Source organism: Channa argus, unplaced genomic scaffold (assembly GCF_033026475.1).
Source record: "Channa argus isolate prfri unplaced genomic scaffold, Channa argus male v1.0 Contig004, whole genome shotgun sequence".
NCBI lineage: Eukaryota > Metazoa > Chordata > Actinopteri > Anabantiformes > Channidae > Channa > Channa argus.
The window spans coordinates 1,182,751-1,326,929 of NW_027125223.1; the positions used below are offsets into that span (position 1 = coordinate 1,182,751).

Consider the following 144,179-nt stretch of genomic DNA (forward strand, 5'->3'; position numbering starts at 1 on the left):
TTAGCCAGAAATAAGGAGTTTAAGCTTTTATGCGCTTAAACGTATTTTCAGGCCGAATGAGCTGATTTCTGCCAATTGTAGCAAAATACGGAAAGGAAAGTGGGTTTGCCTTCATATTTGACCCAGAACAACTCAGTTAAGCATTTAAATATCATTACAACAGCTTTAATTTAGCCAGAAATAAAGAGTGGAAGTTTTTCAGGCCGAATGAGCAAATATGCTTGTTTCTGTCAATTGCAGCAAAATACTGAAGGTAAAGTGGGTTTGCCTTCATATTTGACCCAGAACAACTCAGTTCAGCATTGAAATATCATTGCAACAGCTTTTGTTTAGCCAGAAAACAAGAGTGTAAGTTTTTATGCGCTTAAAAGCATTTTCAGGCCGAATGAGCTGATTTCTGCCAATTGTAGCAAAATACTGAAAGGAAAGTGGGTTTGCCTTAATATTTGACCCAGAACAACTCAGTTCAGCATGGAAATATCATTGCAACATCTTTTATTTAGCCAGGAATAAGGAGTTTAAGTTTTTATGCGCTTAAAAGCATTTTCAGGCCGAATGAGCTGATTTCTGCCAATTGCCGCAAAATACTGAAGGGAAAGTGGGTTTGCCTTCATATTTGACCCAGAACAACTCAGTTCAGCATGGAAACATTATTGCAACAGCTTTTATTTAGCCAGAAATCAAGATTGTAAGTTTTTATGCGCTTAAAAGCATTTTCAGGCCGAATGAGCACATATGCTTGTTTCTGCCAATTGCAGCAAAATACTGAAAGGAAAGTGGGTTTGCCTTAATATTTGACCCAGAACAACTCAGTTCAGCATGGAAATATCATTGCAACATCTTTTATTTAGCCAGGAATAAGGAGTTTAAGTTTTTATGCGCTTAAAAGCATTTTCAGGCCGAATGAGCTGATTTCTGCCAATTGTAGCAAAATACTGAAGGGAAAGTGGGTTTGCCTTCATATTTGACCCAGAACAACTCAGTTCAGCATGGAAATATCATTGCAACAGCTTTTATTTAGCCAGAAATCAAGAGTGGAAATTTTTATCCGCTTAAAACCATTTTCAGGCCAAATGAGCTGATTTCTGCCAATTGTAGCAAAATACTGAAGGGAAAGTGGGTTTGCCTTCATATTTGACCCAAAACAACTCAGTTCAGCATGGAAATATCATTGCAACAGCTTTTATTTAGCCAGAAATCAAGATTGTAAGTTTTTATCAGCTTAAAAGGATTTTCAGGCCGAATGAGCTGATTTCTACCAATTCTCGCAAAATACTGAAAGGAAAGTGGGTTTGCCTTCATATTTGACCCAGAACAACTTAATTCAGCATGGAAATATCATTGCAACAGCTTTTATTTAGCCAGAAATCAAGAGTGTAAGTTTTTATGCGCTTAAAAGCATTTTTCGGCCGAATGAACAAATATGCTTGTTTCTGCCAATTGTCGCAAAATACTGAAGGGAAAGTGGGTTTGCCTTCATATTTGACCCAGAACAACTCAGTTCAGCATGAAAATATCATTGCAACAGCTTTTATTTAGTCAGAAATCAAGATTGTAAGTTTTTATGCCCTTAAAAGCATTTTCAGGCCGAATGAGCACTTATGCTTGTTTCTGCCAATTGCAGCAAAATACTGAAAGGAAAGTGGGCTTGTCTTAATATTTGACCCAGAACAACTCAGGTCAGCATGGAAATATCATTGCAACATCTTTTATTTAGCCAGAAATAAGGAGTTTAAGTTTTTATACGCTTAAAAGCATTTTCAGGCCGAATGAGCTGATTTCTGCCAATTGTAGCAAAATACGGAAAGGAAAGTGGGTTTTCCTTCATATTTGATGCATAACAACTCAGTTCAGCATTGAGATATCATTGCAACAGCTTTAATTTAGCCAGAAATAAAGAGTGGAAGTTTTTCAGGGCAAATGAGCAAATATGCTTGTTTCTGCCAATTGCAGCAAAATACTGAAAGGAAAATGGGTTTGCCTTGATATTTGACCCAGAACAACTCAGTTCAGCATTTAAATATCATTGCAACAGCTTTTATTTAGCCAGCAATCAAGAGTGTAAGTTTTTATGCGCTTAAAAGCATTTTCAGGCCAAATGAGCTGATTTCTGCCAATTGAAGGAAAATACTGAAAGGAAAGTGGGTTTGCCTTCATATTTGAACCAGAACAACTCAATTCAGCATGGAAATGTAATTGCAACAGCTTTTTTTTTTGCCAAAAATCAAGAGTGGAAGATTTTTATGCGCTTAAAAGCATTTTCAGGCAAAATAAGCTGATTTCTGCCAATTGTAGCAAAATACTGAAAGGAAAGTGGGTTTGCCTTCATATTTGACCCAGAACAACTCAGTTCAGCATGGAAATATCATTGCAACATCTTTTATTTAGCCAGAAATAAGGAGTTTAAGCTTTTATGCGCTTAAACGTATTTTCAGGCCGAATGAGCTGATTTCTGCCAATTGTAGCAAAATACGGAAAGGAAAGTGGGTTTGCCTTCATATTTGACCCAGAACAACTCAGTTAAGCATTTAAATATCATTACAACAGCTTTTATTTAGCCAGAAATCAAGATTGTAAGTTTTTATGCGCTTAAAAGCATTTTCAGGCCGAATGAGCACATATGCTTGTTTCTGCCAATTGCAGCAAAATACTGAAAGGAAAGTGGGTTTGCCTTAATATTTGACCCAGAACAACTCAGTTCAGCATGGAAATATCATTGCAACATCTTTTATTTAGCCAGAAATAAGGAGTTTAAGTTTTTATGCGCTTAAAAGCATTTTCAGGCCGAATGAGCTGATTTCTGCCAATTGTGGCAAAATACGGAAAGGAAAGTGGGTTTGCCTTCATATTTGACCCAGAACAACTCAATTCAGCATGGAAATATCATTGCAACAGCTTTTATTTAGCCAGAAATCAAGAGTGGAAGTTTTTATGCGCTTAAAAGCATTTTCAGGCCAAATGAGCTGATTTCTGCCAATTGCTGCAAAATACTGAAGGGAAAGTGGGTTTGCCTTCATCTTTAACCCAGAACAACTCAGTTCAGCATTTAAATATTATTGCAAAAGCTTTTATTTAGCCAGAAATCAAGAGTGTAAGTTTTTATACGCTTAAAAGCATTTTCAGGCCGAATGAGCTGATTTATGCCAATTGTAGCAAAATACGGAAAGGAAAGTGGGTTTGCCTTCATATTTGACCCAGAACAACTCAGTTAAGCATTTAAATATCATTACAACAGCTTTTATTTAGCCAGAAATCAAGATTGTAAGTTTTTATGCGCTTAAAAGCATTTTTCGGCCGAATGAACAAATATGCTTGTTTCTGCCAATTGCAGCAAAATACTGAAGGTAAAGTGGGTTTGCCTTCATATTTGACCCAGAACAACTCAGTTCAGCATTGAAATATCATTGCAACAGCTTTTGTTTAGCCAGAAATCAAGAGTGTAAGTTTTTATGCGCTTAAAAGCATTTTCAGGCCGAATGAGCTGATTTCTGCCAATTGTAGCAAAATACTGAAGGGAAAGTGGGTTTGCCTTCATATTTGACCCAAAACAACTCAGTTCAGCATGGAAATATCATTGCAACAGCTTTTATTTAGCCAGAAATCAAGATTGTAAGTTTTTATCCGCTTAAAAGGATTTTCAGGCCGAATGAGCTGATTTCTACCAATTGTCGCAAAATACTGAAAGGAAAGTGGGTTTGCCTTCATATTTGACCCAGAACAACTTAATTCAGCATGGAAATATCATTGCAACAGCTTTTATTTAGCCAGAAATCAAGAGTGGAAGATTTTTATGCGCTTAAAAGCATTTTCAGGCCGAATGAGCTGATTTCTGCCAATTGTAGCAAAATACTGAAGGGAAAGTGGGTTTGCCTTCATATTTGACCCAAAACAACTCAGTTCAGCATGGAAATATCATTGCAACAGCTTTTATTTAGCCAGAAATCAAGATTGTAAGTTTTTATCCGCTTAAAAGGATTTTCAGGCCGAATGAGCTGATTTCTACCAATTGTCGCAAAATACTGAAAGGAAAGTGGGTTTGCCTTCATATTTGACCCAGAACAACTTAATTCAGCATGGAAATATCATTGCAACAGCTTTTATTTAGCCAGAAATCAAGAGTGGAAGATTTTTATGCGCTTAAAAGCATTTTCAGGCCGAATGAGCTGATTTCTGCCAATTGTAGCAAAATACGGAAAGGAAAGTGGGTTTGCCTTCATATTTGATGCATAACAACTCAGTTCAGCATTGAGATATCATTGCAACAGCTTTAATTTAGCCAGAAATAAAGAGTGGAAGTTTTTCAGGGCAAATGAGCAAATATGCTTGTTTCTGCCAATTGCAGCAAAATACTGAAAGGAAAATGGGTTTGCCTTGATATTTGACCCAGAACAACTCAGTTCAGCATTTAAATATCATTGGAACAGCTTTTATTTAGCCAGCAATCAAGAGTGTAAGTTTTTATGCGCTTAAAAGCATTTTCAGGCCGAATGAGCTGATTTCTGCCAATTGAAGTAAAATACTGAAAGGAAAGTGGGTTTGCCTTCATATTTGAACCAGAACAACTCAATTCAGCATGGAAATGTAATTGCAACAGCTTTTTTTTTTGCCAGAAATCAAGAGTGGAAGATTTTTATGCGCTTAAAAGCATTTTCAGGCAAAATAAGCTGATTTCTGCCAATTGTAGCAAAATACTGAAAGGAAAGTGGGTTTGCCTTCATATTTGACCCAGAACAACTCAGTTCAGCATGGAAATATCATTGCAACATCTTTTATTTAGCCAGAAATAAGGAGTTTAAGCTTTTATGCGCTTAAACGTATTTTCAGGCCGAATGAGCTGATTTCTGCCAATTGTAGCAAAATACGGAAAGGAAAGTGGGTTTGCCTTCATATTTGACCCAGAACAACTCAGTTAAGCATTTAAATATCATTACAACAGCTTTTATTTAGCCAGAAATCAAGATTGTAAGTTTTTATGCGCTTAAAAGCATTTTCAGGCCGAATGAGCACATATGCTTGTTTCTGCCAATTGCAGCAAAATACTGAAAGGAAAGTGGGTTTGCCTTAATATTTGACCCAGAACAACTCAGTTCAGCATGGAAATATCATTGCAACATCTTTTATTTAGCCAGAAATAAGGAGTTTAAGTTTTTATGCGCTTAAAAGCATTTTCAGGCCGAATGAGCTGATTTCTGCCAATTGTGGCAAAATACTGAAGGGAAAGTGGGTTTGCCTTCATATTTGACCCAGAACAACTCAATTCAGCATGGAAATATCATTGCAACAGCTTTTATTTAGCCAGAAATCAAGAGTGGAAGTTTTTATGCGCTTAAAAGCATTTTCAGGCCAAATGAGCTGATTTCTGCCAATTGCTGCAAAATACTGAAGGGAAAGTGGGTTTGCCTTCATCTTTAACCCAGAACAACTCAGTTCAGCATTTAAATATTATTGCAAAAGCTTTTATTTAGCCAGAAATCAAGAGTGTAAGTTTTTATACGCTTAAAAGCATTTTCAGGCCGAATGAGCTGATTTATGCCAATTGTAGCAAAATACTGAAAGGAAAGTGGGCTTGCCTTCATATTTGATGCATAACAACTCAGTTCAGCATTGAGATATCATTGCAACAGCTTTAATTTAGCCAGAAATAAAGAGTGGAAGTTTTTCAGGGCAAATGAGCAAATATGTTTGTTTCTGCCAATTGCAGCAAAATACTGAAAGGAAAATGGGTTTGCCTTCATATTTGACCCAGAACAACTCAATTCAGCATGGAAATATCATTGCAACAGCTTTTATTTAGCCAGAAATCAAGAGTGGAAGTTTTTATGCGCTTAAAAGCATTTTCAGGCCAAATGAGCTGATTTCTGCCAATTGCTGCAAAATACTGAAGGGAAAGTGGGTTTGCCTTCATCTTTAACCCAGAACAACTCAGTTCAGCATTTAAATATTATTGCAAAAGCTTTTATTTAGCCAGAAATCAAGAGTGTAAGTTTTTATACGCTTAAAAGCATTTTCAGGCCGAATGAGCTGATTTATGCCAATTGTAGCAAAATACTGAAAGGAAAGTGGGCTTGCCTTCATATTTGATGCATAACAACTCAGTTCAGCATTGAGATATCATTGCAACAGCTTTAATTTAGCCAGAAATAAAGAGTGGAAGTTTTTCAGGGCAAATGAGCTGATTTCTGCCAATTGAAGGAAAATACTGAAAGGAAAGTGGGTTTGCCTTCATATTTGAACCAGAACAACTCAATTCAGCATGGAAATGTAATTGCAACAGCTTTTTTTTTTGCCAGAAATCAAGAGTGGAAGATTTTTATGCGCTTAAAAGCATTTTCAGGCGAAATAAGCTGATTTCTGCCAATTGTAGCAAAATACTGAAAGGAAAGTGGGTTTGCCTTCATATTTGACCCAGAACAACTGAATTCAGCATGGAAATATCATTGCAACAGCTTTAATTTAGCCAGAAATCAAGATTGTAAGTTTTTATGCGCTTACAAGCATTTTCTGGCCGAATGAGCAAATATGCTTGTTTCTGTCAATTGCAGCAAAATACTGAAGGGAAAGTGGGTTTGCCTTCATCTTTAACCCAGAACAACTCAGTTCAGCATTTAAATATTATTGCAAAAGCTTTTATTTAGCCAGAAATCAAGAGTGTAAGTTTTTATACGCTTAAAAGCATTTTCAGGCCGAATGAGCTGATTTATGCCAATTGTAGCAAAATACTGAAAGGAAAGTGGGCTTGCCTTCATATTTGACCCAGAACAACTCAGTTCAGCATGGAAATGTCATTGCAACATCTTTTATTTAGCCAGAAATAAGGAGTTTAAGTTTTTATGCGCTTAAAAGCATTTTCAGGCCAAATAAGCTGATTTCTGCCAATTGCAGCAAAATACTGAAGGGAAAGTGGGTTTGCCTTCATATTTGACACAGAACAACTCAGTTCAGCATGGAAATATTATTGCAACAGCTTTTATTTAGCCAGAAATCAAGAGTGGAAGTTTTTTAGGCCGAATGAGCAAATATGCTTGTTTCTGCCAATTGCAGCAAAATACTGAAGGGAAAGTGGGTTTGCCTTCATATTTGACCCAGAACAACTCAGTTCAGCATGGAAATATCATTGCAACAGCTTTTATTTAGCCAGAAATCAAGAGTGGAAGTTTTTATGCGCTTAAAACCATTTTCAGGCCGAATGAGCTGATTTCTGCCAATTGTAGCAAAATACTGAAAGGAAAGTGGGTTTGCCTTCATATTTGACCCAGAACAACTCAGTTCAGCATGGAAATATCATTGCAACAGCTTTTATTTAGTCAGCAATCAAGAGTGTAAGTTTTTATGCGCTTAAAAGCATTTTTCGGCCGAATGAACAAATATGCTTGTTTCTGCCAATTGTCGCAAAATACTGAAGGGAAAGTGGGTTTGGTCAAATATGAAGATATTTGACCCAGAACAACTCAGTTCAGCATGAAAATATCATTGCAACAGCTTTTATTTAGTCAGAAATCAAGATTGTAAGTTTTTATGCGCTTAAAAGCAATTTCAGGCCGAATGAGCTGATTTCTGCCAATTGTAGCAAAATACTGACGAGAAAGTGGGTTTGCCTTCATATTTGACCCAGAACAACTCAGTTCATAATTTAAATATCATTACAACAGCTTTTATTTAGCCAGAAATCAAGATTGTAAGTTTTTATGCGCTTAAAAGCATTTTCAGGCCGAATGAGCACATATGCTTGTTTCTGCCAATTTCAGCAAAATACTGAAAGGAAAGTCGGTTTGCCTTAATATTTGACCCAGAACAACTCAGTTCAGCATGGAAATATCATTGCAACATCTTTTATTTAGCCAGAAATAAGGAGTTTAAGTTTTTATGCGCTTAAAACCATTTTCAGGCCGAATGAGCTGATTTCTGCCAATTGTAGCAAAATACTGAAGGGAAAGTGGGTTTGCCTTCATATTTGACCCAGAACAACTCAGTTTAGCATGGAAATATCATTGCAACAGCTTTTATTTAGCCAGAAATCAAGAGTGGAAATTTATATGCGCTTAAAACCATTGTCAGGCCGAATGAGCTGATTTCTGCCAATTGTAGCAAAATACTGAAGGAAAAGTGGGTTTGCCTTCATATTTGACCCAGAACAACTCAGTTCAGCATGGAAATATCATTGCAACATCTTTTATTTAGCCAGAAATAAGGAGTTTAAGTTTTTATACGCTTAAAAGCATTTTCAGGCCGAATGAGCTGATTTCTGCCAATTGTAGCAGAATACGGAAAGGAAAGTGGGTTTTCCTTCATATTTGATGCATAACAACCCAGTTCAGCATTGAGATATCATTGCAACAGCTTTAATTTAGCCAGAAATAAAGAGTGGAAGTTTTTCAGGCCAAATGAGCAAATATGCTTGTTTCTGCCAATTGCAGCAAAATACTGAAAGGAAAATGGGTTTGCCTTGATATTTGACCCAGAACAACTCAGTTCAGCCTTTAAATATCATTGTAACAGCTTTAATTTAGCCAGCAATCAAGAGTGTAAGTTTTTATGCGCTTAAAAGCATTTTCAGGCCGAATGAGCTGATTTCTGCCAATTGAAGGAAAATACTGAAAGGAAAGTGGGTTTGCCTTCATATTTGACCCAGAACAACTCAATTCAGCATGGAAATATCATTGCAACAGCTTTAATTTAGCCAAAAATCAAGAGTGTAAGTTTTTATGTGCTTAAAAGCATTTTTCGGCCGAATAAACAAATATGCTTGTTTCTGCCAATTGTCGCAAAATACTAAAGGGAAAGTGGGTTTACCTTCATATTTGACCCAGAACAGCTCAGTTCAGCATGGAAATATCATTGCAACATCTTTTATTTAGCCAGAAATAAGGAGTTTAAGCTTTTATGCGGTTAAACGTATTTTCAGGCCGAATGAGCTGATTTCTGCCAATTGTAGCAAAATACGGAAAGGAAAGTGGGTTTGCCTTCATATTTGACCCAGAACAACTCAGTTAAGCATTTAAATATCATTACAACAGCTTTTATTTAGCCAGAAATCAAGATTGTAAGTTTTTATGCGCTTAAAAGCATTTTCAGGCCGAATGAGCACATATGCTTGTTTCTGCCAATTGCAGCAAAATACTGAAAGGAAAGTGGGTTTGCCTTAATATTTGACTCAGAACAACTCAGTTCAGCATGGAAATATCATTGCAACATCTTTTATTTAGCCAGAAATAAGGAGTTTAAGTTTTTATGCGCTTAAAAGCATTTTCAGGCCGAATGAGCTGATTTCTGCCAATTGTGGCAAAATACGGAAAGGAAAGTGGGTTTGCCTTCATATTTGACCCAGAACAACTCAGTTCAGCATGGAAATATCATTGCAACAGCTTTTATTTAGCCAAAAATCAAGAGTGTAAATTTATATGCGCTTACAAGCATTTTCTGGCCGAATGAGCAAATATGCTTGTTTCTGTCAATTGCAGCAAAATACTGAAGGTAAAGTGGGTTTGCCTTCATATTTGACCCAGAACAACTCAGTTCAGCATTGAAATATCATTGCAACAGCTTTTGTTTAGCCAGAAAACAAGAGTGTAAGTTTGTATGCGCTTAAAAGCATTTTCAGGCCGAATGAGCTGATTTCTGCCAATTGTAGCAAAATACTGAAAGGAAAGTGGGTTTGCCTTCATATTTGACCCAGAACAACTAAGTTCAGCATGGAAATATTATTGCAACAGCTTTAATTTAGCCAGAAATAAAGAGTGGAAGTTTTTCAGGCCGAATGAGCAAATATGCTTGTTTCTGCCAATTGCAGCAAAATACTGAAAGGAAAATGGGTTTGCCTTCATATTTGACCCAGAACAACTCAGTTCAGCATGGAAATATTATTGCAACAGCTTTTATTTAGCCAGAAATGAAGATTGTAAGTTTTTATGCGCTTAAAAGCATTTTCAGGCCAAATGAGCTGATTTCTGCCAATTGCAGCAAAATACTGAAGGGAAAGTGGGTTTGCCTTCATATTTGACCCAGAACAACTCAATTCAGCATGGAAATATCATTTCAACAGCTTTTATTTAGCCAGAAATCAAGAGTGGAAGTTTTTATGCGCTTAAAAGCATTTTCAGGCCAAATGAGCTGATTTCTGCCAATTGCAGCAAAATACTGAAGGGAAAGTGGGTTTGCCTTCATCTTTAACCCAGAACAACTCAGTTCAGCATTTAAATATTATTGCAAAAGCTTTTATTTAGCCAGAAATCAAGAGTGTAAGTTTTTATACGCTTAAAAGCATTTTCAGGCCGAATGAGCTGATTTATGCCAATTGTAGCAAAATACTGAAAGGAAAGTGGGCTTGCCTTCATATTTGACCCAGAACAACTCAGTTCAGCATGGAAATGTCATTGCAACATCTTTTATTTAGCCAGAAATAAGGAGTTTAAGTTTTTATGCGCTTAAAAGCATTTTCAGGCCAAATAAGCTGATTTCTGCCAATTGCAGCAAAATACTGAAGGGAAAGTGGGTTTGCCTTCATATTTGACCCAGAACAACTCAGTTCAGCATGGAAATATTATTGCAACAGCTTTTATTTAGCCAGAAATCAAGAGTGGAAGTTTTTTAGGCCGAATGAGCAAATATGCTTGTTTCTGCCAATTGCAGCAAAATACTGAAGGGAAAGTGGGTTTGCCTTCATATTTGACCCAGAACAACTCAGTTCAGCATGGAAATATCATTGCAACAGCTTTTATTTAGCCAGAAATCAAGAGTGGAAGTTTTTATGCGCTTAAAACCATTTTCAGGCCGAATGAGCTGATTTCTGCCAATTGTAGCAAAATACTGAAAGGAAAGTGGGTTTGCCTTCATATTTGACCCAGAACAACTCAGTTCAGCATGGAAATATCATTGCAACAGCTTTTATTTAGTCAGCAATCAAGAGTGTAAGTTTTTATGCGCTTAAAAGCATTTTTCGGCCGAATGAACAAATATGCTTGTTTCTGCCAATTGTCGCAAAATACTGAAGGGAAAGTGGGTTTGGTCAAATATGAAGATATTTGACCCAGAACAACTCAGTTCAGCATGAAAATATCATTGCAACAGCTTTTATTTAGTCAGAAATCAAGATTCTAAGTTTTTATGCGCTTAAAAGCAATTTCAGTCCGAATGAGCTGATTTCTGCCAATTGTAGCAAAATACTGACGAGAAAGTGGGTTTGCCTTCATATTTGACCCAGAACAACTCAGTTCAGCATGGAAATAACATTGCAACATCTTTTATTTAGCCAGAAATAAGGAGTTTAAGTTTTTTTGCGCTTAAACGCATTTTCAGGCCGAATGAGCTGATTTCTGCCAATTGTAGCAAAATACGGAAAAGAAAGTGGGTTTGCCTTCATATTTGACCCAGAACAACTCAGTTCATAATTTAAATATCATTACAACAGCTTTTATTTAGCCAGAAATCAAGATTGTAAGTTTTTATGCGCTTAAAAGCATTTTCAGGCCGAATGAGCACATATGCTTGTTTCTGCCAATTTCAGCAAAATACTGAAAGGAAAGTCGGTTTGCCTTAATATTTGACCCAGAACAACTCAGTTCAGCATGGAAATATCATTGCAACATCTTTTATTTAGCCAGAAATAAGGAGTTTAAGTTTTTATGCGCTTAAAACCATTTTCAGGCCGAATGAGCTGATTTCTGCCAATTGTAGCAAAATACTGAAGGGAAAGTGGGTTTGCCTTCATATTTGACCCAGAACAACTCAGTTCAGCATGAAAATATCATTGCAACAGCTTTTATTTAGTCAGAAATCAAGATTGTAAGTTTTTATGCGCTTAAAAGCATTTTCAGGCCGAATGAGCACTTTTGCTTGTTTCTGCCAATTGCAGCAAAATACTGAAAGGAAAGTGGGCTTGCCTTAATATTTGACCCAGAACAACTCAGTTCAGCATGGAAATATCATTGCAACAGCTTTAATTTACTCAGAAAAAAAGAGTGGAAGTTTTTCAGGCCAAATGAGCAAATATGCTTGTTTCTGCCAATTGCAGCAAAATACTAAAGGGAAAGTGGGTTTGCCTTCATATTTGACCCAGAACAACTCAATTCAACATGGAAATATCATTGCAACATCTTTTATTTAGCCAGAAATAAGGAGATTAAGTTTTTATGCGCTTAAAAGCATTTTCAGGCCGAATGAGCTGATTTCTGCCAATTGTGGCAAAATACGGAAAGGAAAGTGGGTTTGCCTTCATATTTGACCCAGAACAACTCAGTTCAGCATGGAAATATTATTGCAACAGCTTTTATTTAGCCAGAAATGAAGATTGTAAGTTTTTATGCGCTTAAAAGCATTTTCAGGCCAAATGAGCTGATTTCTGCCAATTGCAGCAAAATCCTGAAGGGAAAGTGGGTTTGCCTTCATATTTGACCCAGAACAACTCAATTCAACATGGAAATATCATTGCAACAGCTTTTATTTAGCCAGAAATCAAGAGTGGAAGTTTTTATGCGCTTAACAGCATTTTCAGGCCAAATGAGCTGATTTCTGCCAATTGCAGCAAAATACTGAAGGGAAAGTGGGTTTGCCTTCATCTTTGACCCAAAACAACTCAGTTCAGCATTTAAATATTATTGCAAAAGCTTTTATTTAGCCAGAAATCAAGAGTGTAAGTTTTTATACGCTTAAAAGCATTTTCAGGCCGAATGAGCTGATTTATGCCAATTGTAGCAAAATACTGAAAGGAAAGTGGGCTTGCCTTCATATTTGACCCAGAACAACTCAGTTCAGCATGGAAATATTATTGCAACACCTTTTATTTAGCCAGAAATCAAGAGTGGAAGTTTTTTAGGCCGAATGAGCAAATATGCTTGTTTCTGCCAATTGCAGCAAAATACTGAAGGGAAAGTGGGTTTGCCTTCATATTTGACCCAGAACAACTCAGTTCAGCATGGAAATATCATTGCAACAGCTTTTATTTAGCCAGAAATCAAGAGTGGAAGTTTTTATGCGCTTAAAACCATTTTCAGGCCGAATGAGCTGATTTCTGCCAATTGTAGCAAAATACTGAAAGGAAAGTGGGTTTTCCTTCATATTTGACCCAGAACAACTCAGTTCAGCATGGAGATATCATTGCAACAGCTTTTATTTAGTCAGAAATCAAGATTGTAAGTTTTTATGCGCTTAAAAGCATTTTCAGGCCGAATGAGCTGATTTCTGCCAATTGTAGCAAAATACTGAAGGGAAAGTGGGTTTGCCTTCATATTTGACCCAGAAAAACTCAGTTCAGCATGAAAATATCATTGCAACAGCTTTAATTTACTCAGAAATAAAGAGTGGAAGTTTTTCAGGCCAAATGAGCAAATATGCTTGTTTCTGCCAATTGCAGCAAAATACTGAAAGGAAAGTGGGTTTGCCTTCATATTTGACCCAGAACAACTCAATTCAGCATGGAAATATCATTGCAACAGCTTTAATTTAGCCAGAAATCAAGATTGTAAGTTTTTATGCGCTTAAAAGCATTTTTCGGCCGAATAAACAAATATGCTTGTTTCTGCCAATTGTCGCAAAATACTAAAGGGAAAGTGGGTTTGCCTTCATATTTGACCCAGAACAACTCAGTTCAGCATGGAAATATCATTGCAACATCTTTTATTTAGCCAGAAATAAGGAGTTTAAGCTTTTATGCGCTTAAACGTATTTTCAGGCCGAATGAGCTGATTTCTGCCAATTGTAGCAAAATACGGAAAGGAAAGTGGGTTTGCCTTCATATTTGACCCAGAACAACTCAGTTAAGCATTTAAATATCATTACAACAGCTTTTATTTAGCCAGAAATCAAGATTGTAAGTTTTTATGCGCTTAAAAGCATTTTCAGGCCGAATGAGCACATATGCTTGTTTCTGCCAATTGCAGCAAAATACTGAAAGGAAAGTGGGTTTGCCTTCATATTTGACCCAGAACAACTCAGTTCAGCATGGAAATATTATTGCAACACCTTTTATATAGCCAGAAATCAAGAGTGGAAGTTTTTCAGGCCGAATGAGCAAATATGCTTGTTTCTGCCAATTGCAGCAAAATACTGAAAGGAAAATGGGTTTGCCTTCATATTTGACCCAGAACAACTCAGTTCAGCATGGAAATATCATTGCAACAGCTTTTATTTAGCCAGAAATCAAAAGTGAAAATTTCTATGTGCTTAAAATCATTTTCTGGCCGAATGAGCAAATATGCTTGTTTCTGCCAATTGCAGCAAAATACTGAAGGTAAAGTGGGTTTGCCTTCATATTTGAGCCAGAACAACTCAGTTCAGCATTGAGATATCATTGCAATAGCTTTAATTTCGCCAGAAATCAAGAGTGTAAGTTTTTATGCGCTTAAAAGCATTTTTCGGCCGAATGAACAAATATGCTTGTTTCTGCCAATTGTCGCAAAATACTAAAGGGAAAGTGGGTTTACCTTCATATTTGACCCAGAACAACTCAGTTCAGCATGGAAATATCATTGCAACAGCTTTTATTTAGCCAGAATTCAAGAGTGGAAGTTTTTTAGGCCGAATGAGCAAATATGCTTGTTTCTGCCAATTGCAGCAAAATACTGAAGGGAAAGTGGGTTTGCCTTCATATTTGACCCAGAACAACTCAGTTCAGCATGGAAATATTATTGCAACAGCTTTTATTTACCCAGAAATAAGGAGTTTAAGTTTTTATGCGCTTAAAAGCATTTTCAGGCCAAATAAGCTGATTTCTGCCAATTGCAGCAAAATACTGAAAGGAATGTGGGTTTGCCTTCATATTTGACCCAGAACAACTCAATTCAGCATGGAAATATCATTGCAACAGCTTTAATTTAGCCAGAAATCAAGAGTGTAAGTTTTTATGCGCTTAAAAGCATTTTTCGGCCGAATGAACAAATATGCTTGTTTCTGCCAATTGTCGCAACATACTAAAGGGAAAGTGGGTTTACCTTCATATTTGACCCAGTACAACTCAGTTCAGCATGAAAATATCATTGCAACAGCTTTTATTTAGTCAGAAATCAAGATTGTAAGTTTTTATGCGCTTAAAAGCATTTTCAGGCCGAATGAGCTGATTTCTGCCAATTGTCGCAAAATACTAAAGGGAAAGTGGGTTTGCCTTCATATTTGACCCAGAACAACTCAGTTCAGCATGGAAATATCATTGCAACATCTTTTATTTAGCCAGAAATAAGGAGTTTAAGCTTTTATGCGCTTAAACGTATTTTCAGGCCGAATGAGCTGATTTCTGCCAATTGTAGCAAAATACGGAAAGGAAAGTGGGTTTGCCTTCATATTTGACCCAGAACAACTCAGTTAAGCATTTAAATATCATTACAACAGCTTTTATTTAGCCAGAAATCAAGATTGTAAGTTTTTATGCGCTTAAAAGCATTTTCAGGCCGAATGAGCACATATGCTTGTTTCTGCCAATTGCAGCAAAATACTGAAAGGAAAGTGGGTTTGCCTTAATATTTGACCCAGAACAACTCAGTTCAGCATGGAAATATCATTGCAACATCTTTTATTTAGCCAGGAATAAGGAGTTTAAGTTTTTATGCGCTTAAAAGCATTTTCAGGCCGAATGAGCTGATTTCTGCCAATTGTGGCAAAATACGGAAAGGAAAGTCGGTTTGCCTTAATATTTGACCCAGAACAACTCAGTTCAGCATGGAAATATCATTGCAACAGCTTTAATTTAGCCAGAAATAAAGAGTGGAAGTTTTTCATGCCGAATGAGCAAATATGCTTGTTTCTGCCAATTGTCGCAAAATACTGAAGGGAAAGTGGGTTTGCCTTCATATTTGACCCAGAACAACTCAGTTCAGCATGGAAACATTATTGCAACAGCTTTTATTTAGCCAGAAATCAAAATTGTAAGTTTTTATGCGCTTAAAAGCATTTTCAGGCCGAATGAGCACATATGCTTGTTTCTGCCAATTGCAGCAAAATACTGAAAGGAAAGTGGGTTTGCCTTAATATTTGACCCAGAACAACTCAGTTCAGCATGGAAATATCATTGCAACATCTTTTATTTAGCCAGGAATAAGGAGTTTAAGTTTTTATGCGCTTAAAAGCATTTTCAGGCCGAATGAGCTGATTTCTGCCAATTGTAGCAAAATACTGAAGGGAAAGTGGGTTTGCCTTCATATTTGACCCAGAACAACTCAGTTCAGCATGGAAATATCATTGCAACAGCTTTTATTTAGCCAGAAATCAAGAGTGGAAATTTTTATCCGCTTAAAACCATTTTCAGGCCAAATGAGCTGATTTCTGCCAATTGTAGCAAAATACTGAAGGGAAAGTGGGTTTGCCTTCATATTTGACCCAAAACAACTCAGTTCAGCATGGAAACATCATTGCAACAGCTTTTATTTAGCCAGAAATCAAGATTGTAAGTTTTTATCCGCTTAAAAGGATTTTCAGGCCGAATGAGCTGATTTCTACCAATTGTCGCAAAATACTGAAAGGAAAGTGGGTTTGCCTTCATATTTGACCCAGAACAACTTAATTCAGCATGGAAATATCATTGCAACAGCTTTAATTTATGCAGAAATCAAGAGTGTAAGTTTTTATGCGCTTAAAAGCATTTTTCGGCCGAATGAACAAATATGCTTGTTTTTGCCAATTGCAGCAAAATACTGAAGGTAAAGTGGGTTTGCCTTCATATTTGACCCAGAACAACTCAGTTCAGCATTGAAATATCATTGCAACAGCTTTTGTTTAGCCAGAAAACAAGAGTGTAAGTTTTTATGCGCTTAAAAGCATTTTCAGGCCGAATGAGCTGATTTCTGCCAATTGTAGCAAAATACTGAAGGGAAAGTGGGTTTGCCTTCATATTTGACCCAGAACAACTCAGTTCAGCATGGAAATATCATTGCAACAGCTTTTATTTAGCCAGAAATCAAGAGTGGAAATTTTTATCCGCTTAAAACCATTTTCAGGCCAAATGAGCTGATTTCTGCCAATTGTAGCAAAATACTGAAGGGAAAGTGGGTTTAGCTTCATATTTGACCCAAAACAACTCAGTTCAGCATGGAAATATCATTGCAACAGCTTTTATTTAGCCAGAAATCAAGATTGTAAGTTTTTATCCGCTTAAAAGGATTTTCAGGGCGAATGAGCTGATTTCTACCAATTGTCGCAAAATACTGAAAGGAAAGTGGGTTTGCCTTCATATTTGACCCAGAACAACTTAATTCAGCATGGAAATATCATTGCAACAGCTTTAATTTATGCAGAAATCAAGTGTGTAAGTTTTTATGCGCTTAAAAGCATTTTTCGGCCGAATGAACAAATATGCTTGTTTCTGCCAATTGCAGCAAAATACTGAAGGGAAAGTGGGTTTGCCTTCATATTTCACCCAGAACAACTCAGTTCAGCATGGAAATATCATTGCAACAGCTTTTATTTAGCCAGAAATCAAGAGTGTAAGTTTTTATGCGCTTAAAAGCATTTTTCGGCCGAATGAACAAATATGCTTGTTTCTGCCAAGTGCAGCAAAATACTGAAGGGAAAGTGGGTTTGCCTTCATATTTCACCCAGAACAACTCAGTTCAGCATGAAAATATCATTGCAACAGCTTTTATTTAGTCAGAAATCAAGATTGTAAGTTTTTATGCCCTTAAAAGCATTTTCAGGCCGAATGAGCACTTATGCTTGTTTCTGCCAATTGCAGCAAAATACTGAAAGGAAAGTGGGTTTGCCTTCATATTTCACCCAGAACAACTCAGTTCAGCATGGAAATATCATTGCAACATCTTTTATTTAGCCAGAAATAAGGAGTTTAAGTTTTTATACGCTTAAAAGCATTTTCAGGCCGAATGAGCTGATTTCTGCCAATTGAAGGAAAATACTGAAAGGAAAGTGGGTTTGCCTTCATATTTGAACCAGAACAACTCAATTCAGCATGGAAATGTAATTGCAACAGCTTTTTTTTTTGCCAGAAATCAAGAGTGGAAGATTTTTATGCGCTTAAAAGCATTTTCAGGGAAAATAAGCTGATTTCTGCCAATTGTAGCAAAATACTGAAAGGAAAGTGGGTTTGCCTTCATATTTGACCCAGAACAACTCAATTCAGCATGGAAATATCATTGCAACAGCTTTAATTTAGCCAGAAATCAAGAGTGTAAGTTTTTATGCGCTTAAAAGCATTTTTCGGCCGAATAAACAAATATGCTTGTTTCTGCCAATTGTCGCAAAATACTAAAGGGAAAGTGGGTTTACCTTCATATTTGACCCAGAACAACTCAGTTCAGCATGGAAATATCATTGCAACATCTTTTATTTAGCCAGAAATAAGGAGTTTAAGCTTTTATGCGCTTAAACGTATTTTCAGGCCGAATGAGCTGATTTCTGCCAATTGTAGCAAAATACGGAAAGGAAAGTGGGTTTGCCTTCATATTTGACCCAGAACAACTCAGTTAAGCATTTAAATATCATTACAACAGCTTTTATTTAGCCAGAAATCAAGATTGTAAGTTTTTATGCGCTTAAAAGCATTTTCAGGCCGAATGAGCACATATGCTTGTTTCTGCCAATTGCAGCAAAATACTGAAAGGAAAGTGGGTTTGCCTTAATATTTGACCCAGAACAACTCAGTTCAGCATGGAAATATCATTGCAACATCTTTTATTTAGCCAGAAATAAGGAGTTTAAGTTTTTATGCGCTTAAAAGCATTTTCAGGCCGAATGAGCTGATTTCTGCCAATTGTGGCAAAATACGGAAAGGAAAGCGGGTTTGCCTTCATATTTGACCCAGAACAACTCAGTTCAGCATGGAAATATCATTGCAACAGCTTTTATTTAGCCAGAAATCAAGAGTGGAAATTTGTATCCGCTTAAAAGGATTTTCAGGCCGAATGAGCTGATTTCTACCAATTGTCGCAAAATACTGAAAGGAAAGTGGGTTTGCCTTCATATTTGACCCAGAACAACTCAATTCAGCATGGAAATATCATTGCAACAGCTTTAAATTATGCAGAAATCAAGAGTGTAAGTTTTTATGCGCTTAAAAGCATTTTTCGGCCGAATGAACAAATATGCTTGTTTCTGCCAAGTGCAGCAAAATACTGAAGGGAAAGTGGGTTTGCCTTCATATTTCACCCAGAACAACTCAGTTCAGCATGAAAATATCATTGCAACAGCTTTTATTTAGTCAGAAATCAAGAGTGGAAGTTTTTCAGGCCAAATGAGCAAATATGCTTGTTTCTGCCAAGTGCAGCAAAATACTGAAGGGAAAGTGGGTTTTCCTTCATATTTGATGCATAACAACTCAGTTCAGCATTGAGATATCATTGCAACAGCTTTAATTTAGCCAGAAATAAAGAGTGGAAGTTTTTCAGGCCAAATGAGCAAATATGCTTGTTTCTGCCAATTGCAGCAAAATACTGAAAGGAAAATGGGTTTGCCTTGATATTTGACCCAGAACAACTCAGTTCAGCATTTAAATATCATTGTAATAGCTTTTATTTAGCCAGCAATCAAGAGTGTAAGTTTTTATGCGCTTAAAAGCATTTTCAGGCCGAATGAGCTGATTTCTGCCAATTGAAGGAAAATACTGAAAGGAAAGTGGGTTTGCCTTCATATTTGAACCAGAACAACTCAATTCAGCATGGAAATGTAATTGCAACAGCTTTTTTTTTAGCCAGAAATCAAGAGTGGAAGATTTTTATGCGCTTAAAAGCATTTTCAGGCGAAATAAGCTGATTTCTGCCAATTGTAGCAAAATACTGAAAGGAAAGTGGGTTTGCCTTCATATTTGACCCAGAACAACTCAATTCAGCATGGAAATATCATTGCAACAGCTTTAATTTAGCCAAAAATCAAGAGTGTAAGTTTTTATGCGCTTAAAAGCATTTTTCGGCCGAATAAACAAATATGCTTGTTTCTGCCAATTGTCGCAAAATACTAAAGGGAAAGTGGGTTTACCTTCATATTTGACCCAGAACAACTCAGTTCAGCATGGAAATATCATTGCAACATCTTTTATTTAGCCAGAAATAAGGAGTTTAAGCTTTTATGCGCTTAAACGTATTTTCAGGCCGAATGAGCTGATTTCTGCCAATTGTAGCAAAATACGGAAAGGAAAGTGGGTTTGCCTTCATATTTGACCCAGAACAACTCAGTTCAGCATTTAAATATCATTACAACAGCTTTTATTTAGCCAGAAATCAAGATTGTAAGTTTTTATGCGCTTAAAAGCATTTTCAGGCCGAATGAGCACATATGCTTGTTTCTGCCAATTGCAGCAAAATACTGAAAGGAAAGTGGGTTTGCCTTAATATTTGACCCAGAACAACTCAGTTCAGCATGGAAATATCATTGCAACAGCTTTTATTTAGCCAGAAATCAAGAGTGTAAATTTATATGCGCTTACAAGCATTTTCTGGCCGAATGAGCAAATATGCTTGTTTCTGTCAATTGCAGCAAAATACTGAAGGTAAAGTGGGTTTGCCTTCATATTTGACCCAGAACAACTCAGTTCAGCATTGAAATATCATTGCAACAGCTTTTGTTTAGCCAGAAAACAAGAGTGTAAGTTTTTATGCGCTTAAAAGCATTTTCAGGCCGAATGAGCTGATTTCTGCCAATTGTAGCAAAATACTGAAAGGAAAGTGGGTTTGCCTTCATATTTGACCCAGAACAACTCAGTTCAGCATTGAGATATCATTGCAACAGCTTTAATTTAGCCAGAAATAAAGAGTGGAAGTTTTTCAGGCCGAATGAGCAAATATGCTTGTTTCTGCCAATTGCAGCAAAATACTGAAAGGAAAATGGGTTTGCCTTCATATTTGACCCAGAACAACTCAGTTCAGCATGGAAATATTATTGCAAAAGCTTTTATTTAGCCAGAAATGAAGATTGTAAGTTTTTATGCGCTTAAAAGCATTTTCAGGCCAAATGAGCTGATTTCTGCCAATTGCAGCAAAATACTGAAGGGAAAGTGGGTTTGCCTTCATCTTTAACCCAGAACAACTCAGTTCAGCATTTAAATATTATTGCAAAAGCTTTTATTTAGCCAGAAATCAAGAGTGTAAGTTTTTATACGCTTAAAAGCATTTTCAGGCCGAATGAGCTGATTTATGCCAATTGTAGCAAAATACTGAAAGGAAAGTGGGCTTGCCTTCATATTTGACCCAGAACAACTCAATTCAGCATGGAAATGTCATTGCAACATCTTTTATTTAGCCAGAAATAAGGAGTTTAAGTTTTTATGCGCTTAAAAGCATTTTCAGGCCAAATAAGCTGATTTCTGCCAATTGCAGCAAAATACTGAAGGGAAAGTGGGTTTGCCTTCATATTTGACCCAGAACAACTCAGTTCAGCATGGAAATATTATTGCAACAGCTTTTATTTAGCCAGAAATCAAGAGTGGAAGTTTTTTAGGCCGAATGAGCAAATATGCTTGTTTCTGCCAATTGCAGCAAAATACTGAAGGGAAAGTGGGTTTGCCTTCATATTTGACCCAGAACAACTCAGTTCAGCATGGAAATATCATTGCAACAGCTTTTATTTAGTCAGCAATCAAGAGTGTAAGTTTTTATGCGCTTAAAAGCATTTTTCGGCCGAATGAACAAATATGCTTGTTTCTGCCAATTGTCGAAAAATACTGAAGGGAAAGTGGGTTTGGTCAAATATGAAGATATTTGACCCAGAACAACTCAGTTCAGCATGAAAATATCATTGCAACAGCTTTTATTTAGTCAGAAATCAAGATTGTAAGTTTTTATGCGCTTAAAAGCAATTTCAGGCCGAATGAGCTGATTTCTGCCAATTGTAGCAAAATACTGACGAGAAAGTGGGTTTGCCTTCATATTTGACCCAGAACAACTCAGTTCAGCATGGAAATATCATTGCAACATCTTTTATTTAGCCAGAAATAAGGAGTTTAAGTTTTTTTGCGCTTAAACGCATTTTCAGGCCGAATGAGCTGATTTCTGCCAATTGCAGCAAAATACTGAAGGGAAAGTGGGTTTGCCTTCATCTTTGACCCAGAACAACTCAGTTCAGCATGGAAATGTCATTGCAACATCTTTTTTTTAGCCAGAAATAAGGAGTTTAAGTTTTTATGCGCTTAAAAGCATTTTCAGGCCGAATGAGCTGATTTATGCCAATTGTAGCAAAATACTGAAAGGAAAGTGGGCTTGCCTTCATATTTGACCCAGAACAACTCAGTTCAGCATGGAAATGTCATTGCAACATCTTTTATTTAGCCAGAAATAAGGAGTTTAAGTTTTTATGCGCTTAAAAGCATTTTCAGGCCAAATAAGCTGATTTCTGCCAATTGCAGCAAAATACTGAAGGGAAAGTGGGTTTGCCTTCATATTTGACCCAGAATAACTCAGTTCAGCATGGAAATATTATTGCAACAACTTTTATTTAGCCAGAAATCAAGAGTGGAAGTTTTTATGCGCTTAAAACCATTTTCAGGCCGAATGAGCTGATTTCTGCCAATTGCAGCAAAATACTGAAGGGAAAGTGGGTTTGCCTTCATATTTGACCCAGAACAACTCAATTCAGCATGGAAATATCATTGCAACAGCTTTTATTTAGCCAGAAATTAAGAGTGGAAGTTTTTATGCGCTTAAAAGCATTTTCAGGCCAAATGAGCTGATTTCTGCCAATTGCAGCAAAATACTGAAGGGAAAGTGGGTTTGCCTTCATCTTTAACCCAGAACAACTCAGTTCAGCATTTAAATATTATTGCAAAAGCTTTTATTTAGCCAGAAATCAAGAGTGGAAGTTTTTATGCGCTTAAAACCATTTTCAGGCCGAATGAGCTGATTTCTGCCAATTGTAGCAAAATACTGAAAGGAAAGTGGGTTTTCCTTCATATTTGACCCAGAACAACTCAGTTCAGCATGGAGATATCATTGCAACAGCTTTTATTTAGTCAGAAATCAAGATTGTAAGTTTTTATGCGCTTAAAAGCATTTTCAGGCCGAATGAGCTGATTTCTGCCAATTGTAGCAAAATACTGATGAGAAAGTGGGTTTGACTTCATATTTGACCCAGAACAACTCAGTTCAGCATGGAAATATCATTGCAACAGCTTTTATTTAGCCAGAAATAAGGAGTTTAAGTTTTTATGCGCTTAAAAGCATTTTTCGGCCGAAAGAACAAATATGCTTGTTTCTGCCAATTGTCGCAAAATACTGAAGGGAAAGTGGGTTTGCCTTCATATTTGACCCAGAAAAACTCAGTTCAGCATGAAAATATCATTGCAACAGCTTTAATTTACTCAGAAATAAAGAGTGGAAGTTTTTCAGGCCAAATGAGCAAATATGCTTGTTTCTGCCAATTGCAGCAAAATACTGAAAGGAAAGTGGGTTTGCCTTCATATTTGAACCAGAACAACTCAATTCAGCATGGAAATGTCATTGCAACAGCTTTTTTTTTAGCCAGAAATCAAGAATGGAAGATTTTTATGTGCTTTAAAGCATTTTCAGGCGAAATAAGCTGATTTCTGCCAATTGTAGCAAAATAGTGAAAGGAAAGTGGGTTTGCCTTCATATTTGACCCAGAACAACTCAATTCAGCATGGAAATATCATTGCAACAGCTTTAATTTAGCCAGAAATCAAGATTGTAAGTTTTTATGCGCTTAAAAGCATTTTTCGGCCGAATAAACAAATATGCTTGTTTCTGCCAATTGTCGCAAAATACTAAAGGGAAAGTGGGTTTGCCTTCATATTTGACCCAGAACAACTCAGTTCAGCATGGAAATATCATTGCAACATCTTTTATTTAGCCAGAAATAAGGATTTTAAGCTTTTATGCGCTTAAACGTATTTTCAGGCCGAATGAGCTGATTTCTGCCAATTGTAGCAAAATACGGAAAGGAAAGTGGGTTTGCCTTCATATTTGACCCAGAACAACTCAGTTAAGCATTTAAATATCATTACAACAGCTTTTATTTAGCCAGAAATCAAGATTGTAAGTTTTTATGCGCTTAAAAGCATTTTCAGGCCGAATGAGCACATATGCTTGTTTCTGCCAATTGCAGCAAAATACTGAAAGGAAAGTGGGTTTGCCTTAATATTTGACCCAGAACAACTCAGTTAGGCATGGAAATATCATTGCAACATCTTTTATTTAGCCAGAAATAAGGAGTTTAAGTTTTTATGAGCTTAAAAGCATTTTCAGGCCGAATAAACTGATTTCTGCCAATTGTAGCAAAATACAGACGAGAAAGTGGGTTTGCCTTCATATTTGACCCAGAACAACTCAGTTCAGCATGGAAATATTATTGCAACACCTTTTATATAGCCAGAAATCAAGAGTGGAAGTTTTTCAGGCCGAATGAGCAAATATGCTTGTTTCTGCCAATTGCAGCAAAATACTGAAAGGAAAATGGGTTTGCCTTCATATTTGACCCAGAACAACTCAGTTCAGCATGGAAATATCATTGCAACAGCTTTTATTTAGCCAGAAATCAAAAGTGAAAATTTCTATGTGCTTAAAATCATTTTCTGGCCGAATGAGCAAATATGCTTGTTTCTGCCAATTGCAGCAAAATACTGAAGGTAAAGTGGGTTTGCCTTCATATTTGAGCCAGAACAACTCAGTTCAGCATTGAGATATCATTGCAATAGCTTTAATTTCGCCAGAAATCAAGAGTGTAAGTTTTTATGCGCTTAAAAGCATTTTTCGGCCGAATGAACAAATATGCTTGTTTCTGCCAATTGTCGCAAAATACTAAAGGGAAAGTGGGTTTACCTTCATATTTGACCCAGAACAACTCAGTTCAGCATGGAAATATCATTGCAACAGCTTTTATTTAGCCAGAATTCAAGAGTGGAAGTTTTTTAGGCCGAATGAGCAAATATGCTTGTTTCTGCCAATTGCAGCAAAATACTGAAGGGAAAGTGGGTTTGCCTTCATATTTGACCCAGAACAACTCAGTTCAGCATGGAAATATTATTGCAACAGCTTTTATTTACCCAGAAATAAGGAGTTTAAGTTTTTATGCGCTTAAAAGCATTTTCAGGCCAAATAAGCTGATTTCTGCCAATTGCAGCAAAATACTGAAAGGAATGTGGGTTTGCCTTCATATTTGACCCAGAACAACTCAATTCAGCATGGAAATATCATTGCAACAGCTTTAATTTAGCCAGAAATCAAGAGTGTAAGTTTTTATGCGCTTAAAAGCATTTTTCGGCCGAATGAACAAATATGCTTGTTTCTGCCAATTGTCGCAACATACTAAAGGGAAAGTGGGTTTACCTTCATATTTGACCCAGTACAACTCAGTTCAGCATGAAAATATCATTGCAACAGCTTTTATTTAGTCAGAAATCAAGATTGTAAGTTTTTATGCGCTTAAAAGCATTTTCAGGCCGAATGAGCTGATTTCTGCCAATTGTAGCAAAATACTGAAAGGAAAGTGGGTTTGCCTTCACATTTGACCCAGAACAACTCAGTTCAGCATTGAGATATCATTGCAACAGCTTTAATTTAGCCAGAAATAAAGAGTGGAAGTTTTTCAGGCCGAATGAGCAAATATGCTTGTTTCTGCCAATTGCAGCAAAATACTGAAAGGAAGGTGGGTTTGCCTTCATATTTGACCCAGAACAACTCAGTTCAGCATGAAAATATCATTGCAACAGCTTTAATTTAGCCAGAAATCAAGATTGTAAGTTTTTATGCGCTTAAAAGCATTTTTCGGCCGAATAAACAAATATGCTTGTTTCTGCCAATTGTCGCAAAATACTAAAGGGAAAGTGGGTTTGCCTTCATATTTGACCCAGAACAACTCAGTTCAGCATGGAAATATCATTGCAACATCTTTTATTTAGCCAGAAATAAGGAGTTTAAGCTTTTATGCGCTTAAACGTATTTTCAGGCCGAATGAGCTGATTTCTGCCAATTGTAGCAAATTACGGAAAGGAAAGTGGGTTTGCCTTCATATTTGACCCAGAACAACTCAGTTAAGCATTTAAATATCATTACAACAGCTTTTATTTAGCCAGAAATCAAGATTGTAAGTTTTTATGCGCTTAAAAGCATTTTCAGGCCGAATGAGCACATATGCTTGTTTCTGCCAATTGCAGCAAAATACTGAAAGGAAAGTGGGTTTGCCTTAATATTTGACCCAGAACAACTCAGTTCAGCATGGAAATATCATTGCAACATCTTTTATTTAGCCAGGAATAAGGAGTTTAAGTTTTTATGCGCTTAAAAGCATTTTCAGGCCGAATGAGCTGATTTCTGCCAATTGTGGCAAAATACGGAAAGGAAAGTCGGTTTGCCTTAATATTTGACCCAGAACAACTCAGTTCAGCATGGAAATATCATTGCAACAGCTTTTATTTAGCCAGAAATCAAGATTGTAAGTTTTTATGCGCTTAAAAGCATTTTCAGGCCGAATGAGCACATATGCTTGTTTCTGCCAATTGCAGCAAAATACTGAAAGGAAAGTGGGTTTGCCTTAATATTTGACCCAGAACAACTCAGTTCAGCATGGAAATATCATTGCAACATCTTTTATTTAGCCAGGAATAAGGAGTTTAAGTTTTTATGCGCTTAAAAGCATTTTCAGGCCAAATGAGCTGATTTCTGCCAATTGTAGCAAAATACTGAAGGGAAAGTGGGTTTGCCTTCATATTTGACCCAAAACAACTCAGTTCAGCATGGAAATATCATTGCAACAGCTTTTATTTAGCCAGAAATCAAGATTGTAAGTTTTTATCCGCTTAAAAGGATTTTCAGGCCGAATGAGCTGATTTCTACCAATTGTCGCAAAATACTGAAAGGAAAGTGGGTTTGCCTTCATATTTGACCCAGAACAACTTAATTCAGCATGGAAATATCATTGCAACAGCTTTAATTTATGCAGAAATCAGGAGTGTAAGTTTTTATGCGCTTAAAAGCATTTTTCGGCCGAATGAACAAATATGCTTGTTTCTGCCAATTGCAGCAAAATACTGAAGGTAAAGTGGGTTTGCCTTCATATTTGACCCAGAACAACTCAGTTCAGCATTGAAATATCATTGCAACAGCTTTTGTTTAGCCAGAAATCAAGAGTGTAAGTTTTTATGCGCTTAAAAGCATTTTCAGGCCGAATGAGCTGATTTCTGCCAATTGTAGCAAAATACTGAAGGGAAAGTGGGTTTGCCTTCATATTTGACCCAGAACAACTCAGTTCAGCATGGAAATATCATTGCAACAGCTTTTATTTAGCCAGAAATCAAGAGTGGAAATTTTTATCCGCTTAAAACCATTTTCAGGCCAAATGAGCTGATTTCTGCCAATTGTAGCAAAATACTGAAGGGAAAGTGGGTTTGCCTTCATATTTGACCCAAAACAACTCAGTTCAGCATGGAAATATCATTGCAACAGCTTTTATTTAGCCAGAAATCAAGATTGTAAGTTTTTATCCGCTTAAAAGGATTTTCAGGCCGAATGAGCTGATTTCTACCAATTGTCGCAAAATACTGAAAGGAAAGTGGGTTTGCCTTCACATTTGACCCAGAACAACTCAGTTCAGCATTGAGATATCATTGCAACAGCTTTAATTTAGCCAGAAATAAAGAGTGGAAGTTTTTCAGGCCGAATGAGCAAATATGCTTGTTTCTGCCAATTGCAGCAAAATACTGAAAGGAAGGTGGGTTTGCCTTCATATTTGACCCAGAACAACTCAATTCAGCATGAAAATATCATTGCAACAGCTTTAATTTAGCCAGAAATCAAGATTGTAAGTTTTTATGCGCTTAAAAGCATTTTTCGGCCGAATAAACAAATATGCTTGTTTCTGCCAATTGTCGCAAAATACTAAAGGGAAAGTGGGTTTGCCTTCATATTTGACCCAGAACAACTCAGTTCAGCATGGAAATATCATTGCAACATCTTTTATTTAGCCATAAATAAGGAGTTTAAGCTTTTATGCGCTTAAACGTATTTTCAGGCCGAATGAGCTGATTTCTGCCAATTGTAGCAAAATACGGAAAGGAAAGTGGGTTTGCCTTCATATTTGACCCAGAACAACTCAGTTAAGCATTTAAATATCATTACAACAGCTTTTATTTAGCCAGAAATCAAGATTGTAAGTTTTTATGCGCTTAAAAGCATTTTCAGGCCGAATGAGCACATATGCTTGTTTCTGCCAATTGCAGCAAAATACTGAAAGGAAAGTGGGTTTGCCTTAATATTTGACCCAGAACAACTCAGTTCAGCATGGAAATATCATTGCAACATCTTTTATTTAGCCAGAAATAAGGAGTTTAAGTTTTTATGCGCTTAAAAGCATTTTCAGGCCGAATGAGCTGATTTCTGCCAATTGTGGCAAAATACGGAAAGGAAAGCGGGTTTGCCTTCATATTTGACCCAGAACAACTCAGTTCAGCATGGAAATATCATTGCAACAGCTTTTATTTAGCCAGAAAACAAGAGTGTAAGTTTTTATGCGCTTAAAAGCATTTTCAGGCCGAATGAGATGATTTCTGCCAATTGTAGCAAAATACTGAAAGGAAAGTGGGTTTGCCTTCATATTTGACCCAGAACAACTCAGTTCAGCATTGAGATATCATTGCAACAGCTTTAATTTAGCCAGAAATCAAGAGTGGAAATTTGTATCCGCTTAAAAGGATTTTCAGGCCGAATGAGCTGATTTCTACCAATTGTCGCAAAATACTGAAAGGAAAGTGGGTTTGCCTTCATATTTGACCCAGAACAACTCAATTCAGCATGGAAATATCATTGCAACAGCTTTAATTTTTGCAGAAATCAAGAGTGTAAGTTTTTATGCGCTTAAAAGCATTTTTCGGCCGAATGAACAAATATGCTTGTTTCTGCCAATTGCAGCAAAATACTGAAGGGAACGTGGGTTTGCCTTCATATTTGACCCAGAACAACTCAGTTCAGCATGGAAATATCATTGCAACAGGTTTTATTTAGCCAGAAATAAGGAGTTTAAGTTTTTATGCGCTTAAAAGCATTTTCAGGCCAAATAAGCTGATTTCTGCAAATTGCAGCAAAATACTGAAGGGAAAGTGGGTTTGCCTTCATATTTGACCCAGAACAACTCAGTTCAGCATGGAAATATCATTGCAACAGCTTTTATTTAGCCAGAAATCAAGAGTGGAAATTTTTATGCGCTTAAAACCATTTTCAGGCCGAATGAGCTGATTTCTGCCAATTGTAGCAAAATACTGAAGGGAAAGTGGGTTTGCCTTCATATTTGACCCAGAACAACTCAGTTTAGCATGAAAATATCATTGCAACAGCTTTTATTTAGTCAGAAATCAAGATTGTAAGTTTTTATGCGCTTAAAAGCATTTTCAGGCCGAATGAGCACTTATGCTTGTTTCTGCCAATTGCAGCAAAATACTGAAAGGAAAGTGGGCTTGCCTTAATATTTGACCCAGAACAACTCAGGTCAGCATGGAAATATCATTGCAACATCTTTTATTTAGCCAGAAATAAGGAGTTTAAGTTTTTATACGCTTAAAAGCATTTTCAGGCCGAATGAGCTGATTTCTGCCAATTGTAGCAGAATACGGAAAGGAAAGTGGGTTTTCCTTCATATTTGATGCATAACAACTCAGTTCAGCATTGAGATATCATTGCAACAGCTTTAATTTAGCCAGAAATAAAGAGTGGAAGTTTTTCAGGCCAAATGAGCAAATATGCTTGTTTCTGCCAATTGCAGCAAAATACTGAAAGGAAAATGGGTTTGCCTTGATATTTGACCCAGAACAACTCAGTTCAGCATTTAAATATCATTGTAATAGCTTTTATTTAGCCAGCAATCAAGAGTGTAAGTTTTTATGCGCTTAAAAGCATTTTCAGGCCGAATGAGCTGATTTCTGCCAATTGAAGGAAAATACTGAAAGGAAAGTGGGTTTGCCTTCATATTTGAACCAGAACAACTCAATTCAGCATGGAAATGTAATTGCAACAGCTTTTTTTTTAGCCAGAAATCAAGAGTGGAAGATTTTTATGCGTTTAAAAGCATTTTCAGGCGAAATAAGCTGATTTCTGCCAATTGTAGCAAAATACTGAAAGGAAAGTGGGTTTGCCTTCATATTTGACCCAGAACAACTCAATTCAGCATGGAAATATCATTGCAACAGCTTTAATTTAGCCAAAAATCAAGAGTGTAAGTTTTTATGCGCTTAAAAGCATTTTTCGGCCGAATAAACAAATATGCTTGTTTCTGCCAATTGTCGCAAAATACTAAAGGGAAAGTGGGTTTACCTTCATATTTGACCCAGAACAACTCAGTTCAGCATGGAAATATCATTGCAACATCTTTTATTTAGCCAGAAATAAGGAGTTTAAGCTTTTATGCGCTTAAACGTATTTTCAGGCCGAATGAGCTGATTTCTGCCAATTGTAGCAAAATACGGAAAGGAAAGTGGGTTTGCCTTCATATTTGACCCAGAACAACTCAGTTCAGCATTTAAATTTCATTACAACAGCTTTTATTTAGCCAGAAATCAAGATTGTAAGTTTTTATGCGCTTAAAAGCATTTTCAGGCCGAATGAGCACATATGCTTGTTTCTGCCAATTGCAGCAAAATACTGAAAGGAAAGTGGGTTTGCCTTAATATTTGACCCAGAACAACTCAGTTCAGCATGGAAATATCATTGCAACATCTTTTATTTAGCCAGAAATAAGGAGTTTAAGTTTTTATGCGCTTAAAAGCATTTTCAGGCCGAATGAGCTGATTTCTGCCAATTGTGGCAAAATACGGAAAGGAAAGTGGGTTTTCCTTCATATTTGACCCAGAACAACTCAGTTCAGCATGGAAATATCATTGCAACAGCTTTTATTTAGCCAGAAATCAAGAGTGTAAATTTATATGCGCTTACAAGCATTTTCTGGCCGAATGAGCAAATATGCTTGTTTCTGTCAATTGCAGCAAAATACTGAAGGTAAAGTGGGTTTGCCTTCATATTTGACCCAGAACAACTCAGTTCAGCATTGAGATATCATTGCAACAGCTTTAATTTAGCCAGAAATAAAGAGTGGAAGTTTTTCAGGCCGAATGAGCAAATATGCTTGTTTCTGCCAATTGCAGCAAAATACTGAAAGGAAAATGGGTTTGCCTTCATATTTGACCCAGAACAACTCAGTTCAGCATGGAAATATTATTGCAACAGCTTTTATTTAGCCAGAAATGAAGATTGTAAGTTTTTATGCGCTTAAAAGCATTTTCAGGCCAAATGAGCTGATTTCTGCCAATTGCAGCAAAATACTGAAGGGAAAGTGGGTTTGCCTTCATATTTGACCCAGAACAACTCAATTCAGCATGGAAATATTATTGCAACAGCTTTTATTTAGCCAGAAATCAAGAGTGGAAGTTTTTTAGGCCGAATGAGCAAATATGCTTGTTTCTGCCAATTGCAGCAAAATACTGAAGGGAAAGTGGGTTTGCCTTCATATTTGACCCAGAACAACTCAGTTCAGCATGGAAATATCATTGCAACAGCTTTTATTTAGTCAGCAATCAAGAGTGTAAGTTTTTATGCGCTTAAAAGCATTTTTCGGCCGAATGAACAAATATGCTTGTTTCTGCCAATTGTCGCAAAATACTGAAGGGAAAGTGGGTTTGGTCAAATATGAAGATATTTGACCCAGAACAACTCAGTTCAGCATGAAAATATCATTGCAACAGCTTTTATTTAGTCAGAAATCAAGATTGTAAGTTTTTATGCGCTTAAAAGCAATTTCAGGCCGAATGAGCTGATTTCTGCCAATTGTAGCAAAATACTGACGAGAAAGTGGGTTTGCCTTCATATTTGACCCAGAACAACTCAGTTCAGCATGGAAATATCATTGCAGCATCTTTTATTTAGCCAGAAATAAGGAGTTTAAGTTTTATTGCGCTTAAACGCATTTTCAGGCCGAATGAGCTGATTTCTGCCAATTGTAGCAAAATACGGAAAGGAAAGTGGGTTTGCCTTCATATTTGACCCAGAACAACTCAGTTCATAATTTAAATATCATTACAACAGCTTTTATTTAGCCAGAAATCAAGATTGTAAGTTTTTATGCGCTTAAAAGCATTTTCAGGCCGAATGAGCACATATGCTTGTTTCTGCCAATTGCAGCAAAATACTGAAAGGAAAGTCGGTTTGCCTTAATATTTGACCCAGAACAACTCAGTTCAGCATGGAAATATCATTGCAACATCTTTTATTTAGCCAGAAATAAGGAGTTTAAGTTTTTATGCGCTTAAAACCATTTTCAGGCCGAATGAGCTGATTTCTGCCAATTGTAGCAAAATACTGAAGGGAAAGTGGGTTTGCCTTCATATTTGACCCAGAACAACTCAGTTTAGCATGGAAATATCATTGCAACAGCTTTTATTTAGCCAGAAATCAAGAGTGGAAATTTATATGCGCTTAAAACCATTGTCAGGCCGAATGAGCTGATTTCTGCCAATTGTAGCAAAATACTGAAGGGAAAGTGGGTTTGCCTTCATATTTGACCCAGAACAACTCAGTTCAGCATGGAAATATCATTGCAACAGCTTTTATTTAGCCAGAAATCAAGAGTGTAAGTTTTTATGCGCTTAAAAGCATTTTTCGGCCGAATGAACAAATATGCTTGTTTCTGCCAATTGTCGCAAAATACTGAAAGGAAAGTGGGTTTGCCTTCATATTTGACCCAGAACAACTCAGTTCAGCATGAAAATATCATTGCAACAGCTTTTATTTAGTCAGAAATCAAGATTTTAAGTTTTTATGCGCTTAAAAGCATTTTCAGGCCAAATGAGCTGATTTCTGCCAATTGCAGCAAAATACTGAAAGGAAAATGGGTTTGCCTTCATATTTGACCCAGAACAACTCAGTTCAGCATGGAAATATTATTGCAACAGCTTTTATTTAGCCAGAAATCAAGAGTGGAAGTTTTTATGCGCTTAAAAGCATTTTCAGGCCAAATGAGCTGATTTCTGCCAATTGCAGCAAAATACTGAAGGGAGGGTGGGTTTGCCTTCATATTTGACCCAGAACAACTCAATTCAGCATGGAAATATCATTGCAACAGCTTTTATTTAGCCAGAAATCAAGAGTGGAAGTTTTTATGCGCTTAAAAGCATTTTCAGGCCAAATGAGCTGATTTCTGCCAATTGCAGCAAAATACTGAAGGGAAAGTGGGTTTGCCTTCATCTTTCACCCAGAACAACTCAGTTCAGCATTTAAATATTATTGCAAAAGCTTTTATTTAGCCAGAAATCAAGAGTGTAAGTTTTTATACGCTTAAAAGCATTTTCAGGCCGAATGAGCTGATTTATGCCAATTGTAGCAAAATACTGAAAGGAAAGTGGGCTTGTGTAACCCACTCGAGTAATACACCTCCCTCTAGGTTCGAAAGGAGGCAAGCGTCAGTGCAACAATCACTAAACATGAGACATCAATGAATTTACCAACTGGAACTTTAGTTTAACTTATATACATATACAACAATACAATGACAAAATATATTTACAGAAAATAAAATTTGGGCCCTTTAACCAAAAAAACAATAGTCCTTAATAGTGTTTTTTTTTCAATTAGTGATCACTTTGTTAAATTTAGAATGTTCTCCTTTTGAAGGTTTTCCAAAGTAGTCTTCTAATAAAATCAAGTCAAAGTCTGTGAGTTAGTCTGTTGGTAGATTTCAGTATGAAGTCTGACCTGTCAGTTCTGATGGATCACTATTTTCTGGGTTGCACCCTTGTGGGATGTTCAACTGTGTATTGCTCCACTGTCTGGAGCAATCCTACCATACGCAGACCACTTATCCAACTATCCAGCGGCCGTGAGGGTGCTGGGTTCCTGAAGATCCAATGGGAGGCTCGCCATCTATGGAATCTCTAGGTATTCTTTGCTGGAATTTCCAGATGGTTCTCACTCCAATAAAAAAACCTGACCTGCATTTATAAACAGGCTCATAATTTCCGTTCTGCTTCTTACATATTTTATATGTACATACATACATACATACATACATGTACATACACATTCAAAATTCAGATTTATAATGAAATTAATTTCATGCTCCTTGAACAATGTAAATTAGCGACAATAATTGCAAATACTCAACATCATCATTAGAGAGGAATATTTTACTGAATTTCTTAGATAGTATTTATTAATATTATCAAAACACTCTTTACTCTTCAGTAACTCCCAAATGATTAACATCGGTACAGCACGACGCCAAAACATTAAATCAATGCTTGATTAGCAAAATAAGTAACTAATAACTAATCATGCACGGAGCATTAGCAACCCATGGTGAGGAGCTAGCTTACCGAGACAAAAGAAGTTTTCATTAACCCGATGACAACGGGCTCCTGACGTTTGGCAGCTTCTAAATGAAAACTCTCCTCTTTCCTATTCCTTTTCTTAGGATTTTCGGATTCCAATAATTCCTTTTTTTTTTCAATATCATTAACACTTCCCCTACTCAACAAAGTACGTGAGCCATGCTCGCTTCTCTCTCTCGTGCCTGCGCTCTCTCGTGTGTGCGCTTTCTCTCGTGTGTGCCCTCTCTCGGACGGAAACTGCACTGTAAAACTTCCGGTCATAAAAATAAATTACCTTGCCATAAATAAATTTTGATGGTAGCATAAACTAAGAACAAACATCAACATGAAGTTGATTTTTGAATGAACATTTTGTTCTACCTATTTATATTTTAACCCTACCTGTGCAACCGGGTTACACCCTCCCCCTCTGAACTGACATGAGTCCCTTCATGTCTTTCTTTCATAAGGACATTGGCTATCAAATGTCTCAACTAAAGCTCTGTTAAATCCATCTAGGATGGTCTGAGCAAAAGAAATTAAAGGATTTCCTAACTGGGAGTAAGTAAACTTTCCGGGTGCTTTCCTGAGACGTTCAGACCTACGTAATGTAACACTAGGTGTTTCCATATTGGAACTATCTGACCTTTCTACATCAACATGACCACTAGCCCTAGTCGGCTGGCTACCATCCTCCCTGGAATCATTGACAAATGGTGATAAACTTGGCAAAAAGTGATTCTCTCTCTCAGTTTGATCCTCTTGCATGCTTTCAATTTCTCCTGCTCCTGCTGCTATTATGTCGTCTGACCACAATATACTTGAGGATTCCAACTGCCTCTCCTCTTCTTCCATTTGTGGTTCATCTTTTCCTTTTCCTGACAATGACGCAACAGGTACATCCCTTACAGTATTTGCCATTGGTTGATCAGTTTTATTTTGTCTTTCCATTTCAGTTATGTCTTTCTCTGTTCCATTAATAGGCATGAGATCATAGTTAGACTCCTCCCTTAAAGGGTAGTTTTCGGCACGTTCAAAGTTGTTCAAATCAGTGTCAAGTAAGTTGTTAATTGTGTTTGAGATTTCCTCCCTTGGTGAGTTTGACATGTTAGCCATAAGTGATTCAGATAGGTTAACAGTTATCTCTCCTCGTTCTTTTTTTTTTGTTTGATCCTGTTCTTCATGTGAAAGATCTGTTTGGGTATCTGCTCCACTGATTGTAGTAGCAAATCCCTGCTTTGGAACCACACTAAAAGGCTCAAGAACTTTTGTCTTTGTCTCAATGATTTTCATGGGATAGAACAAAGGATCATCAGTGTCCTCATCATCTGAGTACAGAGGATTTTCATCCAATTGAGTATGACACTGTTGCCTTGTTCTAGGTTTTCTAGGTGGTGATGTCTTTACAGGTTCCTCCTCTACTTCAGAGAGAAATCCAATAGAGAGCAACAGATCTCTATGAAGTGTACGCACAGGCCCCTCCTGACCCTCAGGACACACCGTGTAGACGGGCAAGTCTCCTGCTCTCTTTTGAACAATATACACAGTTGATTCCCATCGGTCGGCGAGCTTGTGCTTGCCGCGAAGACGAAGATTTCGCACCAGAACTCTATCTCCTATCTCAAGAGTAGACTCTCTCACTCGCATGTCAAATCTTCGCTTGTTCTTGTCAGCTACTTTCTTCGCATTAGCTGCCGCAAGTTGGTAACTTTCAGTCAGATAAGATTTAAGCCTTTTCACATATTGTGAATGGGGTATGACTGAGCTTTCATTAACTGGCAACCCGAAAGCAATGTCGATGGGCAGTCTTGGCTGTCGCCCAAACATAAGCTCATAGGGTGTAAAACCAGTTACTTCGTTTTTCGTGCAATTGTATGCATGAGTGAGAGGCTTCACATACTCACGCCACTTGGTCTTCTCTTGCTCTTTTAGAGTACCCAGCATGCTCAGCAACGTACGATTATATCGTTCCACTGGATTCCCTCTGGGATGATAGGGACTTGTTCTGATTTTTCTTATCCCAACTAGACTACAAAGCTCTTTGATGATTTGTGACTCAAAATCACGACCTTGGTCACTATGAAGGCGTTCTGGGAATCCGTAGTGAACAAGAAACTGCTCCCAAAGGCATCGAGCTACTGTGGTGGCCTTTTGGTCTTTTGTAGGAATGGCAACGGCATATTTAGTGAAGTGGTCTGTAATAACCAGAATATCCTTTGTGTTATGGCTGTCTGGTTCCAGAGACAAAAAATCCATACAGACCAATTCCATCGGTCTGCTGGTATGAATACTGACCAAAGGCGCAGCCTTTTCTGGCTGGCTCTTTCTTTTCACACATCTTGCACAGCCTTTCACTTTCAACTCAACATCAGATGCCAATTTCGGCCAATAAAACCTTAGTCTGGCTAACTCAAGAGTGCGTTCCATTCCCATGTGACCCATTTCGTCATGAAGGCTGGTGAGTACTGACTGCCTTAACACCTGTGGGAGGACAAGCTGATACATTAGCTGATCATTACATTGTCGCTTTCTGTATAACAGACCATTCTTCAGTTCAAAGCGGCTCATCTCCTTGAGCATCAGTCGTAGCCCAATGGGCTCTTGCTTCGAACTGGTAGACTTTGATTCACCTGCCTCAATCAACTTAATAACAGCACTGATCTCAGGATCTGCTCTCTGTAGTTTGGCTAATTCTGTGCTACTGTACTTGGGGATTGTGGAGAGACCATTAGATGAACCTTCCTTCTCAAACACAGCTGGAACTGCATCAGGATGAACAGCAAGCGACTCTATGAGACATGGAGCTGGTGAAAGTTCATCTTGTGCCACTGTATGATACTGACAAGTCACCTTGACCACTTCTGCCGGAGCTAGATGATAAGAAGTAAACTCACGTATTCTTAAGCTTTCCTCTTGAGACTGGCTGTCACTGGTCAACTGTCCATGTGGCCTTCTTGAAAGACCATCTGCATCCTGGTTTTGCTTGCCTGCTCTGTACTTGATGTCAAACGTGAAGGTGGACAGGGCTGCTAACCAGCGGTAACCAGTAGCATCCAATTTGGCAGTGGTGAGTATATACCTGAGTGGATTGTTATCGGTGACAACAGTGAAGGTGTTTCCATACAAGTAATCGTGAAATTTCTCAGTGACTGCCCATTTTAAGGCAAGGAATTCCAGCTTATGTGCTGGATATCGAGCTTCACTGTGTGACAGACCTCTACTTGCGTAGGCAATAACTCGACTTTGCCCATCATGCTCCTGGTACAATGCCGCCCCAAGTCCAGTTGTACTAGCATCTGTGTGCAATATATATGGCAGTTTCGGATTAGCAAAACCCAGAACTGGGGATGAGGTAAGCTTTTCAATGATTTTCTCAAAGGACTCTTGACAGACTGGTGTCCATCTTTCCCCAAATGGGTCTTTGGGGTTGTAATACATGTCTGTCTTGTTTACCCTAGCTCCCTTCCGGTTTGGTGGGTAACCTGCTGTGAGCTTTGTTAAAGGCTTTACGATCTTAGAATAATCTTGTACAAATCTCCGATAATACCCAGAAAAACCAAGAAAAGATTTTAGCTCCTTTAAGGTCTGAGGTCTCGGCCAGGTCTTGAGTGCTTCAATCTTCTGAGGATCTGTTTCCACGCCATTCCGAGACACAATGTGCCCCAGATAGCGGACTGATGTTTGGGCAAATCGACATTTCTCTGGTGATAGTTTTAACCCATTGTCTCTCAAGCGGTCCAAAACATTGGTCAGCCGAACTTCGTGCTCCTCCAAAGTTTTGGAGAAAACTATAAGATCGTCGATGAAGACAAGCACTTCGCGCAAATGCATATCACCCATGCACTTCTCCATCAAACGCTGGAATGTGCTTGGTGCATTTGTTATCCCTTGCGGCATACGGTTCCACTCCCAAAATCCCAATGGACACACAAAGGCTGTTTTCGGCTTGTCACTCTCTTCCATCTCAATCTGATAGTATCCGGATTTTAGATCCATAACCGAAAACCACTGAGATCCATTCATTGCAGAGAATGACTCTTCGAGGTTAGGCAATGCATAAGCATCTTTAATCGTCTGCATGTTTAGCCTCCTGTAATCCACGCACAATCGAACATCACCATTCTTTTTCCTAACTATCACGATGGGTGATGAGAATGGGGATTCTGATTCACGGATTATCCCAGCATCAAGAAGAGTCTGAAGATGACGCCTTACAGCATCATAGTCCTGTGGGTGTATAGGACGTGGCCGATGCTTAAAAGGAGTTTCATCTTTCAGTTTGATGCTGTGTTTGGTTTTTGTGGCATGACCAAAATCAAGATCATGATGAGAGAAGACATCGGAGTAGGCATTCAATCTCTGTGTTATTCTGTTTTTCCACTCTTCGGAGAGTGGGGAATCACCAAAGTCAAACTTTAACTCTGATCCTTTGTCAAACTGTTGGCATTGAGAGCTAGCCTCTGATTGTGGACTAGAGCAGCTAGCTGTTTCGGGTTGGCAAGAGGGACTAGTTTCTTGAAGCTGATTGGTAGTGGTCTTCTGAGTTGGAGTTATTTTATAAGGAACACTGAGCTCAGCAATGACACAATTTCTTGGTAGAACAACATCATGGCTGGTTTCATTTCTTAAAACAACTGGGACCTTGTAAGGAAGACATGTCGGAATGGTTATGAGACAGCAGTCGATGAAAACGCCACCTGGCAATGAGGAAACAGAAGGCTGTTCCAATAATGCCCATTTCTCATTGTTCATAGCACCGACATTAACAGAACCCTCAAGGACAACTCTCTGACCTGCAGGAATGACATCTGGATTACAGCTGTTGAGCTTGACCAAACCAAGTCGACCAGAGCTCTGTCTATGCCTGAGCTGTAATGTTTTCAGGACCTGAAGGTACCCACAGTAAAAATTAGGACGCCATGATATATTGTCACAGACCTGTTCATAGAGAGGGTCAAGAGTGTTTGTCCCAATTAGAATGGGGATGCTGCTGTTAGAGCGAACATCTGACACTATTAGGGCAAGAGTTTGAATTTCAGGTTCGGAAGGAATAAACTCTTTCGGAAATTTAATAGTTATTTGTACATAACCTGTGTATGGAACACACTGACCATTTGCCCCCTCAACCTCGAGTATGTCACTCACTGGCTGAATGGCGTGATCTGACAGATACATGTCATAGAAGGACTGAGACACAGTTGTAACTTGTGACCCTGTATCTAGCAAAGAATTGCAATCTACTCCATTTACTTTGATGTTTGCAGTGCTCTTGCTTCCAACAAGACCCTTGGGGAATTTCTTTGTTTGTGTAGTAATGTGCTCTTTTAGCGATGCTCTTATTTTTTCTTTGCCTTTTTGGGTGGGACTCATTTTTTCACCACTTCCTATTTGTCCCTCAATAGGAATGGCTGCTAGTTTAATGTAGCAGTGTCATCGGTTATGTTGTCCTTCTCCCAGATGTGTTGCTTTTCTTTAAGCTCTTTTCTCTTGGCCTCCACTAGTGTGGGGTTGGGAGGATTGCTGCAGCCACCTGCCATATGTCCATCCTCTCCACACTGAAAGCAATACCAAGGTTTGGGTCTTTTAACTGTAGTGCCTGGCTTAGCTGCTGGCCACTTCTCATCTCCTGATTTAACTTTTGGTTTCTCTTTCTTCTTTACGGTCTCTTCTTTTTTTGAATTTCTTCCCTGCATTTGGGCAAGGGCTGAAATCTGAGCTTGGAGATCAGCTATTTGTTTCTGAATTTGCTCTAGAGCTGAGGGTGGAGTACTGACTGAAACAGGGAAGTCGTATTCAGCACCATCAGTGAAACGAACATTGTGTGCATGTGATTGAGCCTTCGTTTTGGTAAACCCTAGATGTTGCTTCATCCTGTTAGCTTTGGTTTCCAGCTTGTCTTCTTCTGTGCGCAGTAGTAACAACAACTCCGAAAAGGTAGGTGGGTCATCTCTCTTTTGTTCAAGCTGGAGTGCAGTAATCAAACTGTTATTCCAACAACCTCTACAGAATTGTTTTAAGAGTTGTTTGTCTGCATCTCTCTCTGAGATGGTATTTGTTTTAACAACCTTGTTCAAAGCGGTCTGCAATCTGCGGAGGTAGTCGGATGGCTTCTCACCAGTATTCTGATTGATATTTAGGAACTTTGCAAACAACTCATCCCTATCTTCAACTGTGGCATATGCTGAATCAAGTAGGTCTAAATAAGCTTTTGGGGTGGAATGTGGGCCTAATGATCTCAACACACTAGAAGCAGGGGGTAGTAGGCTGTCTACAATTTTCCTCACTAGTTGTGAACTTGCTATGGTGGGATCAGCTATGTAGAACTCAATACTACACCTCCAGGTCTCATAATCAACCTCAAAATTTGGGCAAGGTACTCTCCCTGAAAACGGCCTGAGCTTAACTGACGAGTGTAGTTGTGAGATTGGGTCTGTGCTTTTGACAATATGCTCCACAACCACTCTTTGTACTTCAGGTGGGCTAAGATGGTCAGAGGACAGCCTCAGGTTGGGTATTGACTCACCTATACCTAGAGTAGCAGCTGCAGTCACTTTAGCAGAATGACTGGACTCATAGGAAAACGGCTCAGATTCCACTAGCATTTCATCTTTCTTGAATTTGCTTGCAGAGGGGGAAACTACGACCATTTTACCAGGTGATACTACTGGGGCTGCTCCCCGAATTGTCTCTGGCTTATCTTCGAGACCCCCCTCCCCTACAAAATCAGTTACTCTGGCTAATTCATCTCTCAAGATATGCTCAAATGACTTGCCGCTCCTTTTAGCCATACTTTTAAGTTGTGACAAAAATTCCTGCGTAATGCCTGCACCCTTTTCACAAGAATACACATTAGCAAGAAGTTCAACATGGTGAACAATCTCTGGATTTTCATGGCAAGGCCTATTCATAGGCAGAACACTTTCGAGTGCTTTGACAGCTGAGCCAAATTCAAATTCCACAACGACACAGTTTTGAGATTCAGAACTAACCTCTGAACTTTTAATTATCCTGGCAATAGACCCATATTGTTTCAAATAATCAAAAATCTCCTCATCTGCTGTTGTATGAGACAAACCTGATATGATAAGGGAATTCGGGACCTTTATGTTTTCTGTCTCAATGCCCTCCATTGTACCCATTGTAGTCAAAGATTTTCTTCCAATTAAAAACAAAAAAATTTCAATACATCTGCAAAATACAGTACGAATCTACACTATGAAGCTGAATGAACAAATAATCCAATATGTAAAACTTGTTTAGGATTGACACACTGGCCGCAAGGCTCCTGGCTGGCTCGCCAAGTTTTACCGTGTAACCCACTCGAGTAATACACCTCCCTCTAGGTTCGAAAGGAGGCAAGCGTCAGTGCAACAATCACTAAACATGAGACATCAATGAATTTACCAACTGGAACTTTAGTTTAACTTATATACATATACAACAATACAATGACAAAATATATTTACAGAAAATAAAATTTGGGCCCTTTAACCAAAAAAACAATAGTCCTTAATAGTGTTTTTTTTTTCAATTAGTGATCACTTTGTTAAATTTAGAATGTTCTCCTTTTGAAGGTTTTCCAAAGTAGTCTTCTAATAAAATCAAGTCAAAGTCTGTGAGTTAGTCTGTTGGTAGATTTCAGTATGAAGTCTGACCTGTCAGTTCTGATGGATCACTATTTTCTGGGTTGCACCCTTGTGGGATGTTCAACTGTGTATTGCTCCACTGTCTGGAGCAATCCTACCATACGCAGACCACTTATCCAACTATCCAGCGGCCGTGAGGGTGCTGGGTTCCTGAAGATCCAATGGGAGGCTCGCCATCTATGGAATCTCTAGGTATTCTTTGCTGGAATTTCCAGATGGTTCTCACTCCAATAAAAAAACCTGACCTGCATTTATAAACAGGCTCATAATTTCCGTTCTGCTTCTTACATATTTTATATGTACATACATACATACATACATACATGTACATACACATTCAAAATTCAGATTTATAATGAAATTAATTTCATGCTCCTTGAACAATGTAAATTAGCGACAATAATTGCAAATACTCAACATCATCATTAGAGAGGAATATTTTACTGAATTTCTTAGATAGTATTTATTAATATTATCAAAACACTCTTTACTCTTCAGTAACTCCCAAATGATTAACATCGGTACAGCACGACGCCAAAACATTAAATCAATGCTTGATTAGCAAAATAAGTAACTAATAACTAATCATGCACGGAGCATTAGCAACCCATGGTGAGGAGCTAGCTTACCGAGACAAAAGAAGTTTTCATTAACCCGATGACAACGGGCTCCTGACGTTTGGCAGCTTCTAAATGAAAACTCTCCTCTTTCCTATTCCTTTTCTTAGGATTTTCGGATTCCAATAATTCCTTTTTTTTTTCAATATCATTAACACTTCCCCTACTCAACAAAGTACGTGAGCCATGCTCGCTTCTCTCTCTCGTGCCTGCGCTCTCTCGTGTGTGCGCTTTCTCTCGTGTGTGCCCTCTCTCGGACGGAAACTGCACTGTAAAACTTCCGGTCATATAAATAAATTAACTTGCCATAAATAAATTTTGATGGTAACATAAACTAAGAACAAACATCAACATGAAGTTGATTTTTGAATGAACACTTTGTTCTACCTATTTATATTTTAACCCTACCTGTGCAACCGGGTTACACCCTCCCCCTCTGAACTGACATGAGTCCCTTCATGTCTTTCTTTCATAAGGACATTGGCTATCAAATGTCTCAACTAAAGCTCTGTTAAATCCATCTAGGATGGTCTGAGCAAAAGAAATTAAAGGATTTCCTAACTGGGAGTAAGTAAACTTTCCGGGTGCTTTCCTGAGACGTTCAGACCTACGTAATGTAACACTAGGTGTTTCCATATTGGAACTATCTGACCTTTCTACATCAACATGACCACTAGCCCTAGTCGGCTGGCTACCATCCTCCCTGGAATCATTGACAAATGGTGATAAACTTGGCAAAAAGTGATTCTCTCTCTCAGTTTGATCCTCTTGCATGCTTTCAATTTCTCCTGCTCCTGCTGCTATTATGTCGTCTGACCACAATATACTTGAGGATTCCAACTGCCTCTCCTCTTCTTCCATTTGTGGTTCATCTTTTCCTTTTCCTGACAATGACGCAACAGGTACATCCCTTACAGTATTTGCCATTGGTTGATCAGTTTTATTTTGTCTTTCCATTTCAGTTATGTCTTTCTCTGTTCCATTAATAGGCATGAGATCATAGTTAGACTCCTCCCTTAAAGGGTAGTTTTCGGCACGTTCAAAGTTGTTCAAATCAGTGTCAAGTAAGTTGTTAATTGTGTTTGAGATTTCCTCCCTTGGTGAGTTTGACATGTTAGCCATAAGTGATTCAGATAGGTTAACAGTTATCTCTCCTCGTTCTTTTTTTTTTGTTTGATCCTGTTCTTCATGTGAAAGATCTGTTTGGGTATCTGCTCCACTGATTGTAGTAGCAAATCCCTGCTTTGGAACCACACTAAAAGGCTCAAGAACTTTTGTCTTTGTCTCAATGATTTTCATGGGATAGAACAAAGGATCATCAGTGTCCTCATCATCTGAGTACAGAGGATTTTCATCCAATTGAGTATGACACTGTTGCCTTGTTCTAGGTTTTCTAGGTGGTGATGTCTTTACAGGTTCCTCCTCTACTTCAGAGAGAAATCCAATAGAGAGCAACAGATCTCTATGAAGTGTACGCACAGGCCCCTCCTGACCCTCAGGACACACCGTGTAGACGGGCAAGTCTCCTGCTCTCTTTTGAACAATATACACAGTTGATTCCCATCGGTCGGCGAGCTTGTGCTTGCCGCGAAGACGAAGATTTCGCACCAGAACTCTATCTCCTATCTCAAGAGTAGACTCTCTCACTCGCATGTCAAATCTTCGCTTGTTCTTGTCAGCTACTTTCTTCGCATTAGCTGCCGCAAGTTGGTAACTTTCAGTCAGATAAGATTTAAGCCTTTTCACATATTGTGAATGGGGTATGACTGAGCTTTCATTAACTGGCAACCCGAAAGCAATGTCGATGGGCAGTCTTGGCTGTCGCCCAAACATAAGCTCATAGGGTGTAAAACCAGTTACTTCGTTTTTCGTGCAATTGTATGCATGAGTGAGAGGCTTCACATACTCACGCCACTTGGTCTTCTCTTGCTCTTTTAGAGTACCCAGCATGCTCAGCAACGTACGATTATATCGTTCCACTGGATTCCCTCTGGGATGATAGGGACTTGTTCTGATTTTTCTTATCCCAACTAGACTACAAAGCTCTTTGATGATTTGTGACTCAAAATCACGACCTTGGTCACTATGAAGGCGTTCTGGGAATCCGTAGTGAACAAGAAACTGCTCCCAAAGGCATCGAGCTACTGTGGTGGCCTTTTGGTCTTTTGTAGGAATGGCAACGGCATATTTAGTGAAGTGGTCTGTAATAACCAGAATATCCTTTGTGTTATGGCTGTCTGGTTCCAGAGACAAAAAATCCATACAGACCAATTCCATCGGTCTGCTGGTATGAATACTGACCAAAGGCGCAGCCTTTTCTGGCTGGCTCTTTCTTTTCACACATCTTGCACAGCCTTTCACTTTCAACTCAACATCAGATGCCAATTTCGGCCAATAAAACCTTAGTCTGGCTAACTCAAGAGTGCGTTCCATTCCCATGTGACCCATTTCGTCATGAAGGCTGGTGAGTACTGACTGCCTTAACACCTGTGGGAGGACAAGCTGATACATTAGCTGATCATTACATTGTCGCTTTCTGTATAACAGACCATTCTTCAGTTCAAAGCGGCTCATCTCCTTGAGCATCAGTCGTAGCCCAATGGGCTCTTGCTTCGAACTGGTAGACTTTGATTCACCTGCCTCAATCAACTTAATAACAGCACTGATCTCAGGATCTGCTCTCTGTAGTTTGGCTAATTCTGTGCTACTGTACTTGGGGATTGTGGAGAGACCATTAGATGAACCTTCCTTCTCAAACCCAGCTGGAACTGCATCAGGATGAACAGCAAGCGACTCTATGAGACATGGAGCTGGTGAAAGTTCATCTTGTGCCACTGTATGATACTGACAAGTCACCTTGACCACTTCTGCCGGAGCTAGATGATAAGAAGTAAACTCACGTATTCTTAAGCTTTCCTCTTGAGACTGGCTGTCACTGGTCAACTGTCCATGTGGCCTTCTTGAAAGACCATCTGCATCCTGGTTTTGCTTGCCTGCTCTGTACTTGATGTCAAACGTGAAGGTGGACAGGGCTGCTAACCAGCGGTAACCAGTAGCATCCAATTTGGCAGTGGTGAGTATATACCTGAGTGGATTGTTATCGGTGACAACAGTGAAGGTGTTTCCATACAAGTAATCGTGAAATTTCTCAGTGACTGCCCATTTTAAGGCAAGGAATTCCAGCTTATGTGCTGGATATCGAGCTTCACTGTGTGACAGACCTCTACTTGCGTAGGCAATAACTCGACTTTGCCCATCATGCTCCTGGTACAATGCCGCCCCAAGTCCAGTTGTACTAGCATCTGTGTGCAATATATATGGCAGTTTCGGATTAGCAAAACCCAGAACTGGGGATGAGGTAAGCTTTTCAATGATTTTCTCAAAGGACTCTTGACAGACTGGTGTCCATCTTTCCCCAAATGGGTCTTTGGGGTTGTAATACATGTCTGTCTTGTTTACCCTAGCTCCCTTCCGGTTTGGTGGGTAACCTGCTGTGAGCTTTGTTAAAGGCTTTACGATCTTAGAATAATCTTGTACAAATCTCCGATAATACCCAGAAAAACCAAGAAAAGATTTTAGCTCCTTTAAGGTCTGAGGTCTCGGCCAGGTCTTGAGTGCTTCAATCTTCTGAGGATCTGTTTCCACGCCATTCCGAGACACAATGTGCCCCAGATAGCGGACTGATGTTTGGGCAAATCGACATTTCTCTGGTGATAGTTTTAACCCATTGTCTCTCAAGCGGTCCAAAACATTGGTCAGCCGAACTTCGTGCTCCTCCAAAGTTTTGGAGAAAACTATAAGATCGTCGATGAAGACAAGCACTTCGCGCAAATGCATATCACCCATGCACTTCTCCATCAAACGCTGGAATGTGCTTGGTGCATTTGTTATCCCTTGCGGCATACGGTTCCACTCCCAAAATCCCAATGGACACACAAAGGCTGTTTTCGGCTTGTCACTCTCTTCCATCTCAATCTGATAGTATCCGGATTTTAGATCCATAACCGAAAACCACTGAGATCCATTCATTGCAGAGAATGACTCTTCGAGGTTAGGCAATGCATAAGCATCTTTAATCGTCTGCATGTTTAGCCTCCTGTAATCCACGCACAATCGAACATCACCATTCTTTTTCCTAACTATCACGATGGGTGATGAGAATGGGGATTCTGATTCACGGATTATCCCAGCATCAAGAAGAGTCTGAAGATGACGCCTTACAGCATCATAGTCCTGTGGGTGTATAGGACGTGGCCGATGCTTAAAAGGAGTTTCATCTTTCAGTTTGATGCTGTGTTTGGTTTTTGTGGCATGACCAAAATCAAGATCATGATGAGAGAAGACATCGGAGTAGGCATTCAATCTCTGTGTTATTCTGTTTTTCCACTCTTCGGAGAGTGGGGAATCACCAAAGTCAAACTTTAACTCTGATCCTTTGTCAAACTGTTGGCATTGAGAGCTAGCCTCTGATTGTGGACTAGAGCAGCTAGCTGTTTCGGGTTGGCAAGAGGGACTAGTTTCTTGAAGCTGATTGGTAGTGGTCTTCTGAGTTGGAGTTATTTTATAAGGAACACTGAGCTCAGCAATGACACAATTTCTTGGTAGAACAACATCATGGCTGGTTTCATTTCTTAAAACAACTGGGACCTTGTAAGGAAGACATGTCGGAATGGTTATGAGACAGCAGTCGATGAAAACGCCACCTGGCAATGAGGAAACAGAAGGCTGTTCCAATAATGCCCATTTCTCATTGTTCATAGCACCGACATTAACAGAACCCTCAAGGACAACTCTCTGACCTGCAGGAATGACATCTGGATTACAGCTGTTGAGCTTGACCAAACCAAGTCGACCAGAGCTCTGTCTATGCCTGAGCTGTAATGTTTTCAGGACCTGAAGGTACCCACAGTAAAAATTAGGACGCCATGATATATTGTCACAGACCTGTTCATAGAGAGGGTCAAGAGTGTTTGTCCCAATTAGAATGGGGATGCTGCTGTTAGAGCGAACATCTGACACTATTAGGGCAAGAGTTTGAATTTCAGGTTCGGAAGGAATAAACTCTTTCGGAAATTTAATAGTTATTTGTACATAACCTGTGTATGGAACACACTGACCATTTGCCCCCTCAACCTCGAGTATGTCACTCACTGGCTGAATGGCGTGATCTGACAGATACATGTCATAGAAGGACTGAGACACAGTTGTAACTTGTGACCCTGTATCTAGCAAAGAATTGCAATCTACTCCATTTACTTTGATGTTTGCAGTGCTCTTGCTTCCAACAAGACCCTTGGGGAATTTCTTTGTTTTTGTAGTAATGTGCTCTTTTAGCGATGCTCTTATTTTTTCTTTGCCTTTTTGGGTGGGACTCATTTTTTCACCACTTCCTATTTGTCCCTCAATAGGAATGGCTGCTAGTTTAATGTAGCAGTGTCATCGGTTATGTTGTCCTTCTCCCAGATGTGTTGCTTTTCTTTAAGCTCTTTTCTCTTGGCCTCCACTAGTGTGGGGTTGGGAGGATTGCTGCAGCCACCTGCCATATGTCCATCCTCTCCACACTGAAAGCAATACCAAGGTTTGGGTCTTTTAACTGTAGTGCCTGGCTTAGCTGCTGGCCACTTCTCATCTCCTGATTTAACTTTTGGTTTCTCTTTCTTCTTTACGGTCTCTTCTTTTTTTGAATTTCTTCCCTGCATTTGGGCAAGGGCTGAAATCTGAGCTTGGAGATCAGCTATTTGTTTCTGAATTTGCTCTAGAGCTGAGGGTGGAGTACTGACTGAAACAGGGAAGTCGTATTCAGCACCATCAGTGAAACGAACATTGTGTGCATGTGATTGAGCCTTCGTTTTGGTAAACCCTAGATGTTGCTTCATCCTGTTAGCTTTGGTTTCCAGCTTGTCTTCTTCTGTGCGCAGTAGTAACAACAACTCCGAAAAGGTAGGTGGGTCATCTCTCTTTTGTTCAAGCTGGAGTGCAGTAATCAAACTGTTATTCCAACAACCTCTACAGAATTGTTTTAAGAGTTGTTTGTCTGCATCTCTCTCTGAGATGGTATTTGTTTTAACAACCTTGTTCAAAGCGGTCTGCAATCTGCGGAGGTAGTCGGATGGCTTCTCACCAGTATTCTGATTGATATTTAGGAACTTTGCAAACAACTCATCCCTATCTTCAACTGTGGCATATGCTGAATCAAGTAGGTCTAAATAAGCTTTTGGGGTGGAATGTGGGCCTAATGATCTCAACACACTAGAAGCAGGGGGTAGTAGGCTGTCTACAATTTTCCTCACTAGTTGTGAACTTGCTATGGTGGGATCAGCTATGTAGAACTCAATACTACACCTCCAGGTCTCATAATCAACCTCAAAATTTGGGCAAGGTACTCTCCCTGAAAACGGCCTGAGCTTAACTGACGAGTGTAGTTGTGAGATTGGGTCTGTGCTTTTGACAATATGCTCCACAACCACTCTTTGTACTTCAGGTGGGCTAAGATGGTCAGAGGACAGCCTCAGGTTGGGTATTGACTCACCTATACCTAGAGTAGCAGCTGCAGTCACTTTAGCAGAATGACTGGACTCATAGGAAAACGGCTCAGATTCCACTAGCATTTCATCTTTCTTGAATTTGCTTGCAGAGGGGGAAACTACGACCATTTTACCAGGTGATACTACTGGGGCTGCTCCCCGAATTGTCTCTGGCTCATCTTCGAGACCCCCCTCCCCTACAAAATCAGTTACTCTGGCTAATTCATCTCTCAAGATATGCTCAAATGACTTGCCGCTCCTTTTAGCCATACTTTTAAGTTGTGACAAAAATTCCTGCGTAATGCCTGCACCCTTTTCACAAGAATACACATTAGCAAGAAGTTCAACATGGTGAACAATCTCTGGATTTTCATGGCAAGGCCTATTCATAGGCAGAACACTTTCGAGTGCTTTGACAGCTGAGCCAAATTCAAATTCCACAACGACACAGTTTTGAGATTCAGAACTAACCTCTGAACTTTTAATTATCCTGGCAATAGACCCATATTGTTTCAAATAATCAAAAATCTCCTCATCTGCTGTTGTATGAGACAAACCTGATATGATAAGGGAATTCGGGACCTTTATGTTTTCTGTCTCAATGCCCTCCATTGTACCCATTGTAGTCAAAGATTTGCTTCCAATTAAAAACAAAAAAATTTCAATACATCTGCAAAATACAGTACGAATCTACACTATGAAGCTGAATGAACAAATAATCCAATATGTAAAACTTGTTTAGGATTGACACACTGGCCGCAAGGCTCCTGGCTGGCTCGCCAAGTTTTACCGTGTAACCCACTCGAGTAATACACCTCCCTCTAGGTTCGAAAGGAGGCAAGCGTCAGTGCAACAATCACTAAACATGAGACATCAATGAATTTACCAACTGGAACTTTAGTTTAACTTATATACATATACAACAATACAATGACAAAATATATTTACAGAAAATAAAATTTGGGCCCTTTAACCAAAAAAACAATAGTCCTTAATAGTGTTTTTTTTTTCAATTAGTGATCACTTTGTTAAATTTAGAATGTTCTCCTTTTGAAGGTTTTCCAAAGTAGTCTTCTAATAAAATCAAGTCAAAGTCTGTGAGTTAGTCTGTTGGTAGATTTCAGTATGAAGTCTGACCTGTCAGTTCTGATGGATCACTATTTTCTGGGTTGCACCCTTGTGGGATGTTCAACTGTGTATTGCTCCACTGTCTGGAGCAATCCTACCATACGCAGACCACTTATCCAACTATCCAGCGGCCGTGAGGGTGCTGGGTTCCTGAAGATCCAATGGGAGGCTCGCCATCTATGGAATCTCTAGGTATTCTTTGCTGGAATTTCCAGATGGTTCTCACTCCAATAAAAAAACCTGACCTGCATTTATAAACAGGCTCATAATTTCCGTTCTGCTTCTTACATATTTTATATGTACATACATACATACATACATACATGTACATACACATTCAAAATTCAGATTTATAATGAAATTAATTTCATGCTCCTTGAACAATGTAAATTAGCGACAATAATTGCAAATACTCAACATCATCATTAGAGAGGAATATTTTACTGAATTTCTTAGATAGTATTTATTAATATTATCAAAACACTCTTTACTCTTCAGTAACTCCCAAATGATTAACATCGGTACAGCACGACGCCAAAACATTAAATCAATGCTTGATTAGCAAAATAAGTAACTAATAACTAATCATGCACGGAGCATTAGCAACCCATGGTGAGGAGCTAGCTTACCGAGACAAAAGAAGTTTTCATTAACCCGATGACAACGGGCTCCTGACGTTTGGCAGCTTCTAAATGAAAACTCTCCTCTTTCCTATTCCTTTTCTTAGGATTTTCGGATTCCAATAATTCCTTTTTTTTTTCAATATCATTAACACTTCCCCTACTCAACAAAGTACGTGAGCCATGCTCGCTTCTCTCTCTCGTGCCTGCGCTCTCTCGTGTGTGCGCTTTCTCTCGTGTGTGCCCTCTCTCGGACGGAAACTGCACTGTAAAACTTCCGGTCATAAAAATAAATTAACTTGCCATAAATAAATTTTGATGGTAACATAAACTAAGAACAAACATCAACATGAAGTTGATTTTTGAATGAACATTTTGTTCTACCTATTTATATTTTAACCCTACCTGTGCAACCGGGTTACACTTGCCTTCATATTTGACCCAGAACAACTCAGTTCAGCATGGAAATGTCATTGCAACATCTTTTATTTAGCCAGAAATAAGGAGTTTAAGTTTTTATGCGCTTAAAAGCATTTTCAGGCCAAATAAGCTGATTTCTGCCAATTGCAGCAAAAATACTGAAGGGAAAGTGGGTTTGCCTTCATATTTGACCCAGAACAACTCAGTTCAGCATGGAAATATCATTGCAACAGCTTTTATTTAGCCAGAAATCAAGAGTGGAAGTTTTTATGCGCTTAAAACCATTTTCAGGCCGAATGAGCTGATTTCTGCCAATTGTAGCAAAATACTGAAAGGAAAGTGGGTTTGCCTTCATATTTGACCCAGAACAACTCAGTTCAGCATGGAAATATCATTGCAACAGCTTTTATTTAGTCAGCAATCAAGAGTGTAAGTTTTTATGCGCTTAAAAGCATTTTTCGGCCGAATGAACAAATATGCTTGTTTCTGCCAATTGTCGCAAAATACTGAAGGGAAAGTGGGTTTGCCTTCATATTTGACCCAGAACAACTCAGTTCAGCATGAAAATATCATTGCAACAGCTTTTATTTAGTCAGAAATCAAGATTGTAAGTTTTTATGCGCTTAAAAGCAATTTCAGGCCGAATGAGCTGATTTCTGCCAATTGTAGCAAAATACTGACGAGAAAGTGGGTTTGCCTTCATATTTGACCCAGAACAACTCAGTTCAGCATGGAAATATCATTGCAACATTTTTTATTTAGCCAGAAATAAGGAGTTTAAGTTTTTTTGCGCTTAAACGCATTTTCAGGCCGAATGAGCTGATTTCTGCCAATTGTAGCAAAATACGGAAAGGAAAGTGGGTTTGCCTTCATATTTGACCCAGAACAACTCAGTTCATAATTTAAATATCATTACAACAGCTTTTATTTAGCCAGAAATCAAGATTGTAAGTTTTTATGCGCTTAAAAGCATTTTCAGGCCGAATGAGCACATATGCTTGTTTCTGCCAATTGCAGCAAAATACTGAAAGGAAAGTCGGTTTGCCTTAATATTTGACCCAGAACAACTCAGTTCAGCATGGAAATATCATTGCAACATCTTTTATTTAGCCAGAAATAAGGAGTTTAAGTTTTTATGCGCTTAAAACCATTTTCAGGCCGAATGAGCTGATTTCTGCCAATTGTAGCAAAATACTGAAGGGAAAGTGGGTTTGCCTTCATATTTGACCCAGAACAACTCAGTTTAGCATGGAAATATCATTGCAACAGCTTTTATTTAGCCAGAAATCAAGAGTGGAAATTTATATGCGCTTAAAACCATTGTCAGGCCGAATGAGCTGATTTCTGCCAATTGTAGCAAAATACTGAAGGGAAAGTGGGTTTGCCTTCATATTTGACCCAGAACAACTCAGTTCAGCATGGAAATATCATTGCAACAGCTTTTATTTAGCCAGAAATCAAGAGTGTAAGTTTTTATGCGCTTAAAAGCATTTTTCGGCCGAATGAACAAATATGCTTGTTTCTGCCAATTGTCGCAAAATACTGAAGGGAAAGTGGGTTTGCCTTCATATTTGACCCAGATCAACTCAGTTCAGCATGAAAATATCATTGCAACAGCTTTTATTTAGCCAGAAATCAAGAGTGGAAATTTATATGCGCTTAAAACCCTTGTCAGGCCGAATGAGCTGATTTCTGCCAATTGTAGCAAAATACTGAAGGGAAAGTGGGTTTGCCTTCATATTTGACCCAGAACAACTCAATTCAACATGGAAATATCATTGCAACAGCTTTTATTTAGCAAGAAATCAAGAGTGGAAGTTTTTTAGGCCGAATGAGCAAATATGCTTGTTTCTGCCAATTGCAGCAAAATACTGAAGGGAAAGTGGGTTTGCCTTCATATTTGACCCAGAACAACTCAGTTCAGCATGGAAATATCATTGCAACAGCTTTTATTTAGCCAGAAATCAAGAGTGGAAGTTTTTATGCGCTTAAAACCATTTTCAGGCCGAATGAGCTGATTTCTGCCAATTGTAGCAAAATACTGAAAGGAAAGTGGGTTTGCCTTCATATTTGACCCAGAACAACTCAGTTCAGCATGGAAATATCATTGCAACAGCTTTTATTTAGTCAGCAATCAAGAGTGTAAGTTTTTATGCGCTTAAAAGCATTTTTCGGCCGAATGAACAAATATGCTTGTTTCTGCCAATTGTCGCAAAATACTGAAGGGAAAGTGGGTTTGCCTTCATATTTGACCCAGAACAACTCAGTTCAGCATGAAAATATCATTGCAACAGCTTTTATTTAGTCAGAAATCAAGATTGTAAGTTTTTATGCGCTTAAAAGCAATTTCAGGCCGAATGAGCTGATTTCTGCCAATTGTAGCAAAATACTGACGAGAAAGTGGGTTTGCCTTCATATTTGACCCAGAACAACTCAGTTCAGCATGGAAATATCATTGCAACATTTTTTATTTAGCCAGAAATAAGGAGTTTAAGTTTTTTTGCGCTTAAACGCATTTTCAGGCCGAATGAGCTGATTTCTGCCAATTGTAGCAAAATACGGAAAGGAAAGTGGGTTTGCCTTCATATTTGACCCAGAACAACTCAGTTCATAATTTAAATATCATTACAACAGCTTTTATTTAGCCAGAAATCAAGATTGTAAGTTTTTATGCGCTTAAAAGCATTTTCAGGCCGAATGAGCACATATGCTTGTTTCTGCCAATTGCAGCAAAATACTGAAAGGAAAGTCGGTTTGCCTTAATATTTGACCCAGAACAACTCAGTTCAGCATGGAAATATCATTGCAACATCTTTTATTTAGCCAGAAATAAGGAGTTTAAGTTTTTATGCGCTTAAAACCATTTTCAGGCCGAATGAGCTGATTTCTGCCAATTGTAGCAAAATACTGAAGGGAAAGTGGGTTTGCCTTCATATTTGACCCAGAACAACTCAGTTTAGCATGGAAATATCATTGCAACAGCTTTTATTTAGCCAGAAATCAAGAGTGGAAATTTATATGCGCTTAAAACCATTGTCAGGCCGAATGAGCTGATTTCTGCCAATTGTAGCAAAATACTGAAGGGAAAGTGGGTTTGCCTTCATATTTGACCCAGAACAACTCAGTTCAGCATGGAAATATCATTGCAACAGCTTTTATTTAGCCAGAAATCAAGAGTGTAAGTTTTTATGCGCTTAAAAGCATTTTTCGGCCGAATGAACAAATATGCTTGTTTCTGCCAATTGTCGCAAAATACTGAAGGGAAAGTGGGTTTGCCTTCATATTTGACCCAGATCAACTCAGTTCAGCATGAAAATATCATTGCAACAGCTTTTATTTAGTCAAAAATCAAGATTGTAAGTTTTTATGCGCTTAAAAGCATTTTCAGGCCGAATGAGCACTTATGCTTGTTTCTGCCAATTGCAGCAAAATACTGAAAGGAAAGTGGGTTTGCCTTCATATTTGATGCATAACAACTCAGTTCAGCATTGAGATATCATTGCAACAGCTTTAATTTACTCAGAAATAAAGAGTGGAAGTTTTTCAGGCCAAATGAGCAAATATGCTTGTTTCTGCCAATTGCAGCAAAATACTGAAAGGAAAATGGGTTTGCCTTGATATTTGACCCAGAACAACTCAGTTTAGCATTTAAATATCATTGCAACAGCTTTTATTTAGCCAGAAATCAAGAGTGGAAGATTTTTATGCGCTTAAAAGCATTTTCAGGCCGAATGAGCTGATTTCTGCCAATTGAAGGAAAATACTGAAAGGAAAGTGGGTTTGCCGTCATATTTGAACCAGAACAACTCAATTCAGCATTTAAATATCATTGCAACAGCTTTTATTTAGCCAGAAATCAAGAGTGGAAGATTTTTATGCGCTTAAAAGCATTTTCAGGCCGAATGAGCTGATTTCTGCCAATTGAAGGAAAATACTGAAAGGAAAGTGGGTTTGCCGTCATATTTGAACCAGAACAACTCAATTCAGCATGGAAATGTCATTGCAACAGCTTTTTTTTTAGCCAGAAATCAAGAGTGGAAGATTTTTATGCGCTTAAAAGCATTTTCAGGCGAAATAAGCTGATTTCTGCCAATTGTAGCAAAATACTGAAAGGAAAGTGGGTTTGCCTTCATCTTTAACCCAGAACAACTCAGTTCAGCATTTAAATATTATTGCAAAAGCTTTTATTTAGCCAGAAATCAAGAGTGTAAGTTTTTATATGCTTAAAAGCATTTTCAGGCCGAATGAGCTGATTTATGCCAATTGTAGCAAAATACTGAAAGGAAAGTGGGCTTGCCTTCATATTTGACCCAGAACAACTCAGTTCAGCATGGAAATGTCATTGCAACATCTTTTATTTAGCCAGAAATAAGGAGTTTAAGTTTTTATGCGCTTAAAAGCATTTTCAGGCCAAATAAGCTGATTTCTGCCAATTGCAGCAAAATTCAATTCAATTCAATTCAACTTTATTTATATAGCGCCAATTTACAACAAAGTCATCTCAAGGCACTTTACAGAATAAAGTCCAGACTACACAAGTATGTAGAAGCAACCCAACAAATCCCCTTTGAGCAAGCCCTAGGCAACAGTGGAGAGGAAAAACTCCCTTTAATGGGAGAAACCTCCAGCAGAACCAGGCTCAGGGTGGGTGGCCATCTGCCTTGACCGGTTGGGGTGAGTGGAAAGTGGAGAAAGAAAAGAAAAGAGCAACGAAAAGCAACAACAAAACAACAAGAAAAGCAACAACAAAACAACAAAAAAGCAACAACAAAACAACAAAAAAGCAACAACAAAGCATCGTACAGGTTGTAGGATATAGAATTAATGGTATACAGTGGTGACAAGTAAATGTATAGAGAAAAGCTAGTTCAGGTTGAGTGAGTAGTTTAACTATAAGCTTTATCAAAAAGGAAGGTTTTAAGCCTAGTCTTAAAAGTAGAGAGGGTGTCTGCTCCCCGAATTTGGATTGGAAGCTGGTTCCACAGGAGAGGAGCTTGATAGCTAAAGGCTCTGCCTCCCATTCTACTTTTGCAAACTCTGGGAACCACAAGTAGGCCTGTATTTTGGGATCGAAGTGGTCTAATCGGGCGATACAGAACTATGAGATCTTTTAAATATGATGGAGCTTGACCATTAAGAGCTTTGTATGTAAGGAGGAGGGTTTTGAACTCTATTCTAGATTTTATGGGAAGCCAATGAAGAGAAGCTAGTGAAGGTGAAATATGATCTCTCTTTCCTAATCCAGTCAGCACTCTTGCTGCAGCATTTTGGATTAATTGAAGGCTTTTTAGGGAGTTATTAGGACACCCCAGAAGTAGGGAATTACAGTAGTCCAACCTAGAAGTAACAAATGCATGGACCAGTTTTTCGGCATCACTTTGAGACAGGATGCTTCTAATTTTAGCAATGTTCCGTAGGTGGAAGAAGGCTGTTCTAGAGATTTGTCTTATATGTGACGTAAATGCCAAATCCTGGTCAAAAATAACTCCAAGTTTCCTCACCGCAGTACTGGAGGCCAAAGTTATGTCATCTAAAGTAACTATATTGTTAGACAGCATATTTCTCATGTTTTTAGGCCCAAAGAGGATGATTTCAGTTTTGTCTGAATTTAGAAGTAGGAAATTGTAGGACATCCAGGTCTTTATGTCTTTTAGACATGCTTCAAGTTTGACTAATTGGTTAGTATCTTCTGGTTGCACAGATAAATAGAGCTGGGTATCATCTGCATAGCAGTGGAAGTTTATGGAATGTTTCCTAATAATTTTGCCTAAAGGTGACATGTACAGATTAAAAAGTATTGGTCCTAACACAGAGCCCTGTGGAACTCCATAGCTAACTTTGGTGCATAAAGAAGAGTCATCATTAACATGAACAAGTTGGAATCTGTCTGACAGATAAGATTTAAACCAATGTAATGTGGTTCCTTTAATCCCAAATCCATGTTCTAGTCTCTGTAATAAAATGTTGTGGTCAATGGTGTCAAATGCGGCACTAAGGTCTAGTAAGACGAGTACGGACACAAGTCCGTTATCTGAAGCGAGGAGAAGATCATTGGAGACTTTTACCAGTGCTGTTTCTGTACTGTGATGAGCTCTATATCCTGACTGAAAGTCTTCATACAAATTATTCCTGTAAAGGTGATCACATAATTGTTTTGCAACTACTTTTTCCAGGATTTTAGAGATAAACGGGAGATTTGATATTGGTCTATAGTTGGCTAAATCACCTGGATCAAGACAGGGTTTTTTAAGTAATGGTTTGATTACAGCAACTTTATAAGCCTTTGGTACATAGCCAGTTTCTAAAGATAGGTTAATCAAATCTAATATGAAAGTGTCTATTAAAGGTAGAACATCTTTAAGCAATTTGGTTGGAACAGGGTCTAAAAGACATGTTGTTAGTTTTGAGGAGGCGATAGTTGAACTTAGCTCAGTGAGATCTATGGGTGAAAAACAGTCTAAGATGGATTGGGGCCTTATTGAGGATTCTAGAGCTGTTGTACATGAAGATCTATCTGTAATATTTGTAGGGAGGATCTGGTGAATCTTTTCCCTAATGGCTGCAATTTTATCAGTAAAGAAAGTCATAAAGTCATTGCTGCTCAAAGTTAAGGGTATACTAGGCTCAACAGAACTATGGCTCTTAGTCAGCCTGGCTACAGTGCTGAACAGAAACCGGGGGTTGTTCTTGTTTTCCTCTATTAGTGCGGAATAATATGCTGTTCTGGCATCACGGAGAGCTTTTTTGTACATTTTTAAACTGTTTTTCCAGGCTAACCGGGATTCTTCTAAATTAGTGGAACGCCACTTCCTCTCTAATTTTCGTGACGCCTGCTTTAAGCTGTGCATTTGTGAATTGTACCATGGAGGTCGGCTCCTCTGATTCACTGCCTTTTTTTTCAGAGGGGCAACTGTATCTAGTATCATACGCAATGAGGCTGCAGAATCGTCAACTAAGTAATCAATTTGTACAGGAGTAAGATGGCTACTCACCATAGTATTGACACATGGTGGTGAAAAAGATGAAGAGATAATTTCTTTAAAAATATTCACAGCATTTTCAGATAAACATCTGCTGTAGTGGAATTTTTTCCTAACTGCTGTATAGTCCGTTATTGTAAATTCAAATGTTATTAGAAAATGGTCAGACAGAAGAGAATTATGAGGAAATACTATTAAATTATCAGTTTCAATGCCATATGTAAGTACAAGGTCCAATGTGTGACTAAAACAGTGAGTGGGTTTATTTACATTTTGGGAAAAACCAATTGAATCTAGTAATGAATTAAACGCAGTGCTCAGGCAGTTACTGTCAGCATCTACATGGATGTTAAAGTCACCCACTATAATGACTTTATCTGTACTAAGCACTAAATCAGATAGAAAATCAGAAAATTCTATCAGAAACTCTGAATAAGGGACTGGAGGACGGTACATGATAACAAATAATAGTGGTTTTTGAGTCTTCCAGTTTGCGTGTGAAAGGCTAAGAGTAAGACTCTCAAATGAGTTATAACTATGTTTAGGTCTAGGAATTATTGATAAGCTAGAGTGAAATATTGCTGCTACTCCTCCACCTCGGCCTGTGCATCTAGGAACATGATAATTAATATGACTTGGGGGGGTTGACTCATTTAAACTGACATATTCTTCCTGCTGCAACCAGGTTTCAGTGAGACAAAGTAAATCAATTTGATGATCATTTATTAAGTCATTTACTAACAGAGATTTAGAAGAGAGAGATCTAATATTTAATAATCCACATTTAATAGTTTTGGGTGTTGGTTCAGTATGAGCATTAGTCTTAACTTGTATTAGATTTTTATGATTAACTCCCCTTGTGTTCATTGTTGGTTTAAAAAGTTTAATTGGTCGTGGAGCAGACATAGTCTCTATGGGGCAAATAGCAGTGTGGTTAAGATCATAACATTCAGCAAAATAATAATATTCCCTGTGTGAAAAATTAGAGTCCATAACAGCTGCATTTTGTCTGCTGGTAACGTCAGATTCTATAAATATCTCGGACTGTTTATACCTGTGGATGTTGTCGGGTGTTGGAGCGGAGGATGCAGGAGAGGTGAGCACATCAGAGCCACAGGTGTTTTCAATGGTCAGTCAGTCTCCGGAGACTGAGATGCTGTGGACAGTGTTCTCAGTCAACATCCGTGATCCCAGAAAGTTCGGGTGCAGTCCATCTTGCTTGAAGTACTGAGGACGATCCCATAAAAGATTGAAATTGTCTACGTAGAAGAGTCCGTGTGCAGAGACTTGTGGTTGAAGCCATGTGTGCAGGCTGAGGAGTCTGGAGAACCAGCCAACACCGCGACCCAGCGTGGGAATTGGGCCGGAAATGAAGAACCGTCTGTCGTGGAAATTCTCCAGTGAGTTGAAAAATGACACGAAGTCACGTTTCAGCAACTCAGACTGTTGGCGTTTGGTGTCATTTGTGCCAACGTGTATCACTACTTTTGTACTGAAGGGAAAGTGGGTTTGCCTTCATATTTGACCCAGAACAACTCAGTTCAGCATGGAAATATTATTGCAACAGCTTTTATTTAGCCAGAAATGAAGATTGTAAGTTTTTATACGCTTAAAAGCATTTTCAGGCCAAATGAGCTGATTTCTGCCAATTGCAGCAAAATCCTGAAGGGAAAGTGGGTTTGCCTTCATATTTGACCCAGAACAACTCAGTTTAGCATGGAAATATCATTGCAACAGCTTTTATTTAGCCAGAAATCAAGAGTGGAAATTTATATGCGCTTAAAACCCTTGTCAGGCCGAATGAGCTGATTTCTGCCAATTGTAGCAAAATACTGAAGGGAAAGTGGGTTTGCCTTCATATTTGACCCAGAACAACTCAATTCAACATGGAAATATCATTGCAACAGCTTTTATTTAGCCAGAAATCAAGAGTGGAAGTTTTTTAGGCCGAATGAGCAAATATGCTTGTTGCTGCCAATTGCAGCAAAATACTGAAGGGAAAGTGGGTTTGCCTTCATATTTGACCCAGAACAACTCAGTTCAGCATGGAAATATCATTGCAACAGCTTTTATTTAGCCAGAAATCAAGAGTGGAAGTTTTTATGCGCTTAAAACCATTTTCAGGGCGAATGAGCTGATTTCTGCCAATTGTAGCAAAATACTGAAGGGAAAGTGGGTTTGCCTTCATATTTGACCCAGAACAACTCAGTTTAGCATGGAAATATCATTGCAACAGCTTTTATTTAGCCAGAAATCAAGAGTGGAAATTTATATGCGCTTAAAACCATTGTCAGGCCGAATGAGCTGATTTCTGCCAATTGTAGCAAAATACTGAAGGGAAAGTGGGTTTGCCTTCATATTTGACCCAGAACAACTCAGTTCAGCATGGAAATATCATTGCAACAGCTTTTATTTAGCCAGAAATCAAGAGTGTAAGTTTTTATGCGCTTAAAAGCATTTTTCGGCCGAATGAACAAATATGCTTGTTTCTGCCAATTGTCGCAAAATACTGAAGGGAAAGTGGGTTTGCCTTCATATTTGACCCAGAACAACTCAGTTCAGCATGAAAATATCATTGCAACAGCTTTAATTTACTCAGAAATAAAGAGTGGAAGTTTTTCAGGCCAAATGAGCAAATATGCTTGTTTCTGCCAATTGCAGCAAAATACTGAAAGGAAAGTGGGTTTGCCTTCATATTTGAACCAGAACAACTCAATTCAGCATGGAAATGTCATTGCAACAGCTTTTTTTTTAGCCAGAAATCAAGAATGGAAGATTTTTATGCGCTTAAAAGCATTTTCAGGCGAAATAAGCTGATTTCTGCCAATTGTAGCAAAATAGTGAAAGGAAAGTGGGTTTGCCTTCATATTTGACCCAGAACAACTCAATTCAGCATGGAAATATCATTGCAACAGCTTTAATTTAGCCAGAAATCAAGATTGTAAGTTTTTATGCGCTTAAAAGCATTTTTCGGCCGAATAAACAAATATGCTTGTTTCTGCCAATTGTCGCAAAATACTAAAGGGAAAGTGGGTTTGCCTTCATATTTGACCCAGAACAACTCAGTTCAGCATGGAAATATCATTGCAACATCTTTTATTTAGCCAGAAATAAGGAGTTTAAGCTTTTATGCGCTTAAACGTATTTTCAGGCCGAATGAGCTGATTTCTGCCAATTGTAGCAAAATACGGAAAGGAAAGTGGGTTTGCCTTCATATTTGACCCAGAACAACTCAGTTAAGCATTTAAATATCATTACAACAGCTTTTATTTAGCCAGAAATCAAGATTGTAAGTTTTTATGCGCTTAAAAGCATTTTCAGGCCGAATGAGCACATATGCTTGTTTCTGCCAATTGCAGCAAAATACTGAAAGGAAAGTGGGTTTGCCTTAATATTTGACCCAGAATAACTCAGTTCAGCATGGAAATATCATTGCAACATCTTTTATTTAGCCAGAAATAAGGAGTTTAAGTTTTTATGAGCTTAAAAATATTTTCAGGCCGAATAAACTGATTTCTGCCAATTGTAGCAAAATACTGAAAGGAAAATGGGTTTGCCTTCATATTTGACCCAGAACAACTCAGTTCAGCATGGAAATTTTATTGCAACAGCTTTTATTTAGCCAGAAATCAAGAGTGGAAGTTTTTATGCGCTTAAAAGCATTTTCAGGCCAAATGAGCTGATTTCTGCCAATTGCAGCAAAATACTGAAGGGAAAGTGGGTTTGCCTTCATCTTTGACCCAGAACAACTCAGTTCAGCATGGAAATGTCATTGCAACATCTTTTATTTAGCCAGAAATAAGGAGTTTAAGTTTTTATGCGCTTAAAAGCATTTTCAGGCCAAATAAGCTGATTTCGGCCAATTGCAGCAAAATACTGAAGGGAAAGTGGGTTTGCCTTCATATTTGACCCAGAACAACTCAGTTCAGCATGGAAATATTATTGCAACACCTTTTATTTAGCCAGAAATCAAGAGTGGAATTTTTTTAGGCCGAATGAGCAAATATGCTTGTTTCTGCCAATTGCAGCAAAATACTGAGGGGAAGGGGGTTTGCCTTCATATTTGACCCAGAACAACTCAGTTCAGCATGGAAATATCATTGCAACATCTTTTATTTAGCCAGAAATAAGGAGTGTAAGTTTTTATGCGCTTAAAAGCATTTTCAGGCCGAATGAGCTGATTTCTGCCAATTGTGGCAAAATACGGAAAGGAAAGTGGGTTTGCCTTCATATTTGACCCAGAACAACTCAGTTCAGCATTGAAATATCATTGCAACAGCTTTTGTTTAGCCAGAAAACAAGAGTGTAAGTTTTTATGCGCTTAAAAGCACTTTCAGGCCGAATGAGCTGATTTCTGCCAATTGTAGCAAAATACTGAAAGGAAAGTGGGTTTGCCTTCATATTTGACCCAGAACAACTCAGTTCAGCATTGAGATATCATTGCAACAGCTTTAATTTAGCCAGAAATAAAGAGTGGAAGTTTTTCATGCCGAATGAGCAAATATGCTTGTTTCTGCCAATTGCAGCAAAATACTGAAAGGAAAATGGGTTTGCCTTCATATTTGACCCAGAACAACTCAGTTCAGCATGGAAATATTATTGCAACAGCTTTTATTTAGCCAGAAATCAAGAGTGGAAGTTTTTATGCGCTTAAAAGCATTTTCAGGCCAAATGAGCTGATTTCTGCCAATTGCAGCAAAATACTGAAGGGAGGGTGGGTTTGCCTTCATATTTGACCCAGAACAACTCAATTCAGCATGGAAATATCATTGCAACAGCTTTTATTTAGCCAGAAATCAAGAGTGGAAGTTTTTATGCGCTTAAAAGCATTTTCAGGCCAAATGAGCTGATTTCTGCCAATTACAGCAAAATACTGAAGGGAAAGTGGGTTTGCCTTCATCTTTCACCCAGAACAACTCAGTTCAGCATTTAAATATTATTGCAAAAGCTTTTATTTAGCCAGAAATCAAGAGTGTAAGTTTTTATACGCTTAAAAGCATTTTCAGGCCGAATGAGCTGATTTATGCCAATTGTAGCAAAATACTGAAAGGAAAGTGGGCTTGTGTAACCCACTCGAGTAATACACCTCCCTCTAGGTTCGAAAGGAGGCAAGCGTCAGTGCAACAATCACTAAACATGAGACATCAATGAATTTACCAACTGGAACTTTAGTTTAACTTATATACATATACAACAATACAATGACAAAATATATTTACAGAAAATAAAATTTGGGCCCTTTAACCAAAAAAACAATAGTCCTTAATAGTGTTTTTTTTTCAATTAGTGATCACTTTGTTAAATTTAGAATGTTCTCCTTTTGAAGGTTTTCCAAAGTAGTCTTCTAATAAAATCAAGTCAAAGTCTGTGAGTTAGTCTGTTGGTAGATTTCAGTATGAAGTCTGACCTGTCAGTTCTGATGGATCACTATTTTCTGGGTTGCACCCTTGTGGGATGTTCAACTGTGTATTGCTCCACTGTCTGGAGCAATCCTACCATACGCAGACCACTTATCCAACTATCCAGCGGCCGTGAGGGTGCTGGGTTCCTGAAGATCCAATGGGAGGCTCGCCATCTATGGAATCTCTAGGTATTCTTTGCTGGAATTTCCAGATGGTTCTCACTCCAATAAAAAAACCTGACCTGCATTTATAAACAGGCTCATAATTTCCGTTCTGCTTCTTACATATTTTATATGTACATACATACATACATACATACATGTACATACACATTCAAAATTCAGATTTATAATGAAATTAATTTCATGCTCCTTGAACAATGTAAATTAGCGACAATAATTGCAAATACTCAACATCATCATTAGAGAGGAATATTTTACTGAATTTCTTAGATAGTATTTATTAATATTATCAAAACACTCTTTACTCTTCAGTAACTCCCAAATGATTAACATCGGTACAGCACGACGCCAAAACATTAAATCAATGCTTGATTAGCAAAATAAGTAACTAATAACTAATCATGCACGGAGCATTAGCAACCCATGGTGAGGAGCTAGCTTACCGAGACAAAAGAAGTTTTCATTAACCCGATGACAACGGGCTCCTGACGTTTGGCAGCTTCTAAATGAAAACTCTCCTCTTTCCTATTCCTTTTCTTAGGATTTTCGGATTCCAATAATTCCTTTTTTTTTTCAATATCATTAACACTTCCCCTACTCAACAAAGTACGTGAGCCATGCTCGCTTCTCTCTCTCGTGCCTGCGCTCTCTCGTGTGTGCGCTTTCTCTCGTGTGTGCCCTCTCTCGGACGGAAACTGCACTGTAAAACTTCCGGTCATAAAAATAAATTAACTTGCCATAAATAAATTTTGATGGTAACATAAACTAAGAACAAACATCAACATGAAGTTGATTTTTGAATGAACATTTTGTTCTACCTATTTATATTTTAACCCTACCTGTGCAACCGGGTTACACCCTCCCCCTCTGAACTGACATGAGTCCCTTCATGTCTTTCTTTCATAAGGACATTGGCTATCAAATGTCTCAACTAAAGCTCTGTTAAATCCATCTAGGATGGTCTGAGCAAAAGAAATTAAAGGATTTCCTAACTGGGAGTAAGTAAACTTTCCGGGTGCTTTCCTGAGACGTTCAGACCTACGTAATGTAACACTAGGTGTTTCCATATTGGAACTATCTGACCTTTCTACATCAACATGACCACTAGCCCTAGTCGGCTGGCTACCATCCTCCCTGGAATCATTGACAAATGGTGATAAACTTGGCAAAAAGTGATTCTCTCTCTCAGTTTGATCCTCTTGCATGCTTTCAATTTCTCCTGCTCCTGCTGCTATTATGTCGTCTGACCACAATATACTTGAGGATTCCAACTGCCTCTCCTCTTCTTCCATTTGTGGTTCATCTTTTCCTTTTCCTGACAATGACGCAACAGGTACATCCCTTACAGTATTTGCCATTGGTTGATCAGTTTTATTTTGTCTTTCCATTTCAGTTATGTCTTTCTCTGTTCCATTAATAGGCATGAGATCATAGTTAGACTCCTCCCTTAAAGGGTAGTTTTCGGCACGTTCAAAGTTGTTCAAATCAGTGTCAAGTAAGTTGTTAATTGTGTTTGAGATTTCCTCCCTTGGTGAGTTTGACATGTTAGCCATAAGTGATTCAGATAGGTTAACAGTTATCTCTCCTCGTTCTTTTTTTTTTGTTTGATCCTGTTCTTCATGTGAAAGATCTGTTTGGGTATCTGCTCCACTGATTGTAGTAGCAAATCCCTGCTTTGGAACCACACTAAAAGGCTCAAGAACTTTTGTCTTTGTCTCAATGATTTTCATGGGATAGAACAAAGGATCATCAGTGTCCTCATCATCTGAGTACAGAGGATTTTCATCCAATTGAGTATGACACTGTTGCCTTGTTCTAGGTTTTCTAGGTGGTGATGTCTTTACAGGTTCCTCCTCTACTTCAGAGAGAAATCCAATAGAGAGCAACAGATCTCTATGAAGTGTACGCACAGGCCCCTCCTGACCCTCAGGACACACCGTGTAGACGGGCAAGTCTCCTGCTCTCTTTTGAACAATATACACAGTTGATTCCCATCGGTCGGCGAGCTTGTGCTTGCCGCGAAGACGAAGATTTCGCACCAGAACTCTATCTCCTATCTCAAGAGTAGACTCTCTCACTCGCATGTCAAATCTTCGCTTGTTCTTGTCAGCTACTTTCTTCGCATTAGCTGCCGCAAGTTGGTAACTTTCAGTCAGATAAGATTTAAGCCTTTTCACATATTGTGAATGGGGTATGACTGAGCTTTCATTAACTGGCAACCCGAAAGCAATGTCGATGGGCAGTCTTGGCTGTCGCCCAAACATAAGCTCATAGGGTGTAAAACCAGTTACTTCGTTTTTCGTGCAATTGTATGCATGAGTGAGAGGCTTCACATACTCACGCCACTTGGTCTTCTCTTGCTCTTTTAGAGTACCCAGCATGCTCAGCAACGTACGATTATATCGTTCCACTGGATTCCCTCTGGGATGATAGGGACTTGTTCTGATTTTTCTTATCCCAACTAGACTACAAAGCTCTTTGATGATTTGTGACTCAAAATCACGACCTTGGTCACTATGAAGGCGTTCTGGGAATCCGTAGTGAACAAGAAACTGCTCCCAAAGGCATCGAGCTACTGTGGTGGCCTTTTGGTCTTTTGTAGGAATGGCAACGGCATATTTAGTGAAGTGGTCTGTAATAACCAGAATATCCTTTGTGTTATGGCTGTCTGGTTCCAGAGACAAAAAATCCATACAGACCAATTCCATCGGTCTGCTGGTATGAATACTGACCAAAGGCGCAGCCTTTTCTGGCTGGCTCTTTCTTTTCACACATCTTGCACAGCCTTTCACTTTCAACTCAACATCAGATGCCAATTTCGGCCAATAAAACCTTAGTCTGGCTAACTCAAGAGTGCGTTCCATTCCCATGTGACCCATTTCGTCATGAAGGCTGGTGAGTACTGACTGCCTTAACACCTGTGGGAGGACAAGCTGATACATTAGCTGATCATTACATTGTCGCTTTCTGTATAACAGACCATTCTTCAGTTCAAAGCGGCTCATCTCCTTGAGCATCAGTCGTAGCCCAATGGGCTCTTGCTTCGAACTGGTAGACTTTGATTCACCTGCCTCAATCAACTTAATAACAGCACTGATCTCAGGATCTGCTCTCTGTAGTTTGGCTAATTCTGTGCTACTGTACTTGGGGATTGTGGAGAGACCATTAGATGAACCTTCCTTCTCAAACACAGCTGGAACTGCATCAGGATGAACAGCAAGCGACTCTATGAGACATGGAGCTGGTGAAAGTTCATCTTGTGCCACTGTATGATACTGACAAGTCACCTTGACCACTTCTGCCGGAGCTAGATGATAAGAAGTAAACTCACGTATTCTTAAGCTTTCCTCTTGAGACTGGCTGTCACTGGTCAACTGTCCATGTGGCCTTCTTGAAAGACCATCTGCATCCTGGTTTTGCTTGCCTGCTCTGTACTTGATGTCAAACGTGAAGGTGGACAGGGCTGCTAACCAGCGGTAACCAGTAGCATCCAATTTGGCAGTGGTGAGTATATACCTGAGTGGATTGTTATCGGTGACAACAGTGAAGGTGTTTCCATACAAGTAATCGTGAAATTTCTCAGTGACTGCCCATTTTAAGGCAAGGAATTCCAGCTTATGTGCTGGATATCGAGCTTCACTGTGTGACAGACCTCTACTTGCGTAGGCAATAACTCGACTTTGCCCATCATGCTCCTGGTACAATGCCGCCCCAAGTCCAGTTGTACTAGCATCTGTGTGCAATATATATGGCAGTTTCGGATTAGCAAAACCCAGAACTGGGGATGAGGTAAGCTTTTCAATGATTTTCTCAAAGGACTCTTGACAGACTGGTGTCCATCTTTCCCCAAATGGGTCTTTGGGGTTGTAATACATGTCTGTCTTGTTTACCCTAGCTCCCTTCCGGTTTGGTGGGTAACCTGCTGTGAGCTTTGTTAAAGGCTTTACGATCTTAGAATAATCTTGTACAAATCTCCGATAATACCCAGAAAAACCAAGAAAAGATTTTAGCTCCTTTAAGGTCTGAGGTCTCGGCCAGGTCTTGAGTGCTTCAATCTTCTGAGGATCTGTTTCCACGCCATTCCGAGACACAATGTGCCCCAGATAGCGGACTGATGTTTGGGCAAATCGACATTTCTCTGGTGATAGTTTTAACCCATTGTCTCTCAAGCGGTCCAAAACATTGGTCAGCCGAACTTCGTGCTCCTCCAAAGTTTTGGAGAAAACTATAAGATCGTCGATGAAGACAAGCACTTCGCGCAAATGCATATCACCCATGCACTTCTCCATCAAACGCTGGAATGTGCTTGGTGCATTTGTTATCCCTTGCGGCATACGGTTCCACTCCCAAAATCCCAATGGACACACAAAGGCTGTTTTCGGCTTGTCACTCTCTTCCATCTCAATCTGATAGTATCCGGATTTTAGATCCATAACCGAAAACCACTGAGATCCATTCATTGCAGAGAATGACTCTTCGAGGTTAGGCAATGCATAAGCATCTTTAATCGTCTGCATGTTTAGCCTCCTGTAATCCACGCACAATCGAACATCACCATTCTTTTTCCTAACTATCACGATGGGTGATGAGAATGGGGATTCTGATTCACGGATTATCCCAGCATCAAGAAGAGTCTGAAGATGACGCCTTACAGCATCATAGTCCTGTGGGTGTATAGGACGTGGCCGATGCTTAAAAGGAGTTTCATCTTTCAGTTTGATGCTGTGTTTGGTTTTTGTGGCATGACCAAAATCAAGATCATGATGAGAGAAGACATCGGAGTAGGCATTCAATCTCTGTGTTATTCTGTTTTTCCACTCTTCGGAGAGTGGGGAATCACCAAAGTCAAACTTTAACTCTGATCCTTTGTCAAACTGTTGGCATTGAGAGCTAGCCTCTGATTGTGGACTAGAGCAGCTAGCTGTTTCGGGTTGGCAAGAGGGACTAGTTTCTTGAAGCTGATTGGTAGTGGTCTTCTGAGTTGGAGTTATTTTATAAGGAACACTGAGCTCAGCAATGACACAATTTCTTGGTAGAACAACATCATGGCTGGTTTCATTTCTTAAAACAACTGGGACCTTGTAAGGAAGACATGTCGGAATGGTTATGAGACAGCAGTCGATGAAAACGCCACCTGGCAATGAGGAAACAGAAGGCTGTTCCAATAATGCCCATTTCTCATTGTTCATAGCACCGACATTAACAGAACCCTCAAGGACAACTCTCTGACCTGCAGGAATGACATCTGGATTACAGCTGTTGAGCTTGACCAAACCAAGTCGACCAGAGCTCTGTCTATGCCTGAGCTGTAATGTTTTCAGGACCTGAAGGTACCCACAGTAAAAATTAGGACGCCATGATATATTGTCACAGACCTGTTCATAGAGAGGGTCAAGAGTGTTTGTCCCAATTAGAATGGGGATGCTGCTGTTAGAGCGAACATCTGACACTATTAGGGCAAGAGTTTGAATTTCAGGTTCGGAAGGAATAAACTCTTTCGGAAATTTAATAGTTATTTGTACATAACCTGTGTATGGAACACACTGACCATTTGCCCCCTCAACCTCGAGTATGTCACTCACTGGCTGAATGGCGTGATCTGACAGATACATGTCATAGAAGGACTGAGACACAGTTGTAACTTGTGACCCTGTATCTAGCAAAGAATTGCAATCTACTCCATTTACTTTGATGTTTGCAGTGCTCTTGCTTCCAACAAGACCCTTGGGGAATTTCTTTGTTTGTGTAGTAATGTGCTCTTTTAGCGATGCTCTTATTTTTTCTTTGCCTTTTTGGGTGGGACTCATTTTTTCACCACTTCCTATTTGTCCCTCAATAGGAATGGCTGCTAGTTTAATGTAGCAGTGTCATCGGTTATGTTGTCCTTCTCCCAGATGTGTTGCTTTTCTTTAAGCTCTTTTCTCTTGGCCTCCACTAGTGTGGGGTTGGGAGGATTGCTGCAGCCACCTGCCATATGTCCATCCTCTCCACACTGAAAGCAATACCAAGGTTTGGGTCTTTTAACTGTAGTGCCTGGCTTAGCTGCTGGCCACTTCTCATCTCCTGATTTAACTTTTGGTTTCTCTTTCTTCTTTACGGTCTCTTCTTTTTTTGAATTTCTTCCCTGCATTTGGGCAAGGGCTGAAATCTGAGCTTGGAGATCAGCTATTTGTTTCTGAATTTGCTCTAGAGCTGAGGGTGGAGTACTGACTGAAACAGGGAAGTCGTATTCAGCACCATCAGTGAAACGAACATTGTGTGCATGTGATTGAGCCTTCGTTTTGGTAAACCCTAGATGTTGCTTCATCCTGTTAGCTTTGGTTTCCAGCTTGTCTTCTTCTGTGCGCAGTAGTAACAACAACTCCGAAAAGGTAGGTGGGTCATCTCTCTTTTGTTCAAGCTGGAGTGCAGTAATCAAACTGTTATTCCAACAACCTCTACAGAATTGTTTTAAGAGTTGTTTGTCTGCATCTCTCTCTGAGATGGTATTTGTTTTAACAACCTTGTTCAAAGCGGTCTGCAATCTGCGGAGGTAGTCGGATGGCTTCTCACCAGTATTCTGATTGATATTTAGGAACTTTGCAAACAACTCATCCCTATCTTCAACTGTGGCATATGCTGAATCAAGTAGGTCTAAATAAGCTTTTGGGGTGGAATGTGGGCCTAATGATCTCAACACACTAGAAGCAGGGGGTAGTAGGCTGTCTACAATTTTCCTCACTAGTTGTGAACTTGCTATGGTGGGATCAGCTATGTAGAACTCAATACTACACCTCCAGGTCTCATAATCAACCTCAAAATTTGGGCAAGGTACTCTCCCTGAAAACGGCCTGAGCTTAACTGACGAGTGTAGTTGTGAGATTGGGTCTGTGCTTTTGACAATATGCTCCACAACCACTCTTTGTACTTCAGGTGGGCTAAGATGGTCAGAGGACAGCCTCAGGTTGGGTATTGACTCACCTATACCTAGAGTAGCAGCTGCAGTCACTTTAGCAGAATGACTGGACTCATAGGAAAACGGCTCAGATTCCACTAGCATTTCATCTTTCTTGAATTTGCTTGCAGAGGGGGAAACTACGACCATTTTACCAGGTGATACTACTGGGGCTGCTCCCCGAATTGTCTCTGGCTCATCTTCGAGACCCCCCTCCCCTACAAAATCAGTTACTCTGGCTAATTCATCTCTCAAGATATGCTCAAATGACTTGCCGCTCCTTTTAGCCATACTTTTAAGTTGTGACAAAAATTCCTGCGTAATGCCTGCACCCTTTTCACAAGAATACACATTAGCAAGAAGTTCAACATGGTGAACAATCTCTGGATTTTCATGGCAAGGCCTATTCATAGGCAGAACACTTTCGAGTGCTTTGACAGCTGAGCCAAATTCAAATTCCACAACGACACAGTTTTGAGATTCAGAACTAACCTCTGAACTTTTAATTATCCTGGCAATAGACCCATATTGTTTCAAATAATCAAAAATCTCCTCATCTGCTGTTGTATGAGACAAACCTGATATGATAAGGGAATTCGGGACCTTTATGTTTTCTGTCTCAATGCCCTCCATTGTACCCATTGTAGTCAAAGATTTGCTTCCAATTAAAAACAAAAAAATTTCAATACATCTGCAAAATACAGTACGAATCTACACTATGAAGCTGAATGAACAAATAATCCAATATGTAAAACTTGTTTAGGATTGACACACTGGCCGCAAGGCTCCTGGCTGGCTCGCCAAGTTTTACCGTGTAACCCACTCGAGTAATACACCTCCCTCTAGGTTCGAAAGGAGGCAAGCGTCAGTGCAACAATCACTAAACATGAGACATCAATGAATTTACCAACTGGAACTTTAGTTTAACTTATATACATATACAACAATACAATGACAAAATATATTTACAGAAAATAAAATTTGGGCCCTTTAACCAAAAAAACAATAGTCCTTAATAGTGTTTTTTTTTTCAATTAGTGATCACTTTGTTAAATTTATAATGTTCTCCTTTTGAAGGTTTTCCAAAGTAGTCTTCTAATAAAATCAAGTCAAAGTCTGTGAGTTAGTCTGTTGGTAGATTTCAGTATGAAGTCTGACCTGTCAGTTCTGATGGATCACTATTTTCTGGGTTGCACCCTTGTGGGATGTTCAACTGTGTATTGCTCCACTGTCTGGAGCAATCCTACCATACGCAGACCACTTATCCAACTATCCAGCGGCCGTGAGGGTGCTGGGTTCCTGAAGATCCAATGGGAGGCTCGCCATCTATGGAATCTCTAGGTATTCTTTGCTGGAATTTCCAGATGGTTCTCACTCCAATAAAAAAACCTGACCTGCATTTATAAACAGGCTCATAATTTCCGTTCTGCTTCTTACATATTTTACATGTACATACATACATACATACATACATGTACATACACATTCAAAATTCAGATTTATAATGAAATTAATTTCATGCTCCTTGAACAATGTAAATTAGCGACAATAATTGCAAATACTCAACATCATCATTAGAGAGGAATATTTTACTGAATTTCTTAGATAGTATTTATTAATATTATCAAAACACTCTTTACTCTTCAGTAACTCCCAAATGATTAACATCGGTACAGCACGACGCCAAAACATTAAATCAATGCTTGATTAGCAAAATAAGTAACTAATAACTAATCATGCACGGAGCATTAGCAACCCATGGTGAGGAGCTAGCTTACCGAGACAAAAGAAGTTTTCATTAACCCGATGACAACGGGCTCCTGACGTTTGGCAGCTTCTAAATGAAAACTCTCCTCTTTCCTATTCCTTTTCTTAGGATTTTCGGATTCCAATAATTCCTTTTTTTTTTCAATATCATTAACACTTCCCCTACTCAACAAAGTACGTGAGCCATGCTCGCTTCTCTCTCTCGTGCCTGCGCTCTCTCGTGTGTGCGCTTTCTCTCGTGTGTGCCCTCTCTCGGACGGAAACTGCACTGTAAAACTTCCGGTCATAAAAATAAATTAACTTGCCATAAATAAATTTTGATGGTAACATAAACTAAGAACAAACATCAACATGAAGTTGATTTTTGAATGAACATTTTGTTCTACCTATTTATATTTTAACCCTACCTGTGCAACCGGGTTACACCCTCCCCCTCTGAACTGACATGAGTCCCTTCATGTCTTTCTTTCATAAGGACATTGGCTATCAAATGTCTCAACTAAAGCTCTGTTAAATCCATCTAGGATGGTCTGAGCAAAAGAAATTAAAGGATTTCCTAACTGGGAGTAAGTAAACTTTCCGGGTGCTTTCCTGAGACGTTCAGACCTACGTAATGTAACACTAGGTGTTTCCATATTGGAACTATCTGACCTTTCTACATCAACATGACCACTAGCCCTAGTCGGCTGGCTACCATCCTCCCTGGAATCATTGACAAATGGTGATAAACTTGGCAAAAAGTGATTCTCTCTCTCAGTTTGATCCTCTTGCATGCTTTCAATTTCTCCTGCTCCTGCTGCTATTATGTCGTCTGACCACAATATACTTGAGGATTCCAACTGCCTCTCCTCTTCTTCCATTTGTGGTTCATCTTTTCCTTTTCCTGACAATGACGCAACAGGTACATCCCTTACAGTATTTGCCATTGGTTGATCAGTTTTATTTTGTCTTTCCATTTCAGTTATGTCTTTCTCTGTTCCATTAATAGGCATGAGATCATAGTTAGACTCCTCCCTTAAAGGGTAGTTTTCGGCACGTTCAAAGTTGTTCAAATCAGTGTCAAGTAAGTTGTTAATTGTGTTTGAGATTTCCTCCCTTGGTGAGTTTGACATGTTAGCCATAAGTGATTCAGATAGGTTAACAGTTATCTCTCCTCGTTCTTTTTTTTTTGTTTGATCCTGTTCTTCATGTGAAAGATCTGTTTGGGTATCTGCTCCACTGATTGTAGTAGCAAATCCCTGCTTTGGAACCACACTAAAAGGCTCAAGAACTTTTGTCTTTGTCTCAATGATTTTCATGGGATAGAACAAAGGATCATCAGTGTCCTCATCATCTGAGTACAGAGGATTTTCATCCAATTGAGTATGACACTGTTGCCTTGTTCTAGGTTTTCTAGGTGGTGATGTCTTTACAGGTTCCTCCTCTACTTCAGAGAGAAATCCAATAGAGAGCAACAGATCTCTATGAAGTGTACGCACAGGCCCCTCCTGACCCTCAGGACACACCGTGTAGACGGGCAAGTCTCCTGCTCTCTTTTGAACAATATACACAGTTGATTCCCATCGGTCGGCGAGCTTGTGCTTGCCGCGAAGACGAAGATTTCGCACCAGAACTCTATCTCCTATCTCAAGAGTAGACTCTCTCACTCGCATGTCAAATCTTCGCTTGTTCTTGTCAGCTACTTTCTTCGCATTAGCTGCCGCAAGTTGGTAACTTTCAGTCAGATAAGATTTAAGCCTTTTCACATATTGTGAATGGGGTATGACTGAGCTTTCATTAACTGGCAACCCGAAAGCAATGTCGATGGGCAGTCTTGGCTGTCGCCCAAACATAAGCTCATAGGGTGTAAAACCAGTTACTTCGTTTTTCGTGCAATTGTATGCATGAGTGAGAGGCTTCACATACTCACGCCACTTGGTCTTCTCTTGCTCTTTTAGAGTACCCAGCATGCTCAGCAACGTACGATTATATCGTTCCACTGGATTCCCTCTGGGATGATAGGGACTTGTTCTGATTTTTCTTATCCCAACTAGACTACAAAGCTCTTTGATGATTTGTGACTCAAAATCACGACCTTGGTCACTATGAAGGCGTTCTGGGAATCCGTAGTGAACAAGAAACTGCTCCCAAAGGCATCGAGCTACTGTGGTGGCCTTTTGGTCTTTTGTAGGAATGGCAACGGCATATTTAGTGAAGTGGTCTGTAATAACCAGAATATCCTTTGTGTTATGGCTGTCTGGTTCCAGAGACAAAAAATCCATACAGACCAATTCCATCGGTCTGCTGGTATGAATACTGACCAAAGGCGCAGCCTTTTCTGGCTGGCTCTTTCTTTTCACACATCTTGCACAGCCTTTCACTTTCAACTCAACATCAGATGCCAATTTCGGCCAATAAAACCTTAGTCTGGCTAACTCAAGAGTGCGTTCCATTCCCATGTGACCCATTTCGTCATGAAGGCTGGTGAGTACTGACTGCCTTAACACCTGTGGGAGGACAAGCTGATACATTAGCTGATCATTACATTGTCGCTTTCTGTATAACAGACCATTCTTCAGTTCAAAGCGGCTCATCTCCTTGAGCATCAGTCGTAGCCCAATGGGCTCTTGCTTCGAACTGGTAGACTTTGATTCACCTGCCTCAATCAACTTAATAACAGCACTGATCTCAGGATCTGCTCTCTGTAGTTTGGCTAATTCTGTGCTACTGTACTTGGGGATTGTGGAGAGACCATTAGATGAACCTTCCTTCTCAAACACAGCTGGAACTGCATCAGGATGAACAGCAAGCGACTCTATGAGACATGGAGCTGGTGAAAGTTCATCTTGTGCCACTGTATGATACTGACAAGTCACCTTGACCACTTCTGCCGGAGCTAGATGATAAGAAGTAAACTCACGTATTCTTAAGCTTTCCTCTTGAGACTGGCTGTCACTGGTCAACTGTCCATGTGGCCTTCTTGAAAGACCATCTGCATCCTGGTTTTGCTTGCCTGCTCTGTACTTGATGTCAAACGTGAAGGTGGACAGGGCTGCTAACCAGCGGTAACCAGTAGCATCCAATTTGGCAGTGGTGAGTATATACCTGAGTGGATTGTTATCGGTGACAACAGTGAAGGTGTTTCCATACAAGTAATCGTGAAATTTCTCAGTGACTGCCCATTTTAAGGCAAGGAATTCCAGCTTATGTGCTGGATATCGAGCTTCACTGTGTGACAGACCTCTACTTGCGTAGGCAATAACTCGACTTTGCCCATCATGCTCCTGGTACAATGCCGCCCCAAGTCCAGTTGTACTAGCATCTGTGTGCAATATATATGGCAGTTTCGGATTAGCAAAACCCAGAACTGGGGATGAGGTAAGCTTTTCAATGATTTTCTCAAAGGACTCTTGACAGACTGGTGTCCATCTTTCCCCAAATGGGTCTTTGGGGTTGTAATACATGTCTGTCTTGTTTACCCTAGCTCCCTTCCGGTTTGGTGGGTAACCTGCTGTGAGCTTTGTTAAAGGCTTTACGATCTTAGAATAATCTTGTACAAATCTCCGATAATACCCAGAAAAACCAAGAAAAGATTTTAGCTCCTTTAAGGTCTGAGGTCTCGGCCAGGTCTTGAGTGCTTCAATCTTCTGAGGATCTGTTTCCACGCCATTCCGAGACACAATGTGCCCCAGATAGCGGACTGATGTTTGGGCAAATCGACATTTCTCTGGTGATAGTTTTAACCCATTGTCTCTCAAGCGGTCCAAAACATTGGTCAGCCGAACTTCGTGCTCCTCCAAAGTTTTGGAGAAAACTATAAGATCGTCGATGAAGACAAGCACTTCGCGCAAATGCATATCACCCATGCACTTCTCCATCAAACGCTGGAATGTGCTTGGTGCATTTGTTATCCCTTGCGGCATACGGTTCCACTCCCAAAATCCCAATGGACACACAAAGGCTGTTTTCGGCTTGTCACTCTCTTCCATCTCAATCTGATAGTATCCGGATTTTAGATCCATAACCGAAAACCACTGAGATCCATTCATTGCAGAGAATGACTCTTCGAGGTTAGGCAATGCATAAGCATCTTTAATCGTCTGCATGTTTAGCCTCCTGTAATCCACGCACAATCGAACATCACCATTCTTTTTCCTAACTATCACGATGGGTGATGAGAATGGGGATTCTGATTCACGGATTATCCCAGCATCAAGAAGAGTCTGAAGATGACGCCTTACAGCATCATAGTCCTGTGGGTGTATAGGACGTGGCCGATGCTTAAAAGGAGTTTCATCTTTCAGTTTGATGCTGTGTTTGGTTTTTGTGGCATGACCAAAATCAAGATCATGATGAGAGAAGACATCGGAGTAGGCATTCAATCTCTGTGTTATTCTGTTTTTCCACTCTTCGGAGAGTGGGGAATCACCAAAGTCAAACTTTAACTCTGATCCTTTGTCAAACTGTTGGCATTGAGAGCTAGCCTCTGATTGTGGACTAGAGCAGCTAGCTGTTTCGGGTTGGCAAGAGGGACTAGTTTCTTGAAGCTGATTGGTAGTGGTCTTCTGAGTTGGAGTTATTTTATAAGGAACACTGAGCTCAGCAATGACACAATTTCTTGGTAGAACAACATCATGGCTGGTTTCATTTCTTAAAACAACTGGGACCTTGTAAGGAAGACATGTCGGAATGGTTATGAGACAGCAGTCGATGAAAACGCCACCTGGCAATGAGGAAACAGAAGGCTGTTCCAATAATGCCCATTTCTCATTGTTCATAGCACCGACATTAACAGAACCCTCAAGGACAACTCTCTGACCTGCAGGAATGACATCTGGATTACAGCTGTTGAGCTTGACCAAACCAAGTCGACCAGAGCTCTGTCTATGCCTGAGCTGTAATGTTTTCAGGACCTGAAGGTACCCACAGTAAAAATTAGGACGCCATGATATATTGTCACAGACCTGTTCATAGAGAGGGTCAAGAGTGTTTGTCCCAATTAGAATGGGGATGCTGCTGTTAGAGCGAACATCTGACACTATTAGGGCAAGAGTTTGAATTTCAGGTTCGGAAGGAATAAACTCTTTCGGAAATTTAATAGTTATTTGTACATAACCTGTGTATGGAACACACTGACCATTTGCCCCCTCAACCTCGAGTATGTCACTCACTGGCTGAATGGCGTGATCTGACAGATACATGTCATAGAAGGACTGAGACACAGTTGTAACTTGTGACCCTGTATCTAGCAAAGAATTGCAATCTACTCCATTTACTTTGATGTTTGCAGTGCTCTTGCTTCCAACAAGACCCTTGGGGAATTTCTTTGTTTGTGTAGTAATGTGCTCTTTTAGCGATGCTCTTATTTTTTCTTTGCCTTTTTGGGTGGGACTCATTTTTTCACCACTTCCTATTTGTCCCTCAATAGGAATGGCTGCTAGTTTAATGTAGCAGTGTCATCGGTTATGTTGTCCTTCTCCCAGATGTGTTGCTTTTCTTTAAGCTCTTTTCTCTTGGCCTCCACTAGTGTGGGGTTGGGAGGATTGCTGCAGCCACCTGCCATATGTCCATCCTCTCCACACTGAAAGCAATACCAAGGTTTGGGTCTTTTAACTGTAGTGCCTGGCTTAGCTGCTGGCCACTTCTCATCTCCTGATTTAACTTTTGGTTTCTCTTTCTTCTTTACGGTCTCTTCTTTTTTTGAATTTCTTCCCTGCATTTGGGCAAGGGCTGAAATCTGAGCTTGGAGATCAGCTATTTGTTTCTGAATTTGCTCTAGAGCTGAGGGTGGAGTACTGACTGAAACAGGGAAGTCGTATTCAGCACCATCAGTGAAACGAACATTGTGTGCATGTGATTGAGCCTTCGTTTTGGTAAACCCTAGATGTTGCTTCATCCTGTTAGCTTTGGTTTCCAGCTTGTCTTCTTCTGTGCGCAGTAGTAACAACAACTCCGAAAAGGTAGGTGGGTCATCTCTCTTTTGTTCAAGCTGGAGTGCAGTAATCAAACTGTTATTCCAACAACCTCTACAGAATTGTTTTAAGAGTTGTTTGTCTGCATCTCTCTCTGAGATGGTATTTGTTTTAACAACCTTGTTCAAAGCGGTCTGCAATCTGCGGAGGTAGTCGGATGGCTTCTCACCAGTATTCTGATTGATATTTAGGAACTTTGCAAACAACTCATCCCTATCTTCAACTGTGGCATATGCTGAATCAAGTAGGTCTAAATAAGCTTTTGGGGTGGAATGTGGGCCTAATGATCTCAACACACTAGAAGCAGGGGGTAGTAGGCTGTCTACAATTTTCCTCACTAGTTGTGAACTTGCTATGGTGGGATCAGCTATGTAGAACTCAATACTACACCTCCAGGTCTCATAATCAACCTCAAAATTTGGGCAAGGTACTCTCCCTGAAAACGGCCTGAGCTTAACTGACGAGTGTAGTTGTGAGATTGGGTCTGTGCTTTTGACAATATGCTCCACAACCACTCTTTGTACTTCAGGTGGGCTAAGATGGTCAGAGGACAGCCTCAGGTTGGGTATTGACTCACCTATACCTAGAGTAGCAGCTGCAGTCACTTTAGCAGAATGACTGGACTCATAGGAAAACGGCTCAGATTCCACTAGCATTTCATCTTTCTTGAATTTGCTTGCAGAGGGGGAAACTACGACCATTTTACCAGGTGATACTACTGGGGCTGCTCCCCGAATTGTCTCTGGCTCATCTTCGAGACCCCCCTCCCCTACAAAATCAGTTACTCTGGCTAATTCATCTCTCAAGATATGCTCAAATGACTTGCCGCTCCTTTTAGCCATACTTTTAAGTTGTGACAAAAATTCCTGCGTAATGCCTGCACCCTTTTCACAAGAATACACATTAGCAAGAAGTTCAACATGGTGAACAATCTCTGGATTTTCATGGCAAGGCCTATTCATAGGCAGAACACTTTCGAGTGCTTTGACAGCTGAGCCAAATTCAAATTCCACAACGACACAGTTTTGAGATTCAGAACTAACCTCTGAACTTTTAATTATCCTGGCAATAGACCCATATTGTTTCAAATAATCAAAAATCTCCTCATCTGCTGTTGTATGAGACAAACCTGATATGATAAGGGAATTCGGGACCTTTATGTTTTCTGTCTCAATGCCCTCCATTGTACCCATTGTAGTCAAAGATTTGCTTCCAATTAAAAACAAAAAAATTTCAATACATCTGCAAAATACAGTACGAATCTACACTATGAAGCTGAATGAACAAATAATCCAATATGTAAAACTTGTTTAGGATTGACACACTGGCCGCAAGGCTCCTGGCTGGCTCGCCAAGTTTTACCGTGTAACCCACTCGAGTAATACACCTCCCTCTAGGTTCGAAAGGAGGCAAGCGTCAGTGCAACAATCACTAAACATGAGACATCAATGAATTTACCAACTGGAACTTTAGTTTAACTTATATACATATACAACAATACAATGACAAAATATATTTACAGAAAATAAAATTTGGGCCCTTTAACCAAAAAAACAATAGTCCTTAATAGTGTTTTTTTTTTCAATTAGTGATCACTTTGTTAAATTTAGAATGTTCTCCTTTTGAAGGTTTTCCAAAGTAGTCTTCTAATAAAATCAAGTCAAAGTCTGTGAGTTAGTCTGTTGGTAGATTTCAGTATGAAGTCTGACCTGTCAGTTCTGATGGATCACTATTTTCTGGGTTGCACCCTTGTGGGATGTTCAACTGTGTATTGCTCCACTGTCTGGAGCAATCCTACCATACGCAGACCACTTATCCAACTATCCAGCGGCCGTGAGGGTGCTGGGTTCCTGAAGATCCAATGGGAGGCTCGCCATCTATGGAATCTCTAGGTATTCTTTGCTGGAATTTCCAGATGGTTCTCACTCCAATAAAAAAACCTGACCTGCATTTATAAACAGGCTCATAATTTCCGTTCTGCTTCTTACATATTTTACATGTACATACATACATACATACATACATGTACATACACATTCAAAATTCAGATTTATAATGAAATTAATTTCATGCTCCTTGAACAATGTAAATTAGCGACAATAATTGCAAATACTCAACATCATCATTAGAGAGGAATATTTTACTGAATTTCTTAGATAGTATTTATTAATATTATCAAAACACTCTTTACTCTTCAGTAACTCCCAAATGATTAACATCGGTACAGCACGACGCCAAAACATTAAATCAATGCTTGATTAGCAAAATAAGTAACTAATAACTAATCATGCACGGAGCATTAGCAACCCATGGTGAGGAGCTAGCTTACCGAGACAAAAGAAGTTTTCATTAACCCGATGACAACGGGCTCCTGACGTTTGGCAGCTTCTAAATGAAAACTCTCCTCTTTCCTATTCCTTTTCTTAGGATTTTCGGATTCCAATAATTCCTTTTTTTTTTCAATATCATTAACACTTCCCCTACTCAACAAAGTACGTGAGCCATGCTCGCTTCTCTCTCTCGTGCCTGCGCTCTCTCGTGTGTGCGCTTTCTCTCGTGTGTGCCCTCTCTCGGACGGAAACTGCACTGTAAAACTTCCGGTCATAAAAATAAATTAACTTGCCATAAATAAATTTTGATGGTAACATAAACTAAGAACAAACATCAACATGAAGTTGATTTTTGAATGAACATTTTGTTCTACCTATTTATATTTTAACCCTACCTGTGCAACCGGGTTACACTTGCCTTCATATTTGACCCAGAACAACTCAGTTCAGCATGGAAATGTCATTGCAACATCTTTTATTTAGCCAGAAATAAGGAGTTTAAGTTTTTATGCGCTTAAAAGCATTTTCAGGCCAAATAAGCTGATTTCTGCCAATTGCAGCAAAAATACTGAAGGGAAAGTGGGTTTGCCTTCATATTTGACCCAGAACAACTCAGTTCAGCATGGAAATATCATTGCAACAGCTTTTATTTAGCCAGAAATCAAGAGTGGAAGTTTTTATGCGCTTAAAACCATTTTCAGGCCGAATGAGCTGATTTCTGCCAATTGTAGCAAAATACTGAAAGGAAAGTGGGTTTGCCTTCATATTTGACCCAGAACAACTCAGTTCAGCATGGAAATATCATTGCAACAGCTTTTATTTAGTCAGCAATCAAGAGTGTAAGTTTTTATGCGCTTAAAAGCATTTTTCGGCCGAATGAACAAATATGCTTGTTTCTGCCAATTGTCGCAAAATACTGAAGGGAAAGTGGGTTTGCCTTCATATTTGACCCAGAACAACTCAGTTCAGCATGAAAATATCATTGCAACAGCTTTTATTTAGTCAGAAATCAAGATTGTAAGTTTTTATGCGCTTAAAAGCAATTTCAGGCCGAATGAGCTGATTTCTGCCAATTGTAGCAAAATACTGACGAGAAAGTGGGTTTGCCTTCATATTTGACCCAGAACAACTCAGTTCAGCATGGAAATATCATTGCAACATTTTTTATTTAGCCAGAAATAAGGAGTTTAAGTTTTTTTGCGCTTAAACGCATTTTCAGGCCGAATGAGCTGATTTCTGCCAATTGTAGCAAAATACGGAAAGGAAAGTGGGTTTGCCTTCATATTTGACCCAGAACAACTCAGTTCATAATTTAAATATCATTACAACAGCTTTTATTTAGCCAGAAATCAAGATTGTAAGTTTTTATGCGCTTAAAAGCATTTTCAGGCCGAATGAGCACATATGCTTGTTTCTGCCAATTGCAGCAAAATACTGAAAGGAAAGTCGGTTTGCCTTAATATTTGACCCAGAACAACTCAGTTCAGCATGGAAATATCATTGCAACATCTTTTATTTAGCCAGAAATAAGGAGTTTAAGTTTTTATGCGCTTAAAACCATTTTCAGGCCGAATGAGCTGATTTCTGCCAATTGTAGCAAAATACTGATAGGAAAGTGGGTTTGCCTTCATATTTGACCCAGAACAACTCAGTTTAGCATGGAAATATCATTGCAACAGCTTTTATTTAGCCAGAAATCAAGAGTGGAAATTTATATGCGCTTAAAACCATTGTCAGGCCGAATGAGCTGATTTCTGCCAATTGTAGCAAAATACTGAAGGGAAAGTGGGTTTGCCTTCATATTTGACCCAGAACAACTCAGTTCAGCATGGAAATATCATTGCAACAGCTTTTATTTAGCCAGAAATCAAGAGTGTAAGTTTTTATGCGCTTAAAAGCATTTTTCGGCCGAATGAACAAATATGCTTGTTTCTGCCAATTGTCGCAAAATACTGAAGGGAAAGTGGGTTTGCCTTCATATTTGACCCAGATCAACTCAGTTCAGCATGAAAATATCATTGCAACAGCTTTTATTTAGCCAGAAATCAAGAGTGGAAATTTATATGCGCTTAAAACCCTTGTCAGGCCGAATGAGCTGATTTCTGCCAATTGTAGCAAAATACTGAAGGGAAAGTGGGTTTGCCTTCATATTTGACCCAGAACAACTCAATTCAACATGGAAATATCATTGCAACAGCTTTTATTTAGCAAGAAATCAAGAGTGGAAGTTTTTTAGGCCGAATGAGCAAATATGCTTGTTTCTGCCAATTGCAGCAAAATACTGAAGGGAAAGTGGGTTTGCCTTCATATTTGACCCAGAACAACTCAGTTCAGCATGGAAATATCATTGCAACAGCTTTTATTTAGCCAGAAATCAAGAGTGGAAGTTTTTATGCGCTTAAAACCATTTTCAGGCCGAATGAGCTGATTTCTGCCAATTGTAGCAAAATACTGAAAGGAAAGTGGGTTTGCCTTCATATTTGACCCAGAACAACTCAGTTCAGCATGGAAATATCATTGCAACAGCTTTTATTTAGTCAGCAATCAAGAGTGTAAGTTTTTATGCGCTTAAAAGCATTTTTCGGCCGAATGAACAAATATGCTTGTTTCTGCCAATTGTCGCAAAATACTGAAGGGAAAGTGGGTTTGCCTTCATATTTGACCCAGAACAACTCAGTTCAGCATGAAAATATCATTGCAACAGCTTTTATTTAGTCAGAAATCAAGATTGTAAGTTTTTATGCGCTTAAAAGCAATTTCAGGCCGAATGAGCTGATTTCTGCCAATTGTAGCAAAATACTGACGAGAAAGTGGGTTTGCCTTCATATTTGACCCAGAACAACTCAGTTCAGCATGGAAATATCATTGCAACATTTTTTATTTAGCCAGAAATAAGGAGTTTAAGTTTTTTTGCGCTTAAACGCATTTTCAGGCCGAATGAGCTGATTTCTGCCAATTGTAGCAAAATACGGAAAGGAAAGTGGGTTTGCCTTCATATTTGACCCAGAACAACTCAGTTCATAATTTAAATATCATTACAACAGCTTTTATTTAGCCAGAAATCAAGATTGTAAGTTTTTATGCGCTTAAAAGCATTTTCAGGCCGAATGAGCACATATGCTTGTTTCTGCCAATTGCAGCAAAATACTGAAAGGAAAGTCGGTTTGCCTTAATATTTGACCCAGAACAACTCAGTTCAGCATGGAAATATCATTGCAACATCTTTTATTTAGCCAGAAATAAGGAGTTTAAGTTTTTATGCGCTTAAAACCATTTTCAGGCCGAATGAGCTGATTTCTGCCAATTGTAGCAAAATACTGAAGGGAAAGTGGGTTTGCCTTCATATTTGACCCAGAACAACTCAGTTTAGCATGGAAATATCATTGCAACAGCTTTTATTTAGCCAGAAATCAAGAGTGGAAATTTATATGCGCTTAAAACCATTGTCAGGCCGAATGAGCTGATTTCTGCCAATTGTAGCAAAATACTGAAGGGAAAGTGGGTTTGCCTTCATATTTGACCCAGAACAACTCAGTTCAGCATGGAAATATCATTGCAACAGCTTTTATTTAGCCAGAAATCAAGAGTGTAAGTTTTTATGCGCTTAAAAGCATTTTTCGGCCGAATGAACAAATATGCTTGTTTCTGCCAATTGTCGCAAAATACTGAAGGGAAAGTGGGTTTGCCTTCATATTTGACCCAGATCAACTCAGTTCAGCATGAAAATATCATTGCAACAGCTTTTATTTAGTCAAAAATCAAGATTGTAAGTTTTTATGCGCTTAAAAGCATTTTCAGGCCGAATGAGCACTTATGCTTGTTTCTGCCAATTGCAGCAAAATACTGAAAGGAAAGTGGGTTTGCCTTCATATTTGATGCATAACAACTCAGTTCAGCATTGAGATATCATTGCAACAGCTTTAATTTACTCAGAAATAAAGAGTGGAAGTTTTTCAGGCCAAATGAGCAAATATGCTTGTTTCTGCCAATTGCAGCAAAATACTGAAAGGAAAATGGGTTTGCCTTGATATTTGACCCAGAACAACTCAGTTTAGCATTTAAATATCATTGCAACAGCTTTTATTTAGCCAGAAATCAAGAGTGGAAGATTTTTATGCGCTTAAAAGCATTTTCAGGCCGAATGAGCTGATTTCTGCCAATTGAAGGAAAATACTGAAAGGAAAGTGGGTTTGCCGTCATATTTGAACCAGAACAACTCAATTCAGCATTTAAATATCATTGCAACAGCTTTTATTTAGCCAGAAATCAAGAGTGGAAGATTTTTATGCGCTTAAAAGCATTTTCAGGCCGAATGAGCTGATTTCTGCCAATTGAAGGAAAATACTGAAAGGAAAGTGGGTTTGCCGTCATATTTGAACCAGAACAACTCAATTCAGCATGGAAATGTCATTGCAACAGCTTTTTTTTTAGCCAGAAATCAAGAGTGGAAGATTTTTATGCGCTTAAAAGCATTTTCAGGCGAAATAAGCTGATTTCTGCCAATTGTAGCAAAATACTGAAAGGAAAGTGGGTTTGCCTTCATCTTTAACCCAGAACAACTCAGTTCAGCATTTAAATATTATTGCAAAAGCTTTTATTTAGCCAGAAATCAAGAGTGTAAGTTTTTATATGCTTAAAAGCATTTTCAGGCCGAATGAGCTGATTTATGCCAATTGTAGCAAAATACTGAAAGGAAAGTGGGCTTGCCTTCATATTTGACCCAGAACAACTCAGTTCAGCATGGAAATGTCATTGCAACATCTTTTATTTAGCCAGAAATAAGGAGTTTAAGTTTTTATGCGCTTAAAAGCATTTTCAGGCCAAATAAGCTGATTTCTGCCAATTGCAGCAAAATTCAATTCAATTCAATTCAACTTTATTTATATAGCGCCAATTTACAACAAAGTCATCTCAAGGCACTTTACAGAATAAAGTCCAGACTACACAAGTATGTAGAAGCAACCCAACAAATCCCCTTTGAGCAAGCCCTAGGCAACAGTGGAGAGGAAAAACTCCCTTTAATGGGAGAAACCTCCAGCAGAACCAGGCTCAGGGTGGGTGGCCATCTGCCTTGACCGGTTGGGGTGAGTGGAAAGTGGAGAAAGAAAAGAAAAGAGCAACGAAAAGCAACAACAAAACAACAAGAAAAGCAACAACAAAACAACAAAAAAGCAACAACAAAACAACAAAAAAGCAACAACAAAGCATCGTACAGGTTGTAGGATATAGAATTAATGGTATACAGTGGTGACAAGTAAATGTATAGAGAAAAGCTAGTTCAGGTTGAGTGAGTAGTTTAACTATAAGCTTTATCAAAAAGGAAGGTTTTAAGCCTAGTCTTAAAAGTAGAGAGGGTGTCTGCTCCCCGAATTTGGATTGGAAGCTGGTTCCACAGGAGAGGAGCTTGATAGCTAAAGGCTCTGCCTCCCATTCTACTTTTGCAAACTCTGGGAACCACAAGTAGGCCTGTATTTTGGGATCGAAGTGGTCTAATCGGGCGATACAGAACTATGAGATCTTTTAAATATGATGGAGCTTGACCATTAAGAGCTTTGTATGTAAGGAGGAGGGTTTTGAACTCTATTCTAGATTTTATGGGAAGCCAATGAAGAGAAGCTAGTGAAGGTGAAATATGATCTCTCTTTCCTAATCCAGTCAGCACTCTTGCTGCAGCATTTTGGATTAATTGAAGGCTTTTTAGGGAGTTATTAGGACACCCCAGAAGTAGGGAATTACAGTAGTCCAACCTAGAAGTAACAAATGCATGGACCAGTTTTTCGGCATCACTTTGAGACAGGATGCTTCTAATTTTAGCAATGTTCCGTAGGTGGAAGAAGGCTGTTCTAGAGATTTGTCTTATATGTGACGTAAATGCCAAATCCTGGTCAAAAATAACTCCAAGTTTCCTCACCGCAGTACTGGAGGCCAAAGTTATGTCATCTAAAGTAACTATATTGTTAGACAGCATATTTCTCATGTTTTTAGGCCCAAAGAGGATGATTTCAGTTTTGTCTGAATTTAGAAGTAGGAAATTGTAGGACATCCAGGTCTTTATGTCTTTTAGACATGCTTCAAGTTTGACTAATTGGTTAGTATCTTCTGGTTGCACAGATAAATAGAGCTGGGTATCATCTGCATAGCAGTGGAAGTTTATGGAATGTTTCCTAATAATTTTGCCTAAAGGTGACATGTACAGATTAAAAAGTATTGGTCCTAACACAGAGCCCTGTGGAACTCCATAGCTAACTTTGGTGCATAAAGAAGAGTCATCATTAACATGAACAAGTTGGAATCTGTCTGACAGATAAGATTTAAACCAATGTAATGTGGTTCCTTTAATCCCAAATCCATGTTCTAGTCTCTGTAATAAAATGTTGTGGTCAATGGTGTCAAATGCGGCACTAAGGTCTAGTAAGACGAGTACGGACACAAGTCCGTTATCTGAAGCGAGGAGAAGATCATTGGAGACTTTTACCAGTGCTGTTTCTGTACTGTGATGAGCTCTATATCCTGACTGAAAGTCTTCATACAAATTATTCCTGTAAAGGTGATCACATAATTGTTTTGCAACTACTTTTTCCAGGATTTTAGAGATAAACGGGAGATTTGATATTGGTCTATAGTTGGCTAAATCACCTGGATCAAGACAGGGTTTTTTAAGTAATGGTTTGATTACAGCAACTTTATAAGCCTTTGGTACATAGCCAGTTTCTAAAGATAGGTTAATCAAATCTAATATGAAAGTGTCTATTAAAGGTAGAACATCTTTAAGCAATTTGGTTGGAACAGGGTCTAAAAGACATGTTGTTAGTTTTGAGGAGGCGATAGTTGAACTTAGCTCAGTGAGATCTATGGGTGAAAAACAGTCTAAGATGGATTGGGGCCTTATTGAGGATTCTAGAGCTGTTGTACATGAAGATCTATCTGTAATATTTGTAGGGAGGATCTGGTGAATCTTTTCCCTAATGGCTGCAATTTTATCAGTAAAGAAAGTCATAAAGTCATTGCTGCTCAAAGTTAAGGGTATACTAGGCTCAACAGAACTATGGCTCTTAGTCAGCCTGGCTACAGTGCTGAACAGAAACCGGGGGTTGTTCTTGTTTTCCTCTATTAGTGCGGAATAATATGCTGTTCTGGCATCACGGAGAGCTTTTTTGTACATTTTTAAACTGTTTTTCCAGGCTAACCGGGATTCTTCTAAATTAGTGGAACGCCACTTCCTCTCTAATTTTCGTGACGCCTGCTTTAAGCTGTGCATTTGTGAATTGTACCATGGAGGTCGGCTCCTCTGATTCACTGCCTTTTTTTTCAGAGGGGCAACTGTATCTAGTATCATACGCAATGAGGCTGCAGAATCGTCAACTAAGTAATCAATTTGTACAGGAGTAAGATGGCTACTCACCATAGTATTGACACATGGTGGTGAAAAAGATGAAGAGATAATTTCTTTAAAAATATTCACAGCATTTTCAGATAAACATCTGCTGTAGTGGAATTTTTTCCTAACTGCTGTATAGTCCGTTATTGTAAATTCAAATGTTATTAGAAAATGGTCAGACAGAAGAGAATTATGAGGAAATACTATTAAATTATCAGTTTCAATGCCATATGTAAGTACAAGGTCCAATGTGTGACTAAAACAGTGAGTGGGTTTATTTACATTTTGGGAAAAACCAATTGAATCTAGTAATGAATTAAACGCAGTGCTCAGGCAGTTACTGTCAGCATCTACATGGATGTTAAAGTCACCCACTATAATGACTTTATCTGTACTAAGCACTAAATCAGATAGAAAATCAGAAAATTCTATCAGAAACTCTGAATAAGGGACTGGAGGACGGTACATGATAACAAATAATAGTGGTTTTTGAGTCTTCCAGTTTGCGTGTGAAAGGCTAAGAGTAAGACTCTCAAATGAGTTATAACTATGTTTAGGTCTAGGAATTATTGATAAGCTAGAGTGAAATATTGCTGCTACTCCTCCACCTCGGCCTGTGCATCTAGGAACATGATAATTAATATGACTTGGGGGGGTTGACTCATTTAAACTGACATATTCTTCCTGCTGCAACCAGGTTTCAGTGAGACAAAGTAAATCAATTTGATGATCATTTATTAAGTCATTTACTAACAGAGATTTAGAAGAGAGAGATCTAATATTTAATAATCCACATTTAATAGTTTTGGGTGTTGGTTCAGTATGAGCATTAGTCTTAACTTGTATTAGATTTTTATGATTAACTCCCCTTGTGTTCATTGTTGGTTTAAAAAGTTTAATTGGTCGTGGAGCAGACATAGTCTCTATGGGGCAAATAGCAGTGTGGTTAAGATCATAACATTCAGCAAAATAATAATATTCCCTGTGTGAAAAATTAGAGTCCATAACAGCTGCATTTTGTCTGCTGGTAACGTCAGATTCTATAAATATCTCGGACTGTTTATACCTGTGGATGTTGTCGGGTGTTGGAGCGGAGGATGCAGGAGAGGTGAGCACATCAGAGCCACAGGTGTTTTCAATGGTCAGTCAGTCTCCGGAGACTGAGATGCTGTGGACAGTGTTCTCAGTCAACATCCGTGATCCCAGAAAGTTCGGGTGCAGTCCATCTTGCTTGAAGTACTGAGGACGATCCCATAAAAGATTGAAATTGTCTACGTAGAAGAGTCCGTGTGCAGAGACTTGTGGTTGAAGCCATGTGTGCAGGCTGAGGAGTCTGGAGAACCAGCCAACACCGCGACCCAGCGTGGGAATTGGGCCGGAAATGAAGAACCGTCTGTCGTGGAAATTCTCCAGTGAGTTGAAAAATGACACGAAGTCACGTTTCAGCAACTCAGACTGTTGGCGTTTGGTGTCATTTGTGCCAACGTGTATCACTACTTTTGTACTGAAGGGAAAGTGGGTTTGCCTTCATATTTGACCCAGAACAACTCAGTTCAGCATGGAAATATTATTGCAACAGCTTTTATTTAGCCAGAAATGAAGATTGTAAGTTTTTATACGCTTAAAAGCATTTTCAGGCCAAATGAGCTGATTTCTGCCAATTGCAGCAAAATCCTGAAGGGAAAGTGGGTTTGCCTTCATATTTGACCCAGAACAACTCAGTTTAGCATGGAAATATCATTGCAACAGCTTTTATTTAGCCAGAAATCAAGAGTGGAAATTTATATGCGCTTAAAACCCTTGTCAGGCCGAATGAGCTGATTTCTGCCAATTGTAGCAAAATACTGAAGGGAAAGTGGGTTTGCCTTCATATTTGACCCAGAACAACTCAATTCAACATGGAAATATCATTGCAACAGCTTTTATTTAGCCAGAAATCAAGAGTGGAAGTTTTTTAGGCCGAATGAGCAAATATGCTTGTTGCTGCCAATTGCAGCAAAATACTGAAGGGAAAGTGGGTTTGCCTTCATATTTGACCCAGAACAACTCAGTTCAGCATGGAAATATCATTGCAACAGCTTTTATTTAGCCAGAAATCAAGAGTGGAAGTTTTTATGCGCTTAAAACCATTTTCAGGGCGAATGAGCTGATTTCTGCCAATTGTAGCAAAATACTGAAGGGAAAGTGGGTTTGCCTTCATATTTGACCCAGAACAACTCAGTTTAGCATGGAAATATCATTGCAACAGCTTTTATTTAGCCAGAAATCAAGAGTGGAAATTTATATGCGCTTAAAACCATTGTCAGGCCGAATGAGCTGATTTCTGCCAATTGTAGCAAAATACTGAAGGGAAAGTGGGTTTGCCTTCATATTTGACCCAGAACAACTCAGTTCAGCATGGAAATATCATTGCAACAGCTTTTATTTAGCCAGAAATCAAGAGTGTAAGTTTTTATGCGCTTAAAAGCATTTTTCGGCCGAATGAACAAATATGCTTGTTTCTGCCAATTGTCGCAAAATACTGAAGGGAAAGTGGGTTTGCCTTCATATTTGACCCAGAACAACTCAGTTCAGCATGAAAATATCATTGCAACAGCTTTAATTTACTCAGAAATAAAGAGTGGAAGTTTTTCAGGCCAAATGAGCAAATATGCTTGTTTCTGCCAATTGCAGCAAAATACTGAAAGGAAAGTGGGTTTGCCTTCATATTTGAACCAGAACAACTCAATTCAGCATGGAAATGTCATTGCAACAGCTTTTTTTTTAGCCAGAAATCAAGAATGGAAGATTTTTATGCGCTTAAAAGCATTTTCAGGCGAAATAAGCTGATTTCTGCCAATTGTAGCAAAATAGTGAAAGGAAAGTGGGTTTGCCTTCATATTTGACCCAGAACAACTCAATTCAGCATGGAAATATCATTGCAACAGCTTTAATTTAGCCAGAAATCAAGATTGTAAGTTTTTATGCGCTTAAAAGCATTTTTCGGCCGAATAAACAAATATGCTTGTTTCTGCCAATTGTCGCAAAATACTAAAGGGAAAGTGGGTTTGCCTTCATATTTGACCCAGAACAACTCAGTTCAGCATGGAAATATCATTGCAACATCTTTTATTTAGCCAGAAATAAGGAGTTTAAGCTTTTATGCGCTTAAACGTATTTTCAGGCCGAATGAGCTGATTTCTGCCAATTGTAGCAAAATACGGAAAGGAAAGTGGGTTTGCCTTCATATTTGACCCAGAACAACTCAGTTAAGCATTTAAATATCATTACAACAGCTTTTATTTAGCCAGAAATCAAGATTGTAAGTTTTTATGCGCTTAAAAGCATTTTCAGGCCGAATGAGCACATATGCTTGTTTCTGCCAATTGCAGCAAAATACTGAAAGGAAAGTGGGTTTGCCTTAATATTTGACCCAGAATAACTCAGTTCAGCATGGAAATATCATTGCAACATCTTTTATTTAGCCAGAAATAAGGAGTTTAAGTTTTTATGAGCTTAAAAATATTTTCAGGCCGAATAAACTGATTTCTGCCAATTGTAGCAAAATACTGAAAGGAAAATGGGTTTGCCTTCATATTTGACCCAGAACAACTCAGTTCAGCATGGAAATTTTATTGCAACAGCTTTTATTTAGCCAGAAATCAAGAGTGGAAGTTTTTATGCGCTTAAAAGCATTTTCAGGCCAAATGAGCTGATTTCTGCCAATTGCAGCAAAATACTGAAGGGAAAGTGGGTTTGCCTTCATCTTTGACCCAGAACAACTCAGTTCAGCATGGAAATGTCATTGCAACATCTTTTATTTAGCCAGAAATAAGGAGTTTAAGTTTTTATGCGCTTAAAAGCATTTTCAGGCCAAATAAGCTGATTTCGGCCAATTGCAGCAAAATACTGAAGGGAAAGTGGGTTTGCCTTCATATTTGACCCAGAACAACTCAGTTCAGCATGGAAATATTATTGCAACACCTTTTATTTAGCCAGAAATCAAGAGTGGAATTTTTTTAGGCCGAATGAGCAAATATGCTTGTTTCTGCCAATTGCAGCAAAATACTGAGGGGAAGGGGGTTTGCCTTCATATTTGACCCAGAACAACTCAGTTCAGCATGGAAATATCATTGCAACATCTTTTATTTAGCCAGAAATAAGGAGTGTAAGTTTTTATGCGCTTAAAAGCATTTTCAGGCCGAATGAGCTGATTTCTGCCAATTGTGGCAAAATACGGAAAGGAAAGTGGGTTTGCCTTCATATTTGACCCAGAACAACTCAGTTCAGCATTGAAATATCATTGCAACAGCTTTTGTTTAGCCAGAAAACAAGAGTGTAAGTTTTTATGCGCTTAAAAGCACTTTCAGGCCGAATGAGCTGATTTCTGCCAATTGTAGCAAAATACTGAAAGGAAAGTGGGTTTGCCTTCATATTTGACCCAGAACAACTCAGTTCAGCATTGAGATATCATTGCAACAGCTTTAATTTAGCCAGAAATAAAGAGTGGAAGTTTTTCATGCCGAATGAGCAAATATGCTTGTTTCTGCCAATTGCAGCAAAATACTGAAAGGAAAATGGGTTTGCCTTCATATTTGACCCAGAACAACTCAGTTCAGCATGGAAATATTATTGCAACAGCTTTTATTTAGCCAGAAATCAAGAGTGGAAGTTTTTATGCGCTTAAAAGCATTTTCAGGCCAAATGAGCTGATTTCTGCCAATTGCAGCAAAATACTGAAGGGAGGGTGGGTTTGCCTTCATATTTGACCCAGAACAACTCAATTCAGCATGGAAATATCATTGCAACAGCTTTTATTTAGCCAGAAATCAAGAGTGGAAGTTTTTATGCGCTTAAAAGCATTTTCAGGCCAAATGAGCTGATTTCTGCCAATTACAGCAAAATACTGAAGGGAAAGTGGGTTTGCCTTCATCTTTCACCCAGAACAACTCAGTTCAGCATTTAAATATTATTGCAAAAGCTTTTATTTAGCCAGAAATCAAGAGTGTAAGTTTTTATACGCTTAAAAGCATTTTCAGGCCGAATGAGCTGATTTATGCCAATTGTAGCAAAATACTGAAAGGAAAGTGGGCTTGTGTAACCCACTCGAGTAATACACCTCCCTCTAGGTTCGAAAGGAGGCAAGCGTCAGTGCAACAATCACTAAACATGAGACATCAATGAATTTACCAACTGGAACTTTAGTTTAACTTATATACATATACAACAATACAATGACAAAATATATTTACAGAAAATAAAATTTGGGCCCTTTAACCAAAAAAACAATAGTCCTTAATAGTGTTTTTTTTTCAATTAGTGATCACTTTGTTAAATTTAGAATGTTCTCCTTTTGAAGGTTTTCCAAAGTAGTCTTCTAATAAAATCAAGTCAAAGTCTGTGAGTTAGTCTGTTGGTAGATTTCAGTATGAAGTCTGACCTGTCAGTTCTGATGGATCACTATTTTCTGGGTTGCACCCTTGTGGGATGTTCAACTGTGTATTGCTCCACTGTCTGGAGCAATCCTACCATACGCAGACCACTTATCCAACTATCCAGCGGCCGTGAGGGTGCTGGGTTCCTGAAGATCCAATGGGAGGCTCGCCATCTATGGAATCTCTAGGTATTCTTTGCTGGAATTTCCAGATGGTTCTCACTCCAATAAAAAAACCTGACCTGCATTTATAAACAGGCTCATAATTTCCGTTCTGCTTCTTACATATTTTATATGTACATACATACATACATACATACATGTACATACACATTCAAAATTCAGATTTATAATGAAATTAATTTCATGCTCCTTGAACAATGTAAATTAGCGACAATAATTGCAAATACTCAACATCATCATTAGAGAGGAATATTTTACTGAATTTCTTAGATAGTATTTATTAATATTATCAAAACACTCTTTACTCTTCAGTAACTCCCAAATGATTAACATCGGTACAGCACGACGCCAAAACATTAAATCAATGCTTGATTAGCAAAATAAGTAACTAATAACTAATCATGCACGGAGCATTAGCAACCCATGGTGAGGAGCTAGCTTACCGAGACAAAAGAAGTTTTCATTAACCCGATGACAACGGGCTCCTGACGTTTGGCAGCTTCTAAATGAAAACTCTCCTCTTTCCTATTCCTTTTCTTAGGATTTTCGGATTCCAATAATTCCTTTTTTTTTTCAATATCATTAACACTTCCCCTACTCAACAAAGTACGTGAGCCATGCTCGCTTCTCTCTCTCGTGCCTGCGCTCTCTCGTGTGTGCGCTTTCTCTCGTGTGTGCCCTCTCTCGGACGGAAACTGCACTGTAAAACTTCCGGTCATAAAAATAAATTAACTTGCCATAAATAAATTTTGATGGTAACATAAACTAAGAACAAACATCAACATGAAGTTGATTTTTGAATGAACATTTTGTTCTACCTATTTATATTTTAACCCTACCTGTGCAACCGGGTTACACCCTCCCCCTCTGAACTGACATGAGTCCCTTCATGTCTTTCTTTCATAAGGACATTGGCTATCAAATGTCTCAACTAAAGCTCTGTTAAATCCATCTAGGATGGTCTGAGCAAAAGAAATTAAAGGATTTCCTAACTGGGAGTAAGTAAACTTTCCGGGTGCTTTCCTGAGACGTTCAGACCTACGTAATGTAACACTAGGTGTTTCCATATTGGAACTATCTGACCTTTCTACATCAACATGACCACTAGCCCTAGTCGGCTGGCTACCATCCTCCCTGGAATCATTGACAAATGGTGATAAACTTGGCAAAAAGTGATTCTCTCTCTCAGTTTGATCCTCTTGCATGCTTTCAATTTCTCCTGCTCCTGCTGCTATTATGTCGTCTGACCACAATATACTTGAGGATTCCAACTGCCTCTCCTCTTCTTCCATTTGTGGTTCATCTTTTCCTTTTCCTGACAATGACGCAACAGGTACATCCCTTACAGTATTTGCCATTGGTTGATCAGTTTTATTTTGTCTTTCCATTTCAGTTATGTCTTTCTCTGTTCCATTAATAGGCATGAGATCATAGTTAGACTCCTCCCTTAAAGGGTAGTTTTCGGCACGTTCAAAGTTGTTCAAATCAGTGTCAAGTAAGTTGTTAATTGTGTTTGAGATTTCCTCCCTTGGTGAGTTTGACATGTTAGCCATAAGTGATTCAGATAGGTTAACAGTTATCTCTCCTCGTTCTTTTTTTTTTGTTTGATCCTGTTCTTCATGTGAAAGATCTGTTTGGGTATCTGCTCCACTGATTGTAGTAGCAAATCCCTGCTTTGGAACCACACTAAAAGGCTCAAGAACTTTTGTCTTTGTCTCAATGATTTTCATGGGATAGAACAAAGGATCATCAGTGTCCTCATCATCTGAGTACAGAGGATTTTCATCCAATTGAGTATGACACTGTTGCCTTGTTCTAGGTTTTCTAGGTGGTGATGTCTTTACAGGTTCCTCCTCTACTTCAGAGAGAAATCCAATAGAGAGCAACAGATCTCTATGAAGTGTACGCACAGGCCCCTCCTGACCCTCAGGACACACCGTGTAGACGGGCAAGTCTCCTGCTCTCTTTTGAACAATATACACAGTTGATTCCCATCGGTCGGCGAGCTTGTGCTTGCCGCGAAGACGAAGATTTCGCACCAGAACTCTATCTCCTATCTCAAGAGTAGACTCTCTCACTCGCATGTCAAATCTTCGCTTGTTCTTGTCAGCTACTTTCTTCGCATTAGCTGCCGCAAGTTGGTAACTTTCAGTCAGATAAGATTTAAGCCTTTTCACATATTGTGAATGGGGTATGACTGAGCTTTCATTAACTGGCAACCCGAAAGCAATGTCGATGGGCAGTCTTGGCTGTCGCCCAAACATAAGCTCATAGGGTGTAAAACCAGTTACTTCGTTTTTCGTGCAATTGTATGCATGAGTGAGAGGCTTCACATACTCACGCCACTTGGTCTTCTCTTGCTCTTTTAGAGTACCCAGCATGCTCAGCAACGTACGATTATATCGTTCCACTGGATTCCCTCTGGGATGATAGGGACTTGTTCTGATTTTTCTTATCCCAACTAGACTACAAAGCTCTTTGATGATTTGTGACTCAAAATCACGACCTTGGTCACTATGAAGGCGTTCTGGGAATCCGTAGTGAACAAGAAACTGCTCCCAAAGGCATCGAGCTACTGTGGTGGCCTTTTGGTCTTTTGTAGGAATGGCAACGGCATATTTAGTGAAGTGGTCTGTAATAACCAGAATATCCTTTGTGTTATGGCTGTCTGGTTCCAGAGACAAAAAATCCATACAGACCAATTCCATCGGTCTGCTGGTATGAATACTGACCAAAGGCGCAGCCTTTTCTGGCTGGCTCTTTCTTTTCACACATCTTGCACAGCCTTTCACTTTCAACTCAACATCAGATGCCAATTTCGGCCAATAAAACCTTAGTCTGGCTAACTCAAGAGTGCGTTCCATTCCCATGTGACCCATTTCGTCATGAAGGCTGGTGAGTACTGACTGCCTTAACACCTGTGGGAGGACAAGCTGATACATTAGCTGATCATTACATTGTCGCTTTCTGTATAACAGACCATTCTTCAGTTCAAAGCGGCTCATCTCCTTGAGCATCAGTCGTAGCCCAATGGGCTCTTGCTTCGAACTGGTAGACTTTGATTCACCTGCCTCAATCAACTTAATAACAGCACTGATCTCAGGATCTGCTCTCTGTAGTTTGGCTAATTCTGTGCTACTGTACTTGGGGATTGTGGAGAGACCATTAGATGAACCTTCCTTCTCAAACACAGCTGGAACTGCATCAGGATGAACAGCAAGCGACTCTATGAGACATGGAGCTGGTGAAAGTTCATCTTGTGCCACTGTATGATACTGACAAGTCACCTTGACCACTTCTGCCGGAGCTAGATGATAAGAAGTAAACTCACGTATTCTTAAGCTTTCCTCTTGAGACTGGCTGTCACTGGTCAACTGTCCATGTGGCCTTCTTGAAAGACCATCTGCATCCTGGTTTTGCTTGCCTGCTCTGTACTTGATGTCAAACGTGAAGGTGGACAGGGCTGCTAACCAGCGGTAACCAGTAGCATCCAATTTGGCAGTGGTGAGTATATACCTGAGTGGATTGTTATCGGTGACAACAGTGAAGGTGTTTCCATACAAGTAATCGTGAAATTTCTCAGTGACTGCCCATTTTAAGGCAAGGAATTCCAGCTTATGTGCTGGATATCGAGCTTCACTGTGTGACAGACCTCTACTTGCGTAGGCAATAACTCGACTTTGCCCATCATGCTCCTGGTACAATGCCGCCCCAAGTCCAGTTGTACTAGCATCTGTGTGCAATATATATGGCAGTTTCGGATTAGCAAAACCCAGAACTGGGGATGAGGTAAGCTTTTCAATGATTTTCTCAAAGGACTCTTGACAGACTGGTGTCCATCTTTCCCCAAATGGGTCTTTGGGGTTGTAATACATGTCTGTCTTGTTTACCCTAGCTCCCTTCCGGTTTGGTGGGTAACCTGCTGTGAGCTTTGTTAAAGGCTTTACGATCTTAGAATAATCTTGTACAAATCTCCGATAATACCCAGAAAAACCAAGAAAAGATTTTAGCTCCTTTAAGGTCTGAGGTCTCGGCCAGGTCTTGAGTGCTTCAATCTTCTGAGGATCTGTTTCCACGCCATTCCGAGACACAATGTGCCCCAGATAGCGGACTGATGTTTGGGCAAATCGACATTTCTCTGGTGATAGTTTTAACCCATTGTCTCTCAAGCGGTCCAAAACATTGGTCAGCCGAACTTCGTGCTCCTCCAAAGTTTTGGAGAAAACTATAAGATCGTCGATGAAGACAAGCACTTCGCGCAAATGCATATCACCCATGCACTTCTCCATCAAACGCTGGAATGTGCTTGGTGCATTTGTTATCCCTTGCGGCATACGGTTCCACTCCCAAAATCCCAATGGACACACAAAGGCTGTTTTCGGCTTGTCACTCTCTTCCATCTCAATCTGATAGTATCCGGATTTTAGATCCATAACCGAAAACCACTGAGATCCATTCATTGCAGAGAATGACTCTTCGAGGTTAGGCAATGCATAAGCATCTTTAATCGTCTGCATGTTTAGCCTCCTGTAATCCACGCACAATCGAACATCACCATTCTTTTTCCTAACTATCACGATGGGTGATGAGAATGGGGATTCTGATTCACGGATTATCCCAGCATCAAGAAGAGTCTGAAGATGACGCCTTACAGCATCATAGTCCTGTGGGTGTATAGGACGTGGCCGATGCTTAAAAGGAGTTTCATCTTTCAGTTTGATGCTGTGTTTGGTTTTTGTGGCATGACCAAAATCAAGATCATGATGAGAGAAGACATCGGAGTAGGCATTCAATCTCTGTGTTATTCTGTTTTTCCACTCTTCGGAGAGTGGGGAATCACCAAAGTCAAACTTTAACTCTGATCCTTTGTCAAACTGTTGGCATTGAGAGCTAGCCTCTGATTGTGGACTAGAGCAGCTAGCTGTTTCGGGTTGGCAAGAGGGACTAGTTTCTTGAAGCTGATTGGTAGTGGTCTTCTGAGTTGGAGTTATTTTATAAGGAACACTGAGCTCAGCAATGACACAATTTCTTGGTAGAACAACATCATGGCTGGTTTCATTTCTTAAAACAACTGGGACCTTGTAAGGAAGACATGTCGGAATGGTTATGAGACAGCAGTCGATGAAAACGCCACCTGGCAATGAGGAAACAGAAGGCTGTTCCAATAATGCCCATTTCTCATTGTTCATAGCACCGACATTAACAGAACCCTCAAGGACAACTCTCTGACCTGCAGGAATGACATCTGGATTACAGCTGTTGAGCTTGACCAAACCAAGTCGACCAGAGCTCTGTCTATGCCTGAGCTGTAATGTTTTCAGGACCTGAAGGTACCCACAGTAAAAATTAGGACGCCATGATATATTGTCACAGACCTGTTCATAGAGAGGGTCAAGAGTGTTTGTCCCAATTAGAATGGGGATGCTGCTGTTAGAGCGAACATCTGACACTATTAGGGCAAGAGTTTGAATTTCAGGTTCGGAAGGAATAAACTCTTTCGGAAATTTAATAGTTATTTGTACATAACCTGTGTATGGAACACACTGACCATTTGCCCCCTCAACCTCGAGTATGTCACTCACTGGCTGAATGGCGTGATCTGACAGATACATGTCATAGAAGGACTGAGACACAGTTGTAACTTGTGACCCTGTATCTAGCAAAGAATTGCAATCTACTCCATTTACTTTGATGTTTGCAGTGCTCTTGCTTCCAACAAGACCCTTGGGGAATTTCTTTGTTTGTGTAGTAATGTGCTCTTTTAGCGATGCTCTTATTTTTTCTTTGCCTTTTTGGGTGGGACTCATTTTTTCACCACTTCCTATTTGTCCCTCAATAGGAATGGCTGCTAGTTTAATGTAGCAGTGTCATCGGTTATGTTGTCCTTCTCCCAGATGTGTTGCTTTTCTTTAAGCTCTTTTCTCTTGGCCTCCACTAGTGTGGGGTTGGGAGGATTGCTGCAGCCACCTGCCATATGTCCATCCTCTCCACACTGAAAGCAATACCAAGGTTTGGGTCTTTTAACTGTAGTGCCTGGCTTAGCTGCTGGCCACTTCTCATCTCCTGATTTAACTTTTGGTTTCTCTTTCTTCTTTACGGTCTCTTCTTTTTTTGAATTTCTTCCCTGCATTTGGGCAAGGGCTGAAATCTGAGCTTGGAGATCAGCTATTTGTTTCTGAATTTGCTCTAGAGCTGAGGGTGGAGTACTGACTGAAACAGGGAAGTCGTATTCAGCACCATCAGTGAAACGAACATTGTGTGCATGTGATTGAGCCTTCGTTTTGGTAAACCCTAGATGTTGCTTCATCCTGTTAGCTTTGGTTTCCAGCTTGTCTTCTTCTGTGCGCAGTAGTAACAACAACTCCGAAAAGGTAGGTGGGTCATCTCTCTTTTGTTCAAGCTGGAGTGCAGTAATCAAACTGTTATTCCAACAACCTCTACAGAATTGTTTTAAGAGTTGTTTGTCTGCATCTCTCTCTGAGATGGTATTTGTTTTAACAACCTTGTTCAAAGCGGTCTGCAATCTGCGGAGGTAGTCGGATGGCTTCTCACCAGTATTCTGATTGATATTTAGGAACTTTGCAAACAACTCATCCCTATCTTCAACTGTGGCATATGCTGAATCAAGTAGGTCTAAATAAGCTTTTGGGGTGGAATGTGGGCCTAATGATCTCAACACACTAGAAGCAGGGGGTAGTAGGCTGTCTACAATTTTCCTCACTAGTTGTGAACTTGCTATGGTGGGATCAGCTATGTAGAACTCAATACTACACCTCCAGGTCTCATAATCAACCTCAAAATTTGGGCAAGGTACTCTCCCTGAAAACGGCCTGAGCTTAACTGACGAGTGTAGTTGTGAGATTGGGTCTGTGCTTTTGACAATATGCTCCACAACCACTCTTTGTACTTCAGGTGGGCTAAGATGGTCAGAGGACAGCCTCAGGTTGGGTATTGACTCACCTATACCTAGAGTAGCAGCTGCAGTCACTTTAGCAGAATGACTGGACTCATAGGAAAACGGCTCAGATTCCACTAGCATTTCATCTTTCTTGAATTTGCTTGCAGAGGGGGAAACTACGACCATTTTACCAGGTGATACTACTGGGGCTGCTCCCCGAATTGTCTCTGGCTCATCTTCGAGACCCCCCTCCCCTACAAAATCAGTTACTCTGGCTAATTCATCTCTCAAGATATGCTCAAATGACTTGCCGCTCCTTTTAGCCATACTTTTAAGTTGTGACAAAAATTCCTGCGTAATGCCTGCACCCTTTTCACAAGAATACACATTAGCAAGAAGTTCAACATGGTGAACAATCTCTGGATTTTCATGGCAAGGCCTATTCATAGGCAGAACACTTTCGAGTGCTTTGACAGCTGAGCCAAATTCAAATTCCACAACGACACAGTTTTGAGATTCAGAACTAACCTCTGAACTTTTAATTATCCTGGCAATAGACCCATATTGTTTCAAATAATCAAAAATCTCCTCATCTGCTGTTGTATGAGACAAACCTGATATGATAAGGGAATTCGGGACCTTTATGTTTTCTGTCTCAATGCCCTCCATTGTACCCATTGTAGTCAAAGATTTGCTTCCAATTAAAAACAAAAAAATTTCAATACATCTGCAAAATACAGTACGAATCTACACTATGAAGCTGAATGAACAAATAATCCAATATGTAAAACTTGTTTAGGATTGACACACTGGCCGCAAGGCTCCTGGCTGGCTCGCCAAGTTTTACCGTGTAACCCACTCGAGTAATACACCTCCCTCTAGGTTCGAAAGGAGGCAAGCGTCAGTGCAACAATCACTAAACATGAGACATCAATGAATTTACCAACTGGAACTTTAGTTTAACTTATATACATATACAACAATACAATGACAAAATATATTTACAGAAAATAAAATTTGGGCCCTTTAACCAAAAAAACAATAGTCCTTAATAGTGTTTTTTTTTTCAATTAGTGATCACTTTGTTAAATTTAGAATGTTCTCCTTTTGAAGGTTTTCCAAAGTAGTCTTCTAATAAAATCAAGTCAAAGTCTGTGAGTTAGTCTGTTGGTAGATTTCAGTATGAAGTCTGACCTGTCAGTTCTGATGGATCACTATTTTCTGGGTTGCACCCTTGTGGGATGTTCAACTGTGTATTGCTCCACTGTCTGGAGCAATCCTACCATACGCAGACCACTTATCCAACTATCCAGCGGCCGTGAGGGTGCTGGGTTCCTGAAGATCCAATGGGAGGCTCGCCATCTATGGAATCTCTAGGTATTCTTTGCTGGAATTTCCAGATGGTTCTCACTCCAATAAAAAAACCTGACCTGCATTTATAAACAGGCTCATAATTTCCGTTCTGCTTCTTACATATTTTACATGTACATACATACATACATACATACATGTACATACACATTCAAAATTCAGATTTATAATGAAATTAATTTCATGCTCCTTGAACAATGTAAATTAGCGACAATAATTGCAAATACTCAACATCATCATTAGAGAGGAATATTTTACTGAATTTCTTAGATAGTATTTATTAATATTATCAAAACACTCTTTACTCTTCAGTAACTCCCAAATGATTAACATCGGTACAGCACGACGCCAAAACATTAAATCAATGCTTGATTAGCAAAATAAGTAACTAATAACTAATCATGCACGGAGCATTAGCAACCCATGGTGAGGAGCTAGCTTACCGAGACAAAAGAAGTTTTCATTAACCCGATGACAACGGGCTCCTGACGTTTGGCAGCTTCTAAATGAAAACTCTCCTCTTTCCTATTCCTTTTCTTAGGATTTTCGGATTCCAATAATTCCTTTTTTTTTTCAATATCATTAACACTTCCCCTACTCAACAAAGTACGTGAGCCATGCTCGCTTCTCTCTCTCGTGCCTGCGCTCTCTCGTGTGTGCGCTTTCTCTCGTGTGTGCCCTCTCTCGGACGGAAACTGCACTGTAAAACTTCCGGTCATAAAAATAAATTAACTTGCCATAAATAAATTTTGATGGTAACATAAACTAAGAACAAACATCAACATGAAGTTGATTTTTGAATGAACATTTTGTTCTACCTATTTATATTTTAACCCTACCTGTGCAACCGGGTTACACCCTCCCCCTCTGAACTGACATGAGTCCCTTCATGTCTTTCTTTCATAAGGACATTGGCTATCAAATGTCTCAACTAAAGCTCTGTTAAATCCATCTAGGATGGTCTGAGCAAAAGAAATTAAAGGATTTCCTAACTGGGAGTAAGTAAACTTTCCGGGTGCTTTCCTGAGACGTTCAGACCTACGTAATGTAACACTAGGTGTTTCCATATTGGAACTATCTGACCTTTCTACATCAACATGACCACTAGCCCTAGTCGGCTGGCTACCATCCTCCCTGGAATCATTGACAAATGGTGATAAACTTGGCAAAAAGTGATTCTCTCTCTCAGTTTGATCCTCTTGCATGCTTTCAATTTCTCCTGCTCCTGCTGCTATTATGTCGTCTGACCACAATATACTTGAGGATTCCAACTGCCTCTCCTCTTCTTCCATTTGTGGTTCATCTTTTCCTTTTCCTGACAATGACGCAACAGGTACATCCCTTACAGTATTTGCCATTGGTTGATCAGTTTTATTTTGTCTTTCCATTTCAGTTATGTCTTTCTCTGTTCCATTAATAGGCATGAGATCATAGTTAGACTCCTCCCTTAAAGGGTAGTTTTCGGCACGTTCAAAGTTGTTCAAATCAGTGTCAAGTAAGTTGTTAATTGTGTTTGAGATTTCCTCCCTTGGTGAGTTTGACATGTTAGCCATAAGTGATTCAGATAGGTTAACAGTTATCTCTCCTCGTTCTTTTTTTTTTGTTTGATCCTGTTCTTCATGTGAAAGATCTGTTTGGGTATCTGCTCCACTGATTGTAGTAGCAAATCCCTGCTTTGGAACCACACTAAAAGGCTCAAGAACTTTTGTCTTTGTCTCAATGATTTTCATGGGATAGAACAAAGGATCATCAGTGTCCTCATCATCTGAGTACAGAGGATTTTCATCCAATTGAGTATGACACTGTTGCCTTGTTCTAGGTTTTCTAGGTGGTGATGTCTTTACAGGTTCCTCCTCTACTTCAGAGAGAAATCCAATAGAGAGCAACAGATCTCTATGAAGTGTACGCACAGGCCCCTCCTGACCCTCAGGACACACCGTGTAGACGGGCAAGTCTCCTGCTCTCTTTTGAACAATATACACAGTTGATTCCCATCGGTCGGCGAGCTTGTGCTTGCCGCGAAGACGAAGATTTCGCACCAGAACTCTATCTCCTATCTCAAGAGTAGACTCTCTCACTCGCATGTCAAATCTTCGCTTGTTCTTGTCAGCTACTTTCTTCGCATTAGCTGCCGCAAGTTGGTAACTTTCAGTCAGATAAGATTTAAGCCTTTTCACATATTGTGAATGGGGTATGACTGAGCTTTCATTAACTGGCAACCCGAAAGCAATGTCGATGGGCAGTCTTGGCTGTCGCCCAAACATAAGCTCATAGGGTGTAAAACCAGTTACTTCGTTTTTCGTGCAATTGTATGCATGAGTGAGAGGCTTCACATACTCACGCCACTTGGTCTTCTCTTGCTCTTTTAGAGTACCCAGCATGCTCAGCAACGTACGATTATATCGTTCCACTGGATTCCCTCTGGGATGATAGGGACTTGTTCTGATTTTTCTTATCCCAACTAGACTACAAAGCTCTTTGATGATTTGTGACTCAAAATCACGACCTTGGTCACTATGAAGGCGTTCTGGGAATCCGTAGTGAACAAGAAACTGCTCCCAAAGGCATCGAGCTACTGTGGTGGCCTTTTGGTCTTTTGTAGGAATGGCAACGGCATATTTAGTGAAGTGGTCTGTAATAACCAGAATATCCTTTGTGTTATGGCTGTCTGGTTCCAGAGACAAAAAATCCATACAGACCAATTCCATCGGTCTGCTGGTATGAATACTGACCAAAGGCGCAGCCTTTTCTGGCTGGCTCTTTCTTTTCACACATCTTGCACAGCCTTTCACTTTCAACTCAACATCAGATGCCAATTTCGGCCAATAAAACCTTAGTCTGGCTAACTCAAGAGTGCGTTCCATTCCCATGTGACCCATTTCGTCATGAAGGCTGGTGAGTACTGACTGCCTTAACACCTGTGGGAGGACAAGCTGATACATTAGCTGATCATTACATTGTCGCTTTCTGTATAACAGACCATTCTTCAGTTCAAAGCGGCTCATCTCCTTGAGCATCAGTCGTAGCCCAATGGGCTCTTGCTTCGAACTGGTAGACTTTGATTCACCTGCCTCAATCAACTTAATAACAGCACTGATCTCAGGATCTGCTCTCTGTAGTTTGGCTAATTCTGTGCTACTGTACTTGGGGATTGTGGAGAGACCATTAGATGAACCTTCCTTCTCAAACACAGCTGGAACTGCATCAGGATGAACAGCAAGCGACTCTATGAGACATGGAGCTGGTGAAAGTTCATCTTGTGCCACTGTATGATACTGACAAGTCACCTTGACCACTTCTGCCGGAGCTAGATGATAAGAAGTAAACTCACGTATTCTTAAGCTTTCCTCTTGAGACTGGCTGTCACTGGTCAACTGTCCATGTGGCCTTCTTGAAAGACCATCTGCATCCTGGTTTTGCTTGCCTGCTCTGTACTTGATGTCAAACGTGAAGGTGGACAGGGCTGCTAACCAGCGGTAACCAGTAGCATCCAATTTGGCAGTGGTGAGTATATACCTGAGTGGATTGTTATCGGTGACAACAGTGAAGGTGTTTCCATACAAGTAATCGTGAAATTTCTCAGTGACTGCCCATTTTAAGGCAAGGAATTCCAGCTTATGTGCTGGATATCGAGCTTCACTGTGTGACAGACCTCTACTTGCGTAGGCAATAACTCGACTTTGCCCATCATGCTCCTGGTACAATGCCGCCCCAAGTCCAGTTGTACTAGCATCTGTGTGCAATATATATGGCAGTTTCGGATTAGCAAAACCCAGAACTGGGGATGAGGTAAGCTTTTCAATGATTTTCTCAAAGGACTCTTGACAGACTGGTGTCCATCTTTCCCCAAATGGGTCTTTGGGGTTGTAATACATGTCTGTCTTGTTTACCCTAGCTCCCTTCCGGTTTGGTGGGTAACCTGCTGTGAGCTTTGTTAAAGGCTTTACGATCTTAGAATAATCTTGTACAAATCTCCGATAATACCCAGAAAAACCAAGAAAAGATTTTAGCTCCTTTAAGGTCTGAGGTCTCGGCCAGGTCTTGAGTGCTTCAATCTTCTGAGGATCTGTTTCCACGCCATTCCGAGACACAATGTGCCCCAGATAGCGGACTGATGTTTGGGCAAATCGACATTTCTCTGGTGATAGTTTTAACCCATTGTCTCTCAAGCGGTCCAAAACATTGGTCAGCCGAACTTCGTGCTCCTCCAAAGTTTTGGAGAAAACTATAAGATCGTCGATGAAGACAAGCACTTCGCGCAAATGCATATCACCCATGCACTTCTCCATCAAACGCTGGAATGTGCTTGGTGCATTTGTTATCCCTTGCGGCATACGGTTCCACTCCCAAAATCCCAATGGACACACAAAGGCTGTTTTCGGCTTGTCACTCTCTTCCATCTCAATCTGATAGTATCCGGATTTTAGATCCATAACCGAAAACCACTGAGATCCATTCATTGCAGAGAATGACTCTTCGAGGTTAGGCAATGCATAAGCATCTTTAATCGTCTGCATGTTTAGCCTCCTGTAATCCACGCACAATCGAACATCACCATTCTTTTTCCTAACTATCACGATGGGTGATGAGAATGGGGATTCTGATTCACGGATTATCCCAGCATCAAGAAGAGTCTGAAGATGACGCCTTACAGCATCATAGTCCTGTGGGTGTATAGGACGTGGCCGATGCTTAAAAGGAGTTTCATCTTTCAGTTTGATGCTGTGTTTGGTTTTTGTGGCATGACCAAAATCAAGATCATGATGAGAGAAGACATCGGAGTAGGCATTCAATCTCTGTGTTATTCTGTTTTTCCACTCTTCGGAGAGTGGGGAATCACCAAAGTCAAACTTTAACTCTGATCCTTTGTCAAACTGTTGGCATTGAGAGCTAGCCTCTGATTGTGGACTAGAGCAGCTAGCTGTTTCGGGTTGGCAAGAGGGACTAGTTTCTTGAAGCTGATTGGTAGTGGTCTTCTGAGTTGGAGTTATTTTATAAGGAACACTGAGCTCAGCAATGACACAATTTCTTGGTAGAACAACATCATGGCTGGTTTCATTTCTTAAAACAACTGGGACCTTGTAAGGAAGACATGTCGGAATGGTTATGAGACAGCAGTCGATGAAAACGCCACCTGGCAATGAGGAAACAGAAGGCTGTTCCAATAATGCCCATTTCTCATTGTTCATAGCACCGACATTAACAGAACCCTCAAGGACAACTCTCTGACCTGCAGGAATGACATCTGGATTACAGCTGTTGAGCTTGACCAAACCAAGTCGACCAGAGCTCTGTCTATGCCTGAGCTGTAATGTTTTCAGGACCTGAAGGTACCCACAGTAAAAATTAGGACGCCATGATATATTGTCACAGACCTGTTCATAGAGAGGGTCAAGAGTGTTTGTCCCAATTAGAATGGGGATGCTGCTGTTAGAGCGAACATCTGACACTATTAGGGCAAGAGTTTGAATTTCAGGTTCGGAAGGAATAAACTCTTTCGGAAATTTAATAGTTATTTGTACATAACCTGTGTATGGAACACACTGACCATTTGCCCCCTCAACCTCGAGTATGTCACTCACTGGCTGAATGGCGTGATCTGACAGATACATGTCATAGAAGGACTGAGACACAGTTGTAACTTGTGACCCTGTATCTAGCAAAGAATTGCAATCTACTCCATTTACTTTGATGTTTGCAGTGCTCTTGCTTCCAACAAGACCCTTGGGGAATTTCTTTGTTTGTGTAGTAATGTGCTCTTTTAGCGATGCTCTTATTTTTTCTTTGCCTTTTTGGGTGGGACTCATTTTTTCACCACTTCCTATTTGTCCCTCAATAGGAATGGCTGCTAGTTTAATGTAGCAGTGTCATCGGTTATGTTGTCCTTCTCCCAGATGTGTTGCTTTTCTTTAAGCTCTTTTCTCTTGGCCTCCACTAGTGTGGGGTTGGGAGGATTGCTGCAGCCACCTGCCATATGTCCATCCTCTCCACACTGAAAGCAATACCAAGGTTTGGGTCTTTTAACTGTAGTGCCTGGCTTAGCTGCTGGCCACTTCTCATCTCCTGATTTAACTTTTGGTTTCTCTTTCTTCTTTACGGTCTCTTCTTTTTTTGAATTTCTTCCCTGCATTTGGGCAAGGGCTGAAATCTGAGCTTGGAGATCAGCTATTTGTTTCTGAATTTGCTCTAGAGCTGAGGGTGGAGTACTGACTGAAACAGGGAAGTCGTATTCAGCACCATCAGTGAAACGAACATTGTGTGCATGTGATTGAGCCTTCGTTTTGGTAAACCCTAGATGTTGCTTCATCCTGTTAGCTTTGGTTTCCAGCTTGTCTTCTTCTGTGCGCAGTAGTAACAACAACTCCGAAAAGGTAGGTGGGTCATCTCTCTTTTGTTCAAGCTGGAGTGCAGTAATCAAACTGTTATTCCAACAACCTCTACAGAATTGTTTTAAGAGTTGTTTGTCTGCATCTCTCTCTGAGATGGTATTTGTTTTAACAACCTTGTTCAAAGCGGTCTGCAATCTGCGGAGGTAGTCGGATGGCTTCTCACCAGTATTCTGATTGATATTTAGGAACTTTGCAAACAACTCATCCCTATCTTCAACTGTGGCATATGCTGAATCAAGTAGGTCTAAATAAGCTTTTGGGGTGGAATGTGGGCCTAATGATCTCAACACACTAGAAGCAGGGGGTAGTAGGCTGTCTACAATTTTCCTCACTAGTTGTGAACTTGCTATGGTGGGATCAGCTATGTAGAACTCAATACTACACCTCCAGGTCTCATAATCAACCTCAAAATTTGGGCAAGGTACTCTCCCTGAAAACGGCCTGAGCTTAACTGACGAGTGTAGTTGTGAGATTGGGTCTGTGCTTTTGACAATATGCTCCACAACCACTCTTTGTACTTCAGGTGGGCTAAGATGGTCAGAGGACAGCCTCAGGTTGGGTATTGACTCACCTATACCTAGAGTAGCAGCTGCAGTCACTTTAGCAGAATGACTGGACTCATAGGAAAACGGCTCAGATTCCACTAGCATTTCATCTTTCTTGAATTTGCTTGCAGAGGGGGAAACTACGACCATTTTACCAGGTGATACTACTGGGGCTGCTCCCCGAATTGTCTCTGGCTCATCTTCGAGACCCCCCTCCCCTACAAAATCAGTTACTCTGGCTAATTCATCTCTCAAGATATGCTCAAATGACTTGCCGCTCCTTTTAGCCATACTTTTAAGTTGTGACAAAAATTCCTGCGTAATGCCTGCACCCTTTTCACAAGAATACACATTAGCAAGAAGTTCAACATGGTGAACAATCTCTGGATTTTCATGGCAAGGCCTATTCATAGGCAGAACACTTTCGAGTGCTTTGACAGCTGAGCCAAATTCAAATTCCACAACGACACAGTTTTGAGATTCAGAACTAACCTCTGAACTTTTAATTATCCTGGCAATAGACCCATATTGTTTCAAATAATCAAAAATCTCCTCATCTGCTGTTGTATGAGACAAACCTGATATGATAAGGGAATTCGGGACCTTTATGTTTTCTGTCTCAATGCCCTCCATTGTACCCATTGTAGTCAAAGATTTGCTTCCAATTAAAAACAAAAAAATTTCAATACATCTGCAAAATACAGTACGAATCTACACTATGAAGCTGAATGAACAAATAATCCAATATGTAAAACTTGTTTAGGATTGACACACTGGCCGCAAGGCTCCTGGCTGGCTCGCCAAGTTTTACCGTGTAACCCACTCGAGTAATACACCTCCCTCTAGGTTCGAAAGGAGGCAAGCGTCAGTGCAACAATCACTAAACATGAGACATCAATGAATTTACCAACTGGAACTTTAGTTTAACTTATATACATATACAACAATACAATGACAAAATATATTTACAGAAAATAAAATTTGGGCCCTTTAACCAAAAAAACAATAGTCCTTAATAGTGTTTTTTTTTTCAATTAGTGATCACTTTGTTAAATTTAGAATGTTCTCCTTTTGAAGGTTTTCCAAAGTAGTCTTCTAATAAAATCAAGTCAAAGTCTGTGAGTTAGTCTGTTGGTAGATTTCAGTATGAAGTCTGACCTGTCAGTTCTGATGGATCACTATTTTCTGGGTTGCACCCTTGTGGGATGTTCAACTGTGTATTGCTCCACTGTCTGGAGCAATCCTACCATACGCAGACCACTTATCCAACTATCCAGCGGCCGTGAGGGTGCTGGGTTCCTGAAGATCCAATGGGAGGCTCGCCATCTATGGAATCTCTAGGTATTCTTTGCTGGAATTTCCAGATGGTTCTCACTCCAATAAAAAAACCTGACCTGCATTTATAAACAGGCTCATAATTTCCGTTCTGCTTCTTACATATTTTACATGTACATACATACATACATACATACATGTACATACACATTCAAAATTCAGATTTATAATGAAATTAATTTCATGCTCCTTGAACAATGTAAATTAGCGACAATAATTGCAAATACTCAACATCATCATTAGAGAGGAATATTTTACTGAATTTCTTAGATAGTATTTATTAATATTATCAAAACACTCTTTACTCTTCAGTAACTCCCAAATGATTAACATCGGTACAGCACGACGCCAAAACATTAAATCAATGCTTGATTAGCAAAATAAGTAACTAATAACTAATCATGCACGGAGCATTAGCAACCCATGGTGAGGAGCTAGCTTACCGAGACAAAAGAAGTTTTCATTAACCCGATGACAACGGGCTCCTGACGTTTGGCAGCTTCTAAATGAAAACTCTCCTCTTTCCTATTCCTTTTCTTAGGATTTTCGGATTCCAATAATTCCTTTTTTTTTTCAATATCATTAACACTTCCCCTACTCAACAAAGTACGTGAGCCATGCTCGCTTCTCTCTCTCGTGCCTGCGCTCTCTCGTGTGTGCGCTTTCTCTCGTGTGTGCCCTCTCTCGGACGGAAACTGCACTGTAAAACTTCCGGTCATAAAAATAAATTAACTTGCCATAAATAAATTTTGATGGTAACATAAACTAAGAACAAACATCAACATGAAGTTGATTTTTGAATGAACATTTTGTTCTACCTATTTATATTTTAACCCTACCTGTGCAACCGGGTTACACTTGCCTTCATATTTGACCCAGAACAACTCAGTTCAGCATGGAAATATCATTGCAACAGCTTTTAATTAGCCAGAAATCAAGAGTGGAAATTTATATGCGCTTAAAACCATTGTCAGGCCGAATGAGCTGATTTCTGCCAATTGTAGCAAAATACTGAAGGGAAAGTGGGTTTGCCTTCATATTTGACCCAGAACAACTCAGTTCAGCATGGAAATATTATTGCAACAGCTTTTATTTAGCAAGAAATCAAGAGTGGAAGTTTTTTAGGCCGAATGAGCAAATATGCTTGTTTCTGCCAATTGCAGCAAAATACTGAAGGGAAAGTGGGTTTGCCTTCATATTTGACCCAGAACAACTCAGTTCAGCATGGAAATATCATTGCAACAGCTTTTATTTAGCCAGAAATCAAGAGTGGAAGTTTTTATGCGCTTAAAACCATTTTCAGGCCGAATGAGCTGATTTCTGCCAATTGTAGCAAAATACTGAAAGGAAAGTGGGTTTGCCTTCATATTTGACCCAGAACAACTCAGTTCAGCATGGAAATATCATTGCAACAGCTTTTATTTAGTCAGCAATCAAGAGTGTAAGTTTTTATGCGCTTAAAAGCATTTTTCGGCCGAATGAACAAATATGCTTGTTTCTGCCAATTGTCGCAAAATACTGAAGGGAAAGTGGGTTTGCCTTCATATTTGACCCAGAACAACTCAGTTCAGCATGAAAATATCATTGCAACAGCTTTTATTTAGTCAGAAATCAAGATTGTAAGTTTTTATGCGCTTAAAAGCAATTTCAGGCCGAATGAGCTGATTTCTGCCAATTGTAGCAAAATACTGACGAGAAAGTGGGTTTGCCTTCATATTTGACCCAGAACAACTCAGTTCAGCATGGAAATATCATTGCAACATTTTTTATTTAGCCAGAAATAAGGAGTTTAAGTTTTTTTGCGCTTAAACGCATTTTCAGGCCGAATGAGCTGATTTCTGCCAATTGTAGCAAAATACGGAAAGGAAAGTGGGTTTGCCTTCATATTTGACCCAGAACAACTCAGTTCATAATTTAAATATCATTACAACAGCTTTTATTTAGCCAGAAATCAAGATTGTAAGTTTTTATGCGCTTAAAAGCATTTTCAGGCCGAATGAGCACATATGCTTGTTTCTGCCAATTGCAGCAAAATACTGAAAGGAAAGTCGGTTTGCCTTAATATTTGACCCAGAACAACTCAGTTCAGCATGGAAATATCATTGCAACAGCTTTTATTTAGCCAGAAATCAAGAGTGTAAGTTTTTATGCGCTTAAAAGCATTTTTCGGCCGAATGAACAAATATGCTTGTTTCTGCCAATTGTCGCAAAATACTGAAGGGAAAGTGGGTTTGCCTTCATATTTGACCCAGATCAACTCAGTTCAGCATGAAAATATCATTGCAACAGCTTTTATTTAGTCAGAAATCAAGATTGTAAGTTTTTATGCGCTTAAAAGCATTTTCAGGCCGAATGAGCACTTATGCTTGTTTCTGCCAATTGCAGCAAAATACTGAAAGGAAAGTGGGCTTGCCTTAATATTTGACCCAGAACAACTCAGGTCAGCATGGAAATATCATTGCAACAGCTTTAATTTACTCAGAAATAAAGAGTGGAAGTTTTTCAGGCCAAATGAGCAAATATGCTTGTTTCTGCCAATTGCAGCAAAATACTGAAAGGAAAATGGGTTTGCCTTGATATTTGACCCAGAACAACTCAGTTTAGCATTTAAATATCATTGCAACAGCTTTTATTTAGCCAGAAATCAAGAGTGGAAGATTTTTATGCGCTTAAAAGCATTTTCAGGCCGAATGAGCTGATTTCTGCCAATTGAAGGAAAATACTGAAAGGAAAGTGGGTTTGCCGTCATATTTGAACCAGAACAACTCAATTCAGCATTTAAATATCATTGCAACAGCTTTTATTTAGCCAGAAATCAAGAGTGGAAGATTTTTATGCGCTTAAAAGCATTTTCAGGCCGAATGAGCTGATTTCTGCCAATTGAAGGAAAATACTGAAAGGAAAGTGGGTTTGCCGTCATATTTGAACCAGAACAACTCAATTCAGCATGGAAATGTCATTGCAACAGCTTTTTTTTTAGCCAGAAATCAAGAGTGGAAGATTTTTATGCGCTTAAAAGCATTTTCAGGCGAAATAAGCTGATTTCTGCCAATTGTAGCAAAATACTGAAAGGAAAGTGGGTTTGCCTTCATCTTTAACCCAGAACAACTCAGTTCAGCATTTAAATATTATTGCAAAAGCTTTTATTTAGCCAGAAATCAAGAGTGTAAGTTTTTATATGCTTAAAAGCATTTTCAGGCCGAATGAGCTGATTTATGCCAATTGTAGCAAAATACTGAAAGGAAATTGGGCTTGCCTTCATATTTGACCCAGAACAACTCAGTTCAGCATGGAAATGTCATTGCAACATCTTTTATTTAGCCAGAAATAAGGAGTTTAAGTTTTTATGCGCTTAAAAGCATTTTCAGGCCAAATAAGCTGATTTCTGCCAATTGCAGCAAAATTCAATTCAATTCAATTCAACTTTATTTATATAGCGCCAATTTACAACAAAGTCATCTCAAGGCACTTTACAGAATAAAGTCCAGACTACACAAGTATGTAGAAGCAACCCAACAAATCCCCTTTGAGCAAGCCCTAGGCAACAGTGGAGAGGAAAAACTCCCTTTAATGGGAGAAACCTCCAGCAGAACCAGGCTCAGGGTGGGTGGCCATCTGCCTTGACCGGTTGGGGTGAGTGGAAAGTGGAGAAAGAAAAGAAAAGAGCAACGAAAAGCAACAACAAAACAACAAGAAAAGCAACAACAAAACAACAAAAAAGCAACAACAAAACAACAAAAAAGCAACAACAAAGCATCGTACAGGTTGTAGGATATAGAATTAATGGTATACAGTGGTGACAAGTAAATGTATAGAGAAAAGCTAGTTCAGGTTGAGTGAGTAGTTTAACTATAAGCTTTATCAAAAAGGAAGGTTTTAAGCCTAGTCTTAAAAGTAGAGAGGGTGTCTGCTCCCCGAATTTGGATTGGAAGCTGGTTCCACAGGAGAGGAGCTTGATAGCTAAAGGCTCTGCCTCCCATTCTACTTTTGCAAACTCTGGGAACCACAAGTAGGCCTGTATTTTGGGATCGAAGTGGTCTAATCGGGCGATACAGAACTATGAGATCTTTTAAATATGATGGAGCTTGACCATTAAGAGCTTTGTATGTAAGGAGGAGGGTTTTGAACTCTATTCTAGATTTTATGGGAAGCCAATGAAGAGAAGCTAGTGAAGGTGAAATATGATCTCTCTTTCCTAATCCAGTCAGCACTCTTGCTGCAGCATTTTGGATTAATTGAAGGCTTTTTAGGGAGTTATTAGGACACCCCAGAAGTAGGGAATTACAGTAGTCCAACCTAGAAGTAACAAATGCATGGACCAGTTTTTCGGCATCACTTTGAGACAGGATGCTTCTAATTTTAGCAATGTTCCGTAGGTGGAAGAAGGCTGTTCTAGAGATTTGTCTTATATGTGACGTAAATGCCAAATCCTGGTCAAAAATAACTCCAAGTTTCCTCACCGCAGTACTGGAGGCCAAAGTTATGTCATCTAAAGTAACTATATTGTTAGACAGCATATTTCTCATGTTTTTAGGCCCAAAGAGGATGATTTCAGTTTTGTCTGAATTTAGAAGTAGGAAATTGTAGGACATCCAGGTCTTTATGTCTTTTAGACATGCTTCAAGTTTGACTAATTGGTTAGTATCTTCTGGTTGCACAGATAAATAGAGCTGGGTATCATCTGCATAGCAGTGGAAGTTTATGGAATGTTTCCTAATAATTTTGCCTAAAGGTGACATGTACAGATTAAAAAGTATTGGTCCTAACACAGAGCCCTGTGGAACTCCATAGCTAACTTTGGTGCATAAAGAAGAGTCATCATTAACATGAACAAGTTGGAATCTGTCTGACAGATAAGATTTAAACCAATGTAATGTGGTTCCTTTAATCCCAAATCCATGTTCTAGTCTCTGTAATAAAATGTTGTGGTCAATGGTGTCAAATGCGGCACTAAGGTCTAGTAAGACGAGTACGGACACAAGTCCGTTATCTGAAGCGAGGAGAAGATCATTGGAGACTTTTACCAGTGCTGTTTCTGTACTGTGATGAGCTCTATATCTTGACTGAAAGTCTTCATACAAATTATTCCTGTAAAGGTGATCACATAATTGTTTTGCAACTACTTTTTCCAGGATTTTAGAGATAAACGGGAGATTTGATATTGGTCTATAGTTGGCTAAATCACCTGGATCAAGACAGGGTTTTTTAAGTAATGGTTTGATTACAGCAACTTTATAAGCCTTTGGTACATAGCCAGTTTCTAAAGATAGGTTAATCAAATCTAATATGAAAGTGTCTATTAAAGGTAGAACATCTTTAAGCAATTTGGTTGGAACAGGGTCTAAAAGACATGTTGTTAGTTTTGAGGAGGCGATAGTTGAACTTAGCTCAGTGAGATCTATGGGTGAAAAACAGTCTAAGATGGATTGGGGCCTTATTGAGGATTCTAGAGCTGTTGTACATGAAGATCTATCTGTAATATTTGTAGGGAGGATCTGGTGAATCTTTTCCCTAATGGCTGCAATTTTATCAGTAAAGAAAGTCATAAAGTCATTGCTGCTCAAAGTTAAGGGTATACTAGGCTCAACAGAACTATGGCTCTTAGTCAGCCTGGCTACAGTGCTGAACAGAAACCGGGGGTTGTTCTTGTTTTCCTCTATTAGTGCGGAATAATATGCTGTTCTGGCATCACGGAGAGCTTTTTTGTACATTTTTAAACTGTTTTTCCAGGCTAACCGGGATTCTTCTAAATTAGTGGAACGCCACTTCCTCTCTAATTTTCGTGACGCCTGCTTTAAGCTGTGCATTTGTGAATTGTACCATGGAGGTCGGCTCCTCTGATTCACTGCCTTTTTTTTCAGAGGGGCAACTGTATCTAGTATCATACGCAATGAGGCTGCAGAATCGTCAACTAAGTAATCAATTTGTACAGGAGTAAGATGGCTACTCACCATAGTATTGACACATGGTGGTGAAAAAGATGAAGAGATAATTTCTTTAAAAATATTCACAGCATTTTCAGATAAACATCTGCTGTAGTGGAATTTTTTCCTAACTGCTGTATAGTCCGTTATTGTAAATTCAAATGTTATTAGAAAATGGTCAGACAGAAGAGAATTATGAGGAAATACTATTAAATTATCAGTTTCAATGCCATATGTAAGTACAAGGTCCAATGTGTGACTAAAACAGTGAGTGGGTTTATTTACATTTTGGGAAAAACCAATTGAATCTAGTAATGAATTAAACGCAGTGCTCAGGCAGTTACTGTCAGCATCTACATGGATGTTAAAGTCACCCACTATAATGACTTTATCTGTACTAAGCACTAAATCAGATAGAAAATCAGAAAATTCTATCAGAAACTCTGAATAAGGGACTGGAGGACGGTACATGATAACAAATAATAGTGGTTTTTGAGTTTTCCAGTTTGCGTGTGAAAGGCTAAGAGTAAGACTCTCAAATGAGTTATAACTATGTTTAGGTCTAGGAATTATTGATAAGCTAGAGTGAAATATTGCTGCTACTCCTCCACCTCGGCCTGTGCATCTAGGAACATGATAATTAATATGACTTGGGGGGGTTGACTCATTTAAACTGACATATTCTTCCTGCTGCAACCAGGTTTCAGTGAGACAAAGTAAATCAATTTGATGATCATTTATTAAGTCATTTACTAACAGAGATTTAGAAGAGAGAGATCTAATATTTAATAATCCACATTTAATAGTTTTGGGTGTTGGTTCAGTATGAGCATTAGTCTTAACTTGTATTAGATTTTTATGATTAACTCCCCTTGTGTTCATTGTTGGTTTAAAAAGTTTAATTGGTCGTGGAGCAGACATAGTCTCTATGGGGCAAATAGCAGTGTGGTTAAGATCATAACATTCAGCAAAATAATAATATTCCCTGTGTGAAAAATTAGAGTCCATAACAGCTGCATTTTGTCTGCTGGTAACGTCAGATTCTATAAATATCTCGGACTGTTTATACCTGTGGATGTTGTCGGGTGTTGGAGCGGAGGATGCAGGAGAGGTGAGCACATCAGAGCCACAGGTGTTTTCAATGGTCAGTCAGTCTCCGGAGACTGAGATGCTGTGGACAATGTTCTCAGTCAACATCCGTGATCCCAGAAAGTTCGGGTGCAGTCCATCTTGCTTGAAGTACTGAGGACGATCCCAGAAAAGATTGAAATTGTCTACGTAGAAGAGTCCGTGTGCAGAGACTTGTGGTTGAAGCCATGTGTGCAGGCTGAGGAGTCTGGAGAACCAGCCAACACCGCGACCCAGCGTGGGAATTGGGCCGGAAATGAAGAACCGTCTGTCGTGGAAATTCTCCAGTGAGTTGAAAAATGACACGAAGTCACGTTTCAGCAACTCAGACTGTTGGCGTTTGGTGTCATTTGTGCCAACGTGTATCACTACTTTTGTACTGAAGGGAAAGTGGGTTTGCCTTCATATTTGACCCAGAACAACTCAGTTCAGCATTGAGATATCATTGCAACATCTTTAATTTAGCCAGAAATAAAGAGTGGAAGTTTTTCAGGCCGAATGAGCAAATATGCTTGTTTCTGCCAATTGCAGCAAAATACTGAAAGGAAAATGGGTTTGCCTTCATATTTGACACAGAACAACTCAGTTCAGCATGGAAATATTATTGCAACAGCTTTTATTTAGCCAGAAATGAAGATTGTAAGTTTTTATACGCTTAAAAGCATTTTCAGGCCAAATGAGCTGATTTCTGCCAATTGCAGCAAAATACTGAAGGGAAAGTGGGTTTGCCTTCATATTTGACCCAGAACAACTCAATTCAGCATGGAAATATCATTGCAACAGCTTTTATTTAGCCAGAAATCAAGAGTGGAAGTTTTTATATGCTTAAAAGCATTTTCAGGCCGAACGAGCTGATTTATGCCAATTGTAGCAAAATACTGAAAGGAAATTGGGCTTGCCTTCATATTTGACCCAGAACAACTCAGTTCAGCATGGAAATGTCATTGCAACATCTTTTATTTAGCCAGAAATAAGGAGTTTAAGTTTTTATGCGCTTAAAAGCATTTTCAGGCCAAATAAGCTGATTTCTGCCCATTGCAGCAAAATACTGAAGGGAAAGTGGTTTTGCCTTCATATTTGACCCAGAACAACTCAGTTCAGCATTGAGATATCATTGCAACATCTTTAATTTAGCCAGAAATAAAGAATGGAAGTTTTTCAGGCCGAATGAGCAAATATGCTTGTTTCTGCCAATTGCAGCAAAATACTGAAAGGAAAATGGGTTTGCCTTCATATTTGACCCAGAACAACTCAATTCAACATGGAAATATCATTGCAACAGCTTTTATTTAGCCAGAAATCAAGAGTGGAAGTTTTTTAGGCCGAATGAGCAAATATGCTTGTTGCTGCCAATTGCAGCAAAATACTGAAGGGAAAGTGGGTTTGCCTTCATATTTGACCCAGAACAACTCAGTTTAGCATGGAAATATCATTGCAACAGCTTTTATTTAGCCAGAAATCAAGAGTGGAAATTTATATGCGCTTAAAACCATTGTCAGGCCGAATGAGCTGATTTCTGCCAATTGTAGCAAAATACTGAAGGGAAAGTGGGTTTGCCTTCATATTTGACCCAGAACAACTCAGTTCAGCATGGAAATATCATTGCAACAGCTTTTATTTAGCCAGAAATAAAGAGTGGAAGTTTTTCAGGCCAAATGAGCAAATATGCTTGTTTCTGCCAATTGCAGCAAAATACTGAAAGGAAAGTGGGTTTGCCTTCATATTTGAACCAGAACAACTCAATTCAGCATGGAAATGTCATTGCAACAGCTTTTTTTTTAGCCAGAAATCAAGAATGGAAGATTTTTATGCGCTTAAAAGCATTTTTCGGCCGAATGAACAAATATGCTTGTTTCTGCCAATTGTCGCAAAATACTGAAGGGAAAGTGGGTTTGCCTTCATATTTGACCCAGAACAACTCAGTTCAGCATGAAAATATCATTGCAACAGCTTTAATTTACTCAGAAATAAAGAGTGGAAGTTTTTCAGGCCAAATGAGCAAATATGCTTGTTTCTGCCAATTGCAGCAAAATACTGAAAGGAAAGTGGGTTTGCCTTCATATTTGAACCAGAACAACTCAATTCAGCATGGAAATGTCATTGCAACAGCTTTTTTTTTAGCCAGAAATCAAGAATGGAAGATTTTTATGCGCTTAAAAGCATTTTCAGGCGAAATAAGCTGATTTCTGCCAATTGTAGCAAAATAGTGAAAGGAAAGTGGGTTTGCCTTCATATTTGACCCAGAACAACTCAGTTCAGCATGAAAATATCATTGCAACAGCTTTAATTTAGCCAGAAATCAAGATTGTAAGTTTTTATGCGCTTAAAAGCATTTTTCGGCCGAATAAACAAATATGCTTGTTTCTGCCAATTGTCGCAAAATACTAAAGGGAAAGTGGGTTTGCCTTCATATTTGACCCAGAACAACTCAGTTCAGCATGGAAATATCATTGCAACATCTTTTATTTAGCCAGAAATAAGGAGTTTAAGCTTTTATGCGCTTAAACGTATTTTCAGGCCGAATGAGCTGATTTCTGCCAATTGTAGCAAAATACGGAAAGGAAAGTGGGTTTGCCTTCATATTTGACCCAGAACAACTCAGTTCAGCATGGAAATATCATTGCAACAGCTTTTATTTAGCCAGAAATCAAGAGTGGAAGTTTTTATGCGCTTAAAACCATTTTCAGGCCGAATGAGCTGATTTCTGCCAATTGTAGCAAAATACTGAAAGGACAGTGGGTTTGCCTTCATATTTGACCCAGAACAACTCAGTTCAGCATGGAAATATCATTGCAACAGCTTTTATTTAGTCAGCAATCAAGAGTGTAAGTTTTTATGCGCTTAAAAGCATTTTTCGGCCGAATGAGCAAATATGCTTGTTTCTGCCAATTGTCGCAAAATACTGAAGGGAAAGTGGGTTTGCCTTCATATTTGACCCAGAACAACTCAGTTCAGCATGGAAATATCATTGCAACAGCTTTTATTTAGTCAGAAATCAAGATTGTAAGTTTTTATGCGCTTAAAAGCAATTTCAGGCCGAATGAGCTGATTTCTGCCAATTGTAGGAAAATACTGACGAGAAAGTGGGTTTGTCTTCATATTTGACCCAGAACAACTCAGTTCAGCATGGAAATATCATTGCAACATCTTTTATTTAGCCAGAAATAAGGAGTTTAAGTTTTTTTGCGCTTAAACGCATTTTCAGGCCGAATGAGCTGATTTCTGCCAATTGAAGGAAAATACTGAAAGGAAAGTGGGTTTGCCTTCATATTTGAACCAGAACAACTCAATTCATTATGGAAATGTAATTGCAACAGCTTTTTTTTTAGCCAGAAATCAAGAGTAGAAGATTTTTATGCGCTTAAAAGCATTTTCAGGCGAAATAAGCTGATTTCTGCCAATTGTAGCAAAATACTGAAAGGAAAGTGGGTTTGCCTTCATATTTGACACAGAACAACTCAATTCAGCATGGAAATATCATTGCAACAGCTTTACTTTAGCCAGAAATCAAGAGTGTAAGTTTTTATGCGCTTAAAAGCATTTTTCGGCCGAATAAACAAATATGCTTGTTTCTGCCAATTGTCGCAAAATACTAAAGGGAAAGTGGGTTTACCTTCATATTTGACCCAGAACAACTCAGTTAAGCATTTAAATATCATTACAACAGCTTTTATTTAGCCAGAAATCAAGATTGTAAGTTTTTATGCGCTTAAAAGCATTTTCAGGCCGAATGAGCACATATGCTTGTTTCTGCCAATTGCAGCAAAATACTGAAAGGAAAGTGGGTTTGCCTTAATATTTGACCCAGAACAACTCAGTTCAGCATGGAAATATCATTGCAACATCTTTTATTTAGCCAGAAATAAGGAGTTTAAGTTTTTATGCGCTTAAAAGCATTTTCAGGCCGAATGAGCTGATTTCTGCCAATTGTGGCAAAATACGGAAAGGAAAGTGGGTTTGCCTTCATATTTGACCCAGAACAACTCAGTTCAGCATGGAAATATCATTGCAAAAGCTTTTATTTAGCCAGAAATCAAGAGTGTAAATTTATATGCGCTTACAAGCATTTTCTGGCCGAATGAGCAAATATGCTTGTTTCTGTCAATTGCAGCAAAATACTGAAGGTAAAGTGGGTTTGCCTTCATATTTGACCCAGAACAACTCAGTTCAGCATTGAAATATCATTGCAACAGCTTTTATTTAGCCAGAAATGAAGATTGTAAGTTTTTATGCGCTTAAAAGCATTTTCAGGCCGAATGAGCTGATTTCTGCCAATTGTAGCAAAATACTGAAAGGAAAATGGGTTTGCCTTCATATTTGACCCAGAACAACTCAATTCAGCATGGAAATATCATTGCAACAGCTTTTATTTAGCCAGAAATTAAGAGTGGAAGTTTTTATGCGCTTAAAAGCATTTTCAGGCCAAATGAGTTGATTTCTGCCAATTGCAGCAAAATACTGAAGGGAAAGTGGGTTTGCCTTCATCTTTAACCCAGAACAACTCAGTTCAGCATTTAAATATTATTGCAAAAGCTTTTATTTAGCCAGAAATCAAGAGTGTAAGTTTTTATACGCTTAAAAGCATTTTCAGGCCGAATGAGCTGATTTCTGCCAATTGTAGCAAAATACTGAAAGGACAGTGGGTTTGCCTTCATATTTGACCCAGAACAACTCAGTTCAGCATGGAAATATCATTGCAACAGCTTTTATTTAGTCAGCAATCAAGAGTGTAAGTTTTTATGCGCTTAAAAGCATTTTTCGGCCGAATGAACAAATATGCTTGTTTCTGCCAATTGTCGCAAAATACTGAAGGGAAAGTGGGTTTGCCTTCATATTTGACCCAGAACAACTCAGTTCAGCATGAAAATATCATTGCAACAGCTTTTATTTAGTCAGAAATCAAGATTGTAAGTTTTTATGCGCTTAAAAGCAATTTCAGGCCGAATGAGCTGATTTCTGCCAATTGTAGGAAAATACTGACGAGAAAGTGGGTTTGCCTTCATATTTGACCCAGAACAACTCAGTTCAGCATGGAAATATCATTGCAACATCTTTTATTTAGCCAGAAATAAGGAGTTTAAGTTTTTTTGCGCTTAAACGCATTTTCAGGCCGAATGAGCTGATTTCTGCCAATTGAAGGAAAATACTGAAAGGAAAGTGGGTTTGCCTTCATATTTGAACCAGAACAACTCAATTCATTATGGAAATGTAATTGCAACAGCTTTTTTTTTAGCCAGAAATCAAGAGTGGAAGATTTTTATGCGCTTAAAAGCATTTTCAGGCGAAATAAGCTGATTTCTGCCAATTGTAGCAAAATACTGAAAGGAAAGTGGGTTTGCCTTCATATTTGACACAGAACAACTCAATTCAGCATGGAAATATCATTGCAACAGCTTTACTTTAGCCAGAAATCAAGAGTGTAAGTTTTTATGCGCTTAAAAGCATTTTTCGGCAGAATAAACAAATATGCTTGTTTCTGCCAATTGTCGCAAAATACTAAAGGGAAAGTGGGTTTACCTTCATATTTGACCCAGAACAACTCAGTTCAGCATGGAAATATCATTGCAACATCTTTTATTTAGCCAGAAATAAGGAGTTTAAGCTTTTATGCGCTTAAACGTATTTTCAGGCGAAATAAGCTGATTTCTGCCAATTGTAGCAAAATACTGAAAGGAAAGTGGGTTTGCCTTAATATTTGACCCAGAACAACTCAGTTCAGCATGGAAATATCATTGCAACATCTTTTATTTAGCCAGAAATAAGGAGTTTAAGTTTTTATGCGCTTAAAAGCATTTTCAGGCCGAATGAGCTGATTTCTGCCAATTGTGGCAAAATACGGAAAGGAAAGTGGGTTTGCCTTCATATTTGACCCAGAACAACTCAGTTCAGCATGGAAATATCATTGCAAAAGCTTTTATTTAGCCAGAAATCAAGAGTGTAAATTTATATGCGCTTACAAGCATTTTCTGGCCGAATGAGCAAATATGCTTGTTTCTGTCAATTGCAGCAAAATACTGAAGGTAAAGTGGGTTTGCCTTCATATTTGACCCAGAACAACTCAGTTCAGCATTGAAATATCATTGCAACAGCTTTTGTTTAGCCAGAAAACAAGAGTGTAAGTTTTTATGCGCTTAAAAGCATTTTCAGGCCGAATGAGCTGATTTCTGCCAATTGTAGCAAAATACTGAAAGGAAAGTGGGTTTGCCTTCATATTTGACCCAGAACAACTCAGTTCAGCATTGAGATATCATTGCAACAGCTTTAATTTAGCCAGAAATAAAGAGTGGAAGTTTTTCATGCCGAATGAGCAAATATGCTTGTTTCTGCCAATTGCAGCAAAATACTGAAAGGAAAATGGGTTTGCCTTCATATTTGACCCAGAACAACTCAGTTCAGCATGGAAATATTATTGCAACAGCTTTTATTTAGCCAGAAATGAAGATTGTAAGTTTTTATGCGCTTAAAAGCATTTTCAGGCCAAATGAGCTGATTTCTGCCAATTGCAGCAAAATACTGAAGGGAAAGTGGGTTTGCCTTCATATTTGACCCAGAACAACTCAATTCAGCATGGAAATATCATTGCAACAGCTTTTATTTAGCCAGAAATTAAGAGTGGAAGTTTTTATGCGCTTAAAAGCATTTTCAGGCCAAATGAGCTGATTTCTGCCAATTGCAGCAAAATACTGAAGGGAAAGTGGGTTTGCCTTCATCTTTAACCCAGAACAACTCAGTTCAGCATTTAAATATTATTGCAAAAGCTTTTATTTAGCCAGAAATCAAGAGTGTAAGTTTTTATACGCTTAAAAGCATTTTCAGGCCGAATGAGCTGATTTATGCCAATTGTAGCAAAATACTGAAAGGAAAATGGGTTTGCCTTCATATTTGACCCAGAACAACTCAGTTCAGCATGGAAATATTATTGCAACAGCTTTTATTTAGCCAGAAATGAAGATTGTAAGTTTTTATGCGCTTAAAAGCATTTTCAGGCCAAATGAGCTGATTTCTGCCAATTGCAGCAAAATACTGAAGGGAAAGTGGGTTTGCCTTCATATTTGACCCAGAACAACTCAATTCAGCATGGAAATATCATTGCAACAGCTTTTATTTAGCCAGAAATCAAGAGTGTAAGTTTTTATACGCTTAAAAGCATTTTCAGGCCGAATGAGCTGATTTATGCCAATTGTAGCAAAATACTGAAAGGAAAGTGGGCTTGCCTTCATATTTGACCCAGAACAACTCAGTTCAGCATGGAAATGTCATTGCAACATCTTTTATTTAGCCAGAAATAAGGAGTTTAAGTTTTTATGCGCTTAAAAGCATTTTCAGGCCAAATAAGCTGATTTCTGCCAATTGCAGCAAAATACTGAAGGGAAAGTGGGTTTGCCTTCATATTTGACCCAGAATAACTCAGTTCAGCATGGAAATATTATTGCAACAACTTTTATTTAGCCAGAAATCAAGAGTGGAAGTTTTTTAGGCCGAATGAGCAAATATGCTTGTTTCTGCCAATTGCAGCAAAATACTGAAGGGAAAGTGGGTTTGCCTTCATATTTGACCCAGAACAACTCAGTTCAGCATGGAAATATCATTGCAACAGCTTTTATTTAGCCAGAAATCAAGAGTGGAAGTTTTTATGCGCTTAAAACCATTTTCAGGTCGAATGAGCTGATTTCTGCCAATTGTAGCAAAATACTGAAGGGAAAGTGGGTTTGCCTTCATATTTGACCCAGAATAACTCAGTTCAGCATGGAAATATTATTGCAACAACTTTTATTTAGCCAGAAATCAAGAGTGGAAGTTTTTTAGGCCGAATGAGCAAATATGCTTGTTTCTGCCAATTGCAGCAAAATACTGAAGGGAAAGTGGGTTTGCCTTCATATTTGACCCAGAACAACTCAGTTCAGCATGGAAATATCATTGCAACAGCTTTTATTTAGTCAGCAATCAAGAGTGTAAGTTTTTATGCGCTTAAAAGCATTTTTCGGCCGAATGAACAAATATGCTTGTTTCTGCCAATTGTCGCAAAATACTGAAGGGAAAGTGGGTTTGCCTTCATATTTGACCCAGAACAACTCAGTTCAGCATGGAAATATCATTGCAACATCTTTTATTTAGCCAGAAATAACGAGTTTAAGTTTTTTTGCGCTTAAACGCATTTTCAGGCCGAATGAGCTGATTTCTGCCAATTGAAGGAAAATACTGAAAGGAAAGTGGGTTTGCCTTCATATTTGAACCAGAACAACTCAATTCATTATGGAAATATAATTGCAACAGCTTTTTTTTTAGCCAGAAATCAAGAGTGGAAGATTTTTATGCGCTTAAAAGCATTTTCAGGCGAAATAAGCTGATTTCTGCCAATTGTAGCAAAATACTGACAGGAAAGTGGGTTTGCCTTCATATTTGACACAGAACAACTCAATTCAGCATGGAAATATCATTGCAACAGCTTTTATTTAGCCAGAAATCAAGAGTGTAAATTTATATGCGCTTACAAGCTTTTTCTGGCCGAATGAGCAAATATGCTTGTTTCTGTCAATTGCAGCAAAATACTGAAGGTAAAGTGGGTTTGCCTTCATATTTGACCCAGAACAACTCAGTTCAGCATTGAAATATCATTGCAACAGCTTTTGTTTAGCCAGAAAACAAGAGTGTAAGTTTTTATGCGCTTAAAAGCATTTTCAGGCCGAATGAGCTGATTTCTGCCAATTGTAGCAAAATACTGAAAGGAAAGTGGGTTTGCCTTCATATTTGACCCAGAACAACTCAGTTCAGCATTGAGATATCATTGCAACAGCTTTAATTTAGCCAGAAATAAAGAGTGGAAGTTTTTCATGCCGAATGAGCAAATATGCTTGTTTCTGCCAATTGCAGCAAAATACTGAAAGGAAAATGGGTTTGCCTTCATATTTGACCCAGAACAACTCAGTTCAGCATGGAAATATTATTGCAACAGCTTTTATTTAGCCAGAAATGAAGATTGTAAGTTTTTATGCGCTTAAAAGCATTTTCAGGCCGAATGAGCTGATTTATGCCAATTGTAGCAAAATACTGAAAGGAAAGTGGGCTTGCCTTCATATTTGACCCAGAACAACTCAGTTCAGCATGGAAATGTCATTGCAACATCTTTTATTTAGCCAGAAATAAGGAGTTTAAGTTTTTATGCGCTTAAAAGCATTTTCAGGCCAAATAAGCTGATTTCTGCCAATTGCAGCAAAATACTGAAGGGAAAGTGGGTTTGCCTTCATATTTGACCCAGAATAACTCAGTTCAGCATGGAAATATTATTGCAACAACTTTTATTTAGCCAGAAATCAAGAGTGGAAGTTTTTTAGGCCGAATGAGCAAATATGCTTGTTTCTGCCAATTGCAGCAAAATACTGAAGGGAAAGTGGGTTTGCCTTCATATTTGACCCAGAACAACTCAGTTCAGCATGGAAATATCATTGCAACAGCTTTTATTTAGCCAGAAATCAAGAGTGGAAGTTTTTATGCGCTTAAAACCATTTTCAGGCCGAATGAGCTGATTTCTGCCAATTGTAGCAAAATACTGAAAGGACAGTGGGTTTGCCTTCATATTTGACCCAGAACAACTCAGTTAAGCATGGAAATATCATTGCAACAGCTTTTATTTAGTCAGAAATCAAGATTGTAAGTTTTTATGCGCTTAAAAGCATTTTTCGGACGAATGAACAAATATGCTTGTTTCTGCCAATTGTCGCAAAATACTGAAGGGAAAGTGGGTTTGCCTTAATATTTGACCCAGAACAACTCAGTTCAGCATGGAAATATCATTGCAACAGCTTTTATTTAGTCAGAAATCAAGATTGTAAGTTTTTATGCGCTTAAAAGCAATTTCAGGCCAAATAAGCTGATTTCTGCCAATTGCAGCAAAATACTGAAGGGAAAGTGGGTTTGCCTTCATATTTGACCCAGAATAACTCAGTTCAGCATGGAAATATTATTGCAACAACTTTTATTTAGCCAGAAATCAAGAGTGGAAGTTTTTTAGGCCGAATGAGCACATATGCTTGTTTCTGCCAATTGAAGGAAAATACTGAAAGGAAAGTGGGTTTGCCTTCATATTTGAACCAGAACAACTCAATTCATTATGGAAATGTAATTGCAACAGCTTTTTTTTTAGCCAGAAATCAAGAGTGGAAGATTTTTATGCGCTTAAAAGCATTTTCAGGCGAAATAAGCTGATTTCTGCCAATTGTAGCAAAATACTGAAAGGAAAGTGGGTTTGCCTTCATATTTGACACAGAACAACTCAATTCAGCATGGAAATATCATTGCAACAGCTTTACTTTAGCCAGAAATCAAGAGTGTAAGTTTTTATGCGCTTAAAAGCATTTTTCGGCCGAATAAACAAATATGCTTGTTTCTGCCAATTGTCGCAAAATACTAAAGGGAAAGTGGGTTTACCTTCATATTTGACCCAGAACAACTCAGTTCAGCATGGAAATATCATTGCAACATCTTTTATTTAGCCAGAAATAAGGAGTTTAAGTTTTTATGCGCTTAAAAGCATTGTCAGGCCGAATGAGCGCATATGCTTGTTTCTGCCAATTGCAGCAAAATACTGAAAGGAAAGTGGGTTTGCCTTAATATTTGACCCAGAACAACTCAGTTCAGCATGGAAATATCATTGCAACATCTTTTATTTAGCCAGAAATAAGGAGTTTAAGTTTTTATGCGCTTAAAAGCATTGACAGGCCGAATGAGCTGATTTCTGCCAATTGTGGCAAAATACAGAAAGGAAAGTGGGTTTGCCTTCATATTTGACCCAGAACAACTCAGTTCAGCATGGAAATATCATTGCAACAGCTTTTATTTAGCCAGAAATCAAGAGTGTAAATTTATATGCGCTTACAAGCATTTTCTGGCCGAATGAGCAAATATGCTTGTTTCTGTCAATTGCAGCAAAATACTGAAGGTAAAGTGGGTTTGCCTTCATATTTGACCCAGAACAACTCAGTTCAGCATTGAAATATCATTGCAACAGCTTTTGTTTAGCCAGAAAACAAGAGTGTAAGTTTTTATGCGCTTAAAAGCATTTTCAGGCCGAATGAGCTGATTTCTGCCAATTGTAGCAAAATACTGAAAGGAAAGTGGGTTTGCCTTCATATTTGACCCAGAACAACTCAGTTCAGCATTGAGATATCATTGCAACAGCTTTAATTTAGCCAGAAATAAAGAGTGGAAGTTTTTCATGCCGAATGAGCAAATATGGTTGTTTCTGCCAATTGCAGCAAAATACTGAAAGGAAAATGGGTTTGCCTTCATATTTGACCCAGAACAACTCAGTTCAGCATGGAAATATTATTGCAACAGCTTTTATTTAGCCAGAAATGAAGATTGTAAGTTTTTATGCGCTTAAAAGCAATTTCAGGCCGAATGAGCTGATTTATGCCAATTGTAGCAAAATACTGAAAGGAAAGTGGGCTTGCCTTCATATTTGACCCAGAACAACTCAGTTCAGCATGGAAATGTCATTGCAACATCTTTTATTTAGCCAGAAATAAGGAGTTTAAGTTTTTATGCGCTTAAAAGCATTTTCAGGCCAAATAAGCTGATTTCTGCCAATTGCAGCAAAATACTGAAGGGAAAGTGGGTTTGCCTTCATATTTGACCCAGAATAACTCAGTTCAGCATGGAAATATTATTGCAACAACTTTTATTTAGCCAGAAATCAAGAGTGGAAGTTTTTTAGGCCGAATGAGCAAATATGCTTGTTTCTGCCAATTGCAGCAAAATACTGAAGGGAAAGTGGGTTTGCCTTCATATTTGACCCAGAACAACTCAGTTCAGCATGGAAATATCATTGCAACAGCTTTTATTTAGTCAGAAATCAAGATTGTAAGTTTTTATGCGCTTAAAAGCATTTTTCGGACGAATGAACAAATATGCTTGTTTCTGCCAATTGTCGCAAAATACTGAAGGGAAAGTGGGTTTGCCTTAATATTTGACCCAGAACAACTCAGTTCAGCATGAAAATATCATTGCAACAGCTTTTATTTAGTCAGAAATCAAGATTGTAAGTTTTTATGCGCTTAAAAGCAATTTCAGGCCGAATGAGCTGATTTCTGCCAATTGTAGGAAAATACTGACGAGAAAGTGGGTTTGCCTTCATATTTGACCCAGAACAACTCAGTTCAGCATGGAAATATCATTGCAACATCTTTTATTTAGCCAGAAATAAGGAGTTTAAGTTTTTTTGCGCTTAAACGCATTTTCAGGCCGAATGAGCTGATTTCTGCCAATTGAAGGAAAATACTGAAAGGAAAGTGGGTTTGCCTTCATATTTGAACCAGAACAACTCAATTCATTATGGAAATGTAATTGCAACAGCTTTTTTTTTAGCCAGAAATCAAGAGTGGAAGATTTTTATGCGCTTAAAAGCATTTTCAGGCGAAATAAGCTGATTTCTGCCAATTTAAGGAAAATACTGAAAGGAAAGTGGGTTTGCCTTCATATTTGAACCAGAACAACTCAATTCATTATGGAAATGTAATTGCAACAGCTTTTTTTTTTAGCCAGAAATCAAAAGTGGAAGATTTTTATGCGCTTAAAAGCATTTTCAGGCGAAATAAGCTGATTTCTGCCAATTGTAGCAAAATACTGAAAGGAAAGTGGGTTTGCCTTCATATTTGAACCAGAACAACTCAATTCATTATGGAAATATCATTGCAACAGCTTTACTTTAGCCAGAAATCAAGAGTGTAAGTTTTTATGCGCTTAAAAGCATTTTTCGGCCGAATAAACAAATATGCTTGTTTCTGCCAATTGTCGCAAAATACTAAAGGGAAAGTGGGTTTACCTTCATATTTGACCCAGAACAACTCAGTTCAGCATGGAAATATCATTGCAACATCTTTTATTTAGCCAGAAATAAGGAGTTTAAGCTTTTATGCGCTTAAACGTATTTTCAGGCGAAATAAGCTGATTTCTGCCAATTGTAGCAAAATACTGAAAGGAAAGTGGGTTTGCCTTAATATTTGACCCAGAACAACTCAGTTCAGCATGGAAATATCATTGCAACAGCTTTTATTTAGCCAGAAATCAAGAGTGTAAGTTTTTATGCGCTTAAAAGCATTTTTCGGCCGAATGAACAAATATGCTTGTTTCTGCCAATTGTCGCAAAATACTGAAGGGAAAGTGGGTTTGCCTTCATATTTGACCCAGAACAACTCAGTTCAGCATGGAAATATCATTGCAACATCTTTTATTTAGCCAGAAATAACGAGTTTAAGTTTTTTTGCGCTTAAACGCATTTTCAGGCCGAATGAGCTGATTTCTGCCAATTGAAGGAAAATACTGAAAGGAAAGTGGGTTTGCCTTCATATTTGAACCAGAACAACTCAATTCATTATGGAAATATAATTGCAACAGCTTTTTTTTTAGCCAGAAATCAAGAGTGGAAGATTTTTATGCGCTTAAAAGCATTTTCAGGCGAAATAAGCTGATTTCTGCCAATTGTAGCAAAATACTGAAGGGAAAGTGGGTTTGCCTTCATATTTGACCCAGAACAACTCAGTTCAGCATTGAAATATCATTGCAACAGCTTTTGTTTAGCCAGAAAACAAGAGTGTAAGTTTTTATGCACTTAAAAGCATTTTCAGGCCGAATGAGCTGATTTCTGCCAATTGTAGCAAAATACGGAAAGGAAAGTGGGTTTGCCTTCATATTTGACCCAGAACAACTCAGTTCAGCATTGAGATATCATTGCAACAGCTTTAATTTAGCCAGAAATAAAGAGTGGAAGTTTTTCATGCCGAATGAGCAAATATGCTTGTTTCTGCCAATTGCAGCAAAATACTGAAAGGAAAATGGGTTTGCCTTCATATTTGACCCAGAACAACTCAGTTCAGCATGGAAATATTATTGCAACAGCTTTTATTTAGCCAGAAATGAAGATTGTAAGTTTTTATGCGCTTAAAAGCATTTTCAGGCCGAATGAGCTGATTTATGCCAATTGTAGCAAAATACTGAAAGGAAAGTGGGCTTGCCTTCATATTTGACCCAGAACAACTCAGTTCAGCATGGAAATGTCATTGCAACATCTTTTATTTAGCCAGAAATAAGGAGTTTAAGTTTTTATGCGCTTAAAAGCATTTTCAGGCCAAATAAGCTGATTTCTGCCAATTGCAGCAAAATACTGAAGGGAAAGTGGGTTTGCCTTCATATTTGACCCAGAATAACTCAGTTCAGCATGGAAATATTATTGCAACAACTTTTATTTAGCCAGAAATCAAGAGTGGAAGTTTTTATGCGCTTAAAACCATTTTCAGGCCGAATGAGCTGATTTCTGCCAATTGTAGCAAAATACTGAAGGGACAGTGGGTTTGCCTTCATATTTGACCCAGAACAACTCAGTTCAGCATGGAAATATCATTGCAACAGCTTTTATTTAGTCAGAAATCAAGATTGTAAGTTTTTATGCGCTTAAAAGCATTTTTCGGACGAATGAACAAATATGCTTGTTTCTGCCAATTGTCGCAAAATACTGAAGGGAAAGTGGGTTTGCCTTAATATTTGACCCAGAACAACTCAGTTCAGCATGGAAATATCATTGCAATAGCTTTTATTTAGTCAGAAATCAAGATTGTAAGTTTTTATGCGCTTAAAAGCAATTTCAGGCCAAATAAGCTTATTTCTGCCAATTGCAGCAAAATACTGAAGGGAAAGTGGGTTTGCCTTCATATTTGACCCAGAATAACTCAGTTCAGCATGGAAATATTATTGCAACAACTTTTATTTAGCCAGAAATCAAGAGTGGAAGTTTTTTAGGCCGAATGAGCAAATATGCTTGTTTCTGCCAATTGAAGGAAAATACTGAAAGGAAAGTGGGTTTGCCTTCATATTTGAACCAGAACAACTCAATTCATTATGGAAATGTAATTGCAACAGCTTTTTTTTTAGCCAGAAATCAAGAGTGGAAGATTTTTATGCGCTTAAAAGCATTTTCAGGCGAAATAAGCTGATTTCTGCCAATTGTAGCAAAATACTGAAAGGAAAGTGGGTTTGCCTTAATATTTGACCCAGAACAACTCAGTTCAGCATGGAAATATCATTGCAACATCTTTTATTTAGCCAGAAATAAGGAGTTTAAGTTTTTATGCGCTTAAAAGCATTGACAGGCCGAATGAGCTGATTTCTGCCAATTGTGGCAAAATACAGAAAGGAAAGTGGGTTTGCCTTCATATTTGACCCAGAACAACTCAGTTCAGCATGGAAATATCATTGCAACAGCTTTTATTTAGCCAGAAATCAAGAGTGTAAATTTATATGCGCTTACAAGCATTTTCTGGCCGAATGAGCAAATATGCTTGTTTCTGTCAATTGCAGCAAAATACTGAAGGTAAAGTGGGTTTGCCTTCATATTTGACCCAGAACAACTCAGTTCAGCATTGAAATATCATTGCAACAGCTTTTGTTTAGCCAGAAAACAAGAGTGTAAGTTTTTATGCGCTTAAAAGCATTTTCAGGCCGAATGAGCTGATTTCTGCCAATTGTAGCAAAATACTGAAAGGAAAGTGGGTTTGCCTTCATATTTGACCCAGAACAACTCAGTTCAGCATTGAGATATCATTGCAACAGCTTTAATTTAGCCAGAAATAAAGAGTGGAAGTTTTTCATGCCGAATGAGCAAATATGCTTGTTTCTGCCAATTGCAGCAAAATACTGAAAGGAAAATGGGTTTGCCTTCATATTTGACCCAGAACAACTCAGTTCAGCATGGAAATATTATTGCAACAGCTTTTATTTAGCCAGAAATGAAGATTGTAAGTTTTTATGCGCTTAAAAGCATTTTCAGGCCAAATGAGCTGATTTCTGCCAATTGCAGCAAAATACTGAAGGGAAAGTGGGTTTGCCTTCATATTTGACCCAGAACAACTCAGTTCAGCATGGAAATATTATTGCAACACCTTTTATTTAGCCAGAAATCAAGAGTGGAAGTTTTTCAGGCCGAATGAGCAAATATGCTTTTTTCTGCCAATTGCAGCAAAATACTGAAAGGAAAATGGGTTTGCCTTCATATTTGACCCAGAACAACTCAGTTCAGCATGGAAATATTATTGCAACAGCTTTTATTTAGCCAGAAATGAAGATTGTAAGTTTTTATGCGCTTAAAACCATTTTCAGGCCAAATGAGCTGATTTCTGCCAATTGTAGCAAAATACTGAAAGGAAAGTGGGTTTGCCTTCATATTTGACCCAGAACAACTCAGTTCAGCATTTAAATATCATTGCAACAGCTTTTATTTAGCCAGCAATCAAGAGTGTAAGTTTTTATGCGCTTAAAAGCATTTTCAGGCCGAATGAGCTGATTTCTGCCAATTGAAGGAAAATACTGAAAGGAAAGTGGGTTTGCCTTCATATGTGAACCAGAACAACTCAATTCATTATGGAAATGTAATTGCAACAGCTTTTTTTTTAGCCAGAAATCAAGAGTGGAAGATTTTTATGCGCTTAAAAGCATTTTCAGGCGAAATAAGCTGATTTCTGCCAATTGTAGCAAAATACTGAAAGGAAAGTGGGTTTGCCTTCATATTTGAAACAGAACAACTCAATTCAGCATGGAAATATCATTGCAACAGCTTTACTTTAGCCAGAAATCAAGAGTGTAAGTTTTTATGCGCTTAAAAGCATTTTTCGGCCGAATAAACAAATATGCTTGTTTCTGTCAATTGCAGCAAAATACTGAAGGTAAAGTGGGTTTGCCTTCATATTTGACCCAGAACAACTCAGTTCAGCATTGAAATATCATTGCAACAGCTTTTATTTAGCCAGAAATGAAGATTGTAAGTTTTTATGCGCTTAAAAGCATTTTCAGGCCGAATGAGCTGATTTCTGCCAATTGTAGCAAAATACTGAAAGGAAAGTGGGTTTGCCTTCATATTTGACCCAGAACAACTCAGTTCAGCATTGAGATATCATTGCAACAGCTTTAATTTAGCCAGAAATAAAGAGTGGAAGTTTTTCATGCCGAATGAGCAAATATGCTTGTTTCTGCCAATTGCAGCAAAATACTGAAAGGAAAATGGGTTTGCCTTCATATTTGACCCAGAACAACTCAATTCAGCATGGAAATATCATTGCAACAGCTTTTATTTAGCCAGAAATTAAGAGTGGAAGTTTTTATGCGCTTAAAAGCATTTTCAGGCCAAATGAGTTGATTTCTGCCAATTGCAGCAAAATACTGAAGGGAAAGTGGGTTTGCCTTCATATTTGACCCAGAATAACTCAGTTCAGCATGGAAATATTATTGCAACAACTTTTATTTAGCCAGAAATCAAGAGTGGAAGTTTTTTAGGCCGAATGAGCAAATATGCTTGTTTCTGCCAATTGCAGCAAAATACTGAAGGGAAAGTGGGTTTGCCTTCATATTTGACCCAGAACAACTCAGTTCAGCATGGAAATATCATTGCAACAGCTTTTATTTAGCCAGAAATCAAGAGTGGAAGTTTATATGCGCTTAAAACCATTTTCAGGTCGAATGAGCTGATTTCTGCCAATTGTAGCAAAATACTGAAAGGACAGTGGGTTTGCCTTCATATTTGACCCAGAACAACTCAGTTCAGCATGGAAATATCATTGCAACAGCTTTTATTTAGTCAGCAATCAAGAGTGTAAGTTTTTATGCGCTTAAAAGCATTTTTCGGCCGAATGAACAAATATGCTTGTTTCTGCCAATTGTCGCAAAATACTGAAGGGAAAGTGGGTTTGCCTTCATATTTGACCCAGAACAACTCAGTTCATTATGAAAATATCATTGCAACAGCTTTTATTTAGTCAGAAATCAAGATTGTAAGTTTTTATGCGCTTAAAAGCAATTTCAGGCCGAATGAGCTGATTTCTGCCAATTGTAGGAAAATACTGACGAGAAAGTGGGTTTGCCTTCATATTTGACCCAGAACAACTCAGTTCAGCATGGAAATATCATTGCAACATCTTTTATTTAGCCAGAAATAAGGAGTTTAAGTTTTTTTGCGCTTAAACGCATTTTCAGGCCGAATGAGCTGATTTCTGCCAATTGAAGGAAAATACTGAAAGGAAAGTGGGTTTGCCTTCATATTTGAACCAGAACAACTCAATTCATTATGGAAATGTAATTGCAACAGCTTTTTTTTTAGCCAGAAATCAAGAGTGGAAGATTTTTATGCGCTTAAAAGCATTTTCAGGCGAAATAAGCTGATTTCTGCCAATTGTAGCAAAATACTGAAAGGAAAGTGGGTTTGCCTTCATATTTGACACAGAACAACTCAATTCAGCATGGAAATATCATTGCAACAGCTTTACTTTAGCCAGAAATCAAGAGTGTAAGTTTTTATGCGCTTAAAAGCATTTTTCGGCCGAATAAACAAATATGCTTGTTTCTGCCAATTGTCGCAAAATACTAAAGGGAAAGTGGGTTTACCTTCATATTTGACCCAGAACAACTCAGTTCAGCATGGAAATATCATTGCAACATCTTTTATTTAGCCAGAAATAAGGAGTTTAAGCTTTTATGCGCTTAAACGTATTTTCAGGCGAAATAAGCTGATTTCTGCCAATTGTAGCAAAATACTGAAAGGAAAGTGGGTTTGCCTTAATATTTGACCCAGAACAACTCAGTTCAGCATGGAAATATCATTGCAACATCTTTTATTTAGCCAGAAATAAGGAGTTTAAGTTTTTATGCGCTTAAAAGCATTTTCAGGCCGAATGAGCTGATTTCTGCCAATTGTGGCAAAATACGGAAAGGAAAGTGGGTTTGCCTTCATATTTGACCCAGAACAACTCAGTTCAGCATGGAAATATCATTGCAAAAGCTTTTATTTAGCCAGAAATCAAGAGTGTAAGTTTTTATACGCTTAAAAGCATTTTCAGGCCGAATGAGCTGATTTATGCCAATTGTAGCAAAATACTGAAAGGAAAATGGGTTTGCCTTCATATTTGACCCAGAACAACTCAGTTCAGCATGGAAATATTATTGCAACAGCTTTTATTTAGCCAGAAATGAAGATTGTAAGTTTTTATGCGATTAAAAGCATTTTCAGGCCAAATGAGCTGATTTCTGCCAATTGCAGCAAAATACTGAAGGGAAAGTGGGTTTGCCTTCATATTTGACCCAGAACAACTCAATTCAGCATGGAAATATCATTGCAACAGCTTTTATTTAGCCAGAAATTAAGAGTGGATGTTTTTATGCGCTTAAAAGCATTTTCAGGCCAAATGAGCTGATTTCTGCCAATTGCAGCAAAATACTGAAGGGAAAGTGGGTTTGCCTTCATCTTTAACCCAGAACAACTCAGTTCAGCATTTAAATATTATTGCAAAAGCTTTTATTTAGCCAGAAATCAAGAGTGTAAGTTTTTATACGCTTAAAAGCATTTTCAGGCCGAATGAGCTGATTTATGCCAATTGTAGCAAAATACTGAAAGGAAAGTGGGCTTGCCTTCATATTTGACCCAGAACAACTCAGTTCAGCATGGAAATGTCATTGCAACATCTTTTATTTAGCCAGAAATAAGGAGTTTAAGTTTTTATGCGCTTAAAAGCATTTTCAGGCCAAATAAGCTGATTTCTGCCAATTGCAGCAAAATACTGAAGGGAAAGTGGGTTTGCCTTCATATTTGACCCAGAATAACTCAGTTCAGCATGGAAATATTATTGCAACAACTTTTATTTAGCCAGAAATCAAGAGTGGAAGTTTTTTAGGCCGAATGAGCAAATATGCTTGTTTCTGCCAATTGCAGCAAAATACTGAAGGGAAAGTGGGTTTGCCTTCATATTTGACCCAGAACAACTCAGTTCAGCATGGAAATATCATTGCAACAGCTTTTATTTAGCCAGAAATCAAGAGTGTAAGTTTTTATGCGCTTAAAAGCATTTTTCGGCCGAATGAACAAATATGCTTGTTTCTGCCAATTGTCGCAAAATACTGAAGGGAAAGTGGGTTTGCCTTCATATTTGACCCAGAACAACTCAGTTCAGCATGGAAATATCATTGCAACATCTTTTATTTAGCCAGAAATAACGAGTTTAAGTTTTTTTGCGCTTAAACGCATTTTCAGGCCGAATGAGCTGATTTCTGCCAATTGAAGGAAAATACTGAAAGGAAAGTGGGTTTGCCTTCATATTTGAACCAGAACAACTCAATTCATTATGGAAATATAATTGCAACAGCTTTTTTTTTAGCCAGAAATCAAGAGTGGAAGATTTTTATGCGCTTAAAAGCATTTTCAGGCGAAATAAGCTGATTTCTGCCAATTGTAGCAAAATACTGAAAGGAAAGTGGGTTTGCCTTCATATTTGACACAGAACAACTCAATTCAGCATGGAAATATCATTGCAACAGCTTTACTTTAGCCAGAAATCAAGAGTGTAAGTTTTTATGCGCTTAAAAGCATTTTTCGGCCGAATAAACAAATATGCTTGTTTCTGCCAATTGTCGCAAAATACTAAAGGGAAAGTGGGTTTACCTTCATATTTGACCCAGAACAACTCAGTTCAGCATGGAAATATCATTGCAACATCTTTTATTTAGCCAGAAATAAGGAGTTTAAGTTTTTTTGCGCTTAAACGCATTTTCAGGCCGAATGAGCTGATTTCTGCCAATTGTAGCAAAATACGGAAAGGAAAGTGGGTTTGCCTTCATATTTGACCCAGAACAACTCAGTTCATAATTTAAATATCATTACAACAGCTTTTATTTAGCCAGAAATCAAGATTGTAAGTTTTTATGCGCTTAAAAGCATTTTCAGGCCGAATGAGCACATATGCTTGTTTCTGCCAATTGCAGCAAAATACTGAAAGGAAAGTCGGTTTGCCTTAATATTTGACCCAGAACAACTCAGTTCAGCATGGAAATATCATTGCAACATCTTTTATTTAGCCAGAAATAAGGAGTTTAAGTTTTTATGCGCTTAAAACCATTTTCAGGCCGAATGAGCTGATTTCTGCCAATTGTAGCAAAATACTGAAGGGAAAGTGGGATTGCCTTCATATTTGACCCAGAACAACTCAGGTCAGCATTGAGATATCATTGCAACAGCTTTAATTTACTCAGAAATAAAGAGTGGAAGTTTTTCAGACTAAATGAGCAAATATGCTTGTTTCTGCCAATTGCAGCAAAATACTGAAAGGAAAATGGGTTTGCCTTGATATTTGACCCAGAACAACTCAGTTCAGCATTTAAATATCATTGCAACAGCTTTTATTTAGCCAGCAATCAAGAGTGTAAGTTTTTATGCGCTTAAAAGCATTTTCAGGCCGAATGATCTGATTTCTGCCAATTGAAGGAAAATACTGAAAGGAAAGTGGGTTTGCCTTCAAATTTGAACCAGAACAACTCAATTCAGCATGGAAATGTCATTGCAACAGCTTTTTTTTAGCCAGAAATCAAGAGTGGAAGGTTTTATGCGCTTAAAAGCATTTTTTGGTCGAATAAACAAATATGCTTGTTTCTGCCAATTGTCGCAAAATACTAAAGGGAAAGTGGGTTTGCCTTCATATTTGACCCAGAACAACTCAGTTCAGCATGGAAATATCATTGCAACATCTTTTATTTAGCCAGAAATAAGGAGTTTAAGTTTTTATGCGCTTAAAAGCATTTTCAGGCCGAATGAGCTGATTTCTGCCAATTGTGGCAAAATACGGAAAGGAAAGTGGGTTTGCCTTCATATTTGACCCAGAACAACTCAGTTCAGCATGGAAATATCATTGCAACAGCTTTAATTTAGCCAGAAATAAAGAGTGGAAGTTTTTCATGCCGAATGAGCAAATATGCTTGTTTCTGCCAATTGGAGCAAAATACTGAAAGGAAAATGGGTTTGCCTTCATATTTGACCCAGAACAACTCAGTTCAGCATGGAAATATTATTGCAACAGCTTTTATTTAGCCAGAAATGAAGATTGTAAGTTTTTATGCGCTTAAAAGCATTTTCAGGCTAAATGAGCTGATTTCTGCCAATTGCAGCAAAATACTGAAGGGAAAGTGGGTTTGCCTTCATATTTGACCCAGAACAACTCAATTCAGCATGGAAATATCATTGCAACAGCTTTTATTTAGCCAGAAATTAAGAGTGGAAGTTTTTATGCGCTTAAAAGCATTTTCAGGCCAAATGAGCTGATTTCTGCCAATTGCAGCAAAATACTGAAGGGAAAGTGGGTTTGCCTTCATCTTTAACCCAGAACAACTCAGTTCAGCATTTAAATATTATTGCAAAAGCTTTTATTTAGCCAGAAATCAAGAGTGTAAGTTTTTATACGCTTAAAAGCATTTTCAGGCCGAATGAGTTGATTTATGCCAATTGTAGCAAAATACTGAAAGGAAAGTGGGCTTGCCTTCATATTTGACCCAGAACAACTCAGTTCAGCATGGAAATGTCATTGCAACAGCTTTTATTTAGCCAGAAATGAAGATTGTAAGTTTTTATGCGCTTAAAAGCATTTTCAGGCCAAATGAGCTGATTTCTGCCAATTGCAGCAAAATACTGAAGGGAAAGTGGGTTTGCCTTCATATTTGACCCAGAACAACTCAATTCAGCATGGAAATATCATTGCAACAGCTTTTATTTAGCCAGAAATTAAGAGTGGAAGTTTTTATGCGCTTAAAAGCATTTTCAGGCCAAATGAGCTGATTTCTGCCAATTGCAGCAAAATACTGAAGGGAAAGTGGGTTTGCCTTCATCTTTAACCCAGAACAACTCAGTTCAGCATTTAAATATTATTGCAAAAGCTTTTATTTAGCCAGAAATCAAGAGTGTAAGTTTTTATACGCTTAAAAGCATTTTCAGGCCGAATGAGCACATATGCTTGTTTCTGCCAATTGCAGCAAAATACTGAAAGGAAAGTGGGTTTGCCTTAATATTTGACCCAGAACAACTCAGTTCAGCATGGAAATATCATTGCAACAGCTTTTATTTAGCCAGAAATAAGGAGTTTAAGTTTTTATGCGCTTAAAAGCATTTTCAGGCCGAATGAGCTGATTTCTGCCAATTGTGGCAAAATACGGAAAGGAAAGTGGGTTTGCCTTCATATTTGACCCAGAACAACTCAGTTCAGCATGGAAATATCATTGCAACAGCTTTTATTTAGCCAGAAATCAAGAGTGTAAATTTATATGCGCTTACAAGCATTTTCTGGCCGAATGAGCAAATATGCTTGTTTCTGTCAATTGCAGCAAAATACTGAAGGTAAAGTGGGTTTGCCTTCATATTTGACCCAGAACAACTCAGTTCAGCATTGAAATATCATTGCAACAGCTTTTGTTTAGCCAGAAAACAAGAGTGTAAGTTTTTATGCGCTTAAAAGCATTTTCAGGCCGAATGAGCTGATTTCTGCCAATTGTAGCAAAATACTGAAGGGAAAGTGGGTTTGCCTTCATATTTGACCCAGAACAACTCAGTTCAGCATTGAGATATCATTGCAACAGCTTTAATTTAGCCAGAAATAAAGAGTGGAAGTCTTTCATGCCGAATGAGCAAATATGCTTGTTTCTGCCAATTGCAGCAAAATACTGAAAGGAAAATGGGTTTGCCTTCATATTTGACCCAGAACAACTCAGTTCAGCATGGAAATATTATTGCAACAGCTTTTATTTAGCCAGAAATGAAGATTGTAAGTTTTTATGCGCTTAAAAGCATTTTCAGGCCGAATGAGCTGATTTATGCCAATTGTAGCAAAATACTGAAAGGAAAGTGGGCTTGCCTTCATATTTGACCCAGAACAACTCAGTTCAGCATGGAAATGTCATTGCAACATCTTTTATTTAGCCAGAAATAAGGAGTTTAAGTTTTTATGCGCTTAAAAGCATTTTCAGGCCAAATAAGCTGATTTCTGCCAATTGCAGCAAAATACTGAAGGGAAAGTGGGTTTGCCTTCATATTTGACCCAGAATAACTCAGTTCAGCATGGAAATATTATTGCAACAACTTTTATTTAGCCAGAAATCAAGAGTGGAAGTTTTTTAGGCCGAATGAGCAAATATGCTTGTTTCTGCCAATTGCAGCAAAATACTGAAGGGAAAGTGGGTTTGCCTTCATATTTGACCCAGAACAACTCAGTTCAGCATGGAAATATCATTGCAACAGCTTTTATTTAGCCAGAAATCAAGAGTGGAAGTTTTTATGCGCTTAAAACCATTTTCAGGCCGAATGAGCTGATTTCTGCCAATTGTAGCAAAATACTGACGAGAAAGTGGGTTTGCCTTCATATTTGACCCAGAACAACTCAGTTCAGCATGAAAATATCATTGCAACATCTTTTATTTAGCCAGAAATAAGGAGTTTAAGTTTTTTTGCGGTTAAACGCATTTTCAGGCCGAATGAGCTGATTTCTGCCAATTGTAGCAAAATACGGAAAGGAAAGTGGGGTTGCCTTCATATTTGACCCAGAACAACTCAGTTCATAATTTAAATATCATTACAACAGCTTTTATTTAGCCAGAAATCAAGATTGTAAGTTTTTATGCGCTTAAAAGCATTTTCAGGCCAAATAAGCTGATTTCTGCCAATTGCAGCAAAATACTGAAGGGAAAGTGGGTTTGCCTTCATATTTGACGCAGAACAACTCAGTTCAGCATGGAAATATTATTGCAACAGCTTTTATTTAGCCAGAAATCAAGAGTGGAAGTTTTTATGCGCTTAAAACCATTTTCAGGCCGAATGAGCTGATTTCTGCCAATTGTAGCAAAATACTGAAAGGAAAGTGGGTTTGCCTTCATATTTGACCCAGAACAACTCAGTTCAGCATTTAAATATCATTGCAACAGCTTTTATTTAGCCAGCAATCAAGAGTGTAAGTTTTTATGCGCTTAAAAGCATTTTCAGGCCGAATGAGCTGATTTCTGCCAATTGAAGGAAAATACTGAAAGGAAAGTGGGTTTGCCTTCATATTTGAACCAGAACAACTCAATTCATTATGGAAATGTAATTGCAACAGCTTTTTTTTTAGCCAGAAATCAAGAGTGGAAGATTTTTATGCGCTTAAAAGCATTTTCAGGCGAAATAAGCTGATTTCTGCCAATTGTAGCAAAATACTGAAAGGAAAGTGGGTTTGCCTTCATATTTGACACAGAACAACTCAATTCAGCATGGAAATATCATTGCAACAGCTTTACTTTAGCCAGAAATCAAGAGTGTAAGTTTTTATGCGCTTAAAAGCATTTTTCGGCCGAATAAACAAATATGCTTGTTTCTGCCAATTGTCGCAAAATACTAAAGGGAAAGTGGGTTTACCTTCATATTTGACCCAGAACAACTCAGTTCAGCATGGAAATATCATTGCAACATCTTTTATTTAGCCAGAAATAAGGAGTTTAAGCTTTTATGCGCTTAAACGTATTTTCAGGCCGAATGAGCTGATTTCTGCCAATTGTAGCATAATACGGAAAGGAAAGTGGGTTTGCCTTCATATTTGACCCAGAACAACTCAGTTAAGCATTTAAATATCATTACAACAGCTTTTATTTAGCCAGAAATCAAGATTGTAAGTTTTTATGCGCTTAAAAGCATTTTCAGGCCGAATGAGCACATATGCTTGTTTCTGCCAATTGCAGCAAAATACTGAAAGGAAAGTGGGTTTGCCTTAATATTTGACCCAGAACAACTCAGTTCAGCATGGAAATATCATTGCAACATCTTTTATTTAGCCAGAAATACGGAGTTTAAGTTTTTATGCGCTTAAAAGCATTTTCAGGCCGAATGAGCTGATTTCTGCCAATTGTGGCAAAATACGGAAAGGACAGTGGGTTTGCCTTCATATTTGACCCAGAACAACTCAGTTCAGCATTGAAATATCATTGCAACATCTTTTATTTAGCCAGAAATAAGGAGTTTAAGCTTTTATGCGCTTAAACGTATTTTCAGGCCGAATGAGCTGATTTCTGCCAATTGTAGCAAAATACGGAAAGGAAAGTGGGTTTGCCTTCATATTTGACCCAAAACAACTCAGTTAAGCATTTAAATATCATTACAACAGCTTTTATTTAGCCAGAAATCAAGATTGTAAGTTTTTATGCGCTTAAAAGCATTTTCAGGCCGAATGAGCACATATGCTTGTTTCTGCCAATTGCAGCAAAATACTGAAAGGAAAGTGGGTTTGCCTTAATATTTGACCCAGAACAACTCAGTTCAGCATGGAAATATCATTGCAACATCTTTTATTTAGCCAGAAATAAGGAGTTTAAGTTTTTTTGCGCTTAAACGCATTTTCAGGCCGAATGAGCTGATTTCTGCCAATTGAAGGAAAATACTGAAAGGAAAGTGGGTTTACCTTCATATTTGACCCAAAACAACTCAGTTAAGCATTTAAATATCATTACAACAGCTTTTATTTAGCCAGAAATCAAGATTGTAAGTTTTTATGCGCTTAAAAGCATTTTCAGGCCGAATGAGCACATATGCTTGTTTCTGCCAATTGCAGCAAAATACTGAAAGGAAAATGGGTTTGCCTTCATATTTGACCCAGAACAACTCAGTTCAGCATGGAAATATTATTGCAACAGCTTTTATTTAGCCAGAAATGAAGATTGTAAGTTTTTATGCGCTTAAAAGCATTTTCAGGCCGAATGAGCTGATTTATGCCAATTGTAGCAAAATACTGAAAGGAAAGTGGGCTTGCCTTCATATTTGACCCAGAACAACTCAGTTCAGCATGGAAATGTCATTGCAACATCTTTTATTTAGCCAGAAATAAGGAGTTTAAGTTTTTATGCGCTTAAAAGCATTTTCAGGCCAAATAAGCTGATTTCTGCCAATTGCAGCAAAATACTGAAGGGAAAGTGGGTTTGCCTTCATATTTGACCCAGAATAACTCAGTTCAGCATGGAAATATTATTGCAACAACTTTTATTTAGCCAGAAATCAAGAGTGGAAGTTTTTTAGGCCGAATGAGCAAATATGCTTGTTTCTGC

General features: G+C 38.8%; 3 protein-coding genes across 3 annotated transcripts; all 3 read right to left on the reverse strand.

Annotated features, from left to right (window-relative positions):
* Nucleotides 1-34,574: 34,574 nt before the first annotated feature.
* LOC137109503 (uncharacterized) lies at nucleotides 34,575-49,819 on the reverse strand. Its single transcript, XM_067494929.1, has 2 exons — nucleotides 42,936-49,819; nucleotides 34,575-39,628 (listed from the first exon to the last, which is right to left on the reverse strand). Exons 1-2 carry the CDS (start codon nucleotides 47,850-47,852, stop codon nucleotides 34,664-34,666), a joined length of 9,882 nt encoding a protein of 3,293 aa, XP_067351030.1. The 5' UTR covers nucleotides 47,853-49,819; the 3' UTR covers nucleotides 34,575-34,663.
* Nucleotides 49,820-63,798: 13,979 nt separating this feature from the next.
* LOC137109504 (uncharacterized) lies at nucleotides 63,799-79,775 on the reverse strand. The gene is made up of 2 exons (XM_067494930.1): nucleotides 72,891-79,775; nucleotides 63,799-69,598 (listed from the first exon to the last, which is right to left on the reverse strand). Exons 1-2 carry the CDS (start codon nucleotides 77,806-77,808, stop codon nucleotides 64,620-64,622), a joined length of 9,897 nt encoding a protein of 3,298 aa, XP_067351031.1. The 5' UTR covers nucleotides 77,809-79,775; the 3' UTR covers nucleotides 63,799-64,619.
* Nucleotides 79,776-93,754: 13,979 nt separating this feature from the next.
* Nucleotides 93,755-107,778, reverse strand: LOC137109505 (uncharacterized). The gene is made up of 2 exons (XM_067494931.1): nucleotides 102,847-107,778; nucleotides 93,755-99,554 (listed from the first exon to the last, which is right to left on the reverse strand). Exons 1-2 carry the CDS (start codon nucleotides 107,762-107,764, stop codon nucleotides 94,576-94,578), a joined length of 9,897 nt encoding a protein of 3,298 aa, XP_067351032.1. The 5' UTR covers nucleotides 107,765-107,778; the 3' UTR covers nucleotides 93,755-94,575.
* Between the last annotated feature and the right edge of the window lie 36,401 nt (nucleotides 107,779-144,179).

What these genes read in the sequence shown, in the direction of transcription:
- LOC137109505 (XM_067494931.1), bottom strand. Translation starts at nt 107,764, where the DNA reads ATGAGTCCCACCCAAAAAGGCAAAGAAAAAATAAGAGCATCGCTAAAA. An exon ending in TCCTTATGAAAGAAAGACAT is followed by an intron (nt 99,555 to 102,846) that starts GAAGGGACTCAT and finishes ATAACCGATGAC; the next exon opens with ACTGCTACATTAAACTAGCA.
- LOC137109504 (XM_067494930.1), bottom strand. Translation starts at nt 77,808, where the DNA reads ATGAGTCCCACCCAAAAAGGCAAAGAAAAAATAAGAGCATCGCTAAAA. An exon ending in TCCTTATGAAAGAAAGACAT is followed by an intron (nt 69,599 to 72,890) that starts GAAGGGACTCAT and finishes ATAACCGATGAC; the next exon opens with ACTGCTACATTAAACTAGCA.
- LOC137109503 (XM_067494929.1), bottom strand. Translation starts at nt 47,852, where the DNA reads ATGAGTCCCACCCAAAAAGGCAAAGAAAAAATAAGAGCATCGCTAAAA. An exon ending in GTCCTTATGAAAGAAAGACA is followed by an intron (nt 39,629 to 42,935) that starts TGAAGGGACTCA and finishes TGCTACATTAAA; the next exon opens with CTAGCAGCCATTCCTATTGA.